Genomic DNA, 144,179 nt, shown 5'->3' with positions numbered 1-144,179 from the left:
ACCCGTGGGTTTCAACACACTTCTAGTTCTACCTTATTTCCAAGCACAAGGGGCCCACCTGCCCACAATCCAGGTGGTGGCCATCTAGGAGGGAACAACATCATGCCCATGACTGGAGGACCTGGTATTCCCGCTTACAACTGAGACCCACCTGGTCAATACACAGGTGGTGTGGATGGAGGGCACAACATCACCGGTGCTGGGAGGCCCTGTGTCAATAACTGCCATCAGACTTGGAACCCATCTGTGCAGAGAACGGGGGGTGGGGCATGGGGGACAGCACCACACCTGCTGTGACTGGATACACTTCTGATGCCACATTCATACAAAGCACCTGCCTCCCTCCCCCCGGTCAAAACCCAGGTGGTGCCATGGGGGACAGCAGCATCCGTATTTAGAGAGGAAGCGCCACTCTCAGGAAGAACCCTGGGGTCCCCGAGTCAGGACACCCCTCTGACTTAGACGAGCCAGCATTGTGTTTGGAGGCTCCTGGTCAGGGCAGCTGTGTCTGTGCTCATAGGAGTCTGGCAGCCTCATAACCTGCCCAGGGCTTCATAGGAGCCACCAGCGAATTCCTTTCTTCTATGAAGAAACTCAACAAATGAAGAGCAGATCTTATTCTGCAAACTGTGTGTCACCTTGAATGGACTTTGCCTCACTGGAAAGCGGCTCAGCCCCTTGAAGTGAAACTTAACCTACTCTCTTCCTACAGCAAGCCGGAGGGCCACACCTCAGGGGTGTGCAAGAGTGTGTGTGTGTGTGTGTGTGTGTGTGTGCTGGAGGGTGAGGAGCATATGAGCTCACTTCAGAACTACACCAGATTTGAGAAGCTCCAGTTAGGAGAATGGAAGAGAGCTGGCTGTATCATCCCCTGTGCCATCCCTGGCTTGACTGTTAACTTGGCGGACCCAAGCTCCTGGCCAGTTTTCCCTAGACTTGGAACTGGCAAGATGCCCACTGTTGTTTTCAGATGCTTCCTCTGCCCCTATGCATTTGCCTCAATGGGCCCTTCTCTTTCCCAGCTCTATGTACATACATATATGTCAATAAAACCTTGTTCATATTAATCTGCTTCTGTTTATGTGTCTTTACTCACTGACTCAGCTGTAGAGGAAGAACTGACGTATGTGAGTGGTGATGTGTGAGCCAGACTTAAGACACCAAAATTTTGTGTCCCAGTGACTGGGATGTGGAATTAGGCACACATTATGGCTGCATGTGCTGACTCCTGAAATCTTTTTTCAGTGTAACGAGTGACAATCAGGAGGAACTAAGGTCTAGAGGAGGGAGAGTTGGGGTGACTCACCCTGACTGATTAAGTATGCTGATGTGTCCAATCCCTGCTGACCCCTGGAGCAGTGCATTGAGTGGGCCGCATGTATCTCAGAAGAATGTTTTTCTCAGACTGATGAAGAGAAGCGACAGGACTTGCCTGTGGTGATGCCAGTTTTTGACAGAAATACCTGCAGCATCCCCAAATCCCAAATCTCTTTCATTGACTATTTCATCACAGACATGTTTGCTGCTTGGGACGCCTTTGTAGACCTGCCTGAGTTAATGCAGCATCTTGACAACAATTTTAAATACTGGAAGGGACTGGACGAAATGAAGCTGCGGAGCCTCCGTCTACCTCCTGAATAGTGGGCGACACTGCCTGGGGCCCTGACGCTGTGTCCCTCCAGTCACTTGGGATTCCTGAGGGCAGTCAGAATTCCTTGGTCCTTTCGTCCCCCGGTCTGCAGAGCCTGTAAGCGCACACAGGGACGTCGGCAACCTTCTGTAGCCACCATCTGATGCCACTGCCATAAAGTGAGACTTAGTCCACTCAAGGTACCTGGGCCTGCTGCGGGGGCTCTTCAGAAAGTCACGTGAGAACCACGGTTTGCATTCGCGTCCGTTAAAACATGAGCTCGGGACTGCCCCCGCAAAGGAGAGAGATGGATTTCCTGCCAGTGACAGAGAGTGTCTTGTTACAATTTCTCTCAGTTATGTTCAGTACTTAAGAACAGCTAATGGCAATCGGATCTTTTTTCACATCATAGAAGGTGCAATCAATCACTCACTTTGGAACACTACTGAAAGTGACTTCTCTTTTAAAATTGAACAGAAAATGCAAAGAGATTTTGAAGTTGATTATTAATATCAATTATTAAAATGTTTTATTTATTTTATTAGAAGTTCAATATTTTCTATGAATTTAAAAATACTTCAAAGCCAAAGCCAACTTTAAATACCATGACCAAATTTACATGATTCATATTCATTAAATATGTGTTACTTCGTGTACAGACTTATTTTCATAATGCAAATTTAAAATATAAAATGACATATTTTTACTGCAAAAAAAAAAAAAAAAACTACACTGGAGGCTAGATAATCCCTGATGTGTGATAAGGAACCACACTTTATGATTGAACTTTTCGAAAATGTTGAAATGTCTTTTGGGGTATCTTTTTATTCAATTGAGACTTAGGCCAGTCATCTTCAAACATTCCCACTACACCCAGAGAGGATGGATTTGGCATCCAGGTTCATGTGTCTGGAGAAACAAAGGAAGAGTTCATACCTGCTCTGTAATTATTGAAAATTTAAGTTGACCTCAAATGTACCATGCTGCTTAAAATAGCAGAAAAGATCCTCTTTAATAATTGGCTTGGCTCTGAGCTAACCCACTAAAATATCAAATGACAAGAGTTATAATTGTGCCCAGTTCTGGCTGAACCTAGAGTTCTGCTGGGCCTCCACTAGGTTTCATAATGGCAAAATTCCTGAGTCTGTGCAGCTTATCTTCCAGTTGGAGGGGAGAACAGAAACCCATGTACATTATCTGGTAGGTTCGCCAGTAATAAATGCTATGGAGGTTAAGCATTATATGGTGAGGTGAGGTTGTGGGCAGAGAGAAGCAAGGCTTTCAACTTAAACGGTAGACAGGATAAGTCTTACTGGGAAGGTGGAATTTGAACAGTCTAGAGGGAGGCAGATGAGTCAGACATCTGAGGGAAAAGCATTCCAGATCATGGGAATAACCTCTGCAAGGCCCAGAGGAAGGATGCCAGTGTCCTCAGGGAAGAATTAGTAAATAATGTGGCTGGAATAGAGTCAGCAAGTAGGAGGGAGGGAAGGAGGAAAGGAGGACAGAGAAGATGTGTGTGGAATTCCCTGCATCACCATTTATTGACTGAGTGATCACAAACAGTTAATTCAACCTTCAAGTGTTTCAGTAAACTCAGTGCTTTTCCTATGGCCTATTGACCTCTCAAGAGTTTTGGAAGGATAAAATAATGTAGGAAAGTGACTTATAAGCCATTGTTACTGTTCTATACATAAGGATAGATGGGTAGACAGGTAGATATAGATAGATAGATACATAGATAGATAGATACATAGAGAGATGATAGATAGAGAGATAGATAGATAGATAGCTAGATAGACAGACAGATAGATACGTAGAGAGATAGATAAACACAGAGATAGATAGATATATAGACAGACAGATACATACATAGAGAGACACATAAACAGAGAGATAGACAGATAGATAGAGAGAGAGAGATAGAGAGATAGATAGAGAGATAGATAGATAGGCAGATAGATAGAGAAATAGATAGATAGATAGATATAGACAGAGATAGACAGATAGACAGATACACAGATAGATAGATAGATAAACAGACAGACAGATAGAGAGATAGACAGATAGAGGGATAGATAGATAGATGGATAGATAGACAGATAGAGAGATGATAGATAGATAGATAGATAGATAGATAGGCAGATACATAATAGAGTTAAGGACTGAATTTCTGTAAAATCATAATTTTAAATAATAGTTTCATTGAGATATAATTTGCTTTCCATATTACTTAAAGTGTACAATTTAATGTGTTATGCATCTACCACCACAATCAATTGTAAATCTTTCATCCACCCCCCCCCCCCCAAATAATCTACTATAAGTCACTCACTCCTCCACTTCTCCAAACCCTAGGCAGCCACTAATATACTTTGTCTCTACAGATTTGCCTAGTCTGGACATTGCATACAAATGGAATCATACAATTACTTAGCATGTTTTCAAGGTTCATCTATGTTGTAGCATGTATCAGTACTTGATTTCTTTTTATGGCTGAATAATATTCCATGGTGTGGATATTACTGTGTTTCATTGATCATTCACAGTAAATGGCCATTTGGGTTATTTCCACTTTGGGGTTCTTATGAATAATGCTGCTGTGGTTGGATTTACATGCAAGTTTTGTATGCAGGTCTAGATTTGTTTTTTAAATTAATAGACTATTTTGGAGCTGTTTCTGGTTTACAGAAAAATTAAGCAGAAAGGACAGAGTTCTCATACTTCCTTACCTCTCAACCCAGTTTCCCCTATTATTAACATCTTACATTAGCATAATATATTTGTTATAGTTAATGAACCAATATTGATACATTATTACTAACTAATGTCCATGATTTACTTTAGACTTCACTCTTTGTTTTGTACATTATATGATTTTTGAGAAATGTGCAATAACCTGTATCCACCATTACAGAACCATACACAGGAGTTTCTCTGCCTTTAAAATTCCGGGCTTCACCCATCCTTTTCTCCCTCCCCACAACCTCTGGCAACCACTGATCTTTTGATTGTCTCCACAGTTTTGCCTTTTCCTAAATTTCATATAGCTGCAATCATATAATATGCATGTAGCCTTTGCAGATTGGCTTCTTTTCACATAGCAATAGGCATTTAAGCTTCTTCCATGTCTTTTCATGGCTTCATAGCCTTTTCTTTTTATTGCTGAATGCTATTCCTTTGTACGGATATACCATAGTTTGTTTATCCATTCACCTATTGAAAAATATCTTGGTTGATTTCAAGTTTTGGCAATTATGAAAGAAACTGTTGTAAACATCCATGTGCAGGTTTTTATGCAGGCATAACTTTTCAGTTCCTATGGGTAAATACCAAAGAGCATGATTACTAGATCACTGTATGGTAAAAGTACGTTTAGTTTTGTAAGAAAGTGCCAAGTATCCCGCTAGCAACAAATGAGAATTCCAATTGTTCTGCATCATCACCAACTTCGGTATTTCAGTTTTTTGATTTTAGCCATTTGAACAGGTGTGTAGTGGTATCTCATTATTGTTCTAATTTAAAATTCCCTGATGACATGGAATGTGTAGCATCTTTTCATACGCTTATTTGCCATGTGTCTATTTTCTTTGTTTAATCATAGTTGTTTTGTTTTTTTTTTTTTAACCAACGTCTGGTAACTCTTGTCCTTCTGTGTCTATTTATATTGTCTTCTTTCTTTCTTGTTCTTTTTTTTTTTTTTTTTGAGCTTTTGATCATTTAGTCTTTTTCCTGGTATATCAAATTATTTTTTATATTAAAATTGGGTTTAACTTATTTTAGGAAACTATAAAGATACCTCCACATTCTGGATGTTATCTTTCTCTTGAAAAGATTTTCTTTTGCCCATGGCAGACAGTCACTATAGCGACTGGTAACCTTAGTCCATTCTCAGTTTGAGCTCTTTCAAAGCTGTTTTTCAGTCTGTGTGAAGGTTGATCTATTTCTGTCTTGTCCTTCCTCTACGGGTGTTGCCCTTTGGGATTACCATGTGAATGTTTGGATTCTCCCTGTTCCCAACTACCCATGTATTTGTTAGGCTTTAAATGTAATGGTTCCTGCAGCCCTGTGAGACTAAAGATACACTTAGCTTGTCATTCCATTAGTTGTTGCCTTTAGCTTGAGCTCTTGCCGTTTGGCTTCTGTGGTCAGAGTCTTTTGAACTCCTTGGCTTTTCAGCTCCTAGGCTGTAAGATTTGAATCAGCAAATGCCCCAAGGAGAAAAGCTGCACCAAATGTCAAGCTTGCGTCTGTGTTTCCCTTCTCTCCAGAACTTGGCCCACATGTCTTGGTGTCTCTTTAACCTTCAGATGCCAGTGAACAGATGTTTTCTTACTTTATTCAGCTTTTCTAAAATGTCTTTAGACTTCACCTGATCTTACGTTATTATTCAACTATCATCTCAATTACCTCTAGGAAGAAAATTTACAATTTTATGTTTTATTTTCTTATTTTCTATATTACCTCAGTTTCTGTAGAGACCTTTTACCTGATTGTTCAGTCTAGTTCCTGTGTTACCAGTAAGATGGAGATAAGGTGGAGGCTAAGAATATTGGGGGGAAACCACTGATGAATGATAGGTCTCGTTCATTTTGTTTTTCCTCTCCTTATTTACTCTGGCAGCCTACATTTGCCTTTCTTCATTTGACCCAGTTGCCCAAATGAGGAACCCACTCTGGCAAAGACCTGACTTTACTCTCATAAATGTCTGCATGTTAGGATTAGCTACATGATGAGCACCATGCCAAAGCTCTTTGTGTGAGACTTTTGCAGACTTTTGTTATCCCTTTAGTTTGCATCTTGCCATCACTGCTCAGATTGTTGAGGTTTTCTAAGATTCTGTAGGTCAAACCTCTCTACCTGCATACCAGATGAGCCCTTCTCTCTTTCCTGAGCTCACTTGTGGGAGGTTAGCCCTCGGTTTTTCTTTTTCCCCATCCAATCATAATTGTTCATGAATTCCAAAAAGCCCTCAAAGTACCTGTCGTTCCTTTCTCTCCTCTCTTTTTTATCAACACTGTTAAATATTAAGCATATATTTGCATACCTCTTTCTTACTTACAATGGAATACTGGAAGGCGCGATCATGCAGTGTGAGCCCCACCAAACTAGGACTCCTACAACACTCTCCCCCAGGCCTAAACTTGTGACATCCACTGGTTTTCTTATAATATCTTATATGTATCTAAATTTGTAATGATTTAGTTAATTCCTGAGTTATGTGACAATAAGAAATCAGTCAAATTAGCACTAGAGAAGTGCAGCTTAGACCTAGGGACCAGAACCAAGGGACCACAAAAACCCATTAACCAATAAGTTTCATTTGTACTTTATGTTTAACAAGTGCTGAGGGTGAATGGGAAGTGAGGGAAAAGGAGTTTAACTTCATATCACAGAAACTTGCACTAAAATGAAGAGGAAAATGACCCAGTTCCTGGTTCAAGTCACTATAATCTGCTTCCATAAATAATAATAGCACATAAGAAAAACAAACACTATATGATAGGAACAATGGATAATTAATTACCAGATCAGGGAGGACAGATTACACTTGCTATGGGATTTCATTAAAGAAGGATTCCAAAAAGCACTGGCTTCTTCTGAGAAGACTTAGAACAGGTAGCATTTAAACTGAGTCTTGAACAAGTATATAGAGGGAACAGGCCTTCTGGACAGGGAACAGGCACAGTGTCAGGAATGGCACAGAGGGCTTATGGAATAGGGAACAAAACTGGCTGAACACAGGAGTGCTACGTGTTGGGGAATATGGGGAAAAGGCTGACTGAGGTTGGTTAAATGAAACATAATTAGACGGAAGAGAAAGTAGGTGGAAAGACAGATGGAAGACTGTGGAAAGCCACTGAAGATGGAGGTCAGCATAATAATATTAAGAAATCAGTGGTACTTTGACACTGTATGAATGTCTAGGTTTAAAAACTCAGGAAAACACAATAAAAGAATAAACTACTGATATAATGATATGTAACCAAAGGCCAGATACCAAAGGATACACACTGTGTGTTTCCATGTATGTCATATATGGTGATAGAGGTCAGTTTAGGTGTTGCCCTCGGGGAGTATGGAACAGAACGAAGTAACAGAGAACCTTGTAGGGTGTTAGAAATATTTCATAATATCTTGACCTGGTGTTGGATACATGGGTACATAGAGATGTAAAAATTCAGTTATTAGCAATGCAACTGGTGTTTGTTTGTATGCATACATTAAAAAAAAACTCTAGTAGGTTAATTAGGCTGTCAGTTGTAAGAAGTAAATTTTGGTCAAGGAATAGTCAAGGTAGTAATGCAGTAATAATATACATGTGCTTACTGTGCTCTAGACTGTCACGATTGGAATACAAGAAATATGTGTAAGAAAAAAGACAAATATTCAATATTGATGGTTGGATGAACTGAATAAATTAGATCACTCTATTTTCAATTTAAGAACTTGGCAAGTGTTTGGATACCTTTGAACAAAGAAAAAAAGGAAATACAATTGTTATTAAGCATATGCTATTTATCAATCCCTGACTTATATTTTGACACATATAAACGTGGGAAATATTGCACCTTGTAACTGAGACAATGAAGATGAGCGAGGTAGCTGGTTTTGACACTAGAGGCTGAGAAAACAATCAGCTCATAATCGTAAGAAGTTTGAAGTCGGGGCTTCCCTGGTGGCGCAGTGGTTAAGAATCCGCCTGCCAATGCAAGAGACACGGGTTCGAGCCCTGGTCTGGGAAGCTCCCACATGCCACAGAGTAACTAAGCCCATGTGCCACAACTACTGAGCCTGAGCTCTAGGGCCTGCAAGCCACAACTACTGAGCCCATGTGCCACTGAAGCCTGTGCTACTGAAGCCTGTGTGCCCAGAGCCCCTGCTCTGCAACAAGAGAACACACGACTATGAGAAGCCCGCGCACTTCAACAAAGAGTAGCCCCTGCTAGCCGCAACTAGAGAAAGCCCGCATGCAGCAATGAAGACCCAACGCAGCCAAAAATAAATAAATAAATAAATTTATTAAAAAAAAAAAAAAAAGAAGTTTGAAGTCGGAGGAAAAGAATCAAGAGGAAATAGTGGTAAGTGCCAGGAGCTCCTGGAAACTGCAAAAGAGATGAAGACCCCAGAATTGTTGAGCTTTCTAAGAGGCCCAATGACTCAGGTAAAAACAGAAGGCTTAAAACTGAAACCTGGGGATATATGTATACATATAGCTGATTCACTTTGTTATACAGCAGAAACTAACACAACACTGCAAAGCAATTATACTCCAATAAAGATGTAAAAAAAAAAAAAAATCCTGCAAAGTAACAATTGTTAGGACAAACAGTAAAGAATTATAAGAAAAATAATCACATGCCTGTCCCAACACAGAAATATCCTAAGCTCCATCTCAGCATTTCTCCGATTGGCCTTTCACAAAATACAGTCTCATCAGCTGAATATAGGTTTGTCAAGTAAGTGTGAGTAAGACTGAATTAAAAAAATGAAATCAATTCCTTCCTCCAAAACTTTTCAGAGTATGTAACGTAACAAGGTGAAACTTGAATTTCATGTCGGGATGTAGAGTACGGCTCTTCCCAAATGCTTCTGTCTTGTAACTACATCAACATCATCTAAAACCAGTGTTCTGCAGGACAGAGATTGTGAAACGCTGCTCTCATCATGTAAGATATCAAGTCCTTCTCAAAATACATTCTTCCTTCTGCCCTTTCTCATGTTGTCCCTGCGACCTGGAAGGTCTCTCCTAAGCTCCATCTGCCAAAACCCTACCCATTTTTAGGGTCCAAGAGATAATAAAAGGCTTATATTACTAAAAGGCAGAGAAAGAAATCCCTTCCCAGGGATCTACATTTCCTTCCTAGGGAAAAGGAAAATTGTAAAGTATACCACAGTGACCTTAAGTCTATGAATGTAACTATGTTGTGTTACTTTGAGTTCTGTAAAAGTCAATGTGCTACAATATATATGGATATGAATATTTGATCTCTTACATGTAGATCTTGCTGATAACTTTCATTATGAGCGAGGTTAATGATTAAGGAGCCACTGTATTTGGCTCAGCCCTTATAACCAGGGAATATTAAAATTGGAAAGGTCCTTAGATATTAGCAAATCTATCCACCTCATATTCCAAGTAAGGAAACTGAGATGTTCATAGATTGGATATTTATATTAACAAAGGATAAGGATATAAGATATTGGCAGATATATCTTTTAGATTAAGAATTTAGAGATTTTTGTAGAATACTAGGACATTATGTCCACTGATATTGAGACAATGTGTTTCTTAGTCATCATTTTCTATTGCCATGACCAAGCGAGGTGGTAGTCAGTAGTTGTACAAAGGGAAAAAGATAACTTTACAAACTCCCAATTTATATACACAGGGAAATTAATCATTCATGTTATTTAAGCTAACTGGATGCAGTTTATCAGCTACATTGAGGAATGGTGAAGTGAAGTGTCTATACAATTAACATGTTAGTTTCTGTCATGAGCTCCCTGTTGCTCAAGTGAGTTAATGGTTAGCACTCAACTAGGCACTTAGAGTCCATTATAAGTCTGGACTAAACGTTTATCTGTGGCATCTTTATTCTTCTTTGGTGCCCTTAGGCAGAATTAGCTCTCTTATGTTTTGATAAATTCAAGTATTAAACAGGGCTAAGGTTTCACAAGTTCTTTGGCCTAAACATGGGGGTACGGAGGACCAATGAGCTGGAGTACTTCTAGATTTGAGAATGGTCAGATTGAGGAAGAAGAGTCTTACGCCAGAGGTGAAAGAAGACTGATCATAATTACCTATTTTTAAAAATTCCAACCCTTTTCAATGTTCTAAAGTGATCATGAAGTACAAGGGTATGCTAGGAAGTAAGGGAGTCAACCAAGAATATTCTGTAAGAGTTTGTGGATGGTAATAAAGAGGCAAGGAAGATAGAGAACATACTAGAAAAGGCTCCAGTTGGCCATAATAATGAAGTCAGAAGGAGAAGAAGAAGAAAAATGACAGATGCAATGGAAAGAGAAAGCAAGAATAGAGAAGCAAAAGGGAAAGTAGAAAAATGAGACAAATTTGGAGAAGGAAATGAGGAAGAAAACTGGGTGAAAGAGGGAAGCACTGATGGTAGACCACATGACACTCAAAAATGAACACGATGCACATTTAAGATGTGCCACCAATGGCCAGGGTCATTACCCTCAAATAGTTTACAGTATGTGTTCCAAAGACATGTATAAATTGAAAATGCCATTAAACTAAGTGCCAGGGTAAAAGTATTCATGGAATTGTATGGGAGAATAAAAAGTCCCCCGTCAAAGAGCCTTCTGAGACATAGGAAAAAAAAGAAAAACCTAAAAAGCATAAGACTCTTCCTATTTTCATTTCCAATGATACATCCCAATCTTGATGATCCAACAGCGATTTAAATGTCAACTATAAACCCAGTATTTTATTAGCTGCTATGCAGTATACTAGAGCAATAGAAGAGAGAGGACTTCAAACCCTCTGTTCCCTCAAATTGAACGGCAGGCTTCCTAACCCCTCCAGACCACTAATGGGCACAGGGAACACACACTATTGTTCCAGGACTCCAACCAACAGTCACCTGCTTTGTGATTACTTCCATGACACACCCCTACTAACACCACTGACTTTGCTGCTCCTATGGGACATTACATATATTTCCTATTTTAACACATACCACAGTGCATTATAATTATGATTGCAGATACATGTTCTAACAATTTAAAGAGAATGATGACTTTTTTGCTCTTTACATCTTGCTATTTCCCTTCCCATAATATTTCTTGAAGAGAAACCATAAAAATATACACAAACACAAAAAACAGAAAATATACAAAATGTGTGCTTTGCGGCTTAACACAAACTTAAGTAAAATTAGTTCTGACAGTATCCATCATGACAAACTTCCATGGTACAAATGAGAACGGACTAAGGTTTGAGCAGATACAGGAGACAATCCAGGCATGAACACCACCAAGAAAAGGTAGACAGGAATTAACATGGTGTGTAGGAAATCACGAGACCAGTCTGATGGGAAGAGGCTTAAACAAGACTGAAACTCACTTTCTAAACCTCCATCTCCAATTGGACAATTCGCAAGACACAGGTGCCCCAAAGTGGCCGATTTATTCAATCCCTTTAATGGGGAGGAACAGTTTAAAATTTTAACCGTTTGGTTTGCCCCAAAAGCAACTATCAAATGTTGGCAGGACACAATGAAGGCTTACCTTTGTTAACATAGTTAAGTCTCTCTCTCTCAGAACTAGCCCATTTAGCTCCAGGTTCCTTAGCGCCCCCGACGCACTGACACAGCATTCATGAGCTTTACACAACTGGAAGGTCACATCTTTATTTCTTATTGCAGGAACACAACTTCCGGAAACTTTATTTCTGTCAGAACCTAAAGCAAAATTATTGTAAAATGAGTGATTTAAACCGTACATTTTGTCATCATTAAAAAACATCTAAAAAGAAAAAAGCACCTGCTGTGTGCTAAGGATTAGAAATGACTCCTGCTTTTAAAGCCTCATTAAGGAGGGACATGTATAAACTCAAAATTTCAATCACATGAGATAAAGAACCGTAACCTTTATGCACAGAGGTTCCTATGGAGGCAAAAAGTTATATCTAAGTGACGGCTTCATGATAACCCTGAAGTACAATCGAGAAAGATGAGGCTCTGCAGAGTTGGAGGAGGAGGTGCATTAACTGCAGAGGGAGCACCTGTGCAAAGACACTCAAGCCTGACACCTGCTGCGCACTGTAAATACTGCAGGTGGGGATAACTAAACGCCAGGGGTCCAAGTGTGAGAAGGGACAGAAAATAGAGATGTTGGTCGAATCAAGCCTGGGAGACAGCATGGCTTGTGTCCCACAGGTGATGAGCCCTGGGGCTACCACTGGCTGAGTAAGGGTGCCTCCGCTGATTAGAAAAAGGTGCCCCGCTGCTGAAGGACCAATTAGATAAAGGGAGTGATCACAAAAAGCTCTCCTTCCTCAGGGCCAAAGAGCCCCAGGAGGCTTGGCAGAGCACAGTTCAGACTACACGCCTCTGTGCAGAGCACACACTGGGCGGCTAGTATGCACTAACTTTGTGTGGGCAAGTCATTAGCAGCATTATTTTAGGCGTATCTTTTCATGTTAGAAGATCACTCAACCCGAGTAGGCAGATGAACTTAGAGGAACTGAGTCCAGGGGCCGCAAAACCACCCAGGAGCTTCTGCCATAGTCCAGGCAAAATGTAATGTGGATGAAGAAGCAAATTTAGGAGGAGGCCAAAATCTACAAGCTAGATCCACTGGATGAAAGACATAAAGAAAGTTCAGTGAAGGAACTCTGAAGAGAATGGGCTCTGCCATAAATTTTTCTTACAATCAAGGTTAAATATTAGGCAAAATTAAGTACAGTGGCCTTTAAGGTCCCTTCCAGCTCTAATTTCTTTTGATTTCGAACTTATTACCCTGGTTAGGTAAAGTCCCTTCAGAGGTACAGAACAGTTCTTACACCTGAATGGGATGCAAAGAATAATCTGACTTCTCTTCATCCGGGGATGAGTTGAACTGTCCTTGCAGAAGAGATAACACATGGCGAGAACCCCAGATCCTAGAAAAGGGCCAGGCACACGATAAGTATTCAGCTTTTTGAAAACAAATAACAATCATTTCCTCTCCGAGATCTTCACACCCTTTCTCTGCTGGCTACTTTCTTTCAGCTTATAAACATCCTCAATATACCCATTTAAAAAGCCCTCAGACCTATGATTCTTTGGATCTTCTTGTGGGTAACCTAAGTCTCTCCCATGCCTTCAAACACCTGTCCTCCCAAAAAGCCCAGATCTGTACCTTGGGCCCAGACCTGTCTACCAGGTCCCTCTAAAGCACTGAAGATGAAGTATGATCCTCTCCCCACCCCCAATCCCTTCCTACTGTGCTCTGTATCTCACAAAAAGATGCAGCTGTAAACTGTCACCCACGCTTGCTGCCCTCCCTTTCCTAACTGGTCACCAGGCCACACCCTTTCTGTCTCTGATCTCCAAAATCCAGTCCAACCTTTTATAACTTAAGTGGGACCCTTAGATTACAATTCACCCTGCACCCAATCAAGTGCCTTCCAAATGGAGGTCCGAGTGAGTCTCTAAACCAGAAGTCCATCTCACTGTTCTTTAGGGTATCCCACAGCCTTCAGGATAAACATCCAAACTTCTGACAGGACAAACAAGGCCCTTTTCTGTTTTGGCCCCAGTAGGTTTCCAGTATCAACTCTCATTTCTTTCCCAAACCCGGAGTTCCATTCCTGTACCTTAGTTTTGCCATATTTTCTTATATTTCTCAAAGTTTGACACACACTGCTCCCTCTTGCTACCCCAGGAGCTTCTACACATCCTTAGAAAGGATGGCACCTCCTCCAAGAAGCCTGAACTCTCCCTTCCAAGATTCTGTGCTCTGCAAAGGGGAAGGGGGGGGGAGGGATAAATTAGGAGTTTGGGATTAACATATACACATGATTATATATAAAATAGGTAATCAACAAGGACCTACTGCATAGCACAGGGAACTCTACTCCATTTCCTGTAATAACCTGCACGGGAAAAGAATCTGAAAAAGAATGGATATATGTATAACTGAATAACTTTGCTGTACATCTAAAACTAACACAATATTGTAAATCAACTATACTCCAATATAAAATAAAAATTAAATTAAAAAAAAAAATGATTCTGTGCTCTGCAGCACCAGAACTCACTCCTTCCAGAGCACTGACTACTGTGCTTGTGTTTACTTGCCGCCCAGTAGAAGGGGAGATTACCTAGGGCAGAAGCATCGTCTCCAGCAGCCCTTGGTTCTGACAACTCATTCAAGTGCCAGGATACTTTACACACATAACCTGCTGAATTAATTCTAAGAACCCACAGAAAGAGTGGCTTTTAATGTCATTTTACAAGTATGGGGATTGCAGTTCAAAAGTAACCTGGGCTTCCCTGGTAGTGCAGTGGTTGAGAGTCTGCCTGCTAAGGCAGGGAATATGGGTTCGAGCCCTGGTCTGGGAAGATCCCACATGCCGTGGAGCAACTAGACCCATGAGCCACAACTACTGAGCCTGCGTGTCTGGAGCCTGTGCTCCGCAATAGTAGAGGCCGCGATAGTGAGAGGCCCATGCACCGCGATGAAGAGTGGCCCCCACTTGCCACAACTAGAGAAAGCCCTCGCACAGCAACGAAGACCCAACACAGCCAAAAATAAAAAAAATAAAATATATTGCAACACCTGAAATAAAAAAAAAAAAAATGTAACCTGCCCAGGGCCAGAGGGCATAAGCCCTGGAATTCAAACCCTAAGCTGCCTTCACACCGGTGCTCTTCCCACTATATAAGACTATTGAAAAAAAGATTATTTTTTTCCTGAACCCTGTTTTAATGGAAAGGAAATGAAGCTGGGATATATCCATTTCCTAAACGCTTTGGCGTGTACCAGGCAAAGTCATTCAACAGTCCAGGTAAAATCTGTGGAACAATTAACGATGCTCCAAACTGTGCTAAATTTTCTACATTGTAGAGTCTACAAGCACTAACAGAATGTGACCTTGTAACCGCCACAGAGAGTGAGTCCTGTTCAGCCCATGCTACAGATGAGAACACTGAGACCTAGAAGCCTTAAGGCACTCGGCCGGGGTCACTGAGCTGGCAGGAGTCCTAGGCCACACGCCCCATCTAGTGCACGCACACCCGGGCAATGGGCCCCGGTTCTAGTGCCCACCTCCACCTTGCACCATCCAAAACCCTGCTTCGCAGCGCCCACACGAGAGCCCCTGGAAGCAGGAAGCAAAAACCTGTCTCGCCAAGCCGTGGCTGGAAGAAACTCTGGATACAGATAAGGAGCAGAGGGTACTCAGGGGCGGCGCCCAGTCCACCCTGCAGAGGCAGTCAGCGTTAAGTCCAGCAGGCCCTCCCGCAGGGAGGTGCAAACGGCGTGCAGAGGCACCAAGTCCTGCAAGGCACAGAGATCCTCACAGCGCGAGAAGTCGGCGTGCCTGAGCGTGGCCTCGGGGTCGCTGGCCGAGGACACGATGTCCACAGACGCCTGGGGGCCCCAGCTCGCCTGCCGGGCCCTCGGGCGCCCACCTCAGTCCAGGGGTTGGTGATAAGGATCAAAGTGGTAAAGGTCCTGCGTTCTTCTTGCATTATTTCAAAACCTTCATCGATGGTGTCAGGCAGACCTGTAATTGGGTTCATTCTCTGCGTTATCTGCCTGCCATCTTCTTCCTGAAATGCAAACAGCTACACAGGGTGATTTGCTACAAAAGAGTGCAGGGAGCTTAAGCACCAGATGCAGGATGTCACTTACATAGACAACTAGGGAGTGATAGGAACAGAATGTAATTTAGCTTTGTGAAAGATACATCTAGTTACAGACACTACAGATTAGTAACAGTTAAAATAAAACTAGGATCTATTAACCCTTTCAGGCCAGCTTATGTGTCTTCTCTAGCCTGTTCACTGTCCCCTTTACTTTCCTTATTTTCAGGAGAGGAAAAACTTCATTTCTATTTTTGCTGCAACACTATTATGCTTACTGAAATAAGTCAAACACAGAAAGACAAATACGGTATGTTATCACTCCTATGTGGAACCTAAAAAATAAAGAATAAATGTAACAGAAAGGAAATGAACTCACAGATATAGACGTCAAAGCAGTGGTTACCAGTGGGTAGAGGAAAGGGGGGAGGGGCAAGATAGGGGTAGGGGAGGGGATTAAGAGGCACAAACTACTATGCATAAAATAAATAAGCTATAAGGATAACCAATGTTTTATAATAACTTTAAATGAAGTATAATCTATAAAAATATTGAATCACTGTGTTCTAATATGTTGTTATTACAGTATAATACTGTAAATCCACTATACTTCAATTTAAAAAATGATCACCACAGTATGTCTAGTTAACATCCATTACCATACATGGTAGAAATCTTTTTTTCTTGTGATGAGGACTTTTAAGATCTACTCTCTTAGCAACTTTTAAATATGCAATATGGTATTATTAACTATAGCCACATCCCCAGGACTTGTTTATTTTATAACTGCCAGTTTGTACATATTGACCACCTTTACCAGTTTCACCCACCCTCCACCCCCTGCCTCTGGTAACCACCAGTCTATGAGTATTTTTTAAAATTCCATATAAAGTGAGATCATACAGGATATTTCTTTCTCTGTCTGACATATTTTACCTAGCATAACACCCTCACGGTCTGTTCATGTTGTCACAAATGGCAGGATTTGCTTCCTTCTCATGGCTGAATTATATATATATATATATATATATATATATATATATATATATATATATATATATATATATATAATTTGGCATATTATGCCTAGTGTCCTTTATCCATTTATCCATCGATGAACATAGGGATTTCCAAGTCTTGGCTATTGTAAATAATGCTGCAATGAATATGGGGGTACAGATTTCATTTTGTTGTTGTTTTTTTTGCCCTTAGATTCCATATATATGTGTTAGCCTACTGTATTTGTTTTTCTCTTTCTGACTTACTTCACTCTGTATGACAGACTCTAACTCCATTCACCTCACTACAAATAACTCCATTTCGTTTCTTTTTATGGCTGAGTAATATTCCATTGTATATATGTGCCACATCTTCTTTATCCATTCATCTGATGATGGATACTTAGGTTGCTTCCATGTCCCGGCTATTGTAAATAGAGCTGCAATGAACATTTTGGTACATGACTCTTTTTGAATTATGGTTTTCTCAGGGTATATGACCAGTAGTGGGATTGCTGGGTCATATGGCAGATTTCATTTTGAATTAGAGTTTCTGTTTCCTTCATACAAATACCAAGTAGTGGAATTGCCGGATCATATGATAGTTCTATTTTTAAGTTTTTGAGGACCTCCATACTGTTTTCCATAGTGGCTGCAACAATTTACATTCCTACCAACAGTGCACAAGGCTTCCCTTTTCTCCACACCCTTGCCAACGCTTGTTAGTTCCTGTCTTTTTGATGTTAGCCATTCTAACAGGTATGAGGTGACATCTCTTTGTGGTTTCATTTACATTTCTCTGCTGATTAGTGATTTTAGGTCTTTTTAATTATCTGCTGGCCATCTCTGTATCTTCTTGGTAAAAATGTCTATTCAGATCCTCTGCCCATTTCTTAGTTGGATATTTTTTCGATTTTTTTTTCTATGAGTTCTTCATATAATTTGAATACTAACCCCTTATAGGATATATGATATGTAAAAATTTTCTCCCATTCGGTAGGTTGCCTTTTCATTTTGTTGTTGGTTTCCTTTGTTGTGCTTTTTAGTTGGATATAGCCCCACTTGTTTATTTTTGCTTTTGTTGCCTTTACTTGGATCAATGTCTTTGCATAAGTTCTGGAAACAACTCTTTCATAGTTTCCATGGATCGTTTTTAGGGGAGAGGGTGAGTGAGATGAACTACCAGTGAAAGGAGCGTCAATGGGTCGAACTATAGCCTCTGTTACTGTAGGTGGCCTCAAGGCCACAACTGATAGTCATTGTCTCCCTCCTGTGCTATCCATTCTCAAGTCCCCTCATTCTTGGATAATATCTCTGCTAAAATGGATGGCTTACTTGGTGGGGTGACCCTCACCCTCGTCCCTGAGTGAGTGTTCTGAGCCCTGGTCATCATTTCTTTCTCAAACCATGGCTGCTGCACTTGACCATTTACTGTGTACTTGACCATTTACTGTCGAAATTGAGAAAGGCAGTACCAAGAAATACCCCCACAGACTTCTGTTTTTAGTCAATCATTTTCCAATTAAAAAAAATTTTTTTCCCACAGACATTTTTATCACCCCAAAAGGAAACTCTGTACCCATTGAGAAGATACTACTTCGCTCTCTCTGCCAGGCCCTGAAGACCACCAATCTGCTTTCTTTCTCTATCGATTTACTTATTCTGAATATTTCAGATAAATGGAATCATACAATGTATGACCTTCGTGTCTGGCATCTTTCACTTAGCATGATGTTTGTGAGAGTCATCCACACTGTAATATGTATTAGTATTTCATTCCTTTAAAAAATGTTTTTTGCCGCAGACCGGCTGCAGAAAGCTAGAAGTTCCTGGCGGTGAGGGGTAAGGAACTGAAAAGCACCAGTATGGGGTCAGAAGGGCCAAGACAACTGATGGTTGCAAGGCAAGTTTATTCAAAGAGCATGAATGTATATATAGGTTTAGTACGGAACGAATATTAGACAATAAATCAGTAAACCTTGTATTTCCACATAATTCTGTCGCCACTATCTATGCGCCACTATCTATGCGTCAGCATGTCTTATGGGCCATTCTTTGGAGATACAGACTTCTCCCTTAGGGCAGCATGTCCTTCTTCTGGGGAACAACCAGGGGCTCTTAGATCCAGAGCAGGCACCTGGAACGAAACTGGCCGCAAGCCATTTTCCTTTTTTACGCTCAATACCGCAGCGTCAGGGGTGCATACCAAGAAAGAGACAAGCAGTTCTCCGGAAAGCAGAAAGCTGAATAAGCTTACAGCTTGGGGTCCACCACAGTTTTTGGCCATGTAATTGTTTGATATTTAATTACTCCATTCCTTTTTATGACTGAATTACTATTCCACTGTAGGTATATACCACAATTTGTTTATTCATTCATCCATTGATGGACATTTGGGTTATTTCCATGATTTTTCTATTGTGAATAACGCTGCTATAAACGTGTCTATGCAGATTTGTTTGAGTGTTTGTTTTCAATGATTTAGGAGTGGAATTGCTGAGTCATACGGTAATTTTATGTTTATCCCAAAATACACACCCCAAGAAACTTCCTGAAAGTCTGTCCTTGTCTCAGAATCAGCTTTTCATGGAACATGACGTGCAACAGTATGGACAGTGTCCCATGAGAGCTGATTTGTGATGCCTGGGAGTCTGGAGTTGGAAAGGGCTTCCCTTAGGAAGTGGCAGCTAAACTGAGGGCAAATTCAATGTTTTTTCCTTCCTTTCTTCCCTCCTTCTTTCCTTCAGAGGGGTGACATAGATGTTTTACACAGTATATCCTTTTAAAACTTTTGCATTTGAACCCTGAACTTATTCATAAGACAAATAAATGATTATTTTAAGCAGGGTATTAGGGCTCAAATTATTAATATCATAGAACCATTATAATGACAACTTGGATTGGAAACAATTTATTAGGAAAAAATATGGAAGCTTTTTTTATAACAATTTTGATAAATAAAAAAGTTGACAAATCAGAGTGTATAGACACAATATTGGTTATTTCGGAAATTGTGTCATAAAATGGATGGGCTCCACAAATTCTTCCATTTACTTGAAGAAAAGAGTGCTAAGTCAGTTTGGGCTGCTGTCACAAAGTACCATAAACGGGGCGGGGTGGGGGCTTGTAAACAACAAAAATGTGTTCTCAGTCATGGAGGCTGGAAGTCTGAGATCTAGATCTAGGTGCCGGGATCATCGCCTTCTGGTGAGGACTCTCTTCTGGGTTGCAGGCTGTCCACTTCTCATTGTGTCCTCACAGGGCAGAGAGCAGAGAGAAAAAGCCAGCTCTCTCATGACTCTCACAAGGGTAAGAATCTCATCATGAGGGCTCCATCCCGATGACCTCATCAAATCCCAAAAGACCCACCTTCTAATACCATCACATTGGAGATAGGGTGTCAACATGTGAATGCTGGGGGGACCCAAATATTCCGTCTATAACAAGTACTAATGGGGAAATGAGAGCTTCTCTTGAGGATGTTAAGGGCTGCTACAAAGACCAACGGTACATGTGTTTCCAGACAGAACTACAATATAGAATAAGTTCTATAAGGCGTTCACAGAATAGATTCGTCTTTCTTCCCCAAAACAGTCCTTGGTATCCAGGGACCCATTCCTGGAAATTCACTCTTGCTCAAGGAAATCCATCCTCTCATTTAAAAAAAATCTTATGAAGCTACATGAATGACACAAAGGATTTTCCCAGCTCTAAGATTCTGTGTTTAAAACCTGTTACTCTAAATTTACTTCCAAAACATAGACCCTCCGCGGGGTCTGCTCCTGCGGGGATGGTGGGACCCACGCTTGTGCCGCAGCCCCCAGGTGTGGCTTCCTCAAGTTTGGGGTGAAGCCCCAGTCCCCTTGGGCTCTGCAGCGCTGCGGTGGGCTTGGGGGACGGAGCACAGTCTCTGGGGTTTCTCAGCAGGAAATGCCGGGCTGCCACGCAGGAACCCAGCGGCCCTGGGTGGGGCGCAGACTCGCCAGGCCTGGGTGTCCCTGCTGCGCACGGCTGCTGGGAACAGGGTCCACGATGAAGCTCTGCCTGGCAAACGGGGACTGTCGGCGGCTCCATCCTCCCCTTCCGTCGGCACAGCCCCATCGCAGCCCTCCTTTCCGACAGGCAAAGCCTGTGACCTGCGGCCGGACGGCTCCACACCCTCAGGCCCCGGTGCTCGCCCATGCCGGGAACAGGCACAACCCCTGGGCCGGCCTCTCCGGACGGCTCGAGCGGGACGGCTTCTTCGGCGCACCCGTCACCCACCCCGAGCCCAGGGGCCGGCAGGGAGGTCTGAGTGCCGCTCGGGCCTGCGCGGGGTGGAGGCACGGGCTTCGCAGCTGGGCCGGGCCCCCTCGCCGCCTCCTGCCTCTACGCCCTGGCCCCGTCTCCTTCCCACCCCCATCGCACCTCTTGCCCCCTGGGCCGCGGGCTCCACCTGGAGCAGCACTGAGTCGCGAGGGTGCAGGAGGGCGCTCACTCTCGGGGCTTCCCAGACACCTACCGGCTGTTCACTTACCGGATGGGCAGCGGCAGGTCAGTGGAGCGGAGTCGGCCCGGGTCTCCTCCCCCGCTGAGGAGGGGCGACCGGCACCGCGCACGAAGCGGCCCTGGCTGGAGGGAGACCTGGGGGGAGGGGGTCGTTGGGGAGCTTGACTCGCAGTCACTTCCGAGGGGACGTTGAGCCCCCAGAGCTGGGGGCTGACTGGCCTCAGCACTCCCACGAGGGGGTCGTCAGGAAGGAGGGACCCTGTGCGTAGGGCCCAGGGCGCTCCCGGGTCAATCGGAGTCGCCAAGTGTGTCGGGTGCCTGGGACAGCTGAGGCACGTTTAGCCCAAAGGAAAGTTCCAGTGCATTGCAGAGAGCAGACAAAATACCCGGTGGTGAAAACTCACTGTTGCTAAGGGTTGAAACGAACCAATAATTCCTCCTGTTTCTCAGGGTGTTCCCTTTGGCTGTTAATGAAATGTATTTCCAAGGAAGGCAGGCATGTGGCTGAAAAGGCCAGCAGTGCCTCGGGGTCACAGCGAGACCCTCCCATCTCGCCCCCCTCGGCCATCCTGTGCTCTGGGAGCAGAGCTCTCAGCCAGAAGTGAAACATAGTAGCTTCCATATCCGGATTCTAAGATTTTCTAAAGCCCTTTAAAGGCCCCCTTCTCTGAGTGGTGCTTGACCTGCTGGTGTTTGGGGCGGGAGGGTGAGCTGGGTGGAGGGTCTGAGCGCCATCCCGAGGGAAGGGCTTTGGAGGCCTGTGTGAGCCTGAGACCAGGGGGTCCAGTGCACGTGTCCGAGGGGAGGCTAGCGCTGACTCCAGCCTGCCGAGCCAGACATCGCCCTCCTTCCCAACAACCCAGCAAAGCCTGTCGCTCACATTCCTGGCTGTGCTGCTTACACTTGCCCTCTGGGAAGGCCAGCCTGGCAGATCTCTGTTCCTGCCCTCTGGGCTGCTGGTAACTGAGTACCTAGCCTGGGTGCTGGAGGGGAGGATCCGTAGATGGTGGAGGCCCAGTGCCTGCCCAGGGTGCTGCCCCTCTACTGAGGGACGCTTGCCCAGCTGGTTAGACCTGTTCGCACCCAACTGCCCACAGTCAGCACCCAGGCTAGGACCAGCAGCCTCCCCATTTCCTCGGTGTCTTCTAGTTTTGTTCCTTTCTTCTTTTTGCTGCCTTCCTCCCCAAAGAGGCAAGATGCTCATCTTCAAGAACCAAATCAGACCATGATTTTCCAGCTAAACTCATGACAGTTCTGCACTTCTGAATGACTAGGTACAAACATTTGCAAGGGTGAGCTCTTGGGTGAGGCGCCAGCCAACTTTTCTAGCTTCATCTCTCTTGTGTGTGGGCACCGCCTGCTGCCCCAGATGCCTTGACTCCTCCATTTTCCTATATTCCTCCTCAGAATGCTGCCACCACCACATCCTGGCCTTTGGGGATGTTAGCTGGCTGTTCCCCACAGCATCCTGTCACCCTGGTCCACTCTTTCTAACCTCTGTATGCCCTTCTATGAAATCTTGTCAGGTCCAACTGGAGGAAGACCACCTATAGGTCAGTTAGCTTGGGAAGGAACCCAACTGTGTGACCTGCTTCCCCTTTCCCAGTGTCTTTAAAATAACGTTAAAAAAAAAAAAAAAAGAAAGAAAGAATGTTGTTCTAGAGCTCCTATATCATCTCTTACCACCATCAGAAAACCATCCCCCAAAAGGGGGACCTCATTCATATTGAAAATAACTTCTTAACGTGCAGGCATTACAGTAGGGCATTCTAGACACTGGGAGAGGGGAAAACCATTGTATTGTTTTCTAACATTCATGTTAAACTTATTTCCAAAGTTCTTTAAACTGTGGTATTCTTACAGGTAGACAATGTTGCTGAACAAGCGTTTCTTTCTTCCCTTTTCTTCCCCCAGGCTCAAAGATTTGGAAGGAGATAGTTAACAGAAGAGGTAAGGTAATCTCCACCTTAACAAAATATATGATCAAATGTGACCATTTGACAGATACTATGTAGTTCATAAAAACAAATTTAAGTGGAATTGGCTCTCTTTTCCCTAAAGTTGAGGATAACATGGATGTTTCTGTCTAATGTGCTGTACTAATAGGCTATTATGTGTTAGCTTTTGGTAACTCATCGAGTTTCCCAGTCTGGGTTCCGTACCATCAAGTCTGGATTATAACTTGTCCAGGTCACACTGGTTTTCAAAATCAGTTTTGTTCTAGTACTCTATTATGTGTCAGTTTCACCTCTAATCTTTCCATTTTTCACCACTCTGGATATGGTGTGATATGATCTTAACGGAAACATCACGAACATGTCTTGTGAATATTTCGTTTTCTTTTTGGCCGACTCAGCATTGCCTGCCATTCAGTCATTGTTATGTGACCAGGCAGTGTAACTATTTGTGTATTAGTCCATTGGTTCCTACCTTGGGAATATGGAGACTTGTAAACCTATATCCTTCCTTTAGGAATGCATGAAGGAGAAATGGAATCTCTTGCATGAATTTCTGCAGACAGAAATAAAGAATCAGTTATGTGACTTGGAAACCAAATTACATAAAGAAGAATTATCAGAGGTAAGTCGTCAGCATCCCAGCGGCTAGAAAACGTTTCCTCCCATGTAACTTGTCTGTGACCAGGGATGCAGAATAGTCCCACCTCTCCCTGTTACCTGATAGTTATAAAGGAAGCGCATGTGTTTCCTTATTCTCTCATGGCCCCTTGTTTACATTCACTGCTACTTAAATTATCCTTTCCTGCTGTAGGAGGGCTACCTGGCTAAAGTCAGATCCCTTTTAAATAAAGATTTGTCCTTGGAGAACGGAGCTCATGCTTTCAGTCGGGAAGTGAATGGCTGTCTAGAAAACGGGAGCCAGACAAGTGGTGAGGAGCGCAGAGTGGAAATAGCAGAGAAAAAGAAGTCCCCCAAACCTGTTTCCAAACTTCGCATGCCCAGGAGAAGCAAGTCCGATGGAGAAACAAACTGTAAGAGCGCTTGACTCGTTTGACCTCGTTGGAATCTGGCACCACCTAAGGGGAGGACAGACTTGGCGTCATAGAGTCTGTCTGTTCCCCCCACAAAACCCCTCCACCGGCAGTACTTGTTTTTTGTGTATCTTTTTTTTTGCGGGGAGTGGGGGGCCGTGGCTGTGTTGCTCGGCTTGTACGATCTCCAACCAGGGATCGAACCCCGGCCCTCGGCAGTGAGAGTGCCAAGTCTTAACCACTGGACCGCCGTGGAATTCCCTTTTGTGTATACTTCTAACTAGCTTAGATATATACTTTAAATTTTTGTCTTCAACCAAGTTATAGAGCGTTAGATCCCCAAATGCGGTTGAATTTATGAGGTATAAGATAACAGGAGCTGCTGATATTTATGACTTCTAAGTTACATGCCTGTTTAAGCTAAACATTTATTATTAGACCTCTTCCTCACTTGTAGTCAGAGTAACTCTTCTGGAATTTTTTAAAAAAGAGCATGGGACTTGAGCTCAGGTCAGGTGCTTGGCCACTTCATCTTCTGATGAAATAAACGGAGGCTCTGTTTCCTTGTGCGTCTCAGGGTTGGGCCCCTCATACAAGAGCTTGTGTTAAAATGGCCCAGCAAACTGGCAGGTGCTAATTTGATGACTTTATGAAGACGGTGGTTGCTTAGAATAAGAAGAGAAGGGTACTTAATCCTCAGAGCCTGGTCTCTGCACCAGCTTGGTAATGCTGAAGAACTATACCTTGGCTGTGAACTCTTTATTCATAGTGGCTTTCTTGTTTCTTTTTCTTTAAGCAGCTGAAGTCTCATCTAGCCCCAGAATTAGAAGGCAAACTACCAGGCAGACCACCATCACATCTCATTTCACAAGAGGGTCAGTATATAATGAATGGACAGCCCCCATCTTAGGGGCCAACTGTTTTTGGTAAAACACATATAAATTAGTAGGATGTAACTTAGTAATTCTGACTTCCACATTGCTTAGGTTTTCCTTTTGATATTCTGTTATTAGACATTCATGAACAGCATTTCTGAAGAGCTCATCCATTTTTACTCTTCACATAGGAAACTTCAAATGTACATACACAGAATTACCAAGGATAGTAAAATGAACCCCTGTGTACCTATCACCCAGTGTCAACAGTTAACATCTCCTGGCTGTTGTTTCATCTATATCCCCATATGCTCCAAGTGAAAATTAATCCAAATGGATTACAACTCCATACACACCCATATCCTCCCAGTTGGATTACTTTGAAACAAATCGGACATGTCATCTTATCCACACATACTATATTTCTAGATGACAAGGTCTCTTTCTCTGACAAGTTTTTTATTCATATTTTGCTATAATTGCTAACATCTAGCAAACAGTCTTTTGAAGAAGACAAAACATGCCTTATAAAGTGTAACAGTTCCTTACTAACAAATATAAAGCAGTGTTCATTCTTCCCCTTGTGTAACAGAGTTTGGTTGATTTGCTCCTTAAGCCTTTCAAGTGATAGATTCCTTATTTTCTTGCCATTTATTTAAAGAAAATAGGTCTTTTTTCTAATAGCTTCTAGGTCTGGCTGACTGCATCGTTTTGGTGGTTAATGTGTTCCCTTGCCTCCAGTTTTCTGTAAACTGGTAGTTAGGTCTAGAGTCTTGATCAGATTCCAGCTTTATTTTGTGAGACTTCATTGATGGTATGGGGCTGTCCATCAGAGGCATGTAATGTCTCTTCGGTGATTCTAGCAGCCATTGATCAAAGTCTAGATCCATTATTTCTTAAGGTTTGCAAAATGGTGGTATTCTAAACCTGTCATCCAAAGAAACATTAAGCTCGAAGCTTCTTTTAATGTCCTGGCAAAAAGTGCTTCTCAGAGGGAAGAGGGGACCATGCCCTGAATCTTTCCAAAGAGAGGGTACTCTTGATAGGGAGGAATATGAGTTGTTTCGTGCCCACTGGAGGTCTAGGGTCTGGTGAGCTAACAGTTGGCTTTACTGTGTGTGACAGCCCTGCCAAACGGAAACCTGAGGAAGACTCTGAAAAAGCAAAATCAGATGATTCTGTCGATGAAGAAGAAAAAGACCAGGTAGGGCTCGCATTTAAGTTTCTTAACTCTGCTTTTTTCTTGTTACACTTGCTGGTAATTGTGAATTTATACTTGGTCTATCTATGGACCGTAAGTGACTGAGAGGGTGTTAGAACACATCCCTGGACCCAGGACAGTACGAAGTGTATTATGGTTAGACCCGAGGACTCAGCAGGCCCGTAACTTTGGTCTGTTCTCTCCTGTCTACCTTCCTACGTCTCCAGCTGTCAAGATTTGACAGTCGAACCAGCAGATGTGATGTGTTCAAAGCATTTGCTTCTGATGTCAGATAAGCTCCCTTCCCACATCTAATTTCTCTATAAAAGCAGAATTGTCGTGTTATTATGTGTATTGTAATAATGCTGCTTAGGCTTTTTAGGTTAGAAAACTGGTGGCTTGCCAAAGACCTCCAATATAGAAAATGTCAGTCTCTAGCACTGTCCCATGTGACTTGAGGGGCAAACCTAGATAATACCAGATGGTCACACGCTATCTATTTCATTCCTGCCACAGGATTAGCTGTGTAAGTCAGGAAGTCTGTAGGTTTACAGGTGGGTAGTAAATGCCCTGTTACCTGCTAAAGATGAGTATCTGTGGTTTGCTCTGAGGCAGGGTTTCTCAACCAAGGCATTGACTTTTGGGGCCAGATAAACCTTTGCTGTGGTGTGTGAGTCCTGTGCATCGTAGAGTGTTTAGCAAGGTCCCGACCTCTATTCACTAGGTGCCCGTAACATTCCCTCTCTCTCCTCCCAGTTGTGACAACCAAAATCACCTTCAGACTTTCCCAGATGTCCCCTGGGGGGCACAATTGCACTCAGTGAGAAGCAATGGACTCAAGGCTACCAATATCTTTGAGGTAGACTTGACGTCCTGTTGTAAAAGACATACTCATTCTCCTGTTTTTATTTTGGAAATTAGATGCCACTGTTCATGATCCTTATTCAGATGTCTGTAATTAAGTTTAGTCAGACTACCCACTCACAGGTGGGACACTGAGACAGAGGGAAGCAGCTTGTCCAAGTCACATGGCCACATCCCTTGCCTCCTAAGAAAACGTGTCACAAGTGAAAGCAAGCTGGCTCTTGTAATATTGACAAGTCTTTTTTTTTAAACAAATGTGCCAATTTTAGAGTTGTTCTTTGCCCTCTAACCTTTTGGAGGGCTTACATAGCCTTCAAGCTTCTAAAGAAACGAACTGGGGCACTCTTTCCCAAGCAAGAAGCAGTTTCACTGGCAGTGTGTGAGAGGCCTTGGAGACTTGGAGGATGGACACTTGTCGAAACAGGGTTTATCCCGATATGCTAGAGTAAGGCTCAGTGCACCACACCAGTGTTATCAGGTGGTGTTGGTCAAATAAGTAGTACTACGGAGAGAATCTTACTTTAGTCAATTTAAAGTTTTGAGATCTCCCTATGTTTTTTAAAACAGGTATTAAATACATGCATTTGGTAAAAGAGTACAAAAGGCTGTTTGGTACATAGCAGCCAAAGAAAAACAATGTGGCTATTCCGTGCTGAGCTATGCTGTGAGCATTATCAAATAGATACTGGATTCTGAGGCCTTTGTTCAGGAACAAAAAAGAATATAAAATATCTCATTACCACAACTAAGGAGCTGGCCTGTGGCAACTAAGACCCGGCACAATTAACTAACTAACTAACTGACTATTTTTAAAAATCTCATTAATAGGTATTTAATATGATTTTTAAAAATTTATTTATTTGTTTTATTTATTTATTTTTGGCTGCATTGGGTCTTCCTTGCTGCGTGCGTGCTTTCTCCAGTTGCGGTGAGCGGGAGCTACTCTTCGTTGCGGTGCGTGGGCTTCTCATTGCGGTGGCTTCTCTTGTTGCGGAGCACGGGCTCTAGGTGCGCGGGCTTCAGTAGTTGGGGCACGAGGACTCAGTAGTTGTGGCTTTTGGGCTCTAGAGCATGGGCTTCATTGCTCCGCGGCGTGTGGGAACTTCCCGGACCAGGGCTTGAACCCTTGTCCCCTGCATTGGCAGGCAGATTCTTAACCACTGCGCCACCAGGGAAGCCCAGGCTCCAACCTTTTTAAAAATGTGTTCCTTCCACCTTCATGGAGCAGGCATAGGGGATGGGGAGGAGTGAGAACCCGATTGGCAGGGGTCCGGTCGCAACCCCGGAAGGGGACAGGGGAGGATCTAAGAGGTGGCACCGGGCCACAGTCCACCCCCAGTGACAGCTAACAGCTGCACTGCTGCCCCTTCCTGCCCCAGGACCTGAGCTCAGGTCCCAGGGCGGCTGGAGAAACGCACTGTTTTTGGTGAGATGCTCTTGATTACTGTGTGGAGCTGCTCCGGCTGCCCCGGCGACCACACCCCTGCAGGGCCCTGTGCCCGTCCTCCCTGCCCCCTGCCCAGGGCTCGGAGAACAGCAGTCTCTGTGGGGCAACCTGCTTGCAAGTCCTTCAGTGACCACGGAGGACTGGGAATGGGCTGGGCTGCTGGGGAGCCTGGGCATCCAACACCTGAGCTCAGCCCTGGGGGCTCACGTGAGGGCAGGGGCTGGGGGGTGCTGGCGGTGAGCGGAGGGGCCTCCAGCCGGCGTCAGCCTGGGCCCTGGACCCGGGGAAAGGCCTCACCCTCTCAGTCCTGACCTGCCGCTCGGGAACCCTGTGGCCCTCCAGCCCGAGGCCTGTGGCGCCCGCCACGGACTGCCCGGCACACGGCTGGGGTGCCAACGCCACACCTGGATTTTGCACGGGGACCATCTGGGGGCTCGGTGCACGGGAAGACAAGCAGACCCCAGGCCCCGACACGCCCCTTCCATATCCATCGAGAGGTGCCTGATGGAAGGCCGTCTGTGCTCCTTTTCAAGCCCCAGGGAATTCACACGAACAGCCCTCCCGGCCACGGGGTGCCTGCCCACCGGCTCTGGGCCTGCAACCAGCCCAGAACACAGAAGGCACCGAAGTGGGTGCAGGGAGCTGAGCCGGGTCTGCAGAAGGGCAGACACCACAGCCTGGTTCACAACCGACTGGACTAGGGCGGGTGAGAACGGGCGGGCAGGCTGAGGGGGCGACAGAGTGTGGCACGGCCTGCCCGCCTGGGCCACGGGGAGAAGGTCGGGGCGCCACCCGTGCCCTCGCTCTACTGCCTGGCATCCTTTGTGGGGGCGAAGGGCCGGAGGCAGGGCTCCCGAGGAGCTCAAAGGCCAGGGAAGGACACACGGGACGGTCCAGAGCCACCCTACCGCTCCAGTGGTGCAGCACCCTCTCTGAATTCCTACTGCCACCAAAACACATCCCTAAGGCCTTTGGGAAGAATCGCTAGGACCCAGGAAAGCGGCCCCTTGCTGTGGTCCAGACTTCAGCAGCTGCCGATGACCAGAGGGAGCCAGCCGGCCGGCCGTGGGCAGGAGGACAGGACACGGGGACAGACGGGCTTCCCGCAGCTGTGCCCACCGCCAGAACCAGCTCCAGCCAATCACAGCCCCCGAGATGCCAAACAGTGATGGGCGAGAGGCCGGCAGGAAACTGACACCCCCTCACTGGAGAGCCTGCCCGGCTGGGGTGCGAGACACCATCCCCGTCTGAACTCACCCCACAGCTCAGCCATCTCCCAGTGACCCAGACGCGTCACCACGGCCCCAGGGCTGATCCCCGACCAAGGTCAGAACTCCCCGCAGTGTGACAGCCCCCATGCCACTCCTGTGGTGGAAGGGACGGCAGGCAGAGACCAGGAGTAGAGTCTTTTTATTAATGGCTGCGTTTTCAAAGAACCGTTTTGTTACCAGGAAAGCTCCCCAGGAAGGGGTTGCATTAGTGCAACAAGGGGGAGCCTTGATGCCAGGCTTTCCAGACACTTCCAGGTGGAGACTTTTGGCCTAGGCCGGCCACCGGGGACTCGGGGGCTGGGAGGACACGCGGCCCCTCCCCCGCCCCGACGGGGCGCTAAGGCACCTGGCCCGCCTGGGGGGGCAAAACCCCGTGCCGTCAGCAGGCCTGCGGCTTGCAGCCCTCAACCTGCAGCCCTTTGCTCAGGAGGAAGGCGTCCTGCGTGGGGTCACAACCCAGGAAGAGCTTCACCATGACCTTGGCATCCTCGGAGCCCCCTGGCCTCAGAATGCAGCTTCTGTAGTCCATGGCAACCTGAGGAGAGGGGGCGGAGCTGCAGGAGGGTGGAGCACCCCCTTCACTGAGAGTGTGGGTGTGGCCACCTCTGCTGTGACTGAACAAAGGGCAGGGGAGCAGGGGGTCCAGGGCAGGGCCCTCAGAGCCTGGCAGGCCCAGGCGGGCGGCACAAGCATCTAGGCCAAGGCCAAGGACCTCCGTGTTGGTCTGCACGGCAGGCCAGCCTCTCACCTTGCCACTCAGGACGCCCTCCTGCTTGAAACGTGTGTGGAACGTGTCCGCGGAGTACACCTCGTTGCACAGGTAGCCATAGGACTGGGCGTCGTAGCTTCCTGCCAGGTGGCCGAAGGTCGCAGGCAGGTGGGTCCCTGGGACACACGCGGAGAGGCTCCTGCCCTGCCCCCTGGCCGCTCCGTGCCCCTTCCCCAGAGCCCAGAGCTTGGAGCCTCAAAGCAGCCCTGTCTGAGTCCCCTGCCACTAGAGGGAGTATTGGCCCAACACTTGTAGAAAACGGGGACCTTGGTGGCAACTCAGTGGAGGGACACAAATAAATTTTTGCCAACTTTCTGCTGAAGCTCACGAGGGTTCACCCCTAAGCCTCTTACAAGGTCAGCTGCCCGAGGCTCCGAGGGATGAGTCAGGGCTCGCCCTCCAGCATGGGGAGAGCGCGGGTTAAAGCGCTCACGAGGGAGTGAACTGCATCTCCTCACTGACACGCACGGGCAAACCTCGTCGACGTGTTCCGTCCAGGGTATGAAGCCCTCTTCTGTCTCTTCCAGGCTTTCCAGAAAGCACGTGCAGATACGCCCACCCCACCCTCGGACTCTGTGGGCCACAGCTGGAGGGACCAGCCTAGGAACCGAGGCAGGAAGAGGCCAGAGGTCAGTGGGCCTTGGCCAGAGCCCGTCAGTCGGTCCCCCTTCACACACGACCAGAGGATCCTCTTGACCTGGGCAGTAGCTGCCAACCGACCGCTAAGGTGGGCCCGGCATGCGCTTGGCTACCTGGCGTGGCTGGGACCCCGAGAATCTCCTGGCAGAGGCGGGCATTCTCCTGGGCCGGGTCGGCGGGCGTCTGCGTGTTCAGGGCCTGGTCCACCTTGGCCAGGACGATCTGGTGCAGGTTGAAGAGGCCTGGAGGGCAGGAGGAAGGAGACGGGGGGCTGGCACTGAGACCAGGGCGCACTTTGCAGCCGGGCGGTCTGGAAGCCCCTTTGCATTCCCTTGGCCCGGCCGCACTGGGGTTGGCCAGCCGGGACTTGATGAGCTTGTCCAGCAGCTCCTGGGGGACGGCGCTGCCCGTGCCCCACCGAGACTGGCAGCAGCGCCAGGGCCTCACAGGGCGCGGCGCTCCCGGCCCCAGAGCCTACCCTCTGGTTCTCATCACCAGCTGTCACCAGATTCGCAGGCAACGTGCCTTTCTTTTCGTTTGTCTTTTTCCGGCCCTCAGCCACGCAAAGCTGTGGAGCCCTGACACTCGCTGCCACGTGGATGCACCCTGAGAACACGATGCTCAGCGAGAGAAGTCAGACACAGAAGGACACACAGGGTGTGACCCCACTGAGGGGAAACGTCCAGAACAGGTAGATCCACAGAGTCAGAGTGGGTTCCTGGTTGTCAGGGACAGGGGAGGGGAGGGAACTAAGGGCGTGAGGGACCTTTTTGGGGTGAGGGAAATGTTCCAAAACAGGGCAGTAGTGACCGCTGCACAGCTCAGTAAAGTGTCCCCATGCGCTCCGGTGCAGCCTGTGAGAGCGTCGCTCTCAGGACAAAGGGCTGACTGCAGGAAGACTGAACGAGCACTGGGTCCTGGGCCCAGACGCTCAGCTGGGGACACCCCCCACCGTGGGGAAGTCACTGGGACTTGCTGAGCCTCCACCAAGACTGCCAGCAGCCCCAGGGCCTCACAGGGCGCGGCGCTCCAGGCCCCAGAGCCTACCCTCTGGTTCTCATCACCGCTTGTCACCAGACTTGCATGCAATATTCCTTTCTTTTCTTTTGTCTTTTTTAAAGGCAACTCTTGAATACATGTATTTAACATGCAGGGAACCAGTCCTGACTCCTTGATCTGGGGCTTCCAGCCTCCAGAGTCTCGAGGACATCCACTTCCGTTTTTACGCGCCCAGTGCGTGGGGTTTGATGATGGAAACTGACACCGAGGGCGTCGCCACGTGTGGCATGAGATCAGCGGAAGAATCCCGTGGCGAGGGCCTGCCTGAGGACCACGGGAGAGCCCGGGCCCTCCCCGCCACCTGCCTGCAGCCCCGCGCCCGCACTCACCTGGGAGGGGAGCTGGTGCATCGCTTGCCAGAACTCATAGAAGTAGGTTTCCAGCTCATCATGCTGCAACAGGGAGGGCGGGTTGGGCATAGGCTTGGTGAAGTTGGCTACCATGGGCACGATGGCGATCTGGCGCCTCCCATCCTGCTGCAGGCAGCCCGGCTGCAGGCCAAAGCAGGCCATGTGCCCGGACTTCCCTTACCTGGGGAGGGACACGGGTGAGGCCCCGCTTCCACAGAGGACCCCCGGCCCACGGCCGACAGGTTCCCCCACGCATGCACCGAGGGTAGAGGTCCAGGTAGAACTTGCCGATGGATGACCTTGCCCGCGGCCGCGTCCCGGACCGTGTAGAGCCTCACATCTTCGTGACACATGTTGGCTCCCTCCTCCAGGTCGAAGGTCAGCCCCAGCAGCTCCTGGGAGATGCCCAGCCGCCCGCGTGTGACCACCTGCATGGGGAAGGACTCATTGAGCAGGTACTGGTCCACGTGGTAGCGCGTCTCCTCCCCCTGGTTCATGTAGTAGCACAGGTCCTAGACGTTGATGGGCCCGTCAAAGTGCAGGCCCCGCCTCTGGCACTCGGCCTTCTTTAGCTCCAAGATCACGGCCGCTCCTGCTCCCCGAGGGGCTTCAGCTTCTGGGCCAGCTCATCTGCGGCCGGAGGGGAGAGGCTCGGCTATGTCCCTGTTGCAGCCCCCCAGCCACCCCACACCCCACACCCCTCGAGGCAGAATGAAGGGTTGGGGAAGGCGACCCCCAAGGGCTGACACAGTGGGGTCTCAGGCAGCACCACGTCCAGTCAAGGTCCGCCTGACCCCCGTCCCCACTGAGACTCGGGGAGGCGGGGTTACCTAGGAAAGTGGCCACCACCTGGCTGGTCTTGGCCATGTTCATCTCCAGCATGGAGTCAGCACGCGTGCTGAAACCCAGCAGGCGGGACTTCTGGGGTTGCAGCCTTACCAGCTCGCCGAGGATCGCGCAGTTCTCCTGGAACCCAGAGACGGCCAGCGCTGGGAACCGTGGGCCACGCCCTCCCCACAGGCCCCGGGCCAGGTCTCTGCGGGCGGGCAGGGCTCTCAGGCCACTGGCGGGCACAGCCAATCACCCTCCCTCCTCCTCCTGGCCCGGATTTGTAGACACTTTGGTGCTGTCCTAACACGTGGTCTTTATGAACACAGGTCCTTTTGGAACCAGAAATGGCATGAACTGTGATGAGCTCTAAGGCCAAGGGCAGGAAGAAATGCGACCAGGCTCTCCAGGAGCCACCCAGGGCCTCCCCGGCTCAACAATACAAGCTCGGCTGCCATGCAGACAGCAACTCATCCCCACGGCGCCTGAACACCCAGCCCCTGGACGGTGAGACGCCTGTTGCTGCAGGTGGCCCGTGGCTGGCTGGTGAGGCCCGGCCCCAGGCATACGCCACCTTCTCTGGGGCCACCTCTCCGGGTCTGCGGTGGGGTTCTCCTGGAAACCCCCAGTCACCACAGGACCAACGTGGCCTGTCTGCAGCCCAAGAAGGTGGGGACACAGGACTGTCCCCCGTGCCCCCTGCATCACCCGCGAGGCCGAGCAAGCACCAGTGGTGTCTGCGGGGAAGATGAAGGGCTCATGCACAGCCCCCATCTACTGAAGATGCTAAACGGGAGAAGCACAGACTGCAGCCACACGCGGTATGGACCAAACGCAAGTGTCCTTGCAGGAACCGATGTCTGAATGTCAAGGGTGTACCCGGGCCACAGTGAGAAGGCCCAGACCCCACGCAAGGCACAGAGAGGGGATGGGGGGAACATCTGCGAATCTGAGCTCATCGGGCATCACCCCAGAGGGAGAGGGAGAGAGCCAGAAGGAGATACAGAGGGAGAGGGAGAGAGAGGGAGGTAGACTCCTCTCCCTTCCCTGGGGGTTCTCTAGTGCAGCCAAGGCTGAAAACCACTGCATTTCGGGAGATGGGTCCTTGTGGAAAAGTTAAATAGTAGCTCATGGCATTATCGACACATATTAAAAAGGCCCCAAATCTTGGGGAGTCAGGGAGGAGAGCTGGTGGCTGCCTCGTAAATGAGGAGAGATTGGGCGTCAGAGGAGGTGCCTGTGCAGCCCGCCGCCACCGCCCAGGGCCCCGCAGACTTCATCTCCCAGCTGTGGTCCCGGGCTTGAAGGCAGCAGGGAGGTCAGGCCGTCCAAGCGTCAACGTTGACTTCAGGGCTGATCTAAATGGCGCCTGGTGTTTGTTGAAGCAGAAAAAAGAGAAAGCAGTGGGGAGAGGATGGGACGGGGAGGGAGTCCCCATCAGCCCTTCTCCCTCTCTCCCTCTCTGCCTCCCTCTCTCCCTCCATCCCTCCCTCCCTGCCTCTCACTCTCCCTCTCCCTCCATCTCTCCCTCTGCCTCTCTCCCTCCCTCTCTCCCTGTCCCTCTTGCCCTGTCCTTCTCTCCCTCCCTCCATCCCTGTCCCTCTCTCCCTCTCCCACTTTCCCTCTCCCTCTCTGCCACCCTCTCTCCCTGTCCCTGTTTCCCTGTCCCTGTTTCCCTGCTCCGCTCTCCCTCTCCCTCTTTCCCTCTCCCTCTCTCCCTGTCCCCTTTCCCTGTCCCTGTTTCCCTGTTCCGCTCTTCCTCTACCTCTTTCCCTCTCCCTCTCTCCCTCTCCTGCTCCCTGTCCCTCTCCCTCCACCTCCTTCCCTCTCCAGAGAGGGAAGGAGGTGGAGGGAGAGGGACAGAGAGCAGGAGAGGGAGAGGGGGAGAGGGAGAGAGAGGGGGGAGAGGGAGAGAGGGATAGAGGGAGGGAGGGAAAGACGAAGACGTCTCTCTCTCCCTCCGTCATCCCTCTCTCTCCCTCCCTCTCTCCCTCTCCCTCTCCCTCCAGCTCTCCCTCTCCCTCCGTCTCTCCATCTCCCTCACTCCCTCCCAGAGATGGAGAGATGGAGGAAGAGGCAGAGACAAAGGAGAGGGAGAGAGGGAGAGGGAGAGAGAGGGGGGAGAGACGGAGAGAGGGAGAGAGAGAGAGAGGTCTCTTCCTCCCTTTCCCTCTCTCCTCCTTCTCCCCCTCTCTCCCACTCTCCCTCTTCCCTCTCCCTCTCCCTCTCTCCCTCGTCTCTCCCTCTCCCTCCATCTCTCCCTCTCTGGGAGGGAGTGAGGGAGAGGGAGAGACAGAGGGAGGGAGAGGGTGAGACAGAGGGAGGGAGAGGGAGAGAGGAAGGGAAAGGGCGAGAGAGGGAGAGGGAAGGAGGGCGAGACGTCTCTCCCTCTCTCCCTCTATCCCTCTCTCCCTCCCTCCCTCTCCTGCTCTCTCTCCCTCTCCTTCCACCTCCTTCCCTCTCCAGAGAGGGAAGGAGGTGGAGGAAGAGGGAGAGGGGGGGAGAGAGGGAGAGGGAAAGAGGTAGAGGGAGAGCGGAACAGGGAAACAAGGACAGGGAAACAGGCACAGGGATAGAGGGAGGGAGAGAGGGAGAGGGAGAGAGGAGAGGGAAGAGGGAGAGGAAAGAGGGAGAGGAAAGAGGCAGAGGGAGAGAGGGAGAGGGAAGAGGGAGAGGGAGAGAGGGAGAGACAGACGGAGAGAGAGAGAGAGAGGGAGAGAGAGAGAGGGAGAGGGCAAGAGGTAGAGGGAGAGCAGAACAGGGAAAGAGGGACAGGGAGGGAGAGAGGGAGGAGAGGAAGCAGGGAGAAAAGAGAGAAAGAACACACCATCTACATTTCTGTCAAATGACACCGGGGATCCTTACACAACCAGGAGAAAATAACACAGGGAGGCTCTTTCTCAGCTGGAACTGGAACTGCAGACGGGGCCAAACACCACCAGGCTGGCCACACATGTCCAGCCGCCGCTCCAGCCCCGTCAGCCGTGAGTCCGGTCACCAGGGCTCTGAGTGTCTGCTCCAGGGAGCTGGGGTTCACCCTCTCACCTGGGAGGCCGGGTCAAGACAGCAGGGCCCCGTGCTGGACACATAGGGGGAAAAGCATCCCCACAGGACAGCTTGTGCGAGCAGATTCAGCTGCCAGATTCTAGAGGCCCGGGACCACCCTGTGGCCCGTGAAACCCAGGAGCCACGAGGGTCTTGCATCGTGATTCCTGTCCGTTGGACTGTAAAGTTTATGTAGGGAATCTTGGAAACAGTGGTAACAAGGCTGAATTGGAACGAGCTTTAGGCTATTATGGACCACTCTGAAGTGTGTGGGTTGCTAAAAACCCTCCCGGCTTCGCTCTTGTTGAATGTGAAGATCCCCGAGATGCAGCCGATGCTGTCTGAGAACTAGATGGGAGAACACTATGTGGCTGCCGAGTAAGTATGGACCTGTCGAATGGGGAAAAGAGAAGTCGAAATCGTGACCGCCTCCTTCTTGGGGTCGTCGCCCTCGAGATGATTATCGGAGGAGGAGTCCTCCACCTCCCACACATCTCCAAGATGGAGAGCCTTCTCCGTCAGCCAGAGCAGGTCCCTTTCTAGATATAGGAGAAGAGAGAGATCATTGTCCCAGGAGAGAAATCACAAGCCGTCCCGATCTTTCTCTAGGTCTTCTAGCTGATCTAGGTCAAATGAAAGGAAATAGAAGACCACTTTGCAAGAGGAGTGGTGTACAGGCAATAACTTCATTTGACAGGAGTATATACAGAAAATTCAAGTTTTGTTTGAGACTTCCGAAGCTTGGTGCACTTTTTAAATGTTTTAGTTGTTCACATTTGTTTGTTTCTTGGGACAGTGACACATAAAGGTGTCATTCTCTATGGTTTGAAATGGGTCATATGAGGCATGTAATATGAAGAATTGTTACCTTACAATGTTCCCTTAAGCAAAATTGAATTTGCTTTGAATTTTTGGTCTTGCCTAGACTGATAATAAAACTCTAACTCCTGCCCACCTAAAGTGTGATGTTTACTATTATGGAAACAACACTGGCAAACATTGAAAAGACTTTCTGTAGCTGGGATATGGTATGCAGCTGTAATTAAGCAAGCAGTCTTTAAAAGGTGCTGTGAACACAAGCCAGCAGGTAAAAATGAAAGCCTTACCCTTACCCTAGATTAGAGGTTTAAAAATTCCACTAGTCCTCACACCGGACAAGAGGTTGTCCAGGGAGTTTAGAATCTAAGAAGTTTCAAGGAAGTTAGTTTACCTTTGAGTTAGGTCATAAGTCCCCTCTGTGATTGCTGTACATGAATACATAGCTCTTTGTAATATTTTTTGGAAATTTGAGATTATCAAGATACCAATGTCCTGCCAGATTAAGAGTATATTGTAGAGCTGAACTTTGAGTTACTGTGCAATTTTTTTTTTCATGCTGTCATTTGTAATATGTTTTGTGAGAATCCTTGGGATTAAAGTTTTGGTTGCAAAAGAAAAAAAGAAAAGAAAAGAATCCGCCTGCCAATGCAGGGGACACAGGTTCAAGCCCTGGTCCGGGAAGATCCCAGGTACCTCAGATCAACTAAGCCCGTGGGCCACAACTACTGAGCCTGCGCTCTAGATCCTGGGAGCCAGAACTACTGAGCCCCCTTGCCACAACTGCAGAAGCCCGCACGCAACGAAGACCCAATGCAGCAAAAAAAAAAAAAAAAAAAAAAAAAAAGACAATACTGGCCAGGTGATCAAGGGTAAAATCATTTGTCATAAGTCCCGTTGATGGTGTGTATTCTTGATGTGACCTGAGGAGAATGGCATTTTTATCTCTGTCTGGATCTTCCGCCCTAAACCCCATAACTCCAGACCAACCCTAAGAAAACATCAGAAAACAAACAGACAAACAAATTGAGGGACAGAATACCTGACCAGTCCTCCTCAAAACTTTCAAGGTATCAAAACCCAGGGACGTCTGAGAAATGTCACAGCCCAGAGGAGACTGGGACAGAAAAAGGATGTTAGGGGAATACTAGGGAAATTCTAATAAAGTGTGGACTTTAGTTAATAACAATGTATCCATCTTGGTTCCTTAGTTGGATAAACATGTCGTACTAACGTACTAACGTGTTGGAAATAGGGGTACTGGGTCAGGGTCCACAGCACTCTGTACACTCTGTACAGATCTTTGCAACTTTTTTGTAACTCTAAGCTATTCTAAAATTAAGCGAGTACTCAACAGAGATAAGAATGTTATTTCCCTGATTTGAACATGCCTGGGTTTCTTTTCATGGTCATATTTTTGCTATCTGGATGTGTCTTGGAATCAGTAACAAAGGAGAGTTGCCAGCCCCTGGGAAGATGTGGGTGGTTTGCAGGTGGCTTGCTCTGGAGCTGAAGACCACGGTGGGAAGTCTGCAGCCTCGGGCTGCACTTAGAACCATGGGAGGGGATGGGCCAGCTCAGTTAAGGATGGAACCTATAAATAAAACTTTTTCTTTTCCATTATGGCTTATCACAGGATATTGAATATAGTTCCCTGTGCTAGACAGTAGGACGTTGTAGTTTATCCATCCTATATTTAATAGTTTGCATCTGCTAACCCCAAACTCCCAATCCAACCCTCCCTCACTCTTTCTCCCCCTTGGCAACCACAAGTCTGTTCTCTATGTCTGTGAGTCTGTTTTTGTTTCGTAGACAAGTTCATTTGTGTCGTATTTTAGATTTCACATATAAGTGAGATCATATGATATTTGTCTTTCTCTTCTGACTTACTTCACTTAGTATGATAATCTCTAGGTTGATCCACATTGCTGCAAATAGCATTATTTCATCCTTTTTATGGCTAAATAATATTCCATTGTATATATGTACCACATCTTCTTTATCCATTCATCCATCAGTGGACATTTAGGTAGCTTCCATGTCTTGGCTATTGTAAATAGTGCTGCAATGAACATTGGGGTGCATGTATCTTTTCTTTCTTTTTTTTCTTTCTTTCTTCTTTCTTTCTTTCTTTCTTCCTTCCTTTCTTTCTTTCTTTCTTCCTTTCTTCCTTCCTTTCTTTCTTTCTTTCTTTCTTTCTTTCTTTCTTTCTTTCTCTCTTCCTTCCTTTCTTTCTTTCTTCCTTTCTTTCTCTCTCTCTTTCTTTCTTTCTTTCTTTCTTTCTTTCTTTCTTTCTTTCTTTCTTCCTCCCCCCCCCTTTCTTTCTTTCTTTCTTCTTTTTTTGTCACACAGCATGTGAGATCTTAGTTCCCTGAGCAGAGATGGAACCCAGGCCCCTGCACTGGAAGCGCAGAGTCTTATCCACTGGACCACCAGGAAAATCCCAGGGGTGTATGTATAGTTTTGAATTAGAGTTTTCTCCGGATCTATGCCCAGGAGTGGAATTGCGGGACCCTATGGCAGCTGTATCTGTTCCTGCACGTCTCACATCAACCACCTGCACTCCAACCCTTGTTCTCAATGTCATCTTCGGGGACCCCAACCTGCGACAGGGACCTTGACAAGAAGAAATGGCTCAGGGAAAAGCTACCTGCACAGGGAGGAGATAGAGGCCATTGCCCCTGGGGTGCGGCGGGGAGAGTGGGCACAGAGATTTATCATTTCACCCCCGATACTCATCTCAGACCTCCTGGCTGCCCCACTTTAGGTCACCTCGGGATACAGAGGTGACCCGGTTAGAGTCCCTGCCTGTGCAGGAATCTGGGGGCACCAGCGGGTCTGAATAATATTAGTGCAGGGTCTCCCCCGCGGCACTGGGGTTATTCGGGGCGGGTCATCCTCTGCTGAGGGCCCCTCCTGGGCACTGTGTGGGGTTCAGCAGCATCTCTGGCCGCACCCATTTGATTCCAGGGGCCCCTCCCCCCAATGGTGACAACCACAGTTTTTCCCCACACATCACATCACGGAAGAACTGGGTGAGGCGGGGGCGGGATGGCCCTGGGCGAGGACAGCTGTGTTGAAGCAACCAGCCTGGCACAGGGCAAGGTCTGCCCCAATCCCATCAGCGCCTGCATTTAGAACTGCCCCTTTCCTCTCTCACCTCCCCTGCCCTGCAGTGGTCTCTGAGACATCATCCCCACGTAATAAATCACACCTTCTCAGTTTACTGTTTGCTGCCCTCGCTAGAACGTGAGCTCTTTGAGGACAGGGATGCTGTTATGTCCCCAGCACCTAGAAGAGTGTCTGCTGTGTAGACACTCTTCTGAATACTTGCTGAATAAAGGAGTTGAATAAAGGGATGAGTGGATGAATGAATGAAGGTTACAATGGAAGGAGGGGGGAGATTCCCTTTCTGGCTCTCGGGGGTTGGGAAATCAAGTGAAAGATCCATCCTAAATAGGCTGACCAGCCTTCTGGGGTTCCCCGGGACTAAGGGTTTCCCCAGAGTTCCAGCGCTCAAACCTGAGCGGTCCTGGGCAAACTGGGAGCGGGTGTTGGTCACCCTATCTAAACACAGTAACAATTCCAGCTGCAATAGCAATGGCCAATGACCTCTACGGTCTTATTGACCATGCACAGTTCTTTACCTGGTGGGGAAGGGTGGGCCGGGATTGGAATTCTGGTGATCCAGGGCGGGTGAGGGCACCCTCCGGGCTTGTGGAGGGGAGTCCAGGAAGGTTCTGGAGGAAGTGACAGTGACACAGGAGGGAGGGAGGAGTCTAAGGAAGAACGTCCCACATGACAACGTGTGCCAATGGCCCTGGGCCCAAGGTCACACCTGACCAGGGCTTGCTTTTTTTTTTTTTTTTTCTAATTTACTTTTTCCCACATGGATATGCAATTGGCCTAATGCCATTTATTGAAAACTCCTTAATTTCCCCACTTTCTGTCATATCAAGTTCTCATATATGTGTTTCTGGACCTTTATTCTATACCATAGAGCTATACGTCCCATCCTTGCACCACTAGGGCTGTTTCATCACTATAACTTTATTTTTTATTCATTTATTTTTTTTGGCCGTGCCGTGCGGCATGTGTGATCTTATTTCCCTGATCAGGGATCGAACCCGCGCCCCCTGCAGTGGAAGCTCGGAGTCTTAATCACTGGACCTCCAGGGAAGTCCCCAGGGCTTGCTTTGACATCCATCGAATGGTGGCAGGTGGGCACGGGGAGCAGCTGTCTGTGAGCCATCCTGTGTAGAAATGCAGGGTGGAGGGCAGGACAGATGGAGCGGGAGGGGAAGAAGCGGAGGAGGGAGGGAGGGAGGGAGCGGGCGAGAGACAGACAGAGCATGAAAGCTGAAAATAGCTCCTAGTGCCAGGAGCCTTGGAGCCGGAGCCTGGAAGCCAGGGTGACTGGCTCTCCTCCCTGGTGTGTGTGTGTGGGGGGGGGGGGTGGCTCTGGGCTTCTCAGGCTGGGAATGGGGTGCACAGAGCAGGGACGGAGCAGGGACCCTTCTTTTTGGGACCTCGTGGGCCATCCTCAGCTCACAAAGCTGAGCCACTCCTGGCCCTACGAGTGGGGGGCTTATCCTTCCTGTCCCCTGGATCATAACCCCTCACACACAGCTTCCCCGTGTGTGTTCCCAGCAACCAAGAGAATCTGTTTTTAAAAGATTTGGGGGAGCGGGGTAAACATACAAACAAGAGCAGAATGGATACTTTTTCAGAATGTGAATGGCTCTGTGTAAGCCCACCCCCAGGGTAACCACAGTCCTGACCTCTAACACCCTTGACAAGTCAGCCTTGGTCTGGGCTTGCGGACCCACGGAAGCTTCCTCATCCCCTCCTTCGGATCCCGTCTCTCCCTCGGCGTCTTTGTGAGAAGCACCCGGGGAAGTGGGACTGCTAGGCTGTACTGCTGCTAGAACTCCACCTGGGCTTCACCAGGCTCCAGCCCCCCGCCCTGTGCACCTAACTGACCCTGAGGCACCTCAACTGGTAGGAGCCGCATCACCTTCCCTCCTGGGACTTGTGACACTTAAGGGAGACACCGAAAGGACAAGCCTTTGGCTCCCTGGCTGGCAAAGAGCAGGTGCTCAATTGTCATATGTGTCCGTATCAGTGAGGGTTCTCCAGACAAACAGAATCCATAGGGTGTGTGTGTGTATATACACACACACGTACATATGTACACGCATACAAAAATATACAGCTGTGTATATATGCAGTATGCATACACACATATACACATATAGTATATACAATAAACACATACATATATACACGCATATAAAATGCATAGTTTGTATATATACAGTATGCATACACACATATACACATAATATATACAATACACACATACATATACACTATACATACACACATATAAAATGCATAGTTTGTATATATACAGTATGTACACATATGTATAACATATGCAATATACACACCTAGGTACATATATATCATACATACATACAGACATACAAAGATATTTATGTGTGTATACAGACAGTATACATACATACACATATAATATATGCAATACATACACATACATACATATAGACACACATATACACCTACATATAAAAGCATATAACATAAAAATATATATGTACTGTATATATAAATTCATCGTATATATACATACATATATCATATATATAAGATATACACACATACATATATACAATGTATACACACACATACACACCTATATGTAAATATGCGCATGTACATACACATATAAATACATACGCAAGTGTGTATATAATAGTATATACATATATACATATAATACCTAGAAACATATACACATACAGGTATACAACATATATACACACCTATATATAAATATACACTGTATACATACATACGTACAATGCACATATACTGTATATATACACACACCCATATATCAATATATGGGTGTGTGTATATATACAGCATGTTCACATTTATAATATGTATACTATATATATACACATACGTACATGTATACAATATATACACACAAATATATAAGCTTGTATGTATACTGTATAGAGTACTTACACATATACTACAAACGCACACACATATAAACATATGTGTATACATATATATAATATGTATACACACATATACAAATTAATAGGCTTGTATATATTCAGTATTTTTACATATATAGTTTTGTTTTAAGGGGTTGACTCATGTGACCGTGAGGCAGGCAAGTCAGGGCAGGACTCTGGGCTGGAGACACTGGGAAGAGCTTATGTCCCAAGGCCATGGGAGGAACAGTTCCCTCTTTCTACGGAACCTCATTTTTCTCTCCAGTCCTTCAACTGATGGACGATGCCCACCCACGCCGCAGCATTGACAATCTCCTTTACGCAAAGTGGACCAATTTCAGTGTTCATCTCTTCTGAAAAATACCTTCCTGGCCACAGCTGGAATAATGTTTGTGGTTGCCAGGGCCCCACGCAGTGCGCACATGAGATTAACCATCCCCGTGGCAGTGATGACACTTTATTTTCTCCCTTGACCATTGTCACTACTATTCCAATTAAAATGGCAGTGCCATGAGGGCAGGGCATTTCCTTTTTTGCCAGTACTGAGCGTCCAGGGTCTGGTGCCTAGCATAGGCTAAACACACGGCATTTTTGTGAACAGAAGCCGGGATTCTGGCTGTCATATTTAATGAGGAATTATAGTCTTATTATTGGGGGGGGGGGAGGTGTCACGGTACGTCAAGGGCGGGAGCCGAACCTGCCACCCCAGGCCCCGAGGGGTCTTCCCGGGTCCCCACTTCGGGCCGGTGGGGGTGGCAGGGGGCAGCCGAAGACGTGCGTGCGTGCTTGCGTGCGTGCGTGAGAGCGGGCGAGTCCACGGGGCGGGCGGCGCGCGCGCCGTGAGTGAGTGGTTCAGCCCGGCCCCGGCTCATTGTGCTCGCCTCACGCTGGCCCGAGTTGGTGGCAGCGCTGTAGGTCCCGGGCCTGTGAGCACAAAGAGGGAGCCGGGGGCTGGACGGGAGCGCCGCGGCGGCGGCTGAGGCCCAGGCCAGGCCCCCTCCCCTCAGCCTCCCACCCGCCCGCCTGCCCCGCCCCCGCCGGCGGCGCCCCGCCCCTCCCCAAACCGCCAGACTAGCCTGGTGCGGGGGGCGTGCGCGAAAACATGGGGGAGAAGTTCGGGCTGAGGCTGGAGTCACCCGTGTGGGCCGAGCCCGCGGTCTACCCGTGGCCGCTGCCAGTCTACGTGAGTGCCGCCCGTCCCCTATTCCCGGACTCCCGCCCCTCTTCCCCCACGGCGCGCGCTGAGCCCACCAAGAAACGGAGCGACTCGAGTCGCCAGACCCTCTTTGGAGCCCCCCTTTCCGCCCCGCCGTAGTTCTCCGCGGCTGTTTCCAGCCCCCGCGCGCATGGTGGGCAGAAGGGAGCCGGGGCCGGCCGGGGGCGCAGACTCGGCCGCGGGGACCCCGCGCTTCCGAGGGGCGCCCGAGCCGGGCTGCCGTTGGCTCTGTAGGGCTGGGGACCCCGGTCCCCCTGCGCCTGGACTGCCGGCGGGCTTGCCCTTCCGTACTTTATGATCTGACACGTCGGGTTTCTTTTTCCTGGTAGTTTATTCTTAGCGCTGTCAACGTGCTTAGTTTTTTTATTTTTGAGGACACCCTTTCCTCCCTCTCTCCAGTTTTTTGTGTTTTTGTTTTGTTTTGTTTTAGTTAGGCATTTTGTCCCTCTGATCTTGAGTGGGTGGGCTGGCTGGACCCTTGGGGAGGAGGCGTTGTCTCCCCTAATTTGAGTGGGTGGGCTGGCAGACCCCTTAGAACGGAGGCATTGTGTCCCGTAATTTTAGTGGGTGGGCTGGCTGGACCCTTGGAGAGGAGGCGTCCTGTCCCCGGATTTGAGTGGCCTTTGGAAAATGACACGCCAAACGGAAATTTACACAGGCGTCCGGTGATTCCAGAAATGCAGGGTGTCCGGGCAGGTGGGCGCCCGGCATCTCGTCCCCCGTGGCGGCGTTGTGCGCGTGTTCTTGTCTCAGGGTTTACGTTTGGGCCCCACAGCCCACCTTCAGGAGGGAAAGCGCAGCGGGCGCCTTGGGCCGGCGCCTTTGGGGCGCCCTTTCGTGCGCTCGGCTTGCGGGGGACTGGCCTCCAGGGGCCCCGGCGGGGAAGCCCGCGCGACCCACCCCTTGCGCGGGCTCCGTGTGTGTCAGTTTGTGGAAACCGTGTCGCGGCCAGGGGCGGGGTCGGGACGCTGGGACCGCCTGGGAGCCGTTGTTGACTCCGGTCCCGGTTCTCCACAGTTCTCTGAGGTCGGAGGGTTTCCAGCCCGCCACTGCGCACTGGCGCTTTCTATTTTTGCTCTTCCTGTGCCCAGAGGCGCGGCTGAGCCTGGGCTCTGGCTTTTCCGGTTGGGTAACTCTGGGTGGCCCGGGTGGGCGGCCTGAGCAGTGGGCAGGGCGGGGAGACATCCCAGGGGTGGGAAACTGAAAGTGGGGACAACCTTCAGAACTCCAGCTGATCCACTTGCCTCGCCTCCCCGGCCCTCTTACTGCACTTGTCATGTATGGGTTGGCTGGCTGGCGCATTTTTCAAAATGTAATAATTTGTTTATCCTTAGTAGCCGTGAAGCATAGTTCACTTGTAGTGCACAGTTGTAGGAGTTTTGACAGATGATTGCCGTCAGGTGGCAGAGCAATCCCGTTATCCCATTTGCTGCCTTTTGGCGCCAGCGCGCCTCTAGCCTCTTGGCCACTAATCTCCTCTCTATCCCTAAGGTTGTGGCTTTTCCAGAAAGTCAGATAAACGGAACAACAGCATGTAGCTTTTAGATTCTGGCTGCTTTGGCTCAGCAAAACCTATGCGAGGTTCATCCCTGGTTTGTTTGTTGCTGTTGTTGTTGTTGTTGTTTTAAATATTTATGTATTTAGTTATTTACTTGGCTGTGCTGTGTCTTAGTTGCAGCACATGGGATCTTCATTGCCGCGTGCAGTATGTTTTAGTTGTGGCGTGCGGGATCTAGTTCCCTGAGTAGGGTTGGACCCCGGGCCCCCTGCATTTGGAGCGCAGAGTCTTAGCCACTGGACCACCAGGGAAGTCCGTCATCCCTGTTGTTGCGGGTATGAGAAGTCACTCCTTTTTCTTGCTGTGTTGTATTCCATTTTCCGTTTGTCCATTCACCTGCGGGTGGCAGGACTTGTGGGATGTTTCCAGTTTTGAGGGGATCAGGAATAAACCTGCAGTAAACATCCCAGGGCAGGTTTCCATGTGAACTTGGGTTTTTACCTGACTTGAGAAAATACCCGGGAGTGGGACTAGGGTCTGTGCTAAGTGTATGTTTAACAACCCTTCTGCATCTTAGAAATTGGTATTTTTGAGTATTGGAAGAGTTTAGAAATCCACTGTGACCCAGCACCCAGGCACTTGAAACGAAGTTGAAAGTTCATCTGGAGATGGTCACGTTGTCCCCATCACTGTCTTTTATTCGAGGCAGAGCAAGGCCACAGATTTGTAACCCTTGTAAGGGAGGCCTCGTGTGCCCAGGCCCTGGCAGGACCTGGCTTTCTAGTGGTGGGTGGTTCTGAAGTGGAGAGCGTCTTTCCCTTGCTGGCCGGACCTCGCTTGGCAGGGTGCGGGGTGTGCTGCCTGCCTGGCCGGGCGCTCTTTCTGCCGGTCAGCAGCCGTTCCTGGTGTGTCTGTCCTACTACCAGGCAGGCGGTCAGGGGCCCTAGTGAAGTGCTCAGCGAGCTGCAGCCTTCCTAAAGTTTTGTGGGTAACGTCTGTTACCCTCCCATTTCCCTGCTGAGGAATTTTGCTTTCTCATGGGAAGTGAGGGGGCAGTACTTTATAAGAGTTCATATTTTGTGATGACTCGATGCTGAATACATTAAGAAAATGGGCTCCTTCCAGAAGTTTAACTTCTGAGAAGGTCAGATTACTCATGTGACCGCACGTTTGAAATGAGTGAGCTTGTTTGTTCATTGATTCATTCATTCTGCAAGCACCTCCTGGATATTTACAGTAAGTGTTCCAGGGGGCGCTGAGGACAGTAGACAGTATTCTTTTTTTTTTTTTTTTTTTGATTTTTGAATTTTATTTTATTTATTTTTTTATACAGCACGTTCTTATTAGTCATCAATTTTATACACATCAGTGTATACATGTCAATCCGAATCGCCCAATTCAGCACACCACCAATCCCCACTCCCCCGTGGCTTTCCTCCCTTGGTGTCCATACGTTTGTTCTCTACATCTGTGTCTCTACTTCTGCCCGGCATACCGGTTCATCTGTACCATTTTTCTAGGTTCCACATACATGCATTAATATACGATATTTGTTTTTCTCTTTCTGACTTACTTCACTCTGTATGACAGTCTCTAGATCCATCCACATCTCGACAAATGACTCAATTTCGTTCCGTTGTATGGCTGAGTAATATTCCATTGTATATATGTACCACAACTTCTTTATCTATTCGTCTCTCGATGGGCATTTAGGTTGCTTCCATGACCTGGCTATTGTAAATAGTGCTGCAGTGAACATTGGGGTGCATGTGTCTTTTTGAATTACGGTTTTCTCTGGGTATATGCCCAGTAGTGGGATTGCTGGATCATATGTTAATTCTATTTTTAGTTTTTTAAGGAACCTCCATACTGTTCTCCATAGTGGCTGTATCAATTTACATTCCCACCAACAGTGTAAGAGGGTTCCCTTTCGTCCACACCCTCACCAGCATTTGTTGTTTGTAGATTTTCTGATGATGCCCATTCTAACTGGTGTGAGGTGATACCTCATTGTAGTTTTGATTTGCATTTCTCTAATAATTAGTGATGCTGAGCAGCTTTTCACGTGCTTCTTGGCCATCTGTATGTCTTCTTTGGAGAAATGTCTATTTAGGTCTTCTGCCCATTTTTGGATTGGGTTGTTTGTTTCTTTAATATTGAGCTGCATGAGCTGTTTATCTATTTTGGAGATTAATCCTTTGTCCGTTGATTGGTTTGCAAATATTTTCTCCCATTCTGAGGGTGACAGTATTCTTATTGTCAAGAAACTTATGAACTAAGGACGGTAGGTGATCTATAAACACAGAAGTTCAGCTGAGGTGTAGTGCCCCATATATGGGATCAGCTGAGGTCCCAGAGGGTGGGGCTGCCAGATTTGCCCTGGGGGAGGTGTGGGTGGCTTCTCTGAGGAGGGGACACCCGCAGGAGGAAGTGCAAACAGCCACAACCGCCTGTACGCGGAAATGTCCAGCCTCCAAAATGGGCTTTTGCGCAATTGACAAATAGGAGGGCGGGGTGCAGGGCGAGTTTTGTTCCTTCTGTGACTGAGAGTTCCCAGATATCCACTTATAGCTCACGGTGGCATTTCTAAAGCAGGATGGCCCTTCTTTTGGTGGGAAAACCGGGTCTCAGCTCAGGAGGAAGCAGGTGGTATCTTCGGCTGCCTGATGGCAGGGCAGGAGCCAGCGAGGGCGTGCAGCGGTCCTTCCCCTCCGTGACTCACTGAGGCTGTGGGCGTGGAGCGGCCCCAGCGTTACTGTCCCCTCTTGCTTCTGGCTTCCTCCTGAGAGCCCACGAGTCTCTGATGAATGCCCACTGAGCAGTCACGCCCTTCACTCGACTGTGAGTAGTAGCTGAAGTGGGCGGCCGAGTGAGCCATCCCTCCCTGTGACTCAGAAAATATTTTCTGATCTGACCTCTGCTGGTGTGAGTCCTGCCTAATCTGAGCTCAGGTGGAAGGCAGGTTAACCCTTTGATGACTTTCCGTGGGTGAAGTAGCCTCTTTAAAGAGGAAGGGATCACCAGAAAAGCCTGGTATTCCTTACGTACGTGGCTGTTAGCTTTCGTACTTCGGTCCCTAACATCCAAATGCCGCCTCTATGCTCTGTTCCTGGTGGGAGGAGCCAGAGGCAGCCTGCCCTTTGGATATTCACTAGGCAGGAGGCGGCAGAGCTGCAGGGGACCCGCCCCCAGTCTACCTCTAGGAGCTGCGTCCTTTTTTCCTTAATTAAATTAAACTTTTTATTTTGAGATGATCATAGATTCTTGCACAGCCGTCAGAAATAAGTCGGACACATCCCACGTTCTCTTTACTCAGTTTCTCCCGATGGTGGCATCTTACAAAGCTACGCACTGATGTAATGATTTCATTGGTATTGGTACAATCAAGATACAGAGTGTTTGGTGTCCCTTTTGAATTCGGGGACCTGTAGGGTGCGACTGGCTGTGTCTGTGCATCCCTGGGTCCCGGGCCCGGCGCACGTCTCCCAGGAAACCCCTCTCCTCCCTCTTTCTTTCTGCCGTGTCCTCGTCTCGTGGTCCTGGAGCTCTTCCCCAGTGCGTGCGCCTTGTCTCCCTGGCTGTGGGATGACAGTCCTGTTTCCTTCCTCCCACTCAGGGTGCTGCCTGGAGGCCTCTTTGGCATCTTCTCTGTCCCTTCAAGCTGTCCCTGCCGTTCCCACCAGCCGGGTCTCCTGCCGAGGCTGTTCACAGAGGACGTGCCGCGTGTCTGTCCGCGGTCCTCCGCAGCTCATGCGTGGCTCTGTAGTGCCTCCCTCACCGCCCACCTTTCTCTTCCTTCCCGGACTCTCTCTCCCCACCCACGGCCGCTGTCGCGGTGCCTAGCCCGGGGCTCTGTTCCTCGGCGCCCCCGTGTGGGACCGGGCCCTCTTCCTGTCCATGGCGCCTGGCAGGGCTGCCGAGTCACAGGTTCCCATGAGCTGCAGTTGGGAGGTCGGAGGCTGTGTGCTTCACTGAGTATTGAACTTGGATGACGATGCCTCCTCATCTCTGAGGGGCTTCCGTTTGAATCCCCTCAGTTAGTCATGGGGTGTGCAGCCGATGCCCGGAAAGCACGTCAGACTCACACCAGGTGCACAGGCAGCCGGTGTGTGAGAGAGGTTACCTCTGAGAACGCGGCGGGAGTCGTGGAGCTCGGGGCGGGGAGCTCTCGGGAAGGATTTGCATGTCGCGTGGTGGTGGTGGCTCACGTTTCCCCTGGTGTGCAGGTGGCTCCCTGGCGTCTGCTCTGTGCTCACCCTGCGCGCTGAGTGAGGCTCCCACCGGGGAGCAGGTGCTGGGGCCGCAGGACACGCTGGGCCCACACCTGGTCTGGGACAGACACCAGGTGAGGGGGCGGGACAAGGGGAGGAGGAGCCGCGCTGGGTCTTGTGGGTTTTGTGTCTTTTTAAATAACAGCTTTGTTGAGATCGCATTCACACACCACAGAACTCACCCATATGAAGTGTACAATTTAATGGCCTTTACTATATTCACAGAGCTGTGCAGCCATCACCTCTGTCTAATTCCAGAACATTCTATCAGCGCAAAGGGCCCGCAGTGCCCTGCCCCAGTCCCTGACACTAGGAACCCCCTCTCTGTGTCTGTGGATCTGCCTGTTCTGGACGTTTCCCATCAGTGGAATCACACACTGTGTGTCCTTCTGTGTCTGGCTTCTCTCACTGAGCATCGTGTTCTCAGGGTCCGTCCACGTTGTTGTGCGTGGCAGGGCTTCACCCCTTTGTGTGGCTGAGTGATGCTCCCGTGTGTGTGGCCCAGGTCGTGGGGTCTCGAGGCCCCTGGAGAGGCGTTCGTTTGGCTTGGTCCTGTGGTGGGGTGATGCAAGTTGCACTGATACGGTGCTAACAGGACCCCTTGCTGGAGTGGGAGACAGCTGGAAGGCTGAGGGTGCGGCTCGCCTTGGCCTTTGAGACTGCGGGGTGGAGGCCGTGCTGCCGCTTGTCGCTCGGGGAGCACCGGGAGAGTCCTTCTCCAGCTGTGCCCCCTCGGAAGGGCCTCCTCCGTCCCTGGGCTTTCCCTCCCTTCCCTTCCCGGCCTCGGACTCGGCCTCAGGCCGGACTGCTCTGTGGCAGTAAAGTATTTTCTTTGGTGAGGGCGAGAAAAGTTCTGGTGGTGAACTTTTGGTCGTCGCGTTACCCCGTCCCACTGGGGTCACTCCACGACGGCCCCTCCACGCGGACCCCGGCGTCAGGCGCTCAGCACTTGCAGCGGCTCATTGGGTGGCTGGGCGGCCTGGACTCTTACAGGTGGGCTAGTTTGGGTTGAAGCAACTGAAATGGTCTTGTCACCCCTGGAGCCCCCGTGGCGCCCCGTCCTCCTGTGGACACACCCATGCCCATCCTGCAGAAGGACGGCTGCCCGGACAGCAGGATGTCCCGGCCGGTCCTGGCTCTGTGCAGACTGGCTTCCGTGAGCTGCAGACCCAGGCGTGGAGCTCAGGCTCAGGGTCAGGTCTGGAAACGCTCCCGCAGGTGTGGCGCTAGATGAGGTGGCACACGAGCCACGTGCGTGCCCTCATGGGAGCCACGTGATGAGTCAAAAGGAGGAGGCGAAGTACGTTTTCATAGCATTGTATGTAAGCGAGTTTTCAACGTGCCATTTAAAGAATTACTGAAGGGCACTTTTACTTTGTGTGCGCGCGCACGCTCTGTCTTAGAAATCTGCGTGCATCTTGTGCTCACAGCACATGTCACTGAAGTGGGCCAGCGCACACCATTGCCCCTCGTCCAGGTGGCCAGGGGCCGCTGTGGGCACAGTGAGGCTCTAGACCCCTCTCCCTTGTGGGGGCTCCTTCCTTGGACCCTGGTCATCGGGGCCCCTGTGTGCACAGCGGGTCCCACCCGCCCGGATCAGGGCCACGGGCCCACCGTGTCCTGCACCGTGTCCATGCCCTGGGAGCCACGGGCCCACTCCCTTTTCTCTCTTCCTCCTCTAGCTGGACTTTGGCCTCATGGAGTCCCGTCAGCCCCTTCCTGTTTTCCCATGTTGACGGTTCCTTGCAGTGCCGGTCTCGCGGGCAGGGCTTTGCCATGCGGCTCGGTCCCGAGACCAGCCTGGTTTGTCGCCTGGCCCTGCGGGGAGAGGGCCGGGTCGGCGGTGGGAGGAGAGCCTCCTTCCTGGCTCTCTCCTTTGCATCGCTTTACCAGGCGGTTCCCATCCTTGACCTGGCTTGTCCTCCGGTACGGTCCTGGGGCCAGGCAGCACCCCCTTGCTGGGGGCCTGCGGACGTCTGGGGCTGACTGTGGATGAGACCCGTGTGATGCTCCACAGCCAGTCTCTCTGCCACCCCCGCCCCTGTGTGAGATGCACTCATTTCCAAGTGATAACCTGTTCGCTTCTTGAATACTCAGGCCCACCGCAGGCGCTGGCCCTCCCCGTCCCCCTTCACCCCCTGCTCCCTCCCCCTGGTGAGTGGGTGCTCCCCAGCAGGGCCGCAGGCTGAGAGGTGAGGCTGAGCGCCTTCGCTGGGCCTCGGGGCCCTCTGCTCACCCGCCTGGCTTTCCTCCCAGACGGAGAGCCTTCTGTGGATTTTCCACTCTTCCAGCCAGATCTCTGCTCTCACAGCCCTGCCACTGGGAGAGGCAGAGAGACAGCCGGCAGACCTCCCGCCGTGTTCCATCTCCCCTGCCTTTGACCCTTCCCGCTGTGCTTCTCCACTTTGGGAAACAGTGCGTGCATCCCACCCTGGCCGCTCTGTCCCACTTGTCTTGGTCCCCACCCCAGGGCTCCGGAGGTGTGCAGAGCAGCGGGGAAGAAGACAGCGACCCCCAGCCCGCAGGCCGTGTCCCCTGCAGCCTGCTGGGGAGTGAGGACCGTGGACAGAGGCCCAGGGTGCTCCCCCTTGGCACCTCCTGGGCACTCGTGCCCTCAGCAGATGGTGATAGAGAGTGTGGTCCCTGCTTGCTTCAGGCCGGTGGTTCTCTGAGCGGGGCCCCTGGGCCAGCAGCTTCCCCACCAGCTGGAACTTGTTAGGAATGCGGGTTCCTGGGACCCAGACCTGCTGACTCTGAAAGTTTGCGGGTGGGCCCCAGAACTCCACTGTGACCAGGGATTCTGATGCTTGTCCTGGTGTGATGCCCCTGCCTCGGAGGCCCCCTGGGTCCCGGCGTCTTCCTGCTGCAAGCGGGAAGAGGAGGACGTAGTCCATGTCTTGTCTCCTCCCTAGTCTCTGCCCCCTGCCTCTCGCCGGGTCCTCCAGGGACGATGTCTCCAGATGTCGTGCCCCTGTCACCGTGAACCAGCCTGCGTGCTCAGGGGTTGGCCGTGCCCTGGCAGTGAGCACCCAGGAGGCCTCCTGTCCAGGCTCCTCACGCCGGGCTCAGGGCCTGCGGGGACGAGCGGGGGCAGAGCCAGACCTGCGGGCATCCGGGTGGAGTTCCTGTTCCCACACCTGTCCTCACGGTCAAGGAGGAGGAAGGGGCCTGCCGAGTGGGACAGCCAGACTCCCCCGCCCCGCGGGGAGGGGAGCAGGCGGACGGAACGGGCTTGGTGGCGGCTCAGGCCTGATGACAGCCTCCGGCTTCCGCACACTGTGCTTTTTCAGTTGGGAACGGTTGTGCTTATTGCGGTTGTTTTCCCAGGATCCCGGAGTGAGGCCGCCGGCTCTGTGGTGAGCAGCATTCCGCTAAGCCTGTGCGCGGCTTCCTGCGGAGGCTCTGACGCCGTTAGTGAGAAGAGCCTGGGTGAGTCACTGACTCAGCAAGTAGCCAGCAGCGGGTCGGGGCTGTGGCTGGGACGGGGAGGCCGGGCGTCCCGTGCAGCGAGCCCGGGGCTGGCCTCAAACCCCGGAGTTCCAGGGTTCCCCCTGGGGGAGGAGGTGCGGGTGCTCCTAAGCGCGGGCTTCCTCAGGGCTGTTGTCAGTCGGACCTTTCTGCGTCGGCTTCTGGCGTCGCTCTGTTCTGAAGGCCTGTGAAACAGAAGAAGAGGCCACAGCCGAAAAGCTGTGAGAGCTTCTGAATCATCGATGGTGATCAGGGCATCTTAAATCATACGACTCAGGACGGTCGCTGGAAGCTGGCCAGTCCCTAAAGCAGCATCCTCAGATCGTAGGAGGCACGTCGTAAACTGTTTCCTTCCTTTCGTTCTGGTTGTAAAGCTTGGGAAAGCTTGAGTTCATCTCATCACAGATGAGACCACATTCCAGGACCCTGTCTTCCCAGGTCAGCGTGATGCAGCCTGAGATGCGGTGGCTCAGCCAGGGCTGCGGCCCGCGTGCCGTGAGGGCCCCTGCCGCCCCTGCAGGAGGAGCATCTCTGGGGCGCGTCCAGCCTCCTGGGGGCGCCGAGGGAGGGAGCGCAGCCCGAGCCGGCACGGGCCTGCCACGTGACGCACGCTCAAGCACACGCGCGTGCTCACGGGGTCCTTTCAGAGCGTGCACGCTGTTTTGTAACTCCACAGTGGTGACCGGAATGAGACTCTCCTGGGTACTGTCACGTCCTCCTGTGGCTCTAAGACTTGTTCTTACAGGCCGTGCTCGCAGGGTAGTGTATCGGCCTAAATGCAGACATGAATTTAGCAGCTTGAGACGACGCACACTGATGACCTCCCATGGTTTCTAAGGGCAGGGATTAAGAGCAGGCAGGCCAGGGGATTCCGGCCGAGGGTCCCTCAGGAGGCTGCAGTAGGGACTTCAGCCGGGGCTGCCCCATCCGAAGGCCGGACCGGGCGGGATGCCTGGCTTCCAGGAGGCCCCTCCCGTGGCTCCTCTGCACGTGGGCCCCCGCAGGGCTGCTGAGGCTCCTCAGTGCACGGGGGCCGGCTCCCCTCAGGAGGAGTGTGACGTGGGAGAGCGTTGGTGGAAAGTTCTAGACCCTCCTCCTCATCCTGTGACTACCTCAGCACCTTGTACACTGTGCTGTGTGCATTCGTCTCTGAGCAGACCCTGCGGGACAGCGTGGTGTCTTCTCTGCTTTCAGTGGGTACAGGAGCCCAGGGAATTCTGGGCTGCCAGGACTGTCTGTCTGGAATCACTGAATGTTGTGGACCAGGAACAGAGTCTGTCGGCCACGTGAGTGTCTTAGATGCTCAGTATTTTCCTGCTGAGGTTGAGGTGCTTTTAAAAATACCTCGCATTTCCTCCTGTAGATTTTGTTGTTGTTTTTTGTTTGTTTGTTTTCGCCATGTCGTGCAGCTCGTGGGTTCTTAGTTCCCCAACCAGGGATTGAACCTGGGCCCTCGGCAGTGAAACCTCAGAGTCCTAACCACTGGACAGCCAGGGAAGTCCCTGTTGTTGTTGTTGTTGATAGCTGTTTTGAGGTGTAATTCCCATACTCTTCACCTAATCCACCTAAAGCGTGCCGTTCTCTGCTTTGTAGTGTATTCGTTGAGTGCAGTCGTCACTACTACCAATTTTAGAACATTCCATCACCCCGAGAGGAAACCCCATCCCCATTAGCATCCCTCCTATCCCCCTCCCCAGCCCCTGACAACCAGGAGCCCACTCGTCTCTGTGCACTTGCCTGTTCTGGACGTTTCCCATCAGTGGAATCACACCCTGTGTGTCCTTGTCCGTCTGGCTTCTCTCACTGAGCATCGTGTTCTCAGGGTCCATCCACGTTGTAGCGAGGGTCAGTGCTTCACTCTTTTTCATGGATGGATAATATTTCAGTGTGTGGAGGGACACATTTGTTTATTCGTTCATCTGTTGATGGACATTTGGGTGGTTTCCACCTTTTGGCGGTTGTGAATCACGCCTCTGTGAACATTAATATTCGGGTTTTTGGTGTGGGTTTTTTTTTTTGGCTGCATTGGGTCTTTGTTGCTACACGCGGGCTTTCTCTAGTTGTGGTGAGTGGGGTCTAGTTTTCGTTGCAGTGTGCGGGCTTCTCATTGCGGTGGCTTCTCTTGTTGTGGAGCACAGACTCTAGGCACGCGGGCTTCAGTAGTTGCAGCACGTGGGCTCTGTAGTTGTGGCGCATGGGCTTCGTTGCTCCGCGGCATGTGGGATCTTCCCAGACTAGGGCTCGAACCTGTGTCCCCTGCATTGGCAGGCGGATTCTTAACCACTGCGCCACCAGGGAAGCCCAATATTCAGGGTTTTGTGTGGACGAATAGTCTCATTTCTCTTGGGCAGACACCCAGAAGAGGAATTACTGGGTCATTTGCTAACTGTTTAACCTTTGAGGAGCTGCCAGAGTGTTTTCCAAACCCAGCTGTCCTCACTGTTTTCTGCCGTTTGCCAGGAGGCCTTGGGGCCGATTGTTCCCATCAGAGGTTCTTCCCCAGGGTTTCTGGGTCATCAGTGGTGCTGATGCTGCGGGTCGGTTCCCCCGTGTCAGGAACCACTGGTCTGCAGGGCTGTCCTGTGCTGGACCGCGCATGCTCCATCTCCCGCCCCCGGCCTTGTCTAAGCAATATGAGTTCAATGGATATTTACTACTCCGTCCTTGGTAAGTTGGAGGATATTATTAAGAACGGTAGAAGATTGTTTTCTTCCTTTGCCTTAAAAAATAAGATTCTGGGCAAAAGGTCACATATCGTAATTCTATTTACAAACGTCCAGAACGGGCAAATCCACAGAAACAGAGAGTGGATTAGTGTTGTCAGGGGCTGGGGAGGGGATTGGGGCGCATCTGATAATGGGGTGATGGGATGTTCTGGAACTAGATAGAGGTGATGGTTGCCCAGCTCTGAATGTATTAAAACCCACTGAACTGTATACTTGAAGCAGGGGCCCATTCTGTGTGAATTATATCTCAGTAGGGCTGCTGTTGCAAAGATGAGGCTTAGGACACAAAGGGTGTTTCCGGAGTTGTTTGACCTGTTAGGACCGCTGCGCCAGGGCGGGGGGACCCTGTCCTGGGACCCTCCGGGCATCCGTGTCCTGGCCCGTAGGGGCTCTGCCCGCATTGCCGTCCTCCACTGTGAAGCGTGGAAATGGTGGCCTGGTCTGAGAGGGGCAGTCGCTGTCCCGGGGCAGGGCTGGCAGCTCTGGGCCTGACCATCTCACCTCCGGCTTCAGCCCTTGCTCTTCGTGGCCCCTCCTCTCGCTGTGCGTCCTCTTCGAGGCCCCTCCTCACCGCGATAGGAACCTTCACCGGCGGGGTGGAGGTGCAGTCTGGAGTTACAGACCGTCCACACGATGCGTCGTCCTCACTTGGTTTCTGCGGGGTCTTGGGTTAGCTGGCCGCCAACACCCCGGCGAAAGGCCGGAGCGACCTCCGACGTGCTCCTCTGGGAAAGCGGCGAGGCCAGCCCGCCGGGCGCAGTGAGGCCAGGAGAGCGCCACTGTGGCCGGGAGGGAGGATAGCTGCTCACCCGCTCCCGATGGTTGCAGGAGTGGTGTTTCTCCATTTTATAGATGGAAACCGAGGCCTGCGGTGGTTCAGGGACTCAGAGGCAGGCCTGTGGCTTCCAGGCTGCAGGAGTGCCCGGGGAAGTCCTGGGGAAGGAGAGTCAGGGGCTTTGAGTCCGTCCCGGTCCCTTCCCCGCAGCCCGCTGGGCGGCAGGGCGCTGCAGGAACAGGCGCTCCCGGAGCCAGCATGTCCCACGTGGCAGGACATGGCCCCAGCGCTGTGGGTGGAGCTCTCTGGTGGGTCCTGCGGGTCGGGAAATGAGGCGGGGAGTCCCGGGGGCTGCAGCACCCGCCTCCTCTGGTCGCCCCATCACCGGAGCGGGGAGGGACGGCTCTGAACCCTGTCCCATTGTCTTTCAGGACATACCCCACGATGCTGCTCATGAAATCAGCGAGACCATCCGGTGAGTGTGGCGCCTGTTGGGGCGGGGCCTTGGGGTGGGCCAGTCCTGAGTTCCCAGCAGCCCCCCAGCCGTGCGCTCCCCCATTCCTCAGTGCTGATCCGCGTCAGCATCGTCAGCATTGAGGAGGCTTGGGAAGCGGGGCTGTGGGGTCAGGGGGTCAAGTCCTCTGAGTGTGACCCAGGACAGGTCTTGGTGCTTCGTGAGCTGGCTTCCTGTGGAAGAGGCTGGAAATCCTGAGTGGCCAGCTTCGCGAGGGACCCCTCCCCTCTCCCCTCATCACCTTGCTTTACTCTTCTCCCGTGGGGTTTGGCGTGACCTTTGGGTTTGGGCCGCTCTCCCTCTGTGAGCCTGCCCCGTGCTGTGAAGAGGAGGCCGGGTCCCGGGAGGCTGACCCGGGTGAGATCTGGGAGGAGGGCCGCCTGCTGTGTTCTAGTGGGCTGTCTCCTCACGTGGGACCTGAGGGTCTGCGACGGCCTCCAGAGTGCCCTCGGGGGCCCATGCGTGGAATCCTGCAACCAACTGCTCTTGGCTTTAGAATGTTCCACGTGTGTGACTGTGGCCCTGGCATCTCGCTGCATTGTGCCTTAAAATCCTTAGCTGTGTAGCCACTGCCTGGGCCACACGCCATTACATCTGCTTGAATCTGGGGCGACCGGGCTGGCAGCAGTACAAAAGGCTGTTTGGTACATAGGGGTGGTACTCCCCCCTCTCCGTCCTGTCCTTCCTTCGGGAGGCGAGCATTTATCAGTTTCTTCTGTATTGTTTCAGGTTATATGTATGTATATATTACTGTAGTATATTAGTATAAAATCTATCTTAGGGTTCTCCAGAGAAACAGACCCAGTGACGTCTGTGTATATGAGATTAACTTAAGCAACTGAGTCACACGACTTCAGGCTGGCGAGTCTGAAATATGCAGGACAGGCCAAGAGAGGCAGACCCAGGGAAGAGTTGATGTTGTAGCTCAAGTCTAAAGGCAGTCTGGAGGCAGAATTTTATGTATACACATACAGATGAATTCCGTATAATATAGTACAGAGGGGTTCTGTGTAGTTTACCCAACTTTCTCCAATGGTGACGTCTCACATAACTGTAATAGCAAAACCAGAAAATGGACATCGGCATAATCTACAGACTTTATTCACTGTGCATGTATAGTCACGTGTATGCACGCATGCATTCTTGTAACCTCCACCTCAAACAAGATGTAGATCGGTTTCATCACCACAATATTTTTATCCCTCTTAAATACATAAATACAGATATCCTGGAGTTGGCAAGTGTTGTGAACTTAGGGAAGCAGTGTACTAAGGTGTTCATCAGAGAAGAGCTGGTGTCCAGTTTAGGTTGTCATCATCACTTCCTGATGTGAATCCCAAATTACTACTTTGGTTTTTTTCTAGTATTAACAAATTCCTGACATGAGGTGGATCTTTGACTTACGTAGCATCACTAGATGACCTCTAGTGCGCAGACATGCGCCGGGCCAGCTTCTGGGCCTCTCTTTGTTTTGAGGGTGGTGGGACATCAACACCAGACTGAAGGTTGCCCAGATCTCCCCCAAACCCAGATTACCCCCCAACGCCTGTTTTTAACCACATCAAATGTATTTATTTAATACTTTGACTCATGCTTTTGGTTTTGATCTTCTTTTGAAAGATTGTTTTTCTCTTTTTCCCTTCTCTTCACATAGGAGGAAAAGAGACGTAGAGTTACAGCCAGAGAACGGTAAGAATAATAAAGCTTTTTGTTCTGTGCAATATGTAATCTTGATGACTGAAATTACTTTTCTGATATCTTTTAAAAAGAAGACCTTTATAGTGAGTTGCCAGGGTGACCATAGATAGCTTAAGGATGCTGGGTTTGCAGTCAGGTTATTAACCTTGTGATTCAGGTAGAATTGTCTTACAAAGAGTGAATTGGGGGCAACTGGAAGTTATCAGAACTAGATCTAAAGGATGTATTAAATATTAAATGTTGAGGTAATATGTGCCTTTCAGGGCTCCTGAGATGAAGATTGATTTGGTGGGGGACGGGGGTAGGAAGGAAGACCTTTTGAAAACTGCCTCCATGGGAGGAGTCTGTGAAGGTCATCCTTAGGGTGTGTGATTTTGCTTGACAGAGTTGCTGGACCGCTCCCTGCAGAAGAACCAGGAAGAGTAAGACCAGGAACAGACGTGGAAGAAGAAGAAAGAGATGATAAAGTAAAGCCTGGTCACCTCCAGGTTTGTCACTTCCACCTTAATCTCAGAACCCATTTGGTTCTAGGAAGGGGGGTCAGGTTGTGGGGAGCGTGTCGGAACAGAATGACTTTCACTAATGATCAAAATGACCTTGGATTTAACTAAAATGCTCTTCAAACTCATTTTTCTGCTGGTTCCCTATGTGGAAGGTGTGTTATGTGGCTCTGGTGATAGTAAATCAGCGGTAGGCCTGGAAGTCAGCTGGACCTCTGCTACTTGATCAGTCAGTCACAAAGCTTCAGTCTGTCCCCTCTCCTGCCTGCGTCTCCTGCCCATGAGGTCTTCGTGAAGGTCTCATTTTCAAACACATGAGGTGCTAAAGTGCTGTAGTATCGTCCAGGTATAAAGTTGCATTCTTAACTGAGATCAGACCAGTTCTTTCCCCAGACCTCCAGCTCCTTTGTAAAATCAGAGTTTCAGGTTCTATGAAATACAGATGTACCCACTGAACCCCCATGGGAGGGGGTAGGAGAAGGGATTAGGGATCTGATACTGCAAGCTTTACCATTAGACAGCACTGCCCCATATGACAAAGGGCTGACATTGGTCGGGCACAGGTGGTAGAACAATATCACGTCCCTTTTGGTTTTTTTAAATCATTGTTTTTGTTTTTGTTTTTTTAATTAATTTCTTTCTTTATTTTCGGCTGTGTTGGGTCTTCGTTTCTGTGCGAGGGCTTTCTCTAGTTGCGACAAGCGGGGGCCACTCTTCATCGCAGTGCACGGGCCTCTCACTATCGCGGCCTCTTTTGTTGCAGAGCACAGGCTCCAGATGTGCAGGCTCAGTAGTTGTGGCTCACGGGCCTAGTTGTTCCACGGCATGTGGGATCTTCCTAGACCAGGGCTCGAACCCGTGTCCCCTGCATTGGCAGGCAGATTCTCAACCACTGCGCCACCTGGGAAGCCCCCTTTTGGTTTTATTAAGACGTTGATTAGAAGTTTCAGCTCAGCAGAAGGGCAGCACCCGGGGCAGGCACTGGGCCTCCACCATCTATGGATCCTTTCCTCCAGCACCCAGGCTAGGTACTCAGTTACCAGCACCCCAAAGGGCAAGAACTGAGCTCTGCCAGGCTGGCCTTCCCAGAGGGCAAGTGTAAGCAGCACAGCCAGGAATGGGAGCAACAGGCTTTGCTGGGTTGTCCAGAAGGAGGGCGATGTCTGGTTTGGCACGGCTGGAGTCAGCACTAGCCTCCCCTCGGACACGTGCACTGGACCCCCTGGTCTCAGGCTCACACAGGCCTCCAAAGCCCTTCCCTCAGGATGATTCTCAGACCCTCCACCCACCCCACCTTCCTGCCCCAAACACCAGCAGGTCAAGCACCACTCAGAGAAGGGGGCCTTTAAAGGGCTTTAGAAAATCTTAGAATCCGGATATGGCAGCTACTGTGTCTCACTTGTAGCTGAGAGCTCTGCTCCCAGAGCACAGGATGGCCGAGGGGGGCGAGATGGGAGGGTCTCGCTGTGACCCCGAGGCACTGCTGGCCTTTTCAGCCACATGCCTGCCTTCCTTGGAAATACATTTCATTAACAGCCAAAGGGAACACCCTGAGAAACAGGAGGAATTATTGGTTCGTTTCAACCCTTAGCAAAAGTGAGTTTTCACCACCGTGTATTTCATCTGCTCTCTGCAATGCGCTGGAACTTTCCTTTGGGCTAAATGTGCCTCAGCTGTCCATGGCACCCTACACACTTGGCGACTCCGCCTGACCCAGGAGTGCCCTGGGCCCCAGGGACAGGGTCCCTCCTTCCTGACCACCCCCTCGTGGGAGTGCTGAGGCCAGTCAGCCACCAGCTCTGGGGGCTCAGCGTCCCCTCGGAAGTGACTGCGAGTCAAGCTCCCCACCGACCCCCTCTGCCCTGGTCTCCCTCCAGCCAGGGCCACTTCGTGCGCGGTGCTGGTCCCCCCTCCTCAGGGGGGAGGAGACCCGGGCCGACTCCGCTCCACTGACCTGCCGCTGCCCGGTGCCTGTCTGGGATATGGCCAAACAGCCTGTAGGTGTCAGGGAAGCCCTGAGGGCGGGCACCCTCCCGCACCCTCACGACGCTGTGCTGCTCCCGGTGGAGCCCACGGCCCGGGTGGCAAGAGGCGCGACAGGGGTGGGAAGGAGACAGGGCCACGGGAAGCCCATCCTGGGCCAGGGCACAGAGGCAGGAGGCGGCTAGGGGCCCGGCCCAGCTGCGAAGCCCATGCCTCCACCCCGCGCAGGCCCGAGCGGCACTCAGACCTCCCTGCCGGCCCCTGGGCTCGGGGTGGGTGACGGGTGCGCCGAAGAAGCCGTCCCGCTCGAGCCGTCTGGAGAGGCCGGCCCAGGGGTTGTGCCTGTTCCTGGCATGGGGCGAGCACCGGGGCCTGAGGGTGTGGAGCCGTCTGGCCGCAGGTCACAGGCTTTGCCTGTCGGAAAGGAGGGCTGCGATGGGGCTGTGCCGACGGAAGGGGAGGATGGAGCCGCCGACAGTCCCCGTTTGCCAGGCAGAGCTTCATCGTGGACCCTGTTCCCAGCAGCCGTGCGCAGCAGGGACACCCAGGCCTGGCGAGTCTGCGCCCCACCCAGGGCCGCTGGGTTCCTGCGTGGCAGCCCGGCATTTCCTGCTGAGAAACCCCAGAGACTGTGCTCCGTCCCCCAAGCCCACCGCAGCGCTGCAGAGCCCAAGGGGACTGGGGCTTCACCCCAAACTTGAGGAAGCCACACCTGGGGGCCGCGGCACAAGCGTGGGTCCCACCATCCCCGCAGGAGCAGACCCCGCGGAGGGTCTATGTTTTGGAAGTAAATTTAGAGTAACAGGTTTTAAACACAGAATCTTAGAGCTGGGAAAATCCTTTGTGTCATTCATGTAGCTTCATAAGATTTTTTTTAAATGAGAGGATGGATTTCCTTGAGCAAGAGTGAATTTCCAGGAATGGGTCCCTGGATACCAAGGACTGTTTTGGGGAAGAAAGACGAATCTATTCTGTGAACGCCTTATAGAACTTATTCTATATTGTAGTTCTGTCTGGAAACACATGTACCGTTGGTCTTTGTAGCAGCCCTTAACATCCTCAAGAGAAGCTCTCATTTCCCCATTAGTACTTGTTATAGACGGAATATTTGGGTCCCCCCAGCATTCACATGTTGACACCCTACCTCCAATGTGATGGTATTAGAAGGTGGGTCTTTTGGGATTTGATGAGGTCATTGGGATGGAGCCCTCATGATGAGATTCTTACCCTTGTGAGAGTCATGAGAGAGCTGGCTTTTTCTCTCTGCTCTCTGCCCTGTGAGGACACAATGAGAAATGGACAGCCTGCAACCCAGAAGAGAGTCCTCACCAGAAGGTGATGATCCCGGCACCTAGATCTAGATCTCAGACTTCCAGCCTCCAGGACTGAGAAATACATTTTTGTTGTTTACAAGCCCACACCCCGCCCCATTTATGGTACATTGTGACAGCAGCCCAAACTGACTTAGCACTCTTTTCTTCAAGTAAATGGAAGAGTTTGTGGAGCCCATCCATTTTATGATACAATTTCCCAAATAACCAAGATTCTCTCTATGCACTCTGATTTGTCAACTTTTTTATTTATCAAAATTGTTATAAAAAAAGTTTCCATATTTTTTCCTAATAAATTGTTTCCAATCCATGTTGTCACTATAATGGTTCTATGATATTAATAATTTGAGCCCTAATACCCTGCTTAAAATAATCATTTATTTGTCTTATGAATAAGTTCAGGGTTCAAATGCAAAAGTTTTAAAAGGATATACTGTGTAAAACATCTATGTCACCCCTCTGAAGGAAAGAAGGAGGGAAGAAAGGAAGGAAGGAAGGAAAAAACATTGAATTTGCCCTCAGTTTAGCTGCCACTTCCTAAGGGAAGCCCTTTCCAACTCCAGACCCCCAGGCATCACAAATAAGCTCTCATGGGACACTGTCCATACTGTTGCACGTCATGTTTCCTGAAAAGCTGATTCTGAGACAAGGACAGACTTTCAGGAAGTTTCTTGGGGTGTGTATTTTGGGATAAACATAGAATTACCATATGACTCAGCAATTCCACTCCTAAATCATTAAAAACAAACACTCAAACAAATCTGCATACACACATGTTTATAGCAACACTATTCACAATAGAAAAATCATGGAAATAACCCAAATGTCCATCAATGGATGAATGAATAAACAAATTGTGGTATATACCTACAGTGGAATAGTAATTCAGTCATAAAAAGGAATGGAGCAATTAAATATCAAACAATTACACGGCCAAAAACATTCTTTAAAGAAATGAAATACTAATACATATTACAGTGTGGATGACTCTCGCAAACATCATGCTAAGTGAAAGATGCCAGACACAAAGGTCACACATTGTATGATTCCATTTATCTGAAATATCCAGAATAAGTAAATCGATAGAGAAAGAAAGCAGATTGGTGGTCTACAGGGCCTGGCAGAGAGAGCAAAGTAGTATCTTCTTAATGGGTACAGAGTTTCTGTTTGGGGTGATAAAAATGTCTGTGGGAAGAAAAAAATTTTTAATTGGAAAATGATTGATTAAAAACAGAAGTCTGTGGGGTATTTCTTGGTACTGCCTTTCTCAATTTCGACAGTAAATGGTCAAGTGCAGCAGCCATGGTTTGAGAAAGAAATGATGACCAGGGCTCAGAACACTCACTCAGGGACGAGGGTGAGGGTCACCCCACCAAGTAAGCCATCCATTTTAGCAGAGATAATATCCAAGGATGAGGGGACTTGAGAATGGATAGCACAGGAGGGAGACAATGACTATCAGTTGTGGCCTTGAGGCCACCTACAGTAACAGAGGCTATAGTTCAACCCACTGACACTCCTTTCACTAGTAGTTCATCTCAACTCACCCTCTCCCCTAAAAACGATCCATGGAAACTATGAAAGAGTTGTTTCCAGAACTTATGCAAAGACGTTGATCCAAGTAAAGGCAACAAAGGCAAAAATAAACAAGTGGGGCTATATCCAACTAAAAAGCACAACAAAGGAAACCAACAACAAAATGAAAAGGCAACCTACCGAATGGGAGAAAATTTTTACATATCATATATCCTATAAGGGGTTAGTATTCAAATTATATGAAGAACTCATAGAAAAAAAAATCGAAAAAATATCCAACTAAGAAATGGGCAGAGAGTCTGAATAGACTTTTTTACCAAGAAGATACAAAGATGGCCAGCAGATAATTAAGAAGACACCTAAAATCACTAATCAGCAGAGAAATGCAAATCAAACCACAAAGAGATGTCAACTCATACCTGTTAGAATGGCTAATATCAAAAAGACAGGAACTAACAAGTGTTGGCAAGGGTGTGGAGAAAAGGGAAGCCTTGTGCACTGTTGGTAGGAATGTAAATTGTTGCAGCCACTATGGAAAACAGTATGGAGGTCCTCAAAAACTTAAAAATAAAACTATCATATGATCCGACAATTCCACTACTTGGTATTTGTATGAAGGAAACAGAAACACTAATTCTAAATGAAATCTGTACCCCCATATTCATTGCAGCATTATTTACAATAGCCAAGACTTGGAAACCCTTGTGTTCATCGATGGATAAATGGATAAAAGACATTAGGCATATATATATGCCAAATTTTATATATATATATATATATATATATATATATATATATATATATATATATATATATATATAAAATTCAGCCATGAGAAAGAAACAAATCCTGCCATTTGTGACAACATGAATGGACCGTGAGGGCGTTATGCTAGGTAAAATATGTCAGACAGAGAAAGAAAAATCCTGTATGATCTCACTTTATATGGAATTTTAAAAAAAGCTCATAGATACATAGACTGGTGGTTACCAGAGGCAGGGGGTGGAGGGTGGGTGAAACGGGTAAAGGTGGTCAATATGTACAAACTGGCAGTTATAAAATAAGTCCTGGGGATGTGGCTATAGTTAATAATATCGTATTGCATATTTAAAAGTTGCTAAGAAAGTAGATCTTAAAAGTCCTCATCACAAGAAAAAAATATTTCTACCATGTATGGTAATGGGTGTTAACTAGACATCCTGTGGTGATCATTTTTTAAATTGAAGTATACTGGATTTACAGTATTATACTGTAATAACAATATATTAGAACACAGTGATTCAATATTTTTATAGATTATACTCCATTTAAAGTTATTATAAAACATTGGTTATCCTTATAGCTTATTTATTTTATGCATGGTAGTTTGTGCCTCTTAATCCCCTCCCTTACCCCTATCTTGCCCCTCCCCCCTTTCCTCTACCCACTGGTAACCACTGCTTTGACGTCTATATCTGTGAGTTCATTTCCTTTCTGTTACATTTATTCTTTATTTTTTAGATTCCACATACGAGTGATAACATACCGTATTTGTCTTTCTGTGTTTGACTTATTTCAGTAAGCATAATAGTGTTGCAGCAAAAATAGAAATGAAGTTTTTCCTCTCCTGAAAATAAGGAAAGTAAAGGGGACAGTGAACAGGCTAGAGAAGACACATAAACTGGCCTGAAAGGGTTAATCGATCCTAGTTTTATTTAAACTGTTACTAATCTGTAGTGTCTGTAACTAGGTATATCTTTCACAAAGCTAAATTACATTCTGTTCTATCACTCCCTAGCTGTCTATGTAAATGACATCCTGCATCTGGTGCTTAAGCTCCCTGCCCTCTCTTGTAGCCAATCACCCTGTGTAGCTGTTTGCATTTCAGGAAACAGATGGCAGGCAGATAACGCCGAGGCAAATGAACCCAATTACCGGTCCGCCGGACCCAATTACCGGACTGCCTGACGCCAGCGATGCCGGTTTTGAAATAAGGCAAGAAGAAGAATGCAGGACTTTTACCACTTTGCTCCTTATTGTGACTCCCTGGACTGCGGTGGCCGCCCGAGGGGCGGGGATGCCAGCTGGGATCTCCAGGCGTGTGTGGGCATCGTGTCTGCAGCCAGCGTCCCCGAGGCCACGCTCGGCCCATAATCACTCAGTGAAGCTGCGCCACGACAGCGCGGCCGACTTTTTCTGGCACTGTGAGGACCTGTGCGCATTGCAGGATTCTGTGCCTCTGTCCGCCTTGTGCGCCTCCCTGCGGGAGGGCCTGCTGGACTTCAACGCTGACCGCCTCCGCGGGGTGGACTGGGCGCCGCCCCTGAGCACCCTCTGTCCCCGATCTGTATCCAGAGCTTCTTCCAGCCACGGCATGGCGAGACAGGTTTGTAGTTCCCGCTTCCAGGGGCTCTCGTGTGGGCGCTGCGAAGCGGGGTTTTAGATGGTGCAAGGTGGAGGTGGGCACTAGAACCGGTGCCCAGTGCCCGGGTGTGCGTGCACTAGACGGGGCATGCGGCCTAGGACTCCTGCCAGCTCGGTGACCCCGGCCGAGTGCTTTAAGTCTTCTAGGTCTCAGTGTTCTCATCTGTAGCATGGGCTGAACAGGACTCACTCTCTGTGGTGGTTACAAGGTCGCATTCTGTTAATGCTTGTAGACTCTACAATGTAGAACGCTTAGCGCAGTTTGGAGCATCGTTAATTGTTTGACAGATGTTACCTGGTCTGTTGAACGACTTTGCCTGGTACACGCCAAAGCGTTTAGGAAATGGATATATCCCAGCTTCATTTCCTTTCCATTAAAACAGGGCTCAGGAAAAAAAAAATCTTTTTTTCAATAGTCGTATCATATAGTGGAAAGAGCACTGGTGTGAAGGCAGCTTAGGGTTTGAATTCCAGGGCTTATGCTCTCTGTGGCCTGGGCAGGTTACTTTTGAACTACAATCCCCACACTTGTAAAATGACATGAAAAACCACTCTTTCTGTGGGTTCTTAGAATTAATTAAGCAGGTTATGTGTGTATAGTATCCTGGCACTTGAATGAGTTGTCAGAACCAAGGGCTGCTGGAGACGATGCTTCTGCCCTAGGTAATCTCCCCTTCTACTGGGCGGCAGGTAAACACAAGCACAGTAGTCAGTGCTCTGGAAGAAGTGAGATCTGGTGCTACAGAGCACAGAATCTTTTTTTTAATTTTATATTGAAGTATAGTTGATTTACAATATTGTGTTAGTTTCAGGTGTACACAAAGTGATTCAAAGTGATTCCATTATACATATATCCATTCTTTTTCAGATTCTTTTCCCATACAGGTTGTTACAGGATATGGAGTAGAGTTCCTTGTGCTATGCAGTAGGTCCTTGTTGATTATCTATTTTATATAGAGTCGTGTGTATATGTTAATCCCAAACTCCTAATGTATCCCTCCCCCCACCTTTCCCCTTTGCAGAGCACAGAATCTTGGAAGGGAAAGTTCAGGGTAGGCTTCTTGGAGGAGGTGCCATCCTTTCTAAGGATATGTAGAAGCTCCTGGGGTGGCAGGAGGGAGCGGTTTGTATCAAAGTTTGAGAAATATAAGAAAATATGGCAATACTAAGGTACAGGACTGGAACTCCGGGTTTGGGAAAGAAATGAGAGTTGATACTGGAAACCTAGTGGGGTCCAACAGAAAGGGGCCTTGTTTATCCTGTCAGAAGTTTAGATGTTTATCCTGAAGGCTGTGGGAAACCCTAAAGAACAGTGAGATGGACTTCTGGTTTAGAGACTCACTCGGACCTCCATGTGGAAAGCACTTGATTGGGTGCAGGGTGAATTGTAATCTAAGGGTCCCACTTAAGTTATAAAAGGTTGGACTGGATTTTGCAGATCCAAGAGAGAATGGGTGGGGCCTGGTGACCAGTTAGAAAAGGGAGGGCAGCAAGTGTGGGTGACAGTTTACAGCTGCATCTTTTTGTGAGATACAGAGCACAGTATGAAGGGATTGGCGGGGGGGAGAGGATCTTACTTCATCTTCAGTGCTTTAGAGGGGCCTGGTAGACAGGTCTGGGCCCAAGGTACAGATCTGGGCTTTTCGGGAGGACAGGTGTTTGAAGGCATGGGAGAGACTTAGGTTACCCACAAGAAGATCCAAAGAATCATAGGTCTGAGGGCTTTTTAAATGGGTATATTGAGGATGTTTATAAGCTGAAAGAAAGTAGCCAGCAGAGAAAGGGTGTGAAGATCTCGGAGAGGAAATGATTGTTATTTGTTTTCAAAAAGCTGAATACTTATCGTGTGCCTGGCCCTTTTCTGGGATCTGGGGTTCTCGCCATGTGTTATCTCTTCTGCAAGGACAGTTCAACTCATCCCCGGATGAAGAGAAGTCAGATTATTCTTTGCATCCCATTCAGGTGTAAGAACTGTTCTGTACCTCTGAAGGGACTTTACTTAACCAGGGTAATAAGTTCGAAATCAAAAGAAATTAGAGCTGGAAGGGACCTTAAAGGCCACTGTACTTAATTTTGCCTAATATTTAACCTTGATTGTAAGAAAAATTTATGGCAGAGCCCATTCTCTTCAGAGTTCCTTCACTGAACTTTCTTTATGTCTTTCATCCAGTGGATCTAGCTTGTAGATTTTGGCCTCCTCCTAAATTTGCTTCTTCATCCACATTACATTTTGCCTGGACTATGGCAGAAGCTCCTGGGTGGTTTTGCGGCCCCTGGACTCAGTTCCTCTAAGTTCATCTGCCTACTCGGGTTGAGTGATCTTCTAACATGAAAAGATACGCCTAAAATAATGCTGCTAATGACTTGCCCACACAAAGTTAGTGCATACTAGCCGCCCAGTGTGTGCTCTGCACAGAGGCGTGTAGTCTGAACTGTGCTCTGCCAAGCCTCCTGGGGCTCTTTGGCCCTGAGGAAGGAGAGCTTTTTGTGATCACTCCCTTTATCTAATTGGTCCTTCAGCAGCGGGGCACCTTTTTCTAATCAGCGGAGGCACCCTTACTCAGCCAGTGGTAGCCCCAGGGCTCATCACCTGTGGGATACAAGCCATGCTGTCTCCCAGGCTTGATTCGACCAACATCTCTATTTTCTGTCCCTTCTCACACTTGGACCCCTGGCGTTTAGTTATCCCCACCTGCAGTATTTACAGTGCGCAGCAGGTGTCAGGCTTGAGTGTCTTTGCACAGGTGCTCCCTCTGCAGTTAATGCACCTCCTCCTCCAACTCTGCAGAGCCTCATCTTTCTCGATTGTACTTCAGGGTTATCATGAAGCCGTCACTTAGATATAACTTTTTGCCTCCATAGGAACCTCTGTGCATAAAGGTTATGGTTCTTTATCTCATGTGATTGAAAATTTGAGTTTATACATGTCCCTCCTTAATGAGGCTTTAAGGGCAGTGGTCGTTTCTAATCCTTAGCACACAGCACATGCTGTTTTTTCTTTTTAGATGCTTTTTAACGGTGATAAAATGTATGGTTTAAATCACTCATTTTACAATAATTTTGCTTTAGGTTCTGACAGAAATAAAGTTTCCAGAAGTCGTGTTCCTGCAATAAGAAATAAAGATTTGACCTTCCAGTTGTGTAAAGCTCTTAAATGCTGTGTAAGTGTGTCGGGTGTGCTAAGGAACCTGGAGCTAAATGGGCTAGTTCTGAGAGAGACTAAGCTATGTTAACAAAGGTAAGCCTTCATTGTCTCCTGCCAACATTTGATAGTTGCGTTTGTGTCAAACTAATCGGTTAAAATTTTAAACTGTTCCTCCCCATTAAAGGGACTGAATAAATCGGCCACTTTGGGGCACCTGTGTCTTGTGAATTGTCCAATTGGAGATGGAGGTTTAGAAAGTGAGTTTCAGTCCTGTTTAAGCCTCTACCCATCAGACTGGTCTCGTGATTTCCTACACACCATGTTACTTGCTGTCTACCTTTTCTTGGTGTTGTTCATGCCTGGATTGTCTCCTGTACCTGCTCAAACCTTGGTCCATTCTCATTTGTACCATGGAGGTTTGTCATGCTGGATACTGTCAGAAATAATTTTACTTAAGTTTGTGTTAAGCTGCAAAGCGCACATTTTGTATATTTTCTGTTTTTTGTGTTTGTTTATATTTTTATGGTTTCTCTTCAAGAAATATTATGAGAAGGGAAATAGCAAGATGTAAAGAGCAAAAAAGTCATCATTCTCTTTAAATTGTTAGAACATCTATCTGCAATCATAATTATAATGCACTGTGGTATGTGTTAAAATAGGAAATATATGTAATGTCCCGTAGGAGCAGCAAAGTCAGTGGTGTTAGTGGGGGTGTGTCATGGAGGTAATCACAAAGCAGGTGACTGTTGGTTGGGGTCCTGGAACATTAGTGTGTGTTCCCTGTGTCCAGTAGTGGCCTGGAGGGGTCAGGAAGCCTGCCTTTCAATTTGAGGGAACAGAAGGTTTGAGGTACTCTCTCTCATATTGCTCTAGTATACTGCATAGCACCTCATAACATACTGGGTTTATAGTTGACATTTAAATCGCTGTTGGATCATCAAGATTGGGATGTATCATTGGAAATGAAAATAGGAAGAGTCTTATGCTTTTTAGGTTTTTCCTTTTTTTCCTATGTCTCAAAAGGTACATAGTACTTTACTGAGTGGTTGGGAATAAAGTTTCCAGTATTCAGTGTATTCAGTTTTAGTATCTAAAAAGAATTAAACTGTTTCTGTAAAGTGGAATAACACATTGTTACTGACAAGTTTTAGAATGCATCTGTTCATCAATTACCTGTTTGGGAAGATTGTAGTTAATGATTTTAAGAATGTGGCTATAAACTTCCAATTGACCTAAGAAAAGCAAATAAGTTAAGACTGACAAATGTATAGGCTCTTCATCTTATTGTGTGTGTGGTTTTTTTTTTTTCCTTTCAGGTATTTGTCAAGGTATAAGGAACTCTATCACTCTTAAGACAGTAGACTTCATGGGCTATAATCTGAAATGGCAGGGAGCAGATCACAAGGTCAAGATCTTAAAGGTGATTTTATGTTTAAACTTCCATGAAAACATATGTGATTAAAGCACATTAACATATTGATACAATTGGCAGTTAATTTTTGTCTTTTAATACGTGTGAGTGCAGCTTTCATTTTGTTGAAAGAATATGACCAGTTTCCAGTTTGGGATTCTACCATTTAGTAAAGATAGTCCACTTAATTTTAGAAATAAGCGATTTAATATATAATACATAATAATACTTTTATGTATTTTTAGTTACTGAAAACTTTGGTTGTGATACTGTGAAGAAAGTATGCCATTATAGTCTTCAAGACTTAAATGAATCAAGTGTTTATTAGCTGCTGTAGTTTATAAAGTCATAAAAATCACTACATCAGCAATTTGTAAATACAGTTTTTAAAATAATGCCTTAACAACTTTACAGTGGTTATAATGACTGTATTTAGGCCTAAAGTTATTTAATAATTTGACATGAAGCCTTTTTAATAGTTCGATGGTGCAGATCAGGGATAGGTAAACTATGGCTGGTGGGCCAGATCCAGCCCGTCGCCTGGTTTTGTAAAGAAAGTGTTTTTGGAACATAGTCGCACCCATTGTTTACATGGTAGTTGTGGCTACTTTCACCCTACACCAGTGGGGCAGAGTAGTTACACCAGAAACTGTAAAGCCCAGAAAGCTGGAAATGTTTAGATTTAGATTTGAAAAATTGAAAAATTCTTTGAGCCTATACAGGGCAAGTCCATTAACCCCTGGGGTAGAAAACAGTCAAGAACTTGGGTGCCAAAGCCAAATGGCCTAGGTTCAAATTCCCTTTCTCCCTTTTCATAGCATTTGACCATGGGCAAATCACTTAACGTCTATGCCTCATTATGAGGTTTAAATGAACTCATTTGTATAAATAGTGCCTGGCACATAGTAAGCACTGTGTAAGTGATTGGTGTTATTTCTGCTTGGAGCTTTTATAAGTTATTGTTAATAGAAAAATGACACTAATGATTTTCCTTTTAGAGTATCAAAGGCACTTTGAGTCTTTTATTTTTTCAAGAATGTAATAAGACTTTTTCCATTTAAAGTCAGTGTTCCCTGTTACCCAAATTTATTTTATGAATATAAAGAATTGAATGTCTTTAAGACAAGACTTGTGGTTAAATGTCAAACCACTATTTTCCCAAGGCGCATCCGACTGGCTGTGCATAGTCCAGGCCTCTAAAGTTTGTGTGCATACCCTAGGTAGCATGTGAGATCCATTTTGTAAATATAGTTTTTAAAATAATGCCTGGGACTTCCCTGGCGGTCCAGCAGTTAAGACTCTGCACTCCCAATGAAGGGGGCCTGGGTTCGATCCCTGCTCAAGGAACTAGATCCCACGTGCCTGCCGTAACTAAGAGCCCACATGCCACAACTAAAACATCTGGCATGCTGCAACTAAAGACCCGGCGCAGCCAAACAAACAAATAAACAAATAAATACATATTTTTTAAAAATAAATAAAATAATGCCTTAGGAGTTAGGAAAAGAAAATATTAGAACCTATTTAGCTTTGTATCATTTAAAAAATATCTGTGTAGTTTATAATGTACATACATTATATGTATAGAACTTCGTATATATAATTTGTTAAAAAATAAGATGCATATTAGAAAGTTTTCTTATGGGTTGCCCAGTCAGGTGTTTGGAGACCATTGGAGGACAGAATGATGAAATTTAGAGCCTCAGCAATGATAGAATTTAGAACCAGTTCCCTGACTTAGAAGATAAGGAAAATAATTCATAGACTGTAATTGAGTTGTCCAACTTTACATAACTGTTCAAAAGCAGGTCATCCAGTGGCTGGAATCTAATCACTGACCGACTAGAATCTGGGTCACTGGACTCATAAACCAGAACTGACTGTTTAATTTCTCAGGTTGATTCTCCTGGTATATATGCTTGATATGTGTGTGTGTAAATCTCTGACATAGTAAGCCATACTCAGTAGGCACACCCTGTTTCCTTCTTCAAGCATCTTAATTTCATCCCATTAAATCTTTGAAGTATCAGACTACCAGAAGGCATGAAGAAACCTGGGCTGAGAGTCTTCGTTCCAGGAGACCTGATCTTGACTGTATGGCTGGCTTGAGGCGCATCCCTCTGAGCTGCAGCACGCTCATTGGTGACCTGGGTGCAAGTGCTTTGGCAGAATCTCTTAGTGAGGATTTATGGCTTACAGGTAAATTCTAAAATTGAAAATATTGAATTTTTAATATGATATATGCTTAGCTTTTGGCATGATACTATTGTGATAGGATTTTTTAAAGCCTTATTTTACTGATAGCTTTTATTTTGCTTTTAAACTTTCTCTAAGAGTTGCATATATTCTTTACAGAAAATACAGAGTAACAAGAGAACAATTACCTATAATCTTAATACTCAGACATAATCACTGTTCATTTTGGTACATACACTTTCAGTCTTTTATTTTTCTATAAATATATTTGTACACTTAGGGATTACAAAAATAGAATTGTAGTATACTTGCTATTTCATATTCCTGCTTTTTTCTCTTAATGATGTATCATGTAGTATTCTATCATATTGATGTCCCATAGTTTAATCAATTCTTTGCAATTAGATTTAGACAGTTTGCTTTTCCCTGTCAGAAACAATGTGAATACGTTTTTTATACGTCTCTGTGTCCATTGGGACTACTTCTGTAGAATAAGGTCCTAGAAGTGGAATGACTAAGTGTGACATATTTTTAAGACTTTTTTTTTAATACTGCAAGTTCTTATTAGTCATCAATTTTATACACGTCAGTGTATACATGTCAATCCCAATCGCCCAATTCAGCACATCACCATCCCCACCCCACCGCGGTTTTCCCCCCTTGGTGTCCATACGTTTGTTCTCTACATCTGTGTCTCAACTTCTGCCCTGCAAACTGGCTCATCTGTACCATTTTTCTAGGTTCCACATGCATGTGTTAATATACGATATTTGTTTTTCTCTTTCTGACTTACTTCACTCTGTATGACAGTCTGTAGATCCATCCACGTCTCAACAGATGACTCGATTTCGTTCCGTTGTATGGCTGAGTAATATTCCATTGAATATATGTACCACAACTTCTTTATCCATTCGTCTCTCAATGGGCATTTAGGTTGCTTCCATGTCCTGGCTATTGTAAATAGCACTGCAATGAACATTGGGGTGCATGTGTCATTTTGAATTATGGTTTTCTCTGGGTATATGTGCAGTAGTGGGATTGCTGGATCATATGTTAATCCTATTTTTAGTTTTTTAAGGAACCTCCATACTGTTCTCCATAGTGGCTGTATCAATTTACATCCCCACCAACAGTGCAAGAGGGTTCCCTTTCCTCCACACCCTCTCCAGCATTTGTTGTTTGTAGATTTTCTGATGATGCCCATTCTAACTGGTGTGAGGTGATACCTCATTGTAGTTTTGATTTGCATTTCTCTAATAATTAGTGATGTTGAGCCGCTTTTCATGTGCTTCTTGGCCATCTGTATGTCTTCTTTGGAGAAATGTCTATTTAGGTCTTCTGCCCATTTTTGGATTGGGTTGTTTGTTTCTTTAATATTGAGCTGCATAAGCTGTTTATCTATTTTGGAGATTAATCCTTTGTCCGTTGATTCATTTGCGTATATTTTCTCCCATTCTGAGGGTCTTCTTTTCATCTTGTTTATGGTTTCCTTTGCTGTGCAAAAGCTTTGAAGTTTCATTAGGTCCCATTTGTTTATTTTTGTTTTTACTTCCATTACTCTAGGAGGTGGATCAAAAAAGATCTTGCTGTGATTTATGTCAAAGAGTGTTCTTCCTATGTTTTGCTCTAAGAGTTTTATAGTGTCCGGTCTTACATTTAGGTCTCGAATCCATTTTGAGTTTATTTTTGTGTATGGTGTTAGGGAGTGTTCTAATTTCATTCTTTTACATGTAGCTGTCCAGTTTTCCCAACACCACTTATTGAAGAGACTGTCTTTTCTCCATTGTCTCTCTTTGCCTCCTTTGTCATAGATTAGTTGACCATAGGTGTGTGGGTTTATCTCTGGGCTTTCTATCTTGTTTCATTGATCTATGTTTCTGTTTTTGTGCCAGTACCATATTGTCTTGATTACTGTAGCTTTGTAGTATAGTCTGAAGTCAGGGAGTCTGATTCCTCCAGCTCTGTTTTTTCCCCTCAAGACTGCTTTAGCTCTTCGGGGTCTTTTGTGTCTCCATACAGATCTTAAGATGATTTGTTTTAGTTCTGTAAAAAATGCCATTGGTCATTTGATAGGGATTGCATTGAATCTGTAGACTGCTTTGGGTAGTATAGTCATTTTCACGATATTGATTCTTCCAATCCAAGAACATGGTGTATCTCTCCATCTGTTGGTATCACCTTTAATTTGTTTCATCAGTGTCTTATAGTTTTCTGCATACAGGTCTTTTGTCTCCTTAGGTAGGTTTATTCCTAGGTATTTTATTCTTTTGGTTGCAGTGGTAAATGGGAGTGTTTCCATAATTGTTCTTTCAGTTTTTTCATCATTAGTGTATAGGAATGCAAGAGATTTCTGTGCATTAATTTTGTATCCTGCAACTTTACCAAATTCATTGATTAGCTCTAGAAGTTTTCTGGTGGCATCTTTAGGATTCTCTATGTATAGTATCATGTCATCTGCAAACAGTGACAGTTTTACTTCTTCTTTTCCAATTTGTATTCCTTTTATTTCTTTTTCTTCTCTGATGGCCGTGGCTAAGACTTCCAAAACTATGTTGAATAATAGTGGTGAGAGTGGACATCCTTGTCTCATTCCTGATCTTAGAGGAAATGCTTTCAGTTTTTCACCATTGAGAATGATGTTTGCTGTGGGTTTGTCGTATATGGCCTTTATTATGTTGAGGTAGGTTCCCTCTATACCCACTTTCTGGAGAGTTTTTATCAGAAATGGGTGTTGAATTTTGTCAAAAGCTTTTTCTGAATCTATTGAGATGATCATATGGTTTTTATTCTTCAATTTGTTAATATGGTGTATCCCATTGATTGATTTGCATATATTGAAGAATCCTTGCATCCCTGGCATAAATCCCACTTGATCATGGTGTATGATCCTTTTAATGTGTTGTTGGATTCTGTTTGCTAGTATTTTGTTGAGGATTTTTGCATCTATATTCATCAGTGATATTGGTCTGTAATTTTCTTTTTTTGTAGTATCTTTGTCTGGTTTTGGTATCAGGGTGATGTTGGCCTCATAGAATGAGCTTGGGAGTGTTCCTTCCTCTGCACTTTTTTGGAAGAGTTTGAGAAGGATGGGTGTTAGCCCTTCTCTAAATGTTTGATAGAATTCACCTGTGAAGCCATCTGGTCCTGCACTTTTGTTTGTTGGAAGATTTTTAATCACAGTTTCAATTTCATTCCTTGTGATTGGTCTGTTCATATTTTCTGTTTCTTCCTGGTTCAGTCTTGGAAGGTTATACCTTTCTAAGAATTTGTCCATTTCTTCCAGGTTGTCCATTTTATTGGCATAAAGTTGCTTGTAGTAGTCTCTTAGGATGCTCTGTATTTCTGCAGTGTCTGTTGTAACTTCTCCTTTTTCATTTCTAATTTTATTGATTTGAGTCCTCTCCCTCTTTTCTTTGATGAGTCTGGCTAATGGTTTATCAATTTTGTTTATCTTCTCAAAGAACCAGCTTTTAGTTTTATTGATCTTTGCTATTCTTTTCTTTGTTTCTATTTCACTTATTTCTGCTCTGATCTTTATGATTTCTTTCCTCCTGCTAACTTTGGGTTTTGTTTGTTCTTCTTTCTCTAGTTCCTTTAGGTGTAAGGTTAGATTGTTTACTTGAGATTTTTCTTGTTTCTTGAGGTAGGCTTGTATAGCTATAAACTTCCCTCTTAGAACTGCTTTTGCTGCATTCCGTGGGTTTTGGATCGTCGTGTTTTCATTGTCATTTGTCTCTAGGTATTTTTTGATTTCCTCTTTGATTTCTGCAGTGATCTCTTGGTTATTTAGTAACGTATTGTTTAGCCTCCATGTGTTTGTGTTTTTTACGTTTTTTTCCCCCTGTAATTGATTTCTAATCTCATAGTGCTGTGGTCAGAAAAGATGCTTGATATGATTTCAATTTTCTTAAATTTACTGAGGCTTGATTTGTGACCCAAGATGTGATCTATCCTGGAGAGTGTTCCGTGCGCACTTGAGAAGAAAGTTTAATCTGCAGTTTTTGGATGGAATCTCCTATAAATATCAGTTAAATCTATCTGGTCTATTGTGTCATTTAGAGCTTCTGTTTCCTTATTTATTTTCATTTTGGATGATCTGTCCATTGGTGTAAGTGAGGTGTTAAAGTCCCCCACTATTATTGTGTTACTGTCGATTTCCTCTGTTATAGCTGTTAGCAGTTACCCTATATATTGAGGTGCTCCTATGTTGGGTGCATATATATTTATAATTGTTGTATCTTCTTGGATTGATCCCTGGATCATTATGTAGTGTCCTTCCTTGTCTCTTGTAACATTCTTTATTTTAAAGTCTATTTTATGTGATATGGGTATAGCTACTCCAGCTTTCTTTTTTTTTTTTTTTTTTTCCCAGCTTTCTTTTGATTTCCATTTGCATGGACTATCTTTTTCCATCCCCTCACTTTCAGTCTGTATGTGTCCCTAAGTCTGAAGTGGGTCTCTTGTAAACAACATATTTGTGTGTCTTGTTTTTGTATCCATTCAGCAAGCCTGTGTCTTTTGGTTGGAGCATTTAATCCATTCACGTTGAAGGTAATTATCGATATGTATGTTCCTATGACCATTTTCTTAATTGTTTTGGGTTTGTTTTTGTAGATCCTTTTCTTCTCTTATGTTTCCCACTTAGAGAAGTTCCTTTAGCATTTGTTGTAGAGCTGGTTTGGTGGTGCTGAATTCTCTTAGCTTTTGGTTTTCTGTAAAGCTTTTGATTTCTCCATCGAATCTGAATGAGATCCTTGCCGGGTAGAGTAATCTTGGTTGTAGGTTCCTCCCTTTCATCACTTTAAGTATATCATGCCACTCCCTTCTGGCTTGTAGAGTTTCTGCTGAGAAATCAGCTGTTAACCTTAAGGGAGTTCCCTTGTATGTTTTTTGTCGTTTTTCCCTCGCTGCTTTCAGTAATTTTTCTTTGTCTTTAATTTTTGCCATTTTGATTACTATGTGTCTCAGCGTTTTAATCCTTGGGTTTATCCTGTATGGGACTTGCTGCGCTTCCTGGACTTGGGTGGCTATTTCATTTCCCATGCTAGGGAAGTTTTCAACTATAATCTCTTCAAATATTTTCTCTGGTCCTTTCTCTCTCTCTTCTCCTTCTGGGACCCCTAATGCGAATGTTGTTGCATTTAATGTTGTCCCAGAGGTCTCTTAGGCTGTCTTCATTTCTTTTCATTCTTTTTTCTTTAGTCTGTTCTGCAGCAGTGACTTCCACCATTCTGTCTTCCAGGTCAGTTATCCGTTCTTCTGCCTTAGTTATTCTGCTATTGATTCCTTCTAGTATTGTTTTCATTTCAGTTATTTTATTGTTCAGCTCTGTTTGTTTGTTCTTTAATTCTTATAGGTCTTTGTTAAACATTTCTTCCATCTTCTCGATCTTTGCCTCTATTGTTTTTCCGAGGTCCTGGATCATCTTCACTATCATTATTCTGAATTCTTTTTCTGGAAGGTTGCCTATCTCCATTTCATTGTGTTGTTTTTCTGGGGTTTTAGCTTGTTCCTTCATCTGGTACCTAGCCCTCTGCCTTTTCATCTTTTCTATTTTTCTGTGAATGTGGTTTTTGTTCCACAGGCTGCAGGATTGTAGTTCTTCTTGCTTCTGCCTTTTTAAGACTTTTGATACACATTGCCAAATTACCATCCAGAAATGCTATGCCAATTTGTAGTCCACCCCAACAGTGGATGTGAAGCCTGCCTCACACAAACACTGGCTTGTAACACTTTTAAAAAAGTGTAAAACTACAAAAGTGAGTACCTCTCCCTTTTTCATGCAAGTGGGATTACTCCAAATGTCATAACTTTTTTCAGTTAATTTAGTGTGAGCATCTTAGCAAGTCAGTAAATTTGCATCTACTGCATGATTTTTTGTGACTGTTCAATGTTCCATTATATGAATATGCCACAGTACACATAGCTTATCCATTCTTGTATATAAGCTATGTCCAGTTTTTCAGTTCCAAATAATATTCTGATATATATCCTTGCCTATATCTCTGACTATTTCTTTTGGTTAAATACTTAGAAAGAGAGTTGTTGGATCAAAAGGGTGTACACATTTTAAAGGCTTGGCTTAATCTGATAGGAGAATAACCACATTTTGTTTTATTTTGTATTCATTTGATTTACTGGTGGGTTTACTGGCTGTTTGTATTAATTTGGCTACTTGGTTGATTATACTCTGTGTCCATTCTTCTGTAGTGAGAGTTTGTAACGGTTGTATCCTATCCTGTCAGATCCATATTTCTGACTTTCAATTTCTGTGTGTCGTTGGGTGTTGAAAGACTCCAGTTATTTTAATGTGATGGTCCACACAACACTTTAAAAAATGACTCATGATAGTTGCCTTTCATGTAATATGTTTTAATACCTGTGCTTTTGTGATGATCCCTTTTGTTTAAATGAGTAGGTTGTTCCGCCTCAGAACTACTAGAATTCATGATCATTTGTTCTAGTTTTTGTCTGACCTTTTACTGAGAGAGTTCTTGACCATCATACTTTCATGATAGGTTTTTGGTACGTATTGTGTATTCAACACATTGTTAGAATTTGTTATTATTTGTATCCTCTTAGACTTCTCTTTTTTGTACTAAACTAACAGTTATTACATTTCTTCTCTTTCGTTTTCCCCTTTTAACTAGTTTCAAGTGTGATTTGAAGCTCATGATCATGATGAAAAGAATGCAGTGCATTTCTGAGCTCCACCAGTTTTTGCTTGTGAGGTTTACATGCCACTGCCACCCTTCCTAATTATGAACTGAGATTCATTTTGTGATGTTTTTTGCTCATAGGTTATATACAGTTATTTTTCAGTTCTATAATTGTAAAATATGTTGGATGATTTATTGGTACTAAAGGCAGGGTTATCATTGCACATCCAAAAAAAGGTTTTAGATTGGATTATGCATTGTGTGTGTGCATATACGTTTCTGTTTTTTTCCATACCCAAAATTACAAACCTGCCATGGCTGGTCTTGTGCAGGGCTCTTCCACACGTGAGAAAATGAGTGTTGTCTATATGTGAAATCTGTATAGACTTCGCAAGTGACCTTTTGTCTTTCATCGAAAGCACTTGACCTGCAGCAGTGTGGCCTCAGCAGTGAAGGAGCAAAGGCTTTACTAAAGGCCCTTGAAACCAACAGAACTCTGGTCATTCTGGATATAAGAAAAAATCCACTTGTTTGTATGTGGTCACTTTTTGTTTTTTTAATTGATGAACACATAGCAAAACAAAAAGAGTTTGTCCACGTATTGACAGTTTTTAAAACTTCATGTGTTTAACTTTCCTCATCGTATACAGTTGTCCCTTGAACAACGTGGGGGTCAGGGGTGCCGACCCCTACGCAGTTGAAAATCTGGGTATAAGTTTATAGTCAGTGGTTCTGCATCTGTGGATTCAACCAACCTTGGATCATGTAGGACGATAGTACATAGTTATTGAAAAATATCCGTGTGTCAATGGACCCGCGAGGTTCAAACCCATATTGTTCAAGCGTCAACTGTACTTTTCTAATGTTGCACTTCCCTTATGTTTTTAGCAGATAATGTACTAATTAAAGGGAGTTATACCTTTAAATTGTTCTTATCTCTACTCTGAATAGAGATGAGCCTAGATACTAAGCCTGCTTCCACCAAGAGCATTATTTCCTTCTCGTGCAACCTGTGACTTCTTGCAAGGAGTACTTTATTCATTTGTCAGTTTCACAAGTAATTTTTTTTTTTTTTTTTTTTAATGAGGATCTTGAATCAGATGCGTATGTTTGATTGATTGATTGATTGATTTTGGCTGTGTTGGGTCTTCGTTTCTGTGCGAGGGCTTTCTCCAGTTGTGGCAAGCGGGGGCCACTCTTCATCGCGATGCGCGGGCCTCTCTCGTTGCGGAGCACAGGCTCCAGACGCGCAGGCTCAGCAGTTGTGGCTCACGGGCCCAGCCGCTCTGCGGCATGTGGGATCTTCCCAGGCCAGGGCTCGAACCCGTGTCCCCTGCATTAGCAGGCAGATTCTCAACCACTGCGCCACCAGGGAAGCCCACAAGTAATTTTTTTAATACCTTCTGTGTGCCAGATACGGCTCAGGCACTAGGGATAAAGCAGTGACCCAGACAGGCAAAAGTCTTGCCCTCATGGAGCTTACATTCTAGTGAAGGAGTTCAGATAGAAATGAGTAAACAGATAAGTAATATAATTTTAGATAGTAGGAAGTGCAAAGATATCTTAATGTAAGAAGAGTTGGGGGGGGGAGCAGGTAGGACTCCATTGGATAGGTTTGTTAGGGGACAGCTTCACTGGAGAAGTGGCATTTGAACAGAGACCTGAATGAAGAGAGGAGCAAGCCATGGAAGATCTGGGGTAAGCACATTTCAGGACAAGGAGGCAATGCGTATGCAGGCATGTAGGCGGGTGGAGTATTTAAGGAAAAACAAGGAGGCCAACGTGGCCAGAGTACTGAGTGAAGAAGAGTGTGGTATGACATGAGTTCAAGGAGCTAGCCAGGGGTCTGATCTTGTAAAGTCTTGAAGGCCAGAGTAAAGATGTGGATTATTCTAAATGAGTTGAGGGTTTTGAACTGGAAAAAGGCATGATCCAAATAGTATCTGAATAAGATGACCTGCTATAGAGAATAGACTCAGGGCGGGGGGAGGGTTAAAGAAGAGAAACAGGGAGACCAGTTAGTAGACTGTCACAGTGGTCCAAATAAGAGATGTTTATGGCTTAGCTTAGGTTGGAAGTTTGGAGCAAGTGAAAAGTGGTTGAATTCAGGTTGTGTTTTGAGAGTGTAGCTAACAAGAATTGTGGATAGATTAGATGTGAGGTATGAAGGAAATAGTAACAAGGAGACAAGTCATTGATGATGATGTGTGCAACTGGGTGGTATCACTTAGAAGAAGGGGGCTGATGGGAGGAGCAGCTTTTGAGGGAATATCAGGACTTTGGTTTGACATCTTAGATGCCCTTTAGGTATCTAAGTGTCTGGACAGTGCTCAGACTGTACTTTCTATCCAGAGGTATCCAAAGCTACTTTAGATGCAAAATGTTTAAAGTTGACCTTTGCTGCTGCCAAAATAGTAGCCACTGGGGACAGTCTGCAAGATGGCATCGTAGGTTTCTGAGGAAGAAATTAGAATACACAAAGGGGGAAATAAGTGTATAATTACATAATGAAGATTTCATGTTTAATTTTATGGGAAAAGCAATAATTAGTTGGCTTTTGGTTTTAAATGGAAATAGCCACTCATTGGGAAATAGTTACTCTAATTTCAATTTATTTTACTTTAGATCATTCTGTGATGAAAGCAGTTATCAAAAAAGGTCTCCAGAATGGAAGGAGTGCCAAGTCAGAGGTATATAACGTGTTTTAGTTCTCTCAGAAGAATTTCTCTTTAATGGCTTGTTGTTTTTCTTTCTTTCTTAAAAGAAAATTATCAAGGTACTTTCTGCCATCTTAAAACTAAGTTTTTAGTCAAATCAAATGGCTTTTCTGTTTTTGAAAATATTGTGTGATGCTTTAATTTAGGTTCCCAGAAATGCAGATTGAAAACCTTTTATTAACTTAAAGTATCTTAATTTCCAATTAAGATCAAACTCTCATAAATTACCTGTAACTGAAATGGCATATTTATCATTTCTGTCTTAGTACTAGTGGATAACTTCTCCATCGGGAAGGAACCATCCAAAGCTGCTAGACAGAAAAAGAAAACTATAATTTTGGGAAGTGGTTGAAAAGGAAAAGTTACTATTAGAATTGGTAACTCTTTCTTGTTTTTAATGCTACTAGAACTTATACCCCTTATGTTTTCCGGTGTGCTAAAATTAAAACAGCCAATATTAACCGCATGCATATTAGGAGGCCTAGAATTATTTTGATACTTATGAGAATTTATAGAATATAGATATAATAAATGAATTTAAAGAGATGTTAATATTAACCATATTAACCAACATTATTGTTTGAATTTCATAAAAAGTTCATTACTTTGAAAATATTTCCTGGTTGATGATTACTTCTAATACTTCGCAATTGAAACTTGGGGTGCACTTTGATGATAATTTTAGTAGTGGTGCTTTTGAGGGATGATTTTTTTTTTATATGAAGAATTACCTTTTGTGCTATACGAAACAAAATTTCTTCGCAGTTCCAACCTTCCCATTGTTCCCTGCTTCTTTCTTAGGAATTCTTACCTAAATTTTTGAATCAGATAATATCTTGTTTCTCTCAATGATAAAAAAAACTTGAAATATGTATTACCCTTATAAAAGACTTCTACAGACCAGTTTATTGACCTAGATGGAACATTTTAGAAAAACATTTTCTAAATGTTTACTGTAAAGTATATTTAAATTTCCAAATGATAGTTAACCCAGGATTTTACAACTAAGCCTAGAATTTTGTTACCAAATGTAATAAAAAGCTTTTAAAACCCTCTAACAATCAATGGTATAAGTTTCACATTCTCCTGAATATATAAATTTGGTATACTTCACTTTTCCTGATAACGTTTGTATTGTTTCTAAGAGACCTTAACTTTTAATTTTCTGGAATATATTATCGTTAAGTCACAAATAGTCCTTTTCTTTTTTTTTTTTGGTGATAAGAATAAATAGCAGGAGCAGCATTTGTTAAACCAAATCTAATATGAAATTGACTCTTTCTTGTGAGTAAATTTGAATTTTGAAATAGTAAAACAATAAGGTTTAATATAAAGCAAAATAATTTTTTTATGTTTATGATCTGCCAGTTTCCCAGAAAAAGTTTTGTGGTGACTTTAGTTATATACCAGATACATTAAAATCACCAATGGACAGCACATATTTTACTCGGGTGCCATCTGAAAGTTTTAAAAATTTGTTGACATAATATCACTGAACTGTCCACTTTAAAATGGTTGAAATGATAAATTTTCTGTTTTGTGTATTTTACCACAATTTTTTTTAAATGTGTTGTTTCAAGATTTTTAGGTTTTATAAAGGTATTGTATTAGCATAACAATGAAAAATTTAAAAGACCATCTCTAATCTCATTATCCTATCAAGCATTGTTTACATTTTTATTTTCTCTTCCTGTTGTCTATAAACATAATTCCACATAGCCTCAATATAATTTGCCATTCTTATCTTTTCATACTAAATTTAAATTTTATGATTCATAGTTATACTTTTTAACATTGGATTCAGAAGATTTCATTGAGTTGGTCCAGTTTTTAAATTGGTGAAACATTGGAAATAACCTAAAATAAACTATTGTAAACATCTTCATAAATACAACTTTTCTTTTTCTTCTTAAAGATGTATGTTTTTGATTCTCCATTAATCAACTTGCTTGGACAATAGTGTATTAAATAGAAGTTGTTAAGAGTGTTTATGAAGTGAAAAAAAAAGCTTATGATTTGTCTGCCAATTGTTACTTCAAGACAGTGATTTTTTTTTTTTTTTTTTTAGAATAATTCCTTTTATTTATTTATTTATTTATTTATTTATTTATTTTTGGCTGTGTTGGGTCTTCGGTTCGTGCGAGGGCTTTCTCTAGTTGCGGCAAGCGGGGGCCACTCTTCATCACAGTGCGCGGGCCTTTCACTATCGCGGCCCCTCCTGTTGCGGGGCACAGGCTCCAGACGCGCAGGCTCAGTAGTTGTGGCTCACGGGCCCAGCTGCTCCGTGGCATGTGGGATCCTACTAGAACAGGGCTCGAACCCGTGTCCCCTGCATTAGCAGGCAGATTCTCAACCACTGCGCCACCAGGGAAGCCCAAGACAGTGATATTTTAATAATCAAATAGTACATACAAAGAAGTTAAGATTTGTGGTATTACACTAATTACATATTATCATTAAAAATTTATATGATATGTAAAGCGTTCTTACAATAGCTAAGTTGCCTTTTGCTATAATATTAGAAATGGAAATATATATAAATAAAACATGTATATGTAAAACATATTAAGAATTCTGTAATATTAGTACCTGGTGGTAATAATACGGCATCATGGAATGAGAATAAAACAATTAAAATTTTTTTTTTATTTAGCGTGATTAAAACAAGTGGAAATGTAACTGAAGTATACAAGCTCATTGAGCTATTTTAAGAGTAATTTTATTTCTTGGGCTATTTTTTGTATTTGCCTCAGTTATTTGGAGATATAGAGGTAAGCCAAATCAATAGCTGGGTATATACTTAGATCCAGGTGAGTATAGGGGTAAGATAATGGTGTGAATTGTGTCACATTTATATTGTAATTATGTATGCCTAAAAAAGATGGGAACTTTTATTAGAAATTGTTTTTATCTCCTAACACGAAAAGTGTAATTAAAAAAAATTTTAATACAAATGTATTTGCATTAGTTTCTGAAAGTAAAGGAAGGGTATACACATACAAACCACATGCATACAGACATTTTTTTGGGAGGGTAATTAAGTTAAAAAACAAAATAAAATAGCACAAAATGAACTGAGCTCCTATATATTTTTAAGAGGCATGTTAAATCACACAGGATCATGTGGTGATTATCAATAAGCTACACTCTATGAAATAGTTATCCTATATTACCACATACACTCTATTTTACACTCCATCCTAATGCTGCTAAAATGTAGTAGAAAGCAGCAGCATAGCACAGGGAGATCAGCTTGGTGCTTTGCGATGACCTAGAGGGGTGGGATAGGGAGGGTGGGAGGGAGGTTCAAGAGGGAGGGGATATGGGGACATGTGTATGCATATGGCTGATTCGCTTTGTTGTGCAACAGAAACTAACGCAGAATTGTGAAGCAATTATACTCCAATAAAGATCTATTAAAATAAATAAATTAAATAACATGAAATATAGTAGATTTGAAGGATAAATATAACCATTTTAACCTATGATGTTTGTTTTCAGTAAATTCAAATTAAATATTTAAATGTGAATTTTAATGTATGGCTTGTTCTAAATAAAATATTAACACATAGGTCTAGTTTTTGCAATCAAATATTTCATATAAAGGTACTTGCCTCTTTACTACTGAAATATAGGATAAGTCTCCACATTTCACTCTTTTATCCAGTGGGTTTCATTGGTTTTTTTGTGTGTTTTCTATATGAAATCAAAGGAGCAGTGAAGGTTGACAGGCTTATAGGAGAGTAACATTGACTCACCTACCACCCAGCAACTTGCAGTCTTATAACTTTTATTGTTTTTACATAGAAAAATTCATCTTAAATTGAAATTTTGGTCTAATTCTGAAGATTCTGTTTGGCAGAAGTCATGGGTATACCTGTGTTTCACTATCCTTGAGATTCAGAAATGCCAAAGGTGTTCTAAGATTCAATAAACTTGAGTGTTTCTGTATGATACATAAAATGTATCATACTTTGGGATATTTAAAAAATTTATTTTTCCATTTCTGCACATCTCAATACTTTTCTTTTAGTTAAAATAACTTGTTACTGTAGAGAACTTATATTTTTAAAAAATGCTGGCTTATGTAAAACCTTTTTACAAAACGATCCTTTTTTTAATGGCCTTGGCATCATTGTACAGTGCCTGTTTGATTCCTTTCAAACTGTACACGTTTGAGAGTTGCTCTGTAGACCTTTGGTGCATCTTGATTCCTTCTTTCGTGCTTTGTCAAACATAGGATTGGCCACAAAGAAACCTGTAAGTAATGGAAGGAAACACTCTGCTGGTAAAGAATGTTATGGTCCTGAACCTCTACCACCTGGTGTGTCTGGTTTCCTGCCCTGGCGTACTGCAGACGTGCAAAAAGCAACAGGTAATATGTTTGCATTCCCTGTCTTTACAGTCGTTCAGATTTCTTTATTTTGGAACTTCTATTACGTGGGTGGTCTCTGGTGCTTTCTACAGAGGAAAAAAGATAACTCACACATGGCTTCTGCCTAATGAGCCCTCTAAGGAAGAAAAACAAAAAGTAACTGGGAGTTTCAAGTTGTTTCTCAAGTGTCACAACAGAGGTTTCCCCGTGGGAGTCATGAGGAGACTAAAATTATCTCCAATTGTGCAGGTGAGAAAAGTTTCACTAAAGGCAGGTGTAGTTGAGCCAAGCCCTACAGCACAGAAGTAGGAATTTGGATATGTACGAATGGAAAAAAGATATTTTAGACATGGGAAGTAGTTTAATGCAGAATGGATGAGAAATCTGCATTAGACCTATTCTAAATCAACTGGCTTATTAACTCAGTAAATCAGATTTAGTGAGTCAAGCTAGCTTTAGCTGATTACTTATCCAAGGGATAGCTGTTCATAGTAATTTTTGTCATAGAACAGTAAATAAAATTGTTGAATTATAGCTTTAGGCTTGCTAAGTGAAATAGATTGCTCTAGATGATTTTCAAGTGACTTACTTGGTAGTATTCATGAAATTGGAGGTTAACAATTAATTGCTTAAGAAAACAAAGAGAATTGATTTTAAATAGTACTTGAAGGAGTTACTGTGTAAAGTATCTGTTCAGTAGCTCATGTTAAATGGATGTTTATAATCCCTGTTGGACAACCAACTAATTTTTTGCAAATGGTAATGTGAATTGCTGTTGCATAAACTATAGTGTTGAATCCCCAGTCTTGGCACTTGAGTTTAACAACTCTGTGGTTTCCTATCTTCTTGGTGAGACACTTAATCTCAGGTCCATCCTCGTCACACAGAGTGGTAAATTAGAGAACGATTAATATCACCATTTAAAGAAGTGAGACTGAAATCTCAACCATCCTGAACATAGGAACTGAAGGGGTCTCTCAGCAGTTCAGAGAGTTATCACCAAGCCAGTCGGCTGAATTCTGTTCAGTTTTCTCTGTAACAGAGCCCTCCAGGTCCTTCTTTTGAGCTTATTTATTTTTATACACAATTCTGTATGGATACTGTACATAATACTAAATAGTTGTATTAACTGGATTTAACTGGTGATGTATTTACATCAAGATCTAACTTGGTTTTGTTGATATCCTTTTAGGGGCTTTCCATTCATCAAACTCGTGATGTATGTAATCAGGTGCAGGTATGTAGCTATCATATTTATGACATGTAGGGGTCGAATTGGGAAAGGTGGGTGGTCATTCTTTTTGCTTTTTAAACTGACAGAGCCTTACAAGAAGCATTTCCCTCTCTGAAGTAAATCCATGTAAAACTTGTCTGGTTGCTCTCCCAATGCAACTGTGTAGTTGTGTGGATTTTGCACACAACTGGCAGCCTTGTGGTTATGTCTGTAAACAAGGAAGCGTGTTCTTCAGTCCGCAAATCAGCTGTTACCCAGTGAAATGAACTTGACTGCCATTTCTGACCCCTCACATGGAGCTGTCATACTCAAGAATGTTCATATGTTTTCAAGAAATGTTGTTTGCAGGCTATATGTACAACTTCCTGATCTGAAAGCCAATATAAAGCAACATCTCCCAAACCTCTGCTCTCTCACCAAGGCCACACACATTCCCTCGCTTATGGCCTCATGGCAAGCTAATACTGTCAGTATCAGATTCTCCTTCCCAGTGGTCTTGGGAGACTGCATAGTTGCTCTGTGAAAGGCACCACTGCTGAGATTGAGAGAAGAGCACCTTGGGTGTCAGTCCTGCCCTTGCATGCCCAGAGGGAGGGGTGTGCGCCTCGTTCTCCTGTTGGGAATTTCCTATGCTGCAGGTTTGCTGCTTGTTGTGAAAATGATGTCCTAGTGACTTGTCTTCTGCGTAGTTATATAATCCCAGCACACTTCTGTATGATCTGTAGACTTTTATGGGGTTGTGGCCAGGTCAGTTTTTAAATGTTTGGAAATGTCCTATGGAACAACATTGCAGTGGCAGTGACGCTTGACAGGAGAATTGTATTACTGTTACCCTAGTTTTGGCTTACGGGTGATGAGAAAATGAAATTTTTGATGGGTCAGTTTTAGTTGTGTATGTGTATGTGATTTATTTTTTAAAATTCTAACGTCTGTTATTCACAGCTTAGATATTTTGACTTTCTGATTATTCATCAGTCCCTTTACTGATGTATTTTCCTCCGAAAAGCTACACTTTCTTCCAGACTGTTTTCGTCTGATGGTAAAGAATACATTTTTCATTTGCAGTATAAAGTTGATCTGAGAAAAAATGTTTACCTTGGCTCTTCACTTGGCTTCTGTGAAAGAAACTTAATAAAACAATATGGGCAATTCCCATTACTAATCCTAACCATGTACAACAGAGGTCTGTACAGTAACATAGCAAAAATAAGTTACTGTACTTTTACTTAGTCATTGCCTGTTTTAGACTAAGGAGCAGTGAGAGATATTTATAAATAATGATACCTCAGATCACTTTTGTTAACTGTCCTCTAATATTTGGATATTTGGTATCTGGCTTGTGTTATCTTTTATACAATCTTGTCTTCTTTCTTTGCACTTCAGTTTAACAACTCTGTGGTTTCCTATCTTCTTCTTGTGACACTCAGGTCCATCAGAATTTCCTGTGACTGTGACAGTAGAGAGTCCTTCCTCCTCAGAAATCGAAGAGGTCGAAGATTCCTCAGAAAGTGTTCAGGAAGAGCCAGAGAAAATCAGTTTGAAACAAGAAGCATTGCAGGTACAAAGTTATCACTTTAAAGCTATAGAGGAGATTATTTTTCAAATGGAAGCCTGATTGCAACACTGCACAGCTTGTGTGAGGGTTCTGTTTTCTCCTCCCATCTGCATTGTATCCCCTTGAATGGTTCCTTAAGCTTAGACCAAGGTGAATGGTGGACATTTGAACTCTAAGAAATAAAAATCAAAACATGTCGTTAGTAATATAGTTTCTTTTCCTTAGAACCTTAGGATATTCAATTTAGGGAGAACCTTAGTGATCATAAGATAAAGAAATTGAGTTCTGAATGAATATAGTCAGCTGATTCAGTGCTCTTGTTTTACAAATGAGAAAATTGACAGTTCTAGTTGAACTCGCTTTTTATAAGAGGAAAATATGGCCTCATTTTAAATAAAAGTAAGGTTGAAAAAAGTTTTGATGTTAATATTCTCCTTTCCTAAAATAAAAAACATCAAGAAGCTACATTATATTCCCTAATAAACCTGACATCTAATGTGATTCCATACTTTTGTTTGTACGGACAGAAAAGAAAAATTGATTTTCATAAGAAACTTTTGCACCTCAAAAATAATATATTTGTTTTATTTCAACTTTAATGCAGAGCTGAACATTTCTAGTAAATAAGGGAATACTATTTGGGGGAACCTTGTCTTTGTGCTACAAAGTCCATGTTTAATTTTTAAAAATTATTTAATATGATTCTCTTTTCGTATGAAACATGAAACTTGACAGGTTTCAGAACTAATTATCCCCTTATTGTAGGACTATGGTAATTACTCTTTGATTTTCAAAAGAGAATGTTAGATTTTTATGTTTTTAATTAAAATTAATGATAATATAGAGAAATTTTAAGAAAACTTAGAAAATTATGAAATGTTACAGTAGGAGAAATCTATAGTTCATGTAGAGTTACCCCCCTTTCGTTTTATAAATGAGCACCTACAATTTGTAGCACATAAGTGGTTTCTTAGTAAGTTGCAGAGTACAACAAGACCCTAGAGCATCTAAGCCGCATTCCTTGTCATTTTAGATGTGTTGTATTCATTTCCTTCATGAGTAGAACAGGAGATTGTATTTCTAAAAGCAGTGATAGACTGGGGAAGACCAAGAACTTTAAACACTGGGACCACAGAATAGCAGATTCAGAATGCACTGAGAACCCTTGCAGCTCATCTCCGTTTTGACAAGACACTACAAGGATGGTATCAAAGTGTTTAAGTACATAATCCAAAAACAGTCAAGAGATTTCAACATAGTTTTGAAAGACAGAAGACAAGTGGAAGAGTGTGAAACTGAAGCAGTAGAACAGAGGAAAAGCATCACCTAGAATATGCACAGGGACCACCTGCAACTGAGGAGGATTCTGACCCCACCTGCAGAAGTAGCCCCATGCTCAGGTGCACATGTAGGAGAGAGGGTGGAGTTAGTTAAAAGTGTGACTGAAATAGGGGAGCTCATTGAAGGGTTGTGTTTGGAGGAGTGGACTCCCAGCCCCGCCCTCACGCTCCTGAAATGAGATGATTTCATTTTGAAAACAGTGAAACTGGGGAGAACTAGGGCAGCTAGTGTGAGTTTTTACACCCTAGAAAAGAGTGTTTGGGGGGAATCCTATTACAGTCACTCCCCACTTCTTCCTGCATAAGAAGCCAATCAGTCGTTGACTTCAGGGAGCTTTCTGCGCTCATTCTTAAATAGAAAATAACTGTCATTTGCCTGATAGTTGAGTAAAGCTTACAACATGAGAGAGGGGGAAAAAAAGTGAAAACATATCCTGGTAGGACCGGGGACAATTTAGGAAACAAAATAATTTAAGCAAAAACCCTAATGAGTATCCTGAGAGAGGTTTAAAAAGAGCTAGCAACTATAAAATAAGACTAGGGTGTTAATTAAAAAGAGAATGGTCAGAAAGCAAGAGAGGTGTCTTGGAAATGAAAATATGGTTGCTGAAATAAATTCAGTAGGAATTTAAAAAATTTCTCAGTATATAAAAAAGAACGACACAATGGAAAATGTGATAGCAATATGTTAGAGAGGCTGCATCTGGGAGATCCAACATGTTACTATTAGAAACTCCAGACCCAGACAAAAAATGGAGGGAAGCTGTCAAAGGGCAACAAAATTCCCCACAGCTGAAAGTAGGCATCAGGCCTCAGATTGAAAATAGTTACTCAAGTTTTGAGCAAGATGAACAAGAATAGACTCATACCTAGGCACCCTTCATTGTGAAACTTTGAAATACTGAAAAAATAAATTAAAATAGAATAAAATACTGAGAGGATACATCCATTCCAGAGAGAAAAATACTGGTCACCTAAAAAAAAAGTTAAAATCTGACTTTATCATAGTTGTCATCAGAACCATGGATGCTGGAAGGCATTAGAAAGATACCTCCAAACTTTTCCAGCACATAATTTTCACCCTAGGGTTTTGTATCCAGCCAAACTATCAGTCATAAGTGGAGGCTGAATGAGATATTTTGTACACAAAGAAATTTGAAAAATTTACCTCCTGTGCTACACCTTAAGCTATTTATAGAAATAATCCAACGAAATAAGGCAATAAACCTAGAAGGAAGGTAAAAGGGGATTCAGTGCAGAGAGCAGCTAGTCTAGATTGGAGAGGCTTCTATTGATTGTGTGATTGAGAGCTTAGAAACACCTTGAGGCATATTGTACTTACTAGGTATTAGGCACTGTTGGAAGGGAAGAGGGAGAGGAAGAGGAGAAGGAACTTGAACTCCAGAGGAGAAAAGGCTATACTGACATAAACATGAAGCAAACTAAACTATGGTTGATTTTTAACCTACTATTGGTGAGGAAGAGAAGAATCCACTTAAACTTGACACTGTAGCTGCCCCCGTTTTCAGTGACACACAGGGGTAATGACCACCTATCTAATTTGTTGTCCAAACCAGAACTTGTCCAAACTCCTTACACTTCAGTAGTGTAAGGAGGCGCTCTAATGCTGTAACATCAGGACAACAGGTATAAACTGGAACAGCCCAAGGCGGCTTGGGGTATGTGGTCACCCTGCACAAGGGCAGTGACACTGACATAGTATGGAACGAGGTGTAGTCTGTACATAGAGTCACAGTACATCTGCAGTGGGCAATATTAATTTAATTGTAAAAATGGCAATACTGTCTTGGTTTGCAGCTTTTATTGTCAACTTGCCTGTAATAACAAATAACTAACCTAAACTATACTTAGTATGTATTAGTATTAACTTGGTATGTACTGAAATGTATTGTGTACTAGCATGTACTTAGTATATATTAGGCTCTAAGTGTTTTTTCATATATTAACTCATTTAATCCTCTGAATAGGCTTATGAGGTTGGTGCTAATATCATTCCCACTTTTGAGAAAAGGATGCTAAGACAGGGAAGGACCTTGCCCAGGCTGTACCGAATTTAGGGTTGGATCGAGGCTTTGAGTTTAGGCTCTCTGCCTGTTTTCTTAAACCTTACTCCCTACTGACTCTCAAATGACAGAAGGCTTAACTGCGCATAGAACAGAATATAAATTTCAACATTGACAACGTAAAAGCTAGGTTTGGAAGGTAGACAGGAGGTAGAAAAAAGGGAAGATGGTATGAATGTCCTCATTTTACAAAGCGTGACGTTGAGAGAGTTTATAGTGGATCAACAGTGTAGGTTTATAAGTATATCACTACAAGTCAAAGAGATCATGAGCAGTGGAATAACTAATGATGACATAACTTTACTGAGCATTGTGGACATAGGAAAGAGTGTAAAGGAACTAAACCCTTACTTAGTAAATTAGAAAGTGAACAGATAATGCCTCAAATTTAGTCAGAAAATAGTCATGTAAGAGTATTACTTGGAAATGGAGAAGAATTCAAAATAACAATAGTTGGACCTCCCTGGTGGCTCAGTGGTTAAGAATCTGCCTGCCAAGGCAGGGGACATGGGTTCGAGCCCTGGTCCAGGAAGATCCCACATGCCGCGCAGCAACAAAGCCCGTGCGCCGCAAGTACGGAGCCTGCGCTCTAGAGCCTGCGAGCCACAACTACTGAGCCCACGTGCCACAGCTACTGAAACCCACGTGCCTAGATCCTGTGCTCCACGACAAGAGAAGCCACTGCAATGAAGAGTAGCCCCCGCTCGCCGCAACTAGAGAAAGCCTGCACGCAGCAACGAAGACCCAACACAGCCAAAAATAAATAAATAATAATTTTAAAAATAAGAATAAAAAATAACAATAGTTGACGTAAACCTCATAAAAAAGGAAATCCAAACAGCCAGTAAACACAGAAAAGTGTACAACTTCATTAAGTAATAAGAGAAAAGTGAGCCAAAACCAATGAAACTACATGCCAATCAGATTGACAAATACATAAATAAAGTCTGGTAGTATCAGGTATTGTAGACCTGGAGTACTATGGGAATCTTCTACCCTGCTTATACTGGAGTATAAATCAACACAACTACTTTGGAAAGCATTTAGCACTCTCCATCAACTGAAGGTATATAAATAGCCTGTGACCCAGCAGCCCTCACCCCCGCCCTGTGTAAATGCACCAGAATAACCGGTACAGCAGGATTCCTGTCCATGATTTGCATTAGCACAAACTGAAAACAAACCAAATGTCCATTAAGAGTCAAAAATTAAATAAATTATGTGTATTCGTACAGTGGGAAAACTATCAAGCAATAAAATTGAATGAACTAGAGCTACAGGCTGCAATGTGGATGAATTTTTTAAACCAATGTTGAGTGAAAGAAATAAGATAGAAAAGACTTCATATACTATGATCCTCTAGATAAAGTTAGATGTTGACAAAACTAAACTCTTTTGTTAGGGATGCATGCAGGTTAAAGGAAATGATTGTCGAGAAATGAGGATGGTGTTTAACCAGGAAGAGGGAAGGAGCTTGTGATGAGAAAACGATATGGGGAGTTTTTGAGATGCTGACAAGTATCAGTACTTTCAGATTCGAGTAGTGGTTATGTAAGTATTCTCTTTTGATTTGTCACATTGACAGTTTTGTCCTGTGCACTTCTCAGTACACATATCGTATTTTACAATTAAAAACCTGCATACAGAATCGGTTGCTTCTTGAGTGCTGGATGTGGGAGTGGGATGAGACTATTTTATTTTAAGCCCTTCACTACTGCTTGTGTTCACATGTTCATTTATTCAGCATTAATTGAACATATGCTGTGTACCAAGCACTCTTCTAATTTTATATGTGATTTAACTCATGTAATCCTCACAAGAGCTCTGTGATATGGGAGCTTATCTCCATTTTATAGATGAGGAAGTTGAGGCCTAGAGTTATAGAACTTGTCCAAGGTTATATAGCTAATGGGTAGTGCCAGGCCCATTTGCCTCAGAGAATCTGAATTTTTACAATATAATCTAAAAGAGAAATTTAATTACTAATTATAAGCAAAAAAGTTGCACATTAAAGAAGATGACAAGTTTTCATCTATCCAGTTAGAGAAAAACACACAGTCTGTCTTTCACACACATACATCTTGTATTGGCAGGGATTTTCCTTATTAAGCAATTATTTATTGACCGTCTACGTTGTGCTAGGCACAGGTGCTGGGGATAAACACTTAATAAAATACACCCCCTATCTTCAAATAACTTGCACTCTAGGTGAGGAAGTAAGCCAACCGTTATAGTAGAGGTTATATACCAAGTGATACATCGCTGATGGCAGTATAAAATCTCAGAACTCTTTTGGAAAGAAGTTTGGAGATAGGTACCTCAGAGCCTTAAAAATATTCATTTGCTTTGATCTCAAACTCATTTTTATGGATTTATTGTAAGAATGTTATTCTCAATATAGAAAAAAGCCTTCATGCATAAAAACGGTTATTTTGTCTTATAATATTGAAAAGTTGGCAAGAATTTAAATGTGTAAAATGGTTAACCAGTAAACCCACTCAGTGGAATATATTGTAGCCCACAGAAAAAAATCAAGGTTATGAATCCCCTGATTATATGAGAAATGATTGATTTCAATGTTAAATGGAGAAAATTGAACATAAAATTTGATATCCAATATGATGGGAGCTTTGTCCCAGAAAAATCACCCTAGCCAGTGTACAGAAGGGAGGAAGGAGAGCAGATGACAGGAAGGAAAATTATTCCAAAGCCTTATCATTAGTCTTACTTAAGTAATAGAATATCAAGCAATTTTACTTTCTAACTTTTTTGGTTCCATATTTCCATGTAAGGGACATGAATTATTAATACTTTGTAGGAGGAGGGTACACTTTTTCAGAAAAATTTCACACTGTGTTCTAATTCCCTCCATTAGAGGGAGAAACTATTTCATGTAATTGCACTTTGATGTGCTATTTAGAACCAGTCAGGAATTTTAGTCTACTTTCCTCTGACTGTGGTGAGGGTTTTTTGTTTGTTTGCTCATTTGCTTAGAATTTCTTTGAAATCAGTTTTAGAAGATTGATTAAACCATTATACTAAAAGTAGAGGAATTTTGCAAGTTTTTTTCCCTTTTTCCCCATTGAAAACTTGACTGGGTTTAGTAATGAAACATTAAAGAATTTGAAGTTCTTAGACTCTCAATTTTTTAAACATGTTCTGAATATAAAAATATATGTTCATTGAGCAAATCTTTGAAAACAGTGAACAACTTATTGAAGGAAATAAAAGCCACCTCTGCGTGTACACACACCTAATCTGCTCTTTTGTCTTAAAAAAGTATCAAAAATATTTTGCCATGTCACTAAATACTCTTCTACATCAGAGAATTTGATTAAGCTTATGCATCATCTCCCAGGAGAAACGCACAGATATATTTTGAATGTAGAACTCCTGAAGCCCTTTCATTAACTCTGGTTGAGACCTCTTGTCATTCTTTTCTTAGTGGCTTCACAACACATTCCTTCATACGGTGAGCTATTTTTATTGAAACCAATCCCAATTTGGAGGCTCTTAGCTTTCTTCTAGGGTTTGGTTATAAACAATCTTATGACATCATGTTGGTAGATAAATCTTTGCCCACATCTTTGATTTTCTTAGGGTAAACTCCTGACGTAGGATTGTTGTTAGGTACCAAAAGCTACTCTCCAGAAAGTGATACCAGTTCCTCTCCCAATGATGGCATATAATAGAGTTCCTCATTCTTTAAGTGATTGTTCAAAGCAGTTAAAATGTATAAATATACCTTACTGTTTTCATAAGTATAGATATTCTGATTGTTTATCGCTGCATAAGAAACCACCCCGAAACAGTGGCCCAAAACAATGACAATCATTTATTTTGTCCATGAACCTGGAGGTTGAGTAGAATATTAATGCTTTTACTACAATCTCACTGACTGAAAACAATACCTATTTGACTAGCTCACAGTTCTGCAGGTCAGAAGTCCAGGCACAGCGTAACTGGATTTCCTGCTCAGATACACACTGGAACATGTGGGTTCCCTCCTGACAGTGTTAAAGCACGTGAAATTTAAGTGTAAACATTGAGCCCCAAACGTTGGATGTTCACCATAGTTTGTGTGGGTCACAGAGCTGAAATCAAGATGTCAATCTGGCTGTGTTAGCATCCAGAGGCTCTGGGAAAGAATGCCTCCAAGCTTCTTCGGCTTGTTGGCATAATTCAGATGCTGCAGTTGCAGGACAGAGGTCCCCATTTCCTTGCTGGCTGTCAGTCGGGGGACAGTCTCAGCTCCTAGAGGTCTCTCACTTGCCTTCCCTGCCACAGCATTGGACTTCTTCAGAGCCAGCAATGGAGAGTCTCCCTCTTGTCCCTTTTGTACTTCAATTCAGGAAGAGTTCAAGTCCTTTTCATGGGGTGCCCGAGTAGGTCACATCCACCGAGAATAATCTCCCTATCTTAAAAAATCAACTGATTTTGAATCTTAATTCCGTCTGCAAAATCCCTTCACTACAGCACCTAGATTTAGGGTTTGATTGGATAAGTGGAAGTTTTGTGTACTTTAGTAAGTAGGAGTCTTAGGGGCTCTGTTAGAATTCAGCCTATTGCAAGCAGTGTCCCCACTTCAAGGACCGAAGTGCCTTAGTTCCTGAAACTCCTAAGAGAGTTTATCAGTGTTCATTTTATTTGATTGACCTTGGTGAGTGGGAAGACTACCACCTCCATGAACAGGAATGGCACCCAGCTTCCTGAGTCCACAGTGTGGCTCTGCTACTTAGTGGTGTCACCTCGGCTGTGCTGCTCTACTTACTCTACTTCTCTGCCTCCGTTTCCCTCATCTGTAAAATAACATGGAGCTAGTGATTGTTCTTTCCTCGTAGGTTTTTTTTTTTTAATAAATTATTTTATTTATTTATTTTTGGCTGTGCTGGGTGTTTGATACTGCTCACGGCCTTTCTCTAGTTGCGTTGAGTGGAGGCTACTCTTCGTAGTGGTGTGCAGGCTTCTCATTGCGGCGGTTTCTCTTGTTGCGGAGCACGGACTCTATGTGTGCAGGCTTCAGTGGTTGTGACACGGGAGCTCTAGAGTGTAGGCTCAGTGGTCGTGGTGCACGGGCTTAGTTGCTCCGCGGCACGTGGGATCTTCCCGGACCGGGGCTCGAACCCGTGTCCCCTGCACTGGCAGGCGGATTCTTAACCACTGTGCCACCAGGGAAGCCCCCTCTTAGGGTTTTGATGATTAGATTATTTACTGCCCAGGGAACTCCAGGAACAGTGCTTGACTGTAAATTGCTTTAAAAGTGATTACTTTTTAAAAAAATGCTTTTGAATCTACAATTATGCAATTCAGGTATATTAACCATGTTCATTAATAGGACTTCCTACTATAAAGAGACCCACAAATAAAAATAGAAGTTTTCTTTCTTGGTCTTAACTATTTATTTCTGACTTGCTATGTTATACGCATATGCCTTTTATGGTGGGCTGCCACAAATTTATGTTGGAAAAAGTAGAATTTAAATAAATCTTTACTATGCTAATTTGATAGATTTTGATAATTCATTTCACTAGCATGGTATGATATTACCAGTAGCAGACTAAAACCTGAGTTCACTTCTGGCTCTGCCCCTAAATCCTGAAGAGTCCTATAGCTGGAAAGGCTTTTGGATATTATACTACGAATTAGTTATAATATTTACTCTGTTTGTTTAGGAAAAACTGGAGGAGTGCCTAAAGCAGTTAAAGGAGGAAAGAGTAATAAGACTTAAGGCTGATAAATGAGTCAATGAGGCAAACAATTTCTTATACTTTTGAGAGTGTTTTCGGTTTATTTTGATTTGATTTTAAGCCATGTACACATAGTTTGTAAACTTTAAAACTGTAATATGTTGCAAATTGGTTGTATCATATGGACTTTTGCATTTACTGTTATTTAGTGATCATATGATCTATATTCCAGAAAGCATGTTTTTAAAAATGTGAAAATCTCATTTTGTGTCTGTGTGTGTGTGTGCTTTCATATGACACTAGCTTATTTTCTGTTCATGATTCTTTGATTCAAGAAAGCACTTTTTGTTCATATACTGTATATACAGTAGCATAAAAGACATGATGAGACTCTCCTGGCAATGAATTAGGAAAGTGAATCATTTAAATAAATTTAAGATATTGGAAAACTTGTACGAATGCAATGCAAGATAAAAATATATACTATAAGAATTACATTAGGTAATGTGCATGAAAGCAGGGCATAATCTAAAAAGTTCCATCTAAATATACTTTATCATAGGTTGAACGTAGGGAGGAATTTTTCAAAGTGCATCCATTGAATTGGCGGACACTCATTCAATAAATGTTGAGCACCTGCTTATCTAAGGCAAAAGGGGCATCATGAACATAACAGCCTTTCTGAGAAATACTAGAGTTGAGCTTATAGGGGGTTTTAAGTGCATAGGTGATGAGTGGAAGGGGAAGAGTGCACGGGAGTGAATATTTTCAAGAAGCCAAAGAAAATATTGGTGATCGTACATTTAATAAATTGGGTTGGGTATGATTTAGGACTTTTAAATGTAAGCATTAGATATTTTGCTCACTAAAGTTAATTCTTAACATTCAGCAGAGTTGTAATATGTTTTGTTCAAATCAGATTCTATAATTCACTTTCTAATTTAAGGGAAACTTAAAGCAGGTAATTTTCTAATGTGGAATGAGGCTCCATTATGAATTTAACCAGTTAGAAATGTGATCTTTTGTGAAAGATCATTAATAAAACGGTAACTTTGGTTTATTTATATACCACCTAAGTGTTATATAGGAAACTTTGTTGGGTGCCTGGGGGTTTTGGTTATTATGTGATATGGTCTCTGTCTTTACTGGTGGAGAGTTAGGTTAATTACAGATTAATTACATTTTGAGTGTTATAGTTTTGTTCCTTGAAACTAGACAAAACTACTTTTGATGACAATAAGAAAAAATCATGTCAGACATTTTCAGTCTTCTTTTATAGCTGGAACATGAAAATGCCCAGTTAAGAAATATGAATTTCTCTTTGTCTGAAGGCCTTCATGCCCACTCATTGACAAGCATGATCCTGGATGATGAAGGTGTTTTGGGCAGCACTGAGAATTCTTTTCAGAAGTTCCATGCTTTCTTGGATCTCTTTAAAGATGCTGGGTTAGTTCATTTCTCTTCATGGCGTTCTTCTCTTTGCGACTATAACGGTAGTTTGCTGAGGAACTGAAGCAATTTTCATCATTTACATGGCCATATTTAGCCAAATTTAGTGTAATTATAGGTAATATAGTTGACGTTTTAAAATGAGGAATTAAATTTTTTAAGAAATGCAAATAGGGGAGCCTGCTTTGGTAGAGTGGGGAGCCCATTATAAAAGAGTAACCTGTAGACAGAGTAATTAGTAGGTATAGTTTTTTGTAAAGACTAAATTGAAGGCAGTTTTCATTGAAAATATTCGGGAATGGATAAGAATTTTCCTATCTTTCATTTATTTTGCTTGTTTGATAAGTTTGAATTAAAGTTATTTTTTTCTTAGACATAAAAATTATTATTAATCTACAGGGAAGATATTGGTCAGTGGTCCTCAACCGGGAGCAATTTTGCTAAAAGAGGGAAGTAGAGATTGATAGTTGATGGAGTGGTGTTTTGTCAGTGAATGAATTGGTGTTGGGAAGGAAGGAACAAACACATTCTTGGAAACTGGAGGAAAGGTGGTAAAGAAGTGTGGGAATGGAGGTGTGACAGGCAGTGGACGAGGTGAGTGGTACTTGTTGAAGCTGCTAGTGAGACAGTGGGATGTCTCCTAGAGGATGAATCTGGAAAGGGCTGAGAATTTGGGGGAGAGAGAGGCTTGTAGTCTGGAGTAGGATGTTGGCTTTTAAGATTTTAGAAGTATTTCATGATTGTAGGTCTGGGGAAATCTAAACTGCTCTTATGTGATTATAATAACCTTTGTCTTTTCTCCTTTCCTCCTCTGGTCCAGGCTTGGGCAGCTGGCCACAATGGCTGGTATAGATCAGTCAGATTTTCATTTACTAGGTCGTTCCCAGATGAATTCTACTGTTAGTAGTCCACCTAAAGAAGAAAAGAAGGCACTTGAAGAAGAAAAAGCAGAATCAAAGCAGAGTGCCCCAGTACAAACGCAAAATCTCCAAGTAAGTGGACAGGACAGCACTTAATGATTCTAAGAGTGATTAGCAAAAAGGAAATGACCAAGTCAGAGAGAAAATAATAATGGTCAGTCTCTAATAGTTCACATGCTCGGGAGCTAGAAGACTGTGGAGTCCTCTCCAAATCTGAGATTAGTAAATGTGGGCCCATTTCATGATACTGTATTGTTGTACATAAGAAAACTGGAAGTTCTTTAGAAAATTTATGAGTTAAAGCAAACTCTCCTTAATGAAGAAAGAAAACATTACAGAAAATATTCCAAATTTTAAATTGAATAAATTTCTATTCTATTCATATTTTATCTAGGTTTCTATTTGTATGCAGTCAGCTTACAATGAGGGAACACTAATGAAGGTACACATACTGATAGAATTTTTAAAATAAGTAATCTTGACATAGCTAATACGTAAGGTATTATAGTGACTCACCTGGTCATGGGAATGGGAGGGGAAACATGTCAGCTTTTCCTCTAGCCTTACTTGGAGCACCCTTCGCCCACCTCAGCCAATCACAGACTGGTCTTGGGAACTGACAGCTTGAGAACACAGTCTGGTCACAAACTATATACTGTTTACATGTGCCTGGAGGATAGAAAAGAAATTAATTTTCTTACAGAGTAGGGTTTCATTTTTAGTGAGGGAAAGGCAATGGGTAATAACTACCCCAATCACCAAAGTCTGAAAATGTAGCGGACATAGCCTTGGATATATAGCTAGGTTAAGTTGAGAATCACTTGGCAAGATAGAATTAGAAAAAAACTGGCTCTGAAATCTTCTGAATAATCAATTACTGTGTTAATAATAAGATCACAGAATAACATTGAAGTTTTGAACTCTGCTTTTTAATGGTTGGCTTTGTTCATCACTGAATTTTTGTCTTGTCTTTTGTCTTTCCCTCCAGTTTCAGAAAATTACAGGTGATGCTGGGCTTCCTTTGCCTCTCGACTCCTTGCATGTCCCAGTCTCTACTCAGGAGGCCTTAGAAACTTCCAAAGACAACCTGGGGGTCCCAGTCACAGAGCAGTGGCAGGAGTCTTTTGAAGATTTCATTGCTAGAACATGTTCTCCTTCAGCAGATGTCATTTCTGGAACTGGAAGTCAAAGAAAAGAAGAGGAATTATCTAGAAATAGCAGGTCTTCTTCAGAGAAAATGACCAAAGAATAATATATCAAAAAATACTCTGCTAAGAAACAACCTGGGAAGGGCCTGCATTCCTGCTCTGACTCACCTGTAAAGCAGAAAAGCAAAGGAAGTGGGCAAAATAATTCTTTGCTTAATGAATCAATTAGAAGTGAGTCTTCAAAAAAACACATTTTTGTTAAGAAAGAGAGTAGAATAGTGACTGTTTCATCAAAGACAACTAAAAGTAAACTCAATCTACTAGAACATTCTGAAAGTGATACTCTTGGATCTGATTGTGAATTTCAAGAAAGCATCCATACTCCATCACACCTAACATAGGTCTAAATCTTTTAAAATCTTTTAAAATTATGTTTTTGCCTTCAAATTTTAATAAATTACTTATGTTTTTATTATAGCATATGGTGTTTTAAAATACTTGACTGGAAGCCATTAGAGAAAGATTTATCTATACTTTTTATTAAATTGAAAGTTTTGGTGTATTTTTCCTTGTGACACTTTGCACCATTCATTCAGCTAGTGTTTACTGAGGGCTTCATATGTACCATACTTTTCTGGGTGCTATTGCTTTCAACAGTGAACAAAATAAAGCCTTTACTCTCCTGGACCTAACACTCTGTGGTGGGAGAAAACATAAACAACAAAACAGGGTAAGGGGTAAAAAGAGATGGGAATAATAAATGGAATAGTTTTACCATTTGGTTAAATGTCAAACTATTATGAATCATATGACCAGAAGCCATTGACATATTTTAATTCACAATAACCAGAGAGCATCAAACATTTACCAAGGCACTTAACCGTGTTTATGGATTACAGCAACACTATGAGGTAGGGAACTATTACCATCCCCATTTTATAGATGAGGAGTCTGAGGAGACATTATGTGAGTTACCCAAAATTACACAGCTATAAGTAAGTGGTAAACTGGGATGTGACCAGAACCCATGCTCTTTTTTTTTAATGTATGGACTTTTTATTTATTTATTTATGGCTGTGTTGGGTCTTCATTGCTGCGCATGGGCTTTCTCTAGTTGCGGCAAGCGGGGGCCACTCTTCATCGCGGTGTGTGGGCTTCTCACTATCGCGGCCTCTCTTGTTGCGGAGCACAGGCTCCAGACGCGCAGGCTCAGTAATTGTGGCTCACGGGCCCAGTTGCTCTGCGGCATGTGGGATCTTCCCAGACCAGGGATTGAACCTGTGTCCCTTGCATTGGCAGGCAGATTCTCAACAACTGCACCACCAAGGAAGCCCTAATGTATGGACTTTATTATGTTTCATTTGTTTCTGATTTATGTGATTTTTTTTTAAAGATTTTTTTTGATGTTGACTATTTTTAAAGTCTTTATTGAATTTGTTACAGTATTGCTTCTGTTTTTTGTTTTGGTTTTTTGGCCGCAAGGCATGTGGGATCTTAGCTCCCCGACCAGGGATCGAACCCTCACCCCCTCCATTGGAAGGCGAAGTCTTAACCGCTGGACCACCAGGGAAGTCCCCCTTATGTGATTATTTTTATGGCACTTTTTTTAAATTTTATTTTTTATTGACATATAGTAGAATTACAGTGCTGTGTTAATTACTGCTGTACAGGAAAGTGACTCAGTTATACATTTATATACATTCTTTTTCATATTCTTTTCCGTTACGGTTTATCACAGGATACTGAATATAGTTCCTGTGCTATACAGTAGGACCTTTTTGGTTTTCTTTAAATACATCCACTTTTTAAAAATAAATGTATTTATTTATTTTTTTATTTTTGGCTGCATTGGGTCTTCGTTGCTACACGCGGGTTTTCTCTAGTTGCGGTGAGCGGGGGCTACTCCTCTTTGCGGTGCGTGGGCTTCTCATTGTGGTGGCTTCTCTTGTTGCGGAGCACGGGCTCTAGGTGCATGGACTTCAGTAGTTGTGGCACACGGGCTTCAGTAATTGTGACTCACAGGCTCTAGAGCACAGGCTCAGTAGTTGTGGTGCACGGGCTTATTTGGTCTGCGGCACATGGGATCTTCCTGGACCAGGGCTCGAACCCGTGTCCCCTGTATTGGCCGGCATATTCTTAACCACTGCACCATGAGGGAAGTCACATATAGGACCTTTTTGTTTATCCATCCTGTATATACACCAGTTTGCATCTGCTAATCCTAAACTCCCAATCCAACCCTCTCCCACGCCCTCCCCCTTGGCAACCACCAGTCTATTCTCTATGTCCTTGGTTATGTTTCTGTTTCACGGATAGGCAGAACCCAGGCTCTTAATTACTTTGTTATCATGTTTCCTTGTTAAGAGAAGAAGGGTTTAAGGAAGGCACTGGGAGAGAAGCCAGTGAGCAGTAAGCAGTAGAAGTACAAAACAGTGGGGCTGTCAGAAAGCACACCTGTCTCCTTCCCCCATCTGAGCAGAATTTTTAAACGGCAGAGTATGTAAGAGTATGTGATGACACATCTCTGGATTTAATTATGTCTCCCTGGTAAAACATGCACAGATAAGTCTTTAGTTCAATCAGACTGAAAGGTGAGATCAGAGAAAAGCTAGAATGTCAGATTTCTTCTAAAAGGTCCTGCCTGATTGTTACTAAGAGGACTGCTAGAGTACTAGTTAGTTCGTTAGTCATGGATTGAGTGTTAGAGGAGCGAAACAATGAGCAAGATGTAGCATTGGCCCTTTAGCAGTGGAGTGAGAGGGGAAGACGCACAGCAGATGTCTCATCCTGCACGTGACATGCTGTGACGGGCATATTCAGGGCGTTTCATCAGTGTTTGTGGAAGAAGAGGGGGAGCTGTGAGGCGAAGAAAAGTCATCGAAAGAGGCAGTCCCTAAGCTAAGTCTTAAAGGACTCGTGAGAAACTGGTGAGTCAGCCGGTGGAGGGCAAGGACACTCAAGGCAGAGAGGACAGCGGAAGTCCAGAGCCGTGAGTGTGCGAGGCGTGTGTCACGGCGCCACAGGCACAGGCTCTGGAGCATCAGTGCAGTGTCACCAGGCAGTGGCAAGCGCCCCTAAAGGAGGCAGCGAGGAGGAGGAGAGCGGGTCTTAGCCATCCATGTGCGTGGAGCTGGTTTCCTCAGAAAATAGCTAAGAATGGAAAGGACAAGTTCAGGTGGCATTTTAGACCACTGACGTCAGTATGGATGAGGAATCTGAAGAAGCCTGGAGACAATTATGCCCCACTCTTCTGAGGAGCAGTTTTTTATTTTCGAGTGGGACTTTCATGCTGCCACCTCCTCTCCTGTCCCTACTGAATGGTTTATAGGCCGGCAGAAGGGAGAACCTAGCTTAACTAAAGGTAATCAGGTTTCTTTACTGCACAGCTTCTCGGGGCTGCTGTAGGCTAATGTTCATTCTGGATCGTCACAGCAGGCGTATGGTACACAGCCATCCTCAAAGTTATTTGACTCTAGAGTCCTTTTTTAATAGAAGTGTGTAACAACTGGTTCCAGCAAACAGCAATTTGGTAACTTCTAGACCAGGTAATAGAAAGGGGTCTGAAATAAGGTATAGATGAAAGGAGGAAAGAAGTTCTAATTTTATTTAGGAAATTACAAGCAAGACTTGATCTTGGGAAGTAAGGAAGAAGTAGGAGGCGGAGGCTGAACCCCCATCTGTGTGACTAAGGTTGGGTGGTGGTATCATTGAGTTTGGAAATAGGGGATAAAGAACTGAATTGGGGAAAAGACTTTAGTTCTGGACATGTTGAATTTTAAAGCACCTGTAGAATTCAGGAGACAAACTGGTAGATAACTGGAACTGCACGTGAAGACATGGAAAGATAAAAATTTGAATGTCATCAGCACTTAGCAGTCATTAAAATCATGAAAATGGATGAGATTTCAGAGAATTGTGAGTACTGACAACGTTTAAGTAATAAGCAGAGAAAGAATTCTGAGAAGGAGAGAGGTGATAGAGTTTCAAGAAGGAGGAAGTAGATGACAGTGTCATTCTTCAGAGAATGTAAGTGTCCATTGGATTTGGGCAGTTAGGTCCCCAGTGACCTTAGAGCAGTTCAGTGAAGTGGTGGACAAGAAAGCCAGATTGCAATAAATTGAGGGTGTAGGGCTGCCTGTGGGGGCCAGATGGGGCTAGTGAAGACAGTGGGAATAGGCTGCTCTGAAGGAGTTTGGATGAAAAGAGAAAATAATTAGCAAAAAAGAATTTTTTAGAATGAGAAGGACTTATATTTTATATGTTGAAATGAAGGAACCGATAAAGGAGATCCTGAAGATGTAGATAATAACTTAGAGAACTGGGGAAACATGGACATATGAATAAGAAAAAAACCTTGCACAGTATATAAAAATCACTTGTATCCTTTGAGTTGGATGGATACTGGTAAGTTTGTGAGGAAATAAAGGTAAGAAGAGATAGAAGTTAAATGAGTTTATACTGATAGCCTCAGTTTTCTTTGACACAGATTTTTCAGAGACACTTACATAATTACAGTTTTAAAATTCTTTCATAGTTACATGTTTTATTAATCACGTCTGAGAAAAGTCCTTGATTTTCATTTTGTACAGCATTATCTTGTAAGGACAAGATACAGTGACAACTTCCAAGCTTTTTGCATATCAGAGCTGAAACTGAAAGTATCTCCATAATTGAATTTTCACTTCTTATTTGTAATCAGTTTATCCTTAGGAGGATACTTCATAGTGTTTGATCACAGATGAGTTTGGGCATTGCTATCACTCAATAATGTTAAGGATCTGTCAGGTTCTCTCCTATACTATATATTAATTTTTTCTCCATTTAGCAAATATTTATTGGCGGCCTGTGGGAATAAGATACACCTAGGTCCTCTTTCCTTGGTATGTTCACAAAAGCCTCTGAAACTAAATTTTCACATCAGGCCATACTAAGGCCTGGCATAATAAGTTTTCATCGTTAACAGTTTTTTTGTGTTTGTGGGGTTTTTTTGTTTTTGTTTTTTTGAAGCAAGGGTAAGACACTGTCTTAACTCAGTAGTTGTCCATTGATGAATAAGTCAAAGAAGACATAGATGAAGCATGGTATTTTGAATATTCTTTCCACAGAATAGGGCCATCCTGAAACTCTGGTGAGATGCTTATCATTTTCAGATTTTGGAGTGGCGGAGAAAACCCTATTACACCTTGAATTATCTCTAGAAACATGAATTCAGCCAAATAAAAACAGTGCCTCTGCCTACTGAGGTTGTCAATTTCCATCTTAACAAAAGTGAACATTTCTCCTTTAGATTAAAATCAAGAAAATCCCCTCTGTCCAGGATGCAATAATGGGGTACAAGAAAGAGGAAAACTGAAGGTATTCCCTCTTTACACCTGAACAGTGAATTCATTCTGATATCAAATATTTGTTATGATTCTGCTATGACCAGGTGCTTCATTGTGTTTAGAGATCAAGTTACTGTTCATTCTTAGTAAGTAAGAAAAATCCATGTTTTACGGCTCTGAATAGTAACTTTATATATTTTATATATATATTAAAAATAAATATATATATATTATATATAATATATATTCCACCTATTCAACAAAATTGTAAGTTTCATCATCTCTTACAAATGATGAACTGTATTTACTCTTTGGAAAGGGCTTATAGAGAATTAAAGTCTCCATATACTTTTTTTTTTTTTTTTTTTTTTTTTATTTATGGCTGTGTTGGATCTTCGTTTCTGCGTGAGGGCTTTCTCTAGTTGTGGCAAGTGGGGGCCACTCTTCATCGCGGTGCGCGGGCCTCTCACTATCGCGGCCTCTCGTTGCGGAGCACAGGCTCCAGACGCGCAGGCTCAGCAATTGTGGCTCACGGGCCTAGTTGCTTCGCGGCATGTGGGATCTTCCCAGACCAGGGCTCGAACCCATGTCCCCTGCACTGGCAGGCAGATTCTCAACCACTGCGCCACCAGGGAAGCCCTCCATATACTTTTTATATAAGACCATGGAAACCAAATTCTCAACTGGGAGCAAACTTAGGTTTTGCTATGAAGGTTTATGCTTGCCTGGCCTTAGAGTGGTAGGTCAGGAACTCAAGGTGGAGTTTTTTTCCTTTAAGTTACTTTCATTGATGCCACCCTGAAAAAATTTGGAGGGAGTATTTTTTGAAATAGCTTTATCTCAGTAACCCTTTAAAAATGCTTCAGGGTATGGGGAACATAACTGTCAAAATGTTCAAGCAACTCTTGTTGATTTAAGTGTAATTGATCAGGAGCAATACAGGAAAGAGCTGGGGACAAAAGACAAAAGGCCCGAGGCTATTTCATGTATAGTTTTTGGCTTATTGTACATAACAGAGAAAGTCTCATATACTCACACAGCCAAGGTCCCCTACTGTTCTCTCATTTTAACATAAATAAAAGAGAGCTAGTTTCTCAATAGCAGCATTCTATCCTTAAGTGGGTACACAGTGATATTCTAATGGTCTCTGGAGCAGGGAATAATTCCGTGGCAGCTCTGACCTCCAGTCACCGGGCTCTCTGTAACCAAGGACTATAATCATTATTTCGATTTCTATTTAGCATCTCAAAATTGAAAGGATTCCATGGACAACAAAACAGTAAGTGATTCATGAAGTGTTTTAGTATGGATAAAATAATAAACTATAAAAATACAAATAATCAGTAAAGCTTTTTCTTTCCGAGGAACTATATTCAGAAATTAATGCAAGCATCTAAGGTGCGCATGTGTGTTTTTTCACCCATGATCCTGTTTGTGTGTGTGTGTGTGTGTGTGTGTGTGTGTGTGTGTGCATGCATTCCACTGCTACAGGAGACATGCAAAATAATATCAGATTTGCCACTATATGAAGTACTGGTTTCTCCCAAGAAATGTGTGCTCACAGGGTTCGTTCAGGAAGGTGAGTGCCCTACCACCACATCGCAGTCATATCTCATCACCTTTGGCAGGAATAATTTACACTTTAACCTTACATGCAGGCGTATTAAATTAGTATTACTCATCAGAACTTGCTTATTAATAAAACAAGCTGAATTAGCCACTGCAGAATCATATTTGGAAATTCAATGACAATTTTACATTTTTAATAAAGGCTCAGAAATATTATTGCAGAGCAGGTGGTACAGAAAACTGTGGTCAAATTTGACATTCATTAATAATTGAAGTGTGGAACGTGACAGGTGAAAATTGATATTGATTTCTTTCCTCTGATATTTGGAAGACTTCTAAAAGCTAAATAAAATGAGATAACAAGACATATCAAGTCTCACTGATTTCTTTGATCACCTCCTCCCCACATATCACTCCTTCGCCTACCATGTTTTGAATAATTCAATGCCCATAGTCTTTTCAGTTCAGTGCATTATAAAACACACTCAAGCTGGGTTTCGATCATATTAGACTGAAAGCTGAACTTTTTATGAAGGATTATTTAAAACAAAATGCGTCTTGAGCCCAACAGCCTTTGAAACCAAACAATCCTGGGAGTTCAGTAAGGAAATGTCAACACTGTGGAGAACTTTTGGATTCAGAAAATTCAGTAATCCTATTTGATGTATGTTAACCGTATCAATGTTAACAACCTTCTGCTTGATTTCAGCACTGATTTGAGAGCTGAGTTACTACTGGTCTTGTATTTTAACTAGTTGTGAAAGCACTGAGAGAGTTGTTCTTGGGTTGAACTTGACCTGCCTCTGGGAATGCTCTCTGTTCTATCCATCTTGAAAAGCTTTATTCAAGTGCATTTCTCTGCCTTCCTTCTTCTCACCTGCACCCCTTGGGAAAACGAAAGATCCTCAAATATAGATGTTAACACTGCAGATGCTCTGTTTGGCAATGGTGTCTTTCAGCTTCCCAATAAAAAATTATATTGCTGACCACCCATTTGACTGAAAAGTGACTCATTTTACTGACAGATATCTGGATTGAGATGCCAAAAGAAATAGGTCATTTCAAATTTCCTTTTTAATTTGAAGTCATAGCTTTGTGTTGCAACACTGCTTGTTCAAAAGTTAGATCATGAAGGTTCCTTCCTATGACCTCCAAATAATTAATCAAAATGTTCTTCAATCGGCTATATAAAAAGCAAGCAGAATATTCCTAATTATCAATCTTTCTCTTGAGTCATATAGTTCTTGTAATTTCAAGGAAGAGAAACTCAAATGTAAAGTGTTACAGTAGCCAAGCACACCAGCACTGTTATCTAACCATTCAGCAATTTTCTCTGCCAAGTCACTCTGAACCTTAGACTACTGAGAATGTCTTTTTAATTAATTTTTAAGGTTCTGCTCTTTTGAGTTAAAAAATGGTCACAATTTTATAAGTAAAATTAAAGAAAAAACACAAAATAGACCATCTGAGATATTTCCATTAGGCATTATATATATATAAATATATATACATATATATACATAATTTTAATATATATACATGTATAAATGCACTGGGATAAATCTCCATCTTCTGTGTCAGTCGGACATAGGTCCATTTTCTTAGGAATAGGGAACTCCTTTCACAATGGAAGTGAGGAAATTGGCTGGACCATCCTTCTTGAATAGAATTCCATGAAGCCGCCATTTAAGGTTGTCTGGATCTTGGTTCCTTCTAGCAATCCACTACTCCAACAGTGTGTAGTTCATCAAATTCAGGTCTTTCTGAAGCCAGGCTAGAAATACAAAGTGAGGTGGATGACTAAGGTAACTGACCAAAAAGGAGGAGGAAGCGAGCAAAACAATTTCCCAATTTCATTTTTTCCCATATTCTCTGTGCTTTACAAGGGAAAAAAATATTTGTGTCTGAGTTCCTTTCATTCTTAGCCATTGTTGGTTCAAAGTCCGAGAAAAAAAAAAAGGTAGAAACAAAAATATGGAGTCCAGAATTCCGCTAGCTCTCTTGTGTGCAATATCACAACTTAAAAGGCCTTCCAAAATGAAGGGATACACTTTTGAAAATATAGCCCAATCTTTTCAATCTAAACAAGTAAACACTAAAAATATATTTTAGAAATCCAGCAAACACACTAACCACAGTCAAAGCAAAGGAAGGCTTATGGCTTACCAAATGACAGTGGCTGTCTACAAGAGAGATAAAGAATACTCCAAAATTCTATCTGACCTGGCAGAGCTCAGCACAGCTACTATTCTTCTTTCCTAAAAGCAAGGCATAAAGAAATTGAATAAAACTTGCCAAAATGTCCGCCGCTGCCTCCAAAAGCAGATTAAAGAAGGGAGTGTCCAGAAATCAGGATGAAGAAAACTACTTAGAGAAGCCCCTTCTCCTATCAGTGGACCACCAGGGTTTATCTGGGTAATAAAATGATAATAGGCCTTTTTGTCATCTTCTTTTTATAATTTATACATTTAAATTTCAGTTAACATTAAAAAAAATCCAATCAGAATGACAGGCATTTTCAGAAGTATCAGTTTTTTTAATCCTCACCCTTTTACAAATGTGAAAACTGAGGCTCAGTATAGCTGTCAAGAAATTTTCCTAAATCATTGAAGCTGTAAATTTGGGACCTAAGTCTAAATCAGTTTCTCATTTTGTCTTGGCTAACTTCTTAAAATTCTGTTCAGGGACATGGGGAGGGGGAAGGGTAAGCTGGGACGAAGTGAGAGAGTGGCATGGACATATATACAGTACCAATGTAAACTAGATAGCTAGTGGGAAGCAGCCAAATAGCACAGGGAGATCAGCTCGGGGCTTTGTGACCACCTAGAGGGGTGGGATAGGGAGGATGGGAGGGAGATGCAAAAAGGAGGGGATATGGGGATATATATATATATGTATAGCTGATGCACTGTTATACAGCAGAGACTAACACAACATTGTAAAGCAATTATACTCCAATAAACATGTTAAAAATATATATATATGAAAGCTATACTATAAAATAGATACAGTGATAATATATCTGAGAGGTAGAATTTTGGCTGCTTTTTAATCTATTTTTTGATTATTTGATTACATGATTTCTCTGTAAAGAATATGAATCCCTTGTGTAATAAAAGTTACTCAAAACCAAAACAAAAAAAACCCAATTCTGTTTAGGAAGAGAGGATAGAATGAAGGTTTGAGCATAGAAATCATCTAGAAATCACTGAAGATACTGGGCCTGTAGTGCAGTTTCATTTGTAGTGGGTTTGGCTTACATTCTTATATTTAGCTTTATTTCTATACAACTATCAAAGAAGGAAAAATAAGTTGGGTAATATTTGCATTTGCAACTAATCAAAGCAGAATTGCTTCTATATTTAACAAAAAGATCGTTTTGTGATCTCAGATTAACATCTTTATTCTTAAATGGAGCATAAATAACATTTATTGGCTAAGATTATTTGCAATAAACAAGACTGTTTACTCTTTACCACGTAGCAGATGACTATTTGTAAGTCTCGCTGAGTGTGCTAAAAGCTTATACTGAGCTCTCATTTTACCAGAGTGAATTTAAATTAACTTCAGCAGCCAGAATTAATGAAACCGTGTAAATGATGCAAAGATATTCCACAGGGTATTCTGTTTTAGTTAGAGATAGAAAATGTGAGTCATTAGAGGTTTTTAAAAATGTTGCATTCTATTACTTTCTCAGATTTTAAATCTAGGAATATAGATGAAAATTAAAAAATGTTAGCCACCTTAGTTCAGTTTTTAATGTATATCAGCTCTGAATTTATATTGAGTGAATAGTAAAGAGTCTGAATGAAGAACATAATCTGGAGGCATTCAGGTACAAGTCATAAATTTTATTAGAAGTTGAGTATCTGTTAATTAGCAGGCAGCTATATAACTTAAGTATAAAGCCACTACAATTCAAACATTGTAGCATTACTACATGAATGAACACATATACAAATTAAACAGAAAAGAATATCCACAAATAGTTCTAAGTATGTCTGGGAAGTTTGATTGTGATAAAGTCAAGTTATAATCTTTAAAACTGATGCCTAGAAAACTACACACCCATTGAAAACTAAAGTCTGTACCTCACAGTACATACCAAAATAAATTACACCAGTTGCACATGTAAGAAGCTTGCAATTTGCCGCTTAACCCTAACAAGATGCGTCTTTTACAAATGTTTTCTCCTGCTCTGTGGCTTGTCTTTTCATTATCTTCTTAGTGATTTTCACAGAGCAGAAAATTTCTATTTTAATGAAGTCTAGCTTATCAATTCTTTCTTTCATGGATTGTGCCTTTGGTGTTATATTTTAAAAGTCATTGCCATACCCAAGGTCATCTAGGTTTTCTCCTATGTTATCTTCTGGGAGTTTTACAGTTTTGTGTTTTACATTTAGGTCTGTGGTTCATTTTGACTTAATTTTTATGAAGGATATAAAGTCTGTGTCTAGTTTTTTTTTTTTTTTTTTACTATGGACATCCAGTTGTTTCAGCACTATTTGATGAAAAGACTATCTCTGCTCCATTGTATTGCCTTTGTTCTTTTGCCAAAGATCAGTTGACTGTATTTATGTGGGTCTATTTTGGGGCTCTTTATTCTGTTCCATTGATCTATTTATTCTTTCACCAATACAACCCTGTCTTGATTACTGCACCTTCATAATAAGTCTTCAAGCTGGGTAGTGTCATTCCTTCAACTTTGTCCTTCTTCATTGAGGTCACAGCTAATCTGGGTCTCTTGCCTCTTCATATGGACTTTAGAATCAGGTTGCCAATATCCATAAAATAACTTGCTGGGATTTTGATTGGGATCGCACTGAATTTCTATAGATTAAGTCAGAAAGAACTGACATTTTGATAATACCGAGTCTTCCTATTCATGAACATGCAATATCTCTCCATTTATTTAGTTATTCTTTGACTTCATTCATCACGGTTTTGTAGTTTTCCTCCTATAGAGGTTGTACTTATTTTATTAGATTTATACTGAAGTATTACATTTTTGGCAATGCTAATGTAAATAGTGTGGGGTTTTTTTAAACCTATTCCACTTGCTCATTATTGGTATATAGGAAAGCAATTGCCTTTTGTATATTAACCTTGGATCCTGCAACCTTCTTATAATCACTTATTAGTTACAGGAGTTTTGTGTCAACTCTTTAAGATTTTCTACATAGATGATCATGTCACCTGTGAACAAAGACAACTTTATGTCTTCCTTCTCAATCTGTATACCGTTTATTTCCTTTTCTTGCCTTACTGCATTAGCAAGGACTTGCAGCACAATACTGAAAAGTTATAATAAAGGAGGACATCCTTGCCTTGTGCTTAATCTTAGTGGGAAAGCATTGAGTTTCTCTCCAGTAAGTATGATGTTAGCTATTGGTTTTTTTGTAGATCATATTTATCAAGTTAAGAAAGTCCCTCTCTATTCCTAGTTTACTGAGAGTTCTTCTCATGAGTGCACGCTGGATTTTGTCAAATGCTTCTTCTGAATGTATTTATATGGTTTTTTTTTCCTTTTTTGTCTTGGATGGATTATATTAATTAATTTTCAAATGTTGAACCAGCCTTACATACCTGACACAAATCCCGTTTGGTCATGGTATATAATTGTTTTTATACTTTTTTGGCTTCAATTTGCTAACATTTTGTTGAGACGCTCTGACACAATTTTTATCACATTTCTACTATAAAAGGTTTGGGATTCTAACGAATTTAAGCTATTAATTAGTCTTATCAAATTGTGTTTTTTATTCAAAGATACACCATAGCAGAACCCTGAGGGAATGGATGGTGAATGGTAAGGCCTGAATTTACACTTCTTTTATTCTTTATACCCTGATCCCGTCTCTCAACAAGTGTTTATGGCTGATGTTTACTTTTTTGGAAATTAGACATAGCTCACTCCATTCATTCATTCAACAGATTCTACAGCAGAAGGGAGGCTTCTAAGGAGATAGGGTGTATTAGTGGGGCTGCAGGTTGTTACAGGGAATCCATGCAAGGCCTCATAATGGAGACGGTGATATTTCAGAAAAGACCTAAAAAAGTGAGTGGATGAGTACTGTAGATAGTAAAGAGAACAGCAATTCAGGTAAAGGGAACAGCAAGTGAAAATGTCTGCCTACTATACTTGTTGAACATCAAGGACTAAATAGTATAAGGTGTTTGGAAAAGAGTGAGCAAGGAGTAGAGGTGGAGGAGATGAGATCAAATATATAATGTGGAGGGTAATCATGTAGCAACTTTCCAGCATTTTAAGAACTTCAGCTTCAACTATGATGAAGGGGAAGACACTGAAGTCACATAATTCTTCTGACTTAGATCCTCAAAGGGTTCTCCGGCCACTGTGTTAAGGACACATTTCAGAGGGATAATAATTAAGATGACAGACAATGAAATCTTAATCCTGAGTGGTAACAGTGGAAAAATCAAGAAATTGTCAAATTCTGGTTCTATCTCAAAGATAGGGTTGACACATTTTGCTTCTGTATTGGATGTGAAAGGAGAGAGAAAGAAAATTCAAAGATGAATCACATTTTGTAACTGAGCACCAGGAAGAATGGAGCTGCCTTTTTCTGTTTTGGAAAGTATACAGGGAAAGCATGAGTGACTAAGTGTGTATTTGATTGCAAGGTATATTAAGTTTGGGATGTCTATTAAATGACAAAACAGAGATATTCCGTTAGTAAGCAGTCTTGTTAGGTGGACCCAGTCCGTAAAAGACAACCATCAACCTACCTAATCTGCTCAATTTGAAGACCCATAAAGGATTTTGGTGCATTAGTGTGAAGAGGCTTTCCTTTTGCGTTTGTGTGTATGTGTGTTATTTGCTTTGACACTGTGGTTAGGCTAAAGTAGCACTATTCTGGGCTTTCATCTTTGGCAACTTTTTTCTCACCAAGAAGCTTTTTTATTGGGTTGACGCCAAATGAGTATTTGCCTGATTCTTCATGTCCTGATTCTTTAACTATTTTCCTAGTTTGGACAGCCACAAATTTGGTTAGTATTTGTTCATTTCACCCTTCAACGTGGACACACTTGAAGCGAAGTGAACTCCCACCACACTGATGGTAGACTCCATCTGAGCATGCTTAAAAGGGCACAGAAGGTTGTCCACGGGGAGGGTACTATCAGAGGCTGATTGACAGTATCTGTGTTGTAGACCAACTTAAGGGCAAACACATATGGTTCTTATGCTTTCCTGCTCCTGATAATAGGCAATGGCAGGTTCTGGATCACAATGTTTGAACCCAGCAGGAATAGTTTTGCACTCTATGTGGCATGACTATGATAAGGGGTCTATATCTTATCTAGCATGTATCTTCTTTTTTATGCTACACAAATACAAGGTTGTCACTTTCTGAGACAATAAACTTTCTCTGGCTGGGACAGATTCAAAGCAGATGCCAAGTTAGAAACATTTCTGAATTAGGTGATTTGGGTTCCATGCCCAGGTTAAAAAAACAAAAACAAAACTGTTTTTCTTCTTGGTTTCACATTTAAACAATATGAGTTAGTCTAAACTATATGACCAAAAAATAGAACTACTAAAATAACAGGCCCTTATCATTATTATTTTGATATAATAAATAATAGAGGGATATTGTTTTACTAATAATTACCAGCATTTAGTAACGACAAGCCAAACATTAAGCCTTTAGGAAATTTGTGAACTCCTTCATTTCTTACAATAACTCTGTCAGATTGGTACCAGTATTTATCACCATTGATGAAGAAACAGAAAGACACTGAGGCACAGAGAGGTTAAATGTAACGTCCATAATTGCCCTAGCTGCTATGCTAGTCTGCTTCATCAACCACTATCACCACTATCACATTTCTTTAATTGGACTTTAGATTCAGATAAACAATTTTTCCTGGTTGCAAGGAAATCATTTAACAAGCCCAGATTGCAATGCTTGAAATGCAAGTCTGAGCCCAAATCTGAGAACCCTAAACCATGTGATCACTAAAAATACTGAGTATCATTTCTGAGCTTTCTAATATGACTTTGCATTTAAAATAACAGGTCCTATTAGGAATAAGTGTACAAATGGCATTCTAGGAGGGAAGATATCCAACAGGTGTTTTAAATTCCTTTAGTGGCAGTGAAAAAGTATGAAGGCATTTCCTGCAATACTAAATGAGCTGATTTGCTTTTGGTGAGTAAACACTGAACTTTGTTTACAAAACTTAACCTGAAAGTATTTTCTAAGTAGCCTGCTATTACTCTACTCAAAGTTAGCCTTGTTATCTCCTTTAACAAACAAGAATGCTAAGACAGTCTCAGTTAGTATAGTAGGGATAAATCATTTGCAGTCTTGGGGAAACTTGTACCTTAACGAGTGTCTTTAATTTGGGGAAGACATGAATTCACAATTGCCATTCTCTATTCATATTATTGCCATATAAACTAATTCCAGCGAAGAAAGCTATAGTTAGGTAGATCCTTTCATAAAGTGATGCAGTCACTCAGGAATACTTTATAACCTAAACCGACTGGACAGTCAGTAACCAATGAATTATCCTAATGCTGATTCATCTGAGAGGTCCTTTATTCCAATGACTTTCACTGCTATCCTTCTCTTTTCTTTTTGGGATTAAGAACTATGCATAAAGTCTTACTTACTCTAAGGTTCACCTTGTACCTCTCCTGTCATACAACTTGTCACTTTCCCCATCATATGCCACCAAATGCCAAAAAGAAATCTGAGTACTCTGCGGTTGTGGCACAGGTATTTCTAAAGAGATGAACACCTGTTCAAAAATCACTAATCCGAGAATAAATATATGGGGAAATGAACTGGGGACGTGACTGAAATCAACTGAAACTGTGAGAGGCCAGCAGGGCAGATATGTGTGTCTGTATGTGTCTTAAAGAATAATGTTCTCTATGAGAAAAAATGCTTTATTGCCCCAAACTTTAATCCAATTAATATCTGGGAATATATTTCAAGACCACTTGTATATATGTGTATGTACATAATGTTAGCATTGTATATTATTTGTGTTATGTTCTCCCTTCTATTCATGGGAATATGTTGCCTTTAACTTTTAACCTTTCTTGCTGATTTTGTACATGGATGAAAGTTCACACAGTAAGATAAAGTCAAGGATTTCTTTCTCCAATACTATTGATATGAATTCCTATTACTTAATTTCTTTTTGATAGATTTTCAGATGACATTCCAAGATAGTTCTGCCAATGGAAATCACAGGACTACCAAACATGGAAAAGACTTTGGAACACTTACAGTGTGTTTTCATGGTCTGCATCAGAATTCTACAGAAGGCTTTTGGCTTAATTGGCAGTGAAATGAGAATGGAAAGTTAGTGTATCAGTTATTTTTGTGTGGTATTTTTTCTTTTCTACTATTCTACTATGTATTAGAAATTACGTAAAAATCAGGAGAAGAGAAATGGTTAAGAAAAAATATAATCTGTCATGTTAAAGACATTCGGCACTTACCTAGACTCACAGGTAACATGAGAGAACGTGAGAGCTGGCTTGTGAGAGCTAACCTTGTTCCAATTCCCTCACTGTCTTGATGATAAGCTTTGAGGCTCAAAGAAGGAAGTGACCCTGCCAGAAGCATACCATGAATCAGTGATGAAAGGGAGACTCCTTGGCTTCTGTAGAGCCATGCCTCTGTGCACAAGGTATTAAAGAAGCATTAATTAAATACCCCTTTACTTAACAACGTGGAGCTTAATCATCGGGTTTGGGCTTCTTCTCTCTTCTTTTCTTTTGCTTTGTCTTTTACATCCTTGGGGACCTTAGTTTTAAGTTGCTCTCTTGAACTGGATTTACAAGACATTTATTTTCATTAGCCCTTATTTTTTTTGCATTGTAGGCTGACTTTTTAAGAAGTTGGGGAAGGATACTGAACTGCCAAAAGTTAACAGATTATTGGCAAAGAAATAAAAATAATTATAATGCCAATTTCCCTGGGTATTACCTGTGTACTTTAGGGGTAAAAATAGTATTTGTAAAGTGATTTCAAAGTGTGCAAATATTACCTGTGGGACATAACGTACTGGTTAAGAGCACTAACTCTGAAATTAATTTGCCTGGATCTTTTTTCCCCAGCTCCACCACTTATTAGTGGTGGGACTTCAGGAGCGTTACTTCTTTGTGTTTCACTTCCTCGTTGAAAAACAAGGGCTTAATAACCTCACCCATTTTACAGAGCTGTGGCGTGGAGTTAATACACGTACAGTGGTTAGGAATCCATGCCACTCTTCAGTCTTTAAAATCAATCTTACTATTGTTGTTACTACTATTATTATTTTGTTAGCTGTCCTTGAAAAAGTTTGCCAGCAGTACTCACTTGCTTTTCTTTTTGTTGTATATTCTCTACATCCCACTTAAGCGTTCTACCAAACCCTAAGAGGCTCTTTTCAGATATTTTACACCTCTTTACTTGTTTGTCACAGCAAAAGTAAAAGGAGTGTGGCTCCCCTTGATCGAACAGACCAGAACTTTGGTTTTCTCCCATTCATACACATTGGTGAACAGATGTGAAAAAAAGGACTCCATGGGGCTTTCAGTCTGGAGCCAAACATCCAGGTTCTGTGTAACTCGACACTATTATGCACACATGTTGGTCCTTTAGGACCCAAAAGAATCTCAACTAAGCCCATCATTATTTCAGGAATATGAAGAATGCTTTTTGTGAAGTAGTTGAACATAACAGAAATACAAGAAAAGGCAGAGGTGTTTCGTATCACAACTTTTTGAGAAATGCTCAGAGATCTAAGATGTAGCTGACAATTCCCCCATCAGCTAATGCTTTCAAAGTTACCATAAATTTCACCATAAATACATTTTTTCAGCAATGGCAATAACACCGTGACTATACTGCTCAATTCCTCACAGTGTCAGCATTAAGTACATTAAAAGGGTAAGTAAAAATATCTGTCTGATTGCTTCTGACATAACCCCGAGATCTCTTTTATTTCTGTACTCCATCAATTATAATGTGGAACATTAAGACAAATTATTTCTAAACACTAACAAGCAATGTAGCAACAAGTGGCAGACAATCAAGGGGAATTTTGCCATAGCACGGTGCTTATTTTGTTACAAGCAGGAATGCAAACCCAAAGGATGTAATTTAGAGGAAACTCTGTCCTGTCTATTCTCTAGGAACTAGAACAAGGAGACTGAGAGAAGATGATTCTGGGTAAATCAAACCGTTTTCTCCTAATTACGGCTGAATAATAGGGAGCAAACTCCCATGGAAAGTTGTGATCTGCTTGAAGAAAGCTAGGAGGTTGCCCTGGCTAGGGTCTTTCATATACAGTTATTCAAGCTCAGACTTGATCATCTGTCAGGGATGCTACAGTAGGGAGAGTTTTGCCATAGCTGTGAGACTCAGCAAGATCACTTCCAACTCTAAAACCTACAATTTTAATTTAATCACCAACACCAGCCATCATTAAGAGCGACCTCAAATAACTCCAAATCTGTTCATCTACTCACATATTTTTTACACAGTCAACAGACCTCGAGTGATTACTACATGCCAGACACAGTTCTAAGATATAGAATAGGGGATAAGAAAGGTAACAATCTCTGTCACTGTGGGGCTTGAGTTCTTTGGGAAGAAGTTCATCTAAATACAAAGAGACACCAAAGATAATATTTGTTTTTATTATTATTCTGTGAAAGAAGTAAGGTAACCTGATAAACTGGGACTAAGTTAGGCTAGTAGGACAATCAAGGAAAAAATATTTTTAAGAGATGAGTGTCAAAGAATAGAAAGGAATCATTTATGGACAATTTTTCTGGAAATAATATTTCTAAAACATGGGAACAACAAATACAAGGGCCCTGAGGCAAGATGAAGCTTAACTACAATCGAGGAACAAAAAGAAGCTACAAGGTTATGTCAGGAGATAACCACACAAATTTACACCAGCTGGTCCCTAACTTCAAGTCTACGTGGATATATTCTTGAGGTGAGTTAGACATATATATCATCCAAAAAACGAAAAAAAGTTGACTCCAAAATTACCCTGGAAATTCTGAGTGAGACTCTTTACAAAGGCACAACCATATTAAAGATCACAGCCATCATTCTCCAAACTCCCCTCTGGCCATCACTAGCAGGCATTTGACGGGGGTGTTTAATATTCTCTCTAAAATATTGGGCAGGAAGAACAAACATCCTAGCATGTCTGCACCGTGCACCTAGGGTCTCACAATTGAAAAGTAGCTGGAGCTCACCCTGCTGATGGCTTTTCCGGTTTTTTTTTTACCTTTTATTAAGAGTCCCATCTCTTTTAAGAACTGGGATATATTTTTTGAGGGAAATAAACTATAGGAAAATTCAACTGACAGAGATCATACTGTATTTGACTTTTCTGTTCTTTGCTACATTTATTTGTTGAGACAAACATCTGTTCTTAGCCTTTTTGTAATGGCTCTGTTAAATAGAACGGACACACAGTACACTGCACATACTTAACACAATTTAAGTTCTGAAATATGCATATACCCATGGAACTGTCAACACAATCAAGAAAGGGAACATATCCATCACTTGCAAGTGTTTTTATATCTCATTCATAAAGCCCCTTTTTTTCCCTCACATTCCACCCCTCCACATCCCCAAGTGACCACTGATATGCTTTCTATCGTTAGAGATGTGTTTGCATTTTTCTAGAAATTTATATAAATGGATTCACACAGTGAGGACTCTTTTATCTGGCTTCTTTCACTCAATGTAATTATTTTGAGAGTAACTCATATTTTTGTGGGTATCAATAGTTTATCACTTTGTTTTGCTGAGTAGTGTTTCACTGTATGAGTATACCACAGTATATTTATTCATTCACTTGTTGATGGGTGCTCGAGGTTGTTACAATTCTGTCTATTAAAAATAAAGATGCTATGACGATCCACGTACAAGTCTTTGTATGAACATATGCTTTCATTTTTCTTGCATAAATATCTAGGTGCAGAAAGGCTGGATCATACGGTAGGTGTATGTTCAACTTATAAAGAAACAGCCAAACTGTTGACTGAAGTGACTGTACCATTTTCCTTCCCACTAACAGTGTAAAAGACTTCCAGTTCCTACACTGCCTCACCAATACTTGGTGTGCTTGGACTTTTCTAATTTTAGCCATTCAATAGGTGTGTAGTGGTAACTCCTGGGGCTTTCATTTTCATTTAGCTAATAATTGATTACATTGAGCAACTTCATGTGCTTATTTGCATCCGTACACTTCCTTGGAAGGATCTCTTTTTAAATATTGTTACCCATATTGTTAATTTAAAAATTTTTTCTAATTACTGAGTTTTGAGAGTTCTATACGTGTTAGAGACACAAGTCTTTTCAGGTATATAATTTGTAAGTATTTTCTTCCAACCTGTGGCTTTTCTTTTATTAATAATGGCTTCCAAAGATGAAACCCAATTTATCACTTTTTTTCTTTTATGGATCTTGTTTTTGGTGTCATCTCTAGGAAATCTTTGCTTAACCCAAGGTCAAAAAGATTTTGTCCAAGTTTTAGAGATTTATGTTTTGATCTACATTTAGTTAATTCTTTATATGGTGTGAAGTAGGAATCAAAGTTCATACTTTTCCATATGGCTATCTAGGCACAATATCCATGTACTACGTGCTTCTAGCACCATTTGTCAAGAAGACTATCCTTTCTCCTCAAAATTGGCTTTGCACCTCTGTTGAAAAATCAATTGTCCTTATATGTGTGGATATGTTTCTGGGATCTACATTCTATTTGACTGACCTATTATATCTGACTCTTGGTTATAATATATTCTTTCACTGGTTTCTTTTCACTTGCTCATGTAAATAGTCTCCCAGTAATATGGCCTTACCATTTGACTGGACATACCTAGGTATACCTGAAATGCATTTGATAAATTGATGGAACTTGCACTCAAACTAGGGTTACTTTCCAAAAACACTTAAAATGTTGAGGTGTAAAAACGATGTATTCTACAGCCTTCCTGCCTCAACCAAGTGTATGTTAACACATCCCCACGAGCTATTTTGCATGTGTATGGGGCTGTAGAGTCTGGAGAGTATGAGAGTGGTATGTGCTGTCTATCCCAAAAGCTCATCATACAAGGCAAAGGAAACATTAAGGAAATAGATAAGAATAGTCAAATGCCAAATGTTAAAATATTTCTCATGCGTTTTAAATATTTACATTGAGATAAATAAGCAAATTATTATAAAATAAAATACAAAACTTTAGAGAATATTTCAAAATGCTCTTTTTTGCCAGATGCAACAAGGCACTAGGAATAAATAGAGGAATTTTCTGGAACCAGCTTGTCTTTCCTTTTTTTATCACCATCGAGTGATGGGGTTGTATTTTATTCAGTCTATTGTACATGTGGGTGTGAATAAGATGGAACTTGTCTCAAAAAGAGAAATGAGCAAAGAATATATGTTGTCAACTTGTCTAAAACATTTTTTCATGTTCTGACTCATTTTTCCTTGTATTGGCATTTCAAGGGATTTCGCTTTTTAATTTGACTATTAAAAAACCTTGATAACTTCAGTGAAATCCCATGAAGATAATATAAACAACTCTAATGGAAAATGAAAAGATGATAATAGCAACCAGCACTGTGATATTTCTTGTCAGTGTTCTTTACTATTTAGAATAGTAACAAATCCCATATTAATTTGACTTTTTGAACTTTGGCCTTTACTTTGGTGGAAGAAGTTCCTTTCACTTTGCTTATTATCTGTTTGCAATGAAAAACAATTAATGACCATACTTTGATATGATCATCTTAGAGTTGTATAGAGGGAGGATAGTTATGCAACTATTTATATATCTATGGATTCAAGGAAGTTTAAAGGCTTGATAGTTGAATCCTGTGGAATGTAGCCTCCTTTCCCACACAGAAATGAACATATACATGTACTTAACGTAGTTTAAAATAAAGCAACACCTGTTCGTAGAGGCACCTTCTATTCCAGGCATGTTTAGGTATAGGGAAGGGGAACAAGAGCTATAAAACATAATTCTTGTCTATAAGGAGTTTAGAGTTTAGAGGGGTTGAGGGCACTCAATGACTCAACGGGGATGAGCCTGATGCAGATGGCTACAAGGTCACCCTTGGATAAACTCTGCTTTAGGAAAGAGCAGCCTACTCTTATTCTGTTAAACTCTTTAATGCGGTGTCCAATAAACCTGAATATCAAGCTCAAACACCACTTTAGAAATGTTTCCAGGGGTGCTAACAGCCATCAAGTTAATATGATTCCTACACACTTGACACAACTCACCAGAGGTCTTGAATTCGGTGAGCATATTGACTTCCTTTAAGAAAGATCACCATTGAAACTTGGAATGCTAAGTTCTAAGAGAATGAAGTAAGTAATAAGTGATATTCAGGTTCAGAGGTGGAAGAGAAAAGAGGTCTCACCTTGAGTAGAACATTTTGTTGGATTCTCCAAAGTGGCAAACAATAAGGAGAACACTAACCAACTAAGGCTCTCAATAAGTTTAGAAATAAGATGAAAGCCTAAGATGGAGGTCAAAATGTCCCCTAGATTGAAGTATACACTTAGGCTAAAAGGGAAACTATTGAAAAAGATGTAGAAAATGCTAAGTATTTCACAAAAAAATTATTAGAACAAAAAAATCTATTAGAATAAACCAACTTAGCAAAGTTTATTTGCAGAATATGAAATCAATATACACGCATCACTTGCATTTCTGTACATTAACAATGAACAATCTGAAAAAGAAATTAGGAGAACAATTCCATTTACAATACCATCAAAAAGAATAAAATACTTAGGAAATAAGCTTAACCAAAGACATGAAAGACTTGTACACTGAAAACTACAGCATTATTGAAAGAAATTAAGGAAGACATAAATAAATGGAAAGACATCTCATGTTCATGAACTATTGTTAAAATGTCCATGTTACACAAAGCTATCTACAGATTTAATGCAATGCCTATCAAAATCCCCTATTTTTGCAGAAATAGAAGAAACTACTCCAAAATTGATATGTAACCACAAAGGACCCTCAATAATCAAAGCAAACTTGAAGACCTCACACTTTCTTTTGAAATGAAGTTTTCTTGTTATTGTGGGTTAAAAATCCAAAGTCCTAAGTGTCCATAAATTATCCTCCTAAATTTATATTTTGGTTCATTCTCAGTGACAGGGCTTTCAGTGCCTGAGTGGCATTGGGGTTCCTTCAATATCTCTAGCTTGGACTCCTGTCACTGACATGGTGTGGGTATCTCAGAGCCTTGGCTGTTTCACCAGTTGATCAAGTCCCGCATGAACCATGCTCAGAAGGGCCCCACGCTTGCTTGGTGTCATGCTCTGCTATTGCTGTCTTGAAATTCTTACTGATTTTATCTTTGAACTTACGTTTTGTAAGTAAAGTTTATGGGACAATAAAATATATGCATGAGCAGAGGAGACATGTGCAATATGTGTGTCTGCCACCATTCCTGCTGCCCCATTCACATATAATTTTCACCCTGCTTATGGAGTGCTTTCCATGACACGCTTTTTTGGTACCCATTTGGAGTCTTACTGTGTTCCACCAGAACTCTGTGCTACTGGTCACATCCAAGACTAAGTGAAGGTGTTAACAGCTCTGGGGGGCCACACTTTCCATTTGAATCTGAACTTACTTCTAACATAGAAAGAAAGTAGTTGTTTTTTAAGAAACAAGAACGTCCAAGGAATCTTATCATATCCTTTCTTACTCGTTTTACTTCCCAATATTAGCCAAACACTTCTGCTGAAAAAGATGACATATATGAAAAAGAGAAGAGAAAACAACCCACACAACCCATTTAGGGCTCACCCTAATCTAGTATGATGTCATCTTATCTCGATTCTATCTGGAAAAAGAATTTACTTGGGCACATTCACAGGTTCCAGGTGAACATGAATTTGGGGAGGACACTATGCACCCCAATACAAATACTTTCAACAACACTTTTTCTTTGCAGTTTGAACAAGAGGCACTATATTTTCATTTTGCACTGGAGCCCACACATTATGTCACTTTTTACTGTTAGAGCCCATGTTGGAAAATGGGGCTTCATGACATAGCCAAGTGAGTCTGTCAACTGAATTCTAGAATTATCCAGACTTACCCACTTTGTTGCAGCAAGTTGGTTTCAGGCAAACCCATGTGAAAGGGACATGTCCACAATGGAGCAGAGAACTTCACTCTCTATATCGCCAGACTCACTCCCAAGATGAAGAAAAGAAGAGCTTAGCAAAGCATGGCCAGTTATTCTTCCTAACTTTGCCAGTCAAGTAGGTCACCTCACCCAGCCAGTGTCAGTGAATATAAGAGCAGGGAGGTTAAAAGTTATCCTAATCAAATTCCCTTCACATGCTGGTACCATTAGGAATGAGAAGGGAAATTGTCACTAATGCTCCCCTGTTTTTTTCAATCTCTTAACCCACTCAACTATGCCTTTAAGCCTATAATTAATGGAATATGGCTCTCCCTTCAGGAAAAATAGACCTTTACCAGGACAGTCCTGCTCACACTTTTATGGGGCTACTCATTTGAGTGGCCTCCGGGAACTGCTGGTGGATGACTTAGAGTTTCATCCCAGAAGTCTCTGATATGGGTGAGAAATTGCATTAATTTAAATTAACTCACATCCAATGATCAGAAACAACTTTTTGTTCTACCAGCCATCCACAGCACAGCTAACCATAAAAATTTGATGAGGTTAAATGACAAACTAAGATTAAATACATAAAAGCATCCAGTAATACAATTCAGAAATCATAGAAATGTTGCAAATTTAAAAGTACACCTTTGCCAGTATCAAATTCTTCACAGAGAAATTAAAAGGGCACACATTAAACACTCTTATGAATTAAGGTCCCAAAGTATTAAAGCCCAATTTTGAAATCAAGTGTCCTTGGTACTGTGGGTTAAAAATCCAAAGTCCTAAATGTCCATAAACCATCCTCCCAAATGTACATTTGGTTCATTCTCAGTGACAGGGTTTTCATTGCCTGAATGGGACTGAGGGCTCCTTCAGTATCTGTAGCTTGGACTTCTGTCACTGACACGGGTGTGGGTCTCTCAGGGCCTTGGCTGTTTTATCAGTTTATCAAGGCTCTCATCAACCATGCTTTTAAAGAGTCTAAAGAGTTACTAAGATACAATTTGATTTTACAGCACTATCCCCCAAATTTAAAAACAATCTCAAAAGCAAGCCAATCCCCCACTCCTAGAAGAGTGAAACTAGGCACATTTTTGTTCCCAGAATCCAGTACAAAATTTGACCAAAGAACATAGCAGAAACTCAATGGCATTTGAGAGAAAGATAGTCTCTTTCATTTTAGCCTCACTAGGATGTCCATTAGTCTATGCCATTTATTTGAAATTTCTGACCTGAGAACTTCTAACCAGGAGGAATCTTTTAGCCTGACGTTGATTTGTCACTATGAATTTGCCATGTGCAGTGCACAGCCCTGAGCATCTGTCACACATGGACTCTTGAGTTATCTTTCCTCCTTGATGACCTTGTGGTTCACACTGCAGTACTGAACTGATTATGGCTTCTGTCGAGTGACATTACACCTCCAGTTCTGATGTGTAGATATGACAGTCCTATGCCGCCATGGCCATTTTCACTGCCTCCTGCTATGGAACTGCATAGACCAAAGGTGGCTGCCTTGCAGCCGCATAGCACAGGGAGATCAGCTCGGTGCTTTGTGACCACCTAGAGGGGTGGGATGGGGAGGGTGGGAGGGAGGGAGATGCAAGAGGGAAGAGAAATGGGAACATATTGTATATGTATAACTGATTCACTTTGTTATAAAGCAGAAGCTAACACACTATTGTAAGGCAATTATACTTCAATAAAGATGTTTAAAAAAAAAAAAAAAAGAGAACATTTCTTTCTCCAACATAATTGACAAATCCAGTGTCAGCTTGGGTCCACATGTAAAGGGAGTCACTTGAGCCTACGGTAGACCATATGTGTCAATGCCGACAAGTTCTACAAAACACGTTTTCCTTACAATTGAGTCTTTGTCTCAGTCAAGCCTGCTTGGGAAAAACTGTACCTGAAGAGTAAGGCAAGGTGAACGGCTGCCTGAGACTTTCTTGCCCTGTAAACTCTTGCACACTCTCAAGTCAAGTGCCAGGTAAAGGTCTCTGTATACTAAAGACCCTGCAGGTGCCTTATTCATTCCACTCCAGGTATTGCTCAGTCACCTGCAACTCCCTAATGCCCCTTTTCTTTATGTCAGATCTTTACTTAAGTGGCTCTAAAGAAACAGCCACTCTCCCACGCCATAAGCTGCAGCCATCAGCCAAAATCAAAGCATCTTATGGCTGGTGTAGTGGGTTGGATGGTGACCCCCAAAAGGATATATCCATGTCCTAATCCTTGACTGTTACCTCATTTGAAAAAAAAGTTTTGCAAATGTCATTAAGGATCTTAAGATGGGATTTCCATCCTATATTATCTGGATGGGTCCTAAATAGAATGACAATTGCCCTTTTTATACAAGAAAGGCAGAGGGACATTTGAGACAGACAAAAGAGAAGATACAGACACAGAAAGGGGGTGATGTGAAGACAGAGACAAAAACTGAGTGATGTGGCCTCAAGCCAAGGAAGCTGGCAACCACCAGAAGCTGAAAGAGGCAGGGATAGAATCTCCCCTAGAGCATCTGTAGGGAGAGCAGCCTTGCTGACACCTTGATGTCACACTTCCGGCCTCTACAACTGTGAGATAGTAAATTTCTATTGTGTTAAGCCTCCAAGTTTATTAGTCTCCCAGCAAGCACGGGACACTTATACAGCATGCATTAAACGTTTTCTAGGCTTCAGCAGTTTACTGCACAAAGCTAGATATTTTCAAACAGTCAAAGGTCTCAACATCCCACCATACATTAAAGACCAAGGCACTAGACTACTTTCCTTGGCAGTACCAAAATATTTTCCACATGGACATTTTCCTCTCCAAAATGTCTGCTCCTTTCTTTTTATTTCTCAGTGTTCCCAGGTAATGCACCAAATGTTAGGGTCTTTTAATTACCTTCCAGCAAGTACAATGCCTTAATTCCATTTGGTTTGGAATAAATTAGGAAATAAGATAAAAGAGAAAAGATGGAGGGCCGAATATTCCTGTTACTGTTGAGAACCCTGGCTTGAGAATCCAGTTTCAATGAAATGATCACATAACGGAACCTCAGAATTGGGCAGATTTACTAACTAGTAATACACAGAATGAGAGAAACAGAAGACACTCACTCACACTCTCAAGGGAGAGAACAGAATTAGTCAAGGCAAGCATGCTCACTTAATTCTTTTCAAGCTTTCTATATAAGTCACTTGATCACCCTGGGGCAGAGTCAGTAAAGAAGCAGGGCTGAAATGACCCTAAGAGCTCTCTTGACAGGACTGAAACATCAGGAGCAGGAAAGGAATATTCCCTCACTCCCCACCACCACCACTCCCAGCAGTAAAAAATGATCATCCACATTGACACTGTAAAAGAAATCAGAAACTACGCTAACTCTGATTCACTCTTAGTATACCAACAGCTAATCAGGAACCTTGTGCAAAAGCATCTTGATTAGTTGCTAATAAAACTCTTTAGAAGCAGACCCCTCCATATGCCTCAAAGGGAAGATGCAGACCTGTATGTTTCAGGATTTTCTCACCAAAACCCCACACAATTTCTTTACTATTCCAGCCAAGTATGGCCTAGCCCTACCCTCATACCTGTTTTTCTTGGTTTAGTAATACAGAAACATAGATGGAAATAAAGAAGAGATATCAGGTAGAAAGATATAAAATAGTGGGGAAAATAATATAAGTAAAGTCAAGTACCACCACCATTTACTAGAAGTGAACTTTCAGCACCAACATTAATATCTTTTCCTGTTATATCTGTAAAGTGATAATAAGTAACATGTACAAAACAATTTTCAATTTAATCAAATCTCATTTTTATAACTAACTACTTCACAACAAGTAACATGCTAAGGCAACATCAATAGATGAAAAACGTAGTCCCTGGCCCCAAGGAATGTTGCCCAGGAGACGACAGAGATATGTAAAAAATACAATTACAATACAGTGTAGCGAGTGCAACAATCAGGCATGCAGAAGTGCAAGGGTAGCAAAAAGGAGCGTGTGATCACAACACTAAAAAGAAGACTGCACAGAAGACATAATATGTAAACTGAGTTTTGAAAAATGAAGTGGGTTTCCCAGGTGCCCCTTAGGGAGAAAGGAATTCTTGGAGGAGGGAAAATGAAGACAGTGAATTGTTCATATAATCCAGAAGTGAAGTAGGCAATGGCAGGAGAAATAATTGGACACAGGCATCATGAATACTTGTGTGTCTGCATTTTAGCAAGTGTGTGTCTGCGTAGAACTGCACTGACTCAACCCCTCCCTCACTGTGTGACCTTGGTCAAGCTACTTCACCTCTTTGTGTTTCCTCATCTATAAAACGCGGATAATAATAATGCCTACCTCATAAGGTTGTTTAGGAGAATTAAATGAGTTAAAGTATTGCCTGACACACTATAGTAAATGCTTATACACACATTCCATTAAATATTTAAATTTATTGAAAAAAATAGTTCTATACAAGGTGAGGAGTCAATTCTCTTTCCCCCAGATACCCATACATATACCCATTTCCTTAATTTCCAGCCACATGGTGATAGAGGGGCACACTCCTACTGTGTGAATTATTCCAAGTTATCTTATGGTCAATGAAATTGATTGGGAAGGATGAAAGTCTTCCAATAGATCACCTTAGTTCAATGCTGTTTTGTTTAATGAGTCAGAAAAACACTCTCTTTTCTTCTCTCTCTCTCTTTTACCATCGAAGATTGCAGTTCATCATGTGGAATTAAACATGGACACTTTAGATATACTAGTGAACAAAAATTGTTCAATGCTGTGGTCGAGTATGAATGTCAGAAAGGATATATTCTGGTTGGAGAGGCTAAAATCTCCTGCACTCTTTTACAATGGTCATCACTGGCTCCTCAGTGTAAAGGTAATCCCAGTTCCCTGGGACAGAATAGCACTAAGCTGATAGAACAATTGTGGAGCGGTTCAGAAGTGATTCTGAGAGAAAGCATCCTCCCAGGCAGAGGCAGAGTTGTCATGAGCATGTGTTTGAGCCTGAGTGAGGTCCACTGGGGTTTAATTCCAAATATCCAAGAAATAGCCCCCTCAGATTCTTATACAGCCTGGAACCTTTCATGAGAAAGTTGACCGATGGGGTTGACCTATTTATTGGGAGAGCAGCTATTATAGCAGAATAAGGAAAGTGTTCCTAAAGGTTACTTACATCATTTCACTCATAATAACTCTAGGAGCTGAGTTGCTGTCACTGTTTTCATTTTACAAAGGGGAAAACTGAGGCCAGAAGAGGGGTCCTTTAGTGCAGAAATAAAGAGCTCAGAACAACCCTTGGGTTTTCACTCTGGCTCTGCCACTTAAAAGCTGCTGTGCGACTTGGGGCAAAGCATTAAGCTTCTCTGTGTCTCAGTTGCCTCATCTCTAAGATGGAGATAGTGCCTCCCTCACAGAGTTGCTGAAAGCTTACATGAAATAATGTGTGTAATGTGTTCAGCATGTAGGCGACTGCAGCCAGAGCTCAAATAGTTGCCAGCGTTGGTAGAAGTAGTAGTAGTAGTGGATCAATAGTGTAGAAAGAAAAGATAGAATTCAGCAATATTTTTTTATCCCTTTTTAATGATATTATCAGTGTTAAAATGTGTTCTCTCTGAGACACTCAAGATGCTAAGAAAATGTGTCTTGATTACAGCTCTGTGCCTAAAACCAGAAATAATAAATGGAAAGCTGTCTGTGGAGAAGGATCAGTCCTGAAACTGTCACCATCAAGTGTGACCCTGGCTATAAGATAGTTGGTTCCCAGAATATCTCTTGCTCAGAGAAAAAATCTTGGAGTCTGGATGTGCCCAAGTGTGAGAAGGTGAATAATATTCAATGAATTTTATGTTGTATGACACCTCAAAATAAATGATAGGAAAATGGGATGGCTTATAAAATAGGAAAGAAATAATATGTCCTAAAGAACTATCTCAGTTGTGGGGTTAATTTATAAAGAGTTTACTGGCTCTTTCCACCTTATAACAGGTCTTTCCAGGTATGTGAACATGAGAGTCTTATTCACCAGATATCTAGCCTTTGGTTTTTTCTCCAATAAATGATGTGCTTTTGCTCCATTTCTGGTTGGTCAGCTGAACTAACATACTCGTTGTTCTTTTGGATGTTTTTTGGGGATTCCCTTGCTGCTTACAGTCTCTCTATGCTTGACACTGATATTGATTATTACTTAAGTACAGATATGGATTCACGTCTCAGGGAAATATTTTGCTAGGATCCAAAGTATTTTTCTGGAGTTTCCTGCCCATCAATAAGTCCTGGGGTTATCCTTCATCTTCCAGTCTTCCTTCTGCCACAAGACTTCCTGAAGAAGCACACCCTTTACAAGGATGGGGAAACTTTCTGAAATCACACTATTGGTTTCTTCTTTCAGGTAGGCACTGAAGATTGTGAGATAGTCTTGAAAGGCCAAAAATTCTTACAGTGTCTTTCAAGTCCCCAGGACTCAAAAGCAACCCTGGAGTTACATAAATTGTCTTTGGAGATTGAAAAACTGGAGCGACAAAGAAACAAAAAGAAAATTTCTTGAGGCTTTCTCTTGGATACACAAGAAAGAAGTTTCAGTATCAACATACTTCACTATACAGGAGAGTTCTTGCCACACTTGCACAAAATACAGTATCTTTTACCTTACTAACTTTTACAGTTGTGTCTTTCTTATTATCCTTTGAATAGCTGTAGAATCTGTAGTGATGCTCATTCCTGATGCTGATAATTCATATCGTCTCTCTTTTTGCTTCCTGACCAGTCTGGCTTGGATTTATCAATTTTATTGATACGTATTTTATGGCTTAGAATGTGACACTTGCTAAATGTCCCATGTGTTCTTGTAAAGATTGTGTGTTTTGCTGCTGAGAGGCACTTCCTATAAATGTCAGTTAGGTAAAGTTGGTTGTTAATATGGTTCCAGTCTTCTCTTTCCTTGCTGATTTGCTGTCTACTTTTTCTATCAATTATTGGGAGAAGGGGTATCAAAATTCTCATTGTAGGTTTGTCTATTGTTCCTTGCATCTTTTAGTTTTTGCTTCATGTATTTTGAAGTACTGTTATTAGGGGCATAAATGTTTAGAATTTGTATGTATTCTTGATAAATTGATTCTTTTATTATTATGCAATAAACTTCTTTATCTTTCATTATGTTCTTTGTTCTCAAATACATTCAAACATAATTTGTCTGATATTAATATAACCACTTAAACTTTATTTTTCTGTAAATTTCTGGAATAAATTCTGAGAGACAAAAGTGTGTAATTTTCACTAGCTACACTTAAAAAGTAAAAATTTGAAATTAATTTCAGTAATATATTTTATTTAACCCAAGTTTGTGAAATATTCTCATTTTGACATGTAATCAATGTAAAATGTATTTGAAGTGCTCAATAACCACATGTGGCTAATAACTGTCATATTATACAATGCAATTCCAGATTTTCCACAATGTGGATGTTAACAAATATTAAAATAAAATATGTGTTTGTGTTTCATAATTCTAGTGATTGTATTTGACCTTTTTTAAGTATACCTTAGAATCTGGAAGCCATAAAGAAGAAAATTGCAAGAATGCAATGCCAGGTACAAGAGAGGAGGATGTTTACCTGTGAGTAAGTTATGAAATATTACACGAATGCTAATACTTGAAGTTAAGGAGTAATCGAGATTAAAATAACTCAATGCTCTAATTCCTCCAGCTCTTGAAAATTCACACAGTAATGGTGTGTTACCCAGATTTTAAATACTGAGTTCCTGATTCGGAAACCATTTCTATAATTTTGTACAAAAGTGGCAGACTTTTATCCCAAGCCATACGGAACAGCTGTTTTGTGCTATAGACACCAGTGCAGATTTGGGGAACTAGAGATGTTGCAGGACATGACTCAGGCTTCTGAAGGGTCCTGGTAGGAGTGGGATGAGTATATTGAGTGAGTACACCACCTCTGATCAGACAGCTATTTAGAGGAAGCCTCTTGTGACAGATGGCAAAAAATGGCCACAGGTGTTTTCTGTCCTTGTATCTATATCTTTAATAATCCCTCCCATTGGAGGTAGAGGCTTTCTTCATCCCTTGAGTTTGGGCTGCTTTGTCATTTGCTTTGGCCAATGGGACAAAAAATAGCAAATATGATATAAGCAGAGGCTTGCAAATCATTTTGTGCATTAGGAACCCCCTGTTGCTGTTCTTGGAACACTGTGTCCACCACTGGGTGAATAAGTCCAGGCTAACTTGCTGGCTGTTGTAAGATATATGCTTCTTCTTTGCCTCAGCTGATAGCAGACATGTGAGGCCATGGCAACTAGTCAGTCTCCAGCCAACTCACCAACTGACCACAGGCACATGGGAGCTAGTCTAACTGAAATCAGCTGAGCTTGAGACATACCAGAAAAACTGCCCAGAAGAATCCTTGCTTATAAATAGTTGTTTTAGGCAACTACATTTTGGGATTGTTTTGCAGAAAAAGCCAATCAAAATACTCTTCTAATGTGCCTGCAGTTTGTTAAGCTAAACCACAGAAAGGATTAAAGTTATCAACTTGGCAGTTATGTCAATTTGTCAACCCAAGGCATCTTGCAGGGCTTATTACATGTGGGACAGATTCAGCTTACAAAGGACTGATCTAGGCTTTGACACATGAAGTAATTCACTTTTTGTTGTTTTGATGAGGTGGCCCTTGGTCTGGCCTTTGTGATAGACTACTCAAGGAAAAACGACAGACCTTGGAGGAAGAGGCCGAAGTACTCACCTGATGCATTCTTTCCAACACATGGGAGTAAACCCCAACTCAGGACTTGAGTGGGGATGGAAAGGAAGGGTGACAGAAGGCTTGTTCTCCTAATGCTGCTACATACCCTCTGATACCAAGAGCTTCTCTCTGTAAGGGTGTGAGAGAAATGCCACAGTGAGAGTGCAGACTTCTCCATGGTCCTAACAAATCAGGTCAAGCAAGGAAGTAGGAAACAAGAAGGGTTTCATAGATGCTACATGCAATACCCTGGGAGAGCAGTGGTTCAGGGTGAGGACAATGAGGGAGATAAGGCTATGTCTCAAAATAACAATTATAGAGAGATTAGCTCAAGATGACAGAGTAGAAGGGTATGTGCTCACCTCTTCTTGTGAGAGCACCGGAATCACAACTAACTGCTGAGCAACCATTGACAGAAAAACACTGGAACCTACCAAAAATGATACCCTGCACCCCAAGACAAAGGAAAGACCACAGTGAGACAGTAGCAAGGACAATATCATGATAGAATCAAATCCCATACCCACCAGGTGGGTGACCAACAAACTGGAAAACAATTATACCACAGAAGTTCTCCCACTGGAGTGAAGGTTCTGAGCCCCATGTTGGGTTTCCCAGCCTGGTCTGGCAATGGGAGGAGGAGTCACCAGAGAGTCTGGCTTTGAAGGCCAGCAAGATTTAATTGCAGGACTTCCATAGGACTGGTGGAAACAAAAACTCCACTCTTTGAGGGTACACACAAATACTTGTGCGCACCAGGACCCAGAGGAAAAAAGCAGTGACCCCACAGGAGAGTGGGCCAGACCTACCTGCTAGTATTGGAGGATCTCCTGCAGAGGAAGGAGGCAGCTGTGGCTCACTGTGGGGACAAAGACTCTGGCAGCAGCAGTTCTGGGAAGTACTCATTGCCATGAACCCTCACAGAGGCTGCCATTAGCCCTGCCAAACGGCCTGTAGGCTCCATTGCCAAGTCACCTCAGGCCAAATAATGAACAGGAAGGAACACAGACCCACCCATCAGAAGTCAGGTGGACTGAAGTTTTACTGAGCATGCCTCTGCCCACCAGAGGGACAAGACCCAGCTCTACCCACCACCAGTCCCTCCCATCAAGAAGATTGCACAAACCCTTAGATAACCTCATCCACCAGAGGACAAACAGCAGAAGCAAGAAGAACTACAATCCTTCAGCCTGTGGAATGAAAACCACAATCACAGCAAGTTAGACAAAATGAATTGGCAGAGGATTATGCCCCAGATAAGAGAACAAGATAAAAACCCAGAAAAACTAATTCTTTTTCCAGAAAAAGAATTCAGAATAATGATAGTGAAGATGATCCAGGATCTTGGAGAAAGAATGGAGGTAAGGATCAGGAAGATGCAAGAAATGTTCAATAAAGACCTAGAAGAACTAAAGAACAAACAATCAGTGATGAATAACATAATAACTGAAATGAAAAATACACTAGAAGGAATCAATGGCAGAATAACTGAGGCAGAAGAACGGATAAGTAACCTGGAAGACAGAATGGTGGAAATCACTGCCACGGAACAGAATAAAGATAAAAGAATGAAAAGAAATGAAGACAGTCTGAGAGACCTCTGGGACAACATTAAACGCACCAACATTCCCATTATAGGGGTCCGAGAAGGAGAATGGAGTGTGAAAGTCCTGAGAAAATATTTGAAGAGTTAATAGCTGAAAACTTCCTCAACATGGCAAAGGAAAGAGTCACCCAAGACCAGGAAGCACAGAGAGTCCCAGGCAGGAAAAACCCAAGGAGGAACACACCGAGACACACAGTAATCAAATTGACAAAAATTAAAGGCAAAGAAAAACTATTAAAAGCAACAAAGGAAAAATAACAAATAATATACAAGGGAACTTCCATTAGGTTATCAGCTGATTTCTCAGCATAAACTCTACAGGCCAGAAGGAAGTGGCACGATATATTTAAAGCGATGAAAGGGAAGAATCTATAACCAAGAATATTCTACCCATCAAGGCTCTCATTCAAATTTGACAGAGAAATCAAAAGTTTTACAGACAAGCAAAAGTTAAGAGAATTCAGCACCATCAGACCAGCTTTGCAACAAATGCTAAAGGAACTCCTCTAGGCAGGGAAGAGACCACCAACTTAAAACAATCTTGTACACATATAGACTGCTCTATCAAAACCTCATGGGAACAGCAAACCCAAAAACTACAATAGATACACACACAAAAATGAAAAAGCAACCCAAACACATCACTAAAGATGGTCATCAAACCACAAGAGAAAAAAACAAAAGAGGAAGAGAAGAAAAAATAACCTACAAAAACAAACCCAAAACAATTAAGAAAATGGCAGTAGGAATATATATATTGACTATTATCTTAAATGTAAATGGATGACCATAAGACATAAACTGGCTGAATGAATACAAAACAAGACCCATATATATGCTGTCTACAAGAGACACACTTCAGACCTAGGGACACATACAGACTGAAAGTGAGGGGATGGAAGAAGCTATTTCATGCAAATGGAAATCAAAGGAAAGCTGGAGTAGCAATACTCATATCAGAAAAAAATAGGCTTTAAAATAAAGATTGTTGCAAGAGACAAAGAAGGACACTACATAATGATCAAGGGATCAATCCAAGAAGAAGATATAACAATTGTAAATATATATGCACCCAACATAGGAGTACCTCAATATACAAGGCAAATACTAACAGCCATAAAGGGAGAAATTGACAGTAACACAATAAGAGTGGAGGATTTTAACACCCCACTTTCATCAATGGACAGATCATCCAGGTAGAAAATCAATAAGGAAACACAGACCTTAAATGACACGTTAGACCAGATAGGCTTAAATGATATTTATAGAGTATTCCATCCAAAAGCAGCAGAATACACATTCTTCTCAAGTGCACAGGGAACATTCTCCAGGACTGACCACATGCTGGGTCACAAAGTAAGCCGCTGTAAATTTAAGAAAATTGAAATCATATCAAGAATCTTTTCTGACCACAACGTTATGAGATTAGAAACCAACTACAAGGAAAAAACTGAAAAAAACACAAACACATGGAGGCTAAACAATATGCTACTAAATAACCAATGGATCACTGAAGAAATCAAAAAGGAAATGATAAAATGCCTAGAGACAAATAAAAATGAAAGCACAATGATCCAAAGCCTATGGGATGCAGCAAGAGCAGTGCTAAGAGGGAAGTTTATAGCAATACAATCTTACCTCAGGAAACATGAAAAATCTCAAATAAACAACACGTAAAGCAACTAGAGAAAGAAGAACAAACAAAACCGAAAGTTAGTAGAAGGAAAAAATCATAAAGATCCGAGCAGAAATAAATGAAATAGAGACAAAAAGAACAATAGCAAAGATCAATGAAACTAAAAGCTGGTTCTTTGTGAAGATAAACAAAATTGATAAACCTTTAGCCAGACACATCAAGAAAAAAAGGAAGAGGACTCAAATCAATAAAATTAGAAATGAAAAAGGAGAACTTACAATGGACACCACAGAAATACAAAACATCATATGAGACTACTACAAACAACTGTATGCCAATAAAATGGACAACCTGGAAGAAATGGACAAATTCTTAGAAAGGTACAATCTCCCAAGACTGAACCAGGAAGAAACAGAAAATATGAACAGACCAATCACAAGCACTGAAATTGAAACTGTGATTAAAAACTCCCAACAAACAAAAGTCCAGGACCTGATGGCTTCACAGGCAAATTCTATCAAACATTTAGAGAAGAGAAAACACCTATCCTTCTGAAATTGTTCCCAAAAAAATTGCAGGTGAAGGAAAACCCCCAAACTCATTTCATGAGGACACAATCACCGTGATACCAAAACCCGACAAAGATACCACAAAAAAAATGACAGGTCAATATCACTGATGAACATAGATGCAAAAATCCTCAACAAAATACTAGCAATGCCAACCCAACAGTACATTAAAAGGATCATACACCATGATCAAGTAGGATTTATTCCAAGGATGCAAGGATTTTTCCAATATCCGCAAATCAATCAGTGTGATACACCACATCGACAAAATGAAGAATAAAAACAATGTGAACATCTCAATAGCTGCAGAAAAAGCTTTTGACAAAATTCAGCACACATTTATGCTCAAAACTCTCCAGAAAGTGGGCATAGAGAGAACCTACCTCAGCATAACAAAGGCCATATATGACAAACCCACAGCAAACATCATTATCAATGGTGAAAAGCTGAAAACATTTCCTCTAACATCAGGAACAAGACAAGGATGTCCACTCTCACCACTTTTATTCCACATAGTTTTGAAAGTCCCAGTTATGGCAATCAGAGAAGGAAAAGAAATAAAAGGAGTCCAAATTGGAAAAGAAGAAGTTAAACTGTCACTGTTTGCAGATGACATGATACTGTACATAGAAAATCCTAAAGACACTACCAGAAAACTACTAGAGCTCATCCATGAATTTGGTAAAGTTGCAGGTTACAAAATTAATACACAAAAATCTGTTGCATATCTATACACTAACAATGAAAGGTCAGAAAGAGAAATTCAAGAAACAACGCCATTTACCACTGCATCAAAAAGAATAAAATACCTAGAAATAAACTTATCTAAGGAGACAAAAGACCTGTACTCTGAAAACTATAAGACGCTGCTGAAAGAAACTGAAGATGACACAAACAGATGGAGAGACATACTATGTTCTTGGATTGGAAGAATCAATATTGTCAAAATGACTATACTACCCAAGGCAATCTGCAGATTCAATGCAATCCCTATCAAATTACCAATGGCATTTTTCACAGAACTAGAAAGAAAAATCTTAAAATTTGTATGGAGACACAAAAGACCCCGAAAGCAATCTTAAGAAAGAAAAAAGGAGGAATCAGGCTCCCTGACTTCAGACTATACTACAAAGCTATAGTCATCAAAACAGTAGGGTACTGGCACAAAAACAGACATATAGATCAATGGAACAGGATAGAAAGCACAGAAATAAACCCACACACCTATGGTCAATTAGTCTACAATAAATGAGGCGAGACTATACAATGGTGCAAAGACAGTCTCCTTAACAAATGATGCTAGGAAAACTTGACAGCTACATGTAAAAAAATGAAATTAGAGCACTCTTTAACACCATATGCAAAAATAAGATCAAAATGGACTAAAGACCTAAATGTGAGACCAGACACTCTAAAACTCTTAGAGGAAAACATAGGCAGAACACTCTCTGACATAAATCACAGCAATATTTTTTTCAATCTGTCTCCCAGAATAATGGAAATAAAAACAAAATTAACAAATGGGACCTAATTAAACTCAAAAGCTTTTGCACATCAAAGGAAACCATAAACAAAATGAAAAGACAACCTGCAGATTGGGAGAAAATATTTACAAATGATGTGACCAACAAGGGATTAGTCTCCAAAATTTACAAATAGCTCATGCAACTTAATATCATCAAAACAAACAACCCAATCAAAAAATGGGCAAGCAGCTATACTCCAATAAAGATTAATTTAAAAAAAGTGACAGAAGACCTAAATAGACATTTCACCAAAGAAGACATACAGATGGCTAAGAGGCACATGAAAAGATGTTCAACATCGTTAATTATTAGAGAAATGCAAATCAAAATTACAATGAGATATCACCTCACACCAGTCAGAATGGCTATCATCAAAAAATCCACAGACAATAAATGTTGGAGAGGGTGTGGAGAGAAGGGAACCTTCCTACACTGTTGGTGGGAATGTAAATTGGTACAGTCTCTATGGAGAACAGTATGGAGGTTCCTTAAAAAAACTAAAAATAGAGCTACCATATGATCCTGCAATCCCACTCCTGGACATATATCTGGAGAAAAACATCGTCCGAAAAGATAAGTGTACCCCAATGTTCATTACAGCACTGTTTACAATCGCCAAGACATGGAAGTAACCTAAATGTCCATTGACAGAGGAATGGATAAAGAAGTTGTGGCACATATATATATGATGGAATATTACTCAGCCATTAAAAAGAATGAAGTAATGTCATTTGAAGCAACATGGACGGACCTAGAGATTGTCAAACTGATTGACGTAAGTCAGACAGAGAAAGAGAAATATCATATGATATCACTTATAAGCAGAATCTAAAAAGAAATGATGCAAATGAACTTACAAAACAGAAACAGAGTCAGAGACTTAGAGAACGAATTTATGGTTACCAGTGGGGAAATGTGGGGTAAGGGATAGTTAGGGAGTTTGGGATTGACATGTACACACTGCTATGTTTAAAGTGGATAACCAACAGGGGAACTCTGCTCCTTGTAAAAACCTAAATGGGAAAAGAATTTGAAAAAGAATAGATACATGTATATGTATAACTGAATCACTTTGCTGTACACCTGAAAATATCACAACATTGTTAATCAACTATATTCCAATATAAAATAAAACATTTAAAAAAAGCCATAGTCCTATTTAAAAAACAATTGCAAAAATAAACAGATAAATAAAACTCTTCAGTTATAAGGCAAAAAAACCCACAAAAAAACCAACAATTACATTTTGTTTTCTTCCAATTTCTCTGAGAGAGACTGTGTACTAGATTTGTTGAATAACGAATAATTTTTTGGAGGGAGGTAGCCATGGATAGAGAAAAATTTTATCAGAAAAAGTCAGTCAGACAAGATGTGGACTGCAATTACAAGGATCATATATCTGAAGCACGGGCCTTTGGAAGGGGCCCAGAGTGCCCAGCCCAGCCTTGGGGGAGGAATGAACCAGGGAGTCCACATGATGCCTTTGAAGCTGTGCAGCATAGGAATAAATTTAACCAAGGATGTGAAAGACCTGTACTCTGAAAACTATAAGACTTTGAGGAAAGAAATGGAAGACAACACAAATAAATGGAAGGATATATGGTGCTCATGGATTAGAAGAATCAGTATTAAAATGTCTATACTACCCAAAGCAATCTACAGATTCAATGCAATCCTTATCAAAATACCCATGGCATTTTCACAGAACTAGAACAAATAATTTTAAAAATTGTGTGGAACAACAGAAGACCATGAGCAGCCAAAGTAATCTTGAGAAAGAAGAACAAAACTGGAGGTATCATGCTCCCAGACTTGGAACTATACTACAAAACTGTAGTAATCAAAACAGTATGATCCTGGCACAAAAACAGACCCATGGGTCAATGCAACAGAATCGAGTCCAGAAATAAAGCCATGCTCATAGGATCAATTAATCTATGACAAAGGAGGCAAGAATATACAATGGAGAAAAGACAGTCTCTTTAATAAATGGTGTTGGGAAAACTGAACAGCTACATGCAAAAGAATGAAGCTAGACCATTTTCTTATACTATATACCAAAATAAACTCAAGATGGATTAAGGACTGAAATGTAAGACCTGAAACCATAAAATTCCTAGAAGAAAACATAGGCAGTAACCTCTTTGACATCAGTCTTGGCAATTTTTTTTTGTATACGTCTCCTTAAGTAAGGAAAACAAAAGCAAAAATAAGCAAATGGGACTACATCAAACTAAAAAGCTTTTGCACAGCAAAGAAAACCACTAATAAAATTAAGCGGCAACCTACTGAATGGGAGAAGATATTTGCAAATGATATATTTGATAAGGGGTTGATATCCAAAATATATAAATAACTCATACAACTCAATTTCAAAAGAACAAAACAGAACAAAAACACCCAATCCGATTAAAAAATGGGCAGAGGACTTGAATAGACATTTTTCCAAAGAAGACATACAAATGGCCAATAGGAGGTACATGAAAATGTGCTCAACCTCACTAATCATCAGGGAAATGCAAATCAAAACCACAATGAGATA

General features: G+C 43.0%; 1 protein-coding gene and 2 pseudogenes across 1 annotated transcript; 2 read left to right on the top strand and 1 right to left on the bottom strand.

Moving 5' to 3' along the window:
• Window positions 1–30,460: 30,460 nt before the first annotated feature.
• On the bottom strand, window positions 30,461–34,500 carry LOC130704817 (thimet oligopeptidase-like; annotated as a pseudogene).
• A 2,179-nt stretch (window positions 34,501–36,679) lies between these two features.
• LOC130704798 (serine/arginine-rich splicing factor 3-like) lies at window positions 36,680–37,417 on the top strand (annotated as a pseudogene).
• Window positions 37,418–44,553: 7,136 nt separating this feature from the next.
• Window positions 44,554–104,112, top strand: LOC130708712 (centrosomal protein of 78 kDa-like). The gene is made up of 15 exons (XM_057551420.1): window positions 44,554–44,826; window positions 58,029–58,072; window positions 59,766–59,800; window positions 60,195–60,297; window positions 67,027–67,524; window positions 70,632–70,800; window positions 72,024–72,127; window positions 74,143–74,317; window positions 83,599–83,663; window positions 87,931–88,314; window positions 89,258–89,302; window positions 90,727–90,857; window positions 101,297–101,411; window positions 102,235–102,406; window positions 103,323–104,112. Exons 11-15 carry the CDS (start codon window positions 89,283–89,285, stop codon window positions 103,584–103,586), a joined length of 702 nt encoding a protein of 233 aa, XP_057407403.1. The 5' UTR covers window positions 44,554–44,826; window positions 58,029–58,072; window positions 59,766–59,800; window positions 60,195–60,297; window positions 67,027–67,524; window positions 70,632–70,800; window positions 72,024–72,127; window positions 74,143–74,317; window positions 83,599–83,663; window positions 87,931–88,314; window positions 89,258–89,282; the 3' UTR covers window positions 103,587–104,112.
• Window positions 104,113–144,179: the final 40,067 nt, after the last annotated feature.

Source organism: Balaenoptera acutorostrata, chromosome 1 (genome assembly GCF_949987535.1).
Source record: "Balaenoptera acutorostrata chromosome 1, mBalAcu1.1, whole genome shotgun sequence".
Classification (NCBI taxonomy): domain Eukaryota; kingdom Metazoa; phylum Chordata; class Mammalia; order Artiodactyla; family Balaenopteridae; genus Balaenoptera; species Balaenoptera acutorostrata.
The sequence above is the reverse complement of the archived record's forward strand: the minus strand, read 5'-3'. Positions and strand labels throughout refer to the sequence as shown.

Bases quoted from the DNA above. Each gene is read 5' to 3' on its own strand.
- LOC130708712 (XM_057551420.1), top strand. From the start codon at position 89,283: ATGTATGTAATCAGGTGCAG. The intron at 89,303-90,726 runs GTATGTAGCTAT...TGTGACACTCAG, and splicing joins ATGTATGTAATCAGGTGCAG to GTCCATCAGAATTTCCTGTG. The intron at 102,407-103,322 runs GTAAGTGGACAG...CTTTCCCTCCAG, and splicing joins TACAAACGCAAAATCTCCAA to TTTCAGAAAATTACAGGTGA.